Raw genomic sequence first — 144,179 nt, 5'->3', positions numbered from 1 at the left:
CCGCGAACTCTCTCGAGAGCGACAGTGAGGAAATTCAACATTGCCTTTTTCAATTCGAACTGGACGAGGCGAGTGCCATAACAAATTCTTAGGCGATACTTATAAACAGAAAAGGAGAATCCTGTCACAGTTGCATAGGGCACGGAAATGCTCATCATTGGATAAATAATCAGGGAGGCGCTTCACCGTGATATACAACGGTCTCGCTGTGGAAACTGGGACTAGGGGAACCTCGACATTATGAAGTGACACCTCGTCGACCTCAAGAACTGAGCCTCGGGCACGTTGATTTTTCGCCGTTACTTGGAAGGAGAAACCAGCCTGGTGTTCGATGGAATGTACGTGGTTATAGCCGACCAACATACAGACGGCATCCAAGACGCTGTCTATGGAAGCCCCGTCAGGGATAGTAAAGATGAAGCGTGATCTTTAGGTTGCCTTACAGGGAGGATTGATGTAGGCGGTATAGCCGACATGATGCACATCCCTAGGGCAGATCACACGATGGCAAGACGAACCCAGGAGGACCGGGGGCTGCCGCAGGGGGACCGCAACGCGCGCCACACAAATTCCTGTAGTGGTGTTCAACTTAAGAAAGAAAAGAAATGTTCGTCAACTACATACGCTGTAGGAGATAAGGAAACGCAGTAGCGCGCCGTGAGAAATACTGCAGCGCCACCGTGCGCCATCAGTAGGGAAGTCGCAGGGAGTGGCATGCGGCAGGAGTAGCGGCATGCATTTTAAGAGTCGCTTCGCAAGCAGAGTAAAGAGGATGGGCTGCATTATCTGGCGCAGGAGTGAGCGTGACCTCACTGTATCCAACCATGCTACCTGCGGCGCAGTAATATTTTCAGAGCTGACCGACTAGATTTCTTTTCACGACCTAGTTCAGCAGCGCGGACAGCCACTACATAAGAATTTGCTCCGTGATATGCGCAGGTGAATCTAAAGTATGTGCACTTTAAGAAGCCGAGGTTCCTGATGAAACTTCGAGTAATTCGAATTCTCTCGGTACGTATATTACTATCCCTTTCGTGTATTTCGTTATCACGAAACATTCAGATATATGATATCTTCTCCTCTATCTTTCGACAACCGCAGGCGCACCTGGAGGCGGAGAAGCTGAATATATCGGATGCCGTGCTAAATTTTACAACTGTGGCGAGCGCATTCCGAAAGTTCGTTGCAAGACCAGATTTTAAAGACTCTGCGGCAGTGTTCATAATGTCAGGGTAAGTATCCGCCATTTTCAAGTTGACGTATGAGGCAACGGTATTAGGCTTAATGACCCAGGACAGATTCCGCCTTCCGGAGGTAAGGTAAGATTTGATTGGCGGAAGTATGGAAAAACGTAATCAATGACGCACCCACAATAACAACGGCGCGTTAAATAGCGACTCCGGAACGCATGAGGCGCGCTCCTTTGTACTAAACGGAATATCTCCTTTTGCGGAGCGTGGCGCTCCCGCTCTCGTACCCACAAGTCGGGGTGTTCCTCGCGCTCTCCACCCTCCTCTCCCGTTGGACCCACTTGCACATTAATTAGTCTTTGTAAGACTGCAGACGTTATTTAGTCTGCACAGACGGAGCGGAAGACAGCTCTACACGAAAAGAACATTCACTGACTCCCAGAGGCCCAGAGGGGCTTTGCACACATAGCGCGCACGCACCGCTCTCTTAGCTGAAGGACCCGTTTAGCAGGGGCTCGGAGCGAGAGGGACAGAGTGGACTGAGCGCGCTCTGCAGAGCCGCTACTTACCGCGCCGCAAGAAAAGGAACATTACGCTTTTCTATCTCTGAAAGACACAGTAGCATGCATCGCCCGTAGTCTGGAAAGAAAGCATTTCCGTGACTTGATCCAGCGACCGATACAAGACAGCTTTAGGAGACCGTTGATAACGTTACTTGCGTTGAACAGTATCAAGCGGAACCAATCAGTGAATACAATTCTGAGTCACACACGACTGCGATTGGCTCCGATGGTCACGGTAACCTTACCAACGGTTTCTTAAAATCAGTGTTTTACATATCGCCGTTACAGAAATCGATACTATTTCGTTATCGGAGTGCGCATCGCGATACTTTCTTAAGTCGGTAGCGGAAAAGTATTTCCGTTACAAATTTATGGTAACGCGATCGCTGTATCGTTACCGATACCGATACTTTTTAGTGCCCCACCCTTTCTTCGCCGACCATATTTCTCAGTCTTATTCATTGTCAATGGTCCGCCTAGCCCTCGACAAGAAGCCTTGTGGACACGCCTACGTGTTTCGTAACCAGAGTTATGGAATTATAACAAACACGTGTTGACCATTTTTCTTTGAAACTGAAAGAAATAACCACGCTGTGCTCAACAAAAGAGTTGAGGCCAACGAAAAGCCTTTGACAGTGCGCTCTGGATTCCACTGCTAAACTGCCATGTCGCACTGAGTCACTCTCACAATACTGTGACATTGTTAACTTCGGATATGATTCCTTGGTGATTGGGCTCCATGGTAGGGTTGCCACCTTTCGTAGTGAAAAATACCAGCTGCGGGAGAGGAGTTGGAATAGAGGGAAAGGAGGAAATGTTCGCGAAAAAGGGAAAGTGGGTGAGGGGTTGAGAGTATACAGAGAGAGAGAGAAAGAAAAAACGAGCGTACTCACTCAAGACAACAATGATAATAATAATGAATAACTAAGAAAACGACTGGTAGTTGGGCCTGTGCTCCAGATTTATTCAAGCTGTAGTGGAATGTTGAAAGGAAAACCCCGTAAAAGCCCCTATGAAAGGTGTTGAGCCACAAATACCGGCGAAAGGCTGCCAGTATCACCTTACTACCGACAACCGGCAGAGCCAGCAAATAACCGGCCGTGCCGGTATAATACCGGCCTGGTGGCCACCCTACTCCATAGTAGTGTGGGCCTGACACTAACGTAATTGTCACACTGGCCTGTGTCAGCTGACGGGGAAACTACGGCTTGCAAGAATGGCAGACGACGATTTCAAGAACCAGCTATTCATAAAAGTCAAGCATAACGTTTCTGAGCTAGATATCAAATATGCTGTCTTTTCACTGCAAAACTGTTCACGTAAGCGATATTTCTATGTTGCGTCATCTCCGTACTTCAGACAAAAGTATCGCCCAAAGTATCGCGTTACTTTTGTTTAGTAACGGTAGCGGTACTTCGTTACTTTCAAAAAGAAGTATCGATATCGGTATTTCGATACTTTTTATTCAAGTAACGAGTATCGGTATCGCGATACCATAATTCGGTAACGGGTACAACACTGGTTAAAATTGACTACTATTTCAACAGAGACGAGATTCGGCCCCTGCAACGGTCATTGCGGCGTGCATCGAGTGCGTCGTGCGGGTCTTGTTTCAGGTGGTTCGCGCTTAAAGTATAAGGTGAAATAAACTGAACAAATATGTAAAAATGAGTGAAGTTTGATAAGCCCAGTGGGAAGGATAATTAAAAAAAACGGGTCCCAATAATGAGATCCCCTCGCTCAATCGAAGCGCACCTTTAGCATTTGTTTCTCATCCTTATTATTGATTTATAATAACACAATATCATAGCTCGGCATTTCGGGACGCGAAACTCACAGCCATAATCATCTCATACGGCGCTCAGTCGCGCTACGAATTCATGCGAAGGCCGACGTGGCGCCTGTTGTTAGTTGGTCTTAGCGCATCGTACGGGGTCACCTTAGCGTACATAAGAGGTAGCGTTGGTGGTTCTGCGCACGAGCAAGAAAGAAGCAGAGCTTTGCGCATTGCGCAGAACCACACACGATATCCCTCACGTACGCAAAGGCGGCAGCGTACAACGCACTAAAACTCTATATTAGTGAGTTCTAGTATATCGTACGCGGTCGCCTTCGCGTACGTAAAGGATCGCGCTGTGATCCTGCGCAAACGATAGGGCTGGTGGTGTTGCCCACACGTAAAACTTAGATAGCTTCGCACGGTGTGTAGATCCAGCACGCTATCGCTTACGCACGTTATCACCTTTGCGTACGTAACCGATAGCGTTGTTGGTTCTGAGCACGTGCAAAACATAAGGAGAGCTTTGCGCATTGCACAGAACCACCACGCTATCCCTTACGTACGCAAAGGGGATAGTGTACGAGGCACTAAAACTCTCATTATCTCGTACCCGTAAAGAAAAGGCTTGCCCTTGCGCGCGATACTGCCACCGAATTAGCCCAGAATTGCTAACGACCACACCACTGGACGGACCTCACACAAATAAATCCCGCTGATTGCACACTCACAATCACGACGCCGTGGAGCGAGCTCACGCCACACATTACAGTTGTAGTATAGAGAGTTCCCTAACGTACGGAACGTTAACGCGGAATCCGTACATCAAAGGGATAACGATAGCGTTTCAGCAGAGCGTCAGGCAACGTTACGAACGGAACGGTGAGAACTGTGTTGCCACCCAATGGTGCTAACATGGATTACCGTCCCAGAGTTGTCGAGGCATCTCTCTTTGAACAAATTACCTAATATACCTACATTACCGTGCTCTGTTTTTCTTTATTCCCGTTTTAAAAGGGATATGTTGTTCCTTAGACAACGACAACCCATGGCGGTCAGTCCATCGCTATGAACCTGCATTTCAAGTTTAACAGCAAAGAGGGTAATAGACGCGAACGAAACCGGCACCGTGAATACCGAAACTCACGCGAGTCTGACGTCACGACGACAGGCGTTTCAGAAATCGGGCTTGCGACTACCAACAGAAGTGGCAGGAACTCAGCTGATGTCAGATGTTGCTGAGCACGTGTGTTCGAGAGTTTATATCTCGCTGTGTACGACGTGTACAATTTTTTTTTGTAGTACATCAGTGCAGTGTACAGTGTGTGTGCATGACGTAATGAAACACATCTATCTATACATCTATATATCCATATATCTATAAGTGTCACGATGACTTTGTCATAATGTCAGTGCCTTTAATCATATGCTCCTATCTGGCTCCAACGAACTACCGTCTTCGTGTCCTGGTCGTAGAGATGTGAAAAGACAAACATAACCTAAAAACTGAATAAACTGGGCCATAGGTGCCCTTCCAGAACACACTCCAGCAATTTCTACTTTAAAGAAAGGGCAAGAATTTTCCCACCGCAGCAAATTGGTGAAGCGCGCACAGGAGAACGGGCGGTTTGCAACTTCCTGTCAACGTGACGTAAGGGAAGTTGCAATGTCACGTGGATTTGCGCTTCCGGTCCGAAGTTGAGCTGGAGTCGCATAGCGTCATCGCGATTTCAACGTACAAATGAGCGGTTGTTCAGCGCTTAACTGCACGAATTCTGCGGAAAAAGGATACAGAATGCATCGTGTTCCCTGGGAGGCTGCGCCTTTGGAAAACTGTCATCAGCGTAAAAGAAACGTAAACTAAGGGGTGTAGCCGCTCGTCACCAAATGCCGTGCTATGTACTTACCATGTGGAATTGTGCGTGGCTGTGGTAACATTATAAACTCATAATGTGAAAATAATTTTATTAAAGTCACAAGTTCGTTCGAAACTAAGAGGAAACGACTATATATGCTTAGTCCAGAAGATTGCTGCGTAAAATACTGCCTGTAGAGTTTGGCTGTACCATACATGAAGTGTTGCTTGTTACCTTCGTTATTTGATATGTGAAATTGACCACGTTGTAACGGAACATTTCGCTCAGCAAAAGATCGCGATTTCATGGTGCGCGCCTAAAGGAACCGAAACATGCACGAAGTACGAAGAAAGGGGAAGTCAACGAAGAGGTTAGGCCGCTGCAGGACACGAACACACATCTTCTAGATTACAGGTCCAAGGCTCTACCAACTGAGCTAAGCTAACACGCCTCCCCAATTACTTCCAAGGGGGCGTCATCTGAAGGGGCAAACTACAACTACTCACTCACTCATTCCAGGTTCACTCTGACATGTGTTCTCACTCACACATGCATATGACGGAGTGACACAAGCGGCATCTGTGGAACACGATGCAAATTGAAGAATTCCAGAAGATGTGGGTTGGAGTCCTGCAGCTGGCTCACCTTTACAGTGACTTCCTTCTTTCTTCGTTCACTGTTCTTAGGCACGTGGGGCTTTGTGTGTTCCAATGTGAGCTGGTCAGCTGGTCAATCATAGAGAGGCTGGACGGGTCTGCGGGTAGTATCGTGGTTAAGGAATACGTGAGTGGCTGTGGAGAGCGAAGGATGTCCCAAGACAGTTCAGGAGGGTGCGTGGCGCGTAGGCAGCGGTCCGAATAGTGCGCATTTGTCTTGCAGACGATTGGCAAAGTGTAGAGGGCCTGGTGCAGGTTGCTCTGTGGTGGCGGGATCGAAACATTGACCTTGTAGATGAAAGGGTGCAACATAGAAGAGGTCTGCGGGAGACGCGGGAAAATCGCGTTTCGTGGCAGCCCGGATATCGGCAGGGTCGAGTCATTGGAGGCGCGCAGCACATTCTTCAGTGTGCGGTAGAACCGTTCCTTGATGCCGTTGGCGCTGGTATGTTACGCGGTGGTTAAGTTGGCGGGCACCGAGGAAACGGCAAATGTCAGCAAGAAGGCGAGATGTGAACGGTCTACCCTGGTCGGTGGATATGACGCCGGGTCACCAAATTCCGCAACCCGGGTATTGGGCGAGGTAACTCTGACGGTTTCGGCCGTTATGTCCTTAATGGCCACCGCCGGCGCGTGTAGCGATCGATGCAGGTGAAGTTGTAGGACTTGCCTGCTGAAGGCGGAGGAGGGTCAACTTCAAGTTCAGGTGGACGTAGCGAAAACCTGCGTCGAGGGAAGGAGAAGGCACGGAAGGCGATGTCGTGTGCCGCTGGATCTTTTCCCGCTGGCCAAACAACACCGCGCGCACTGGCGAAGAGTCGAGAGAACTGTCGAAAGAGTGTGAGGAGGCCAGGGTGCCGGCATCATGCCCTGTGCTTGTGCAAGCGCAGAGTGGTTAGGCGCAGAGGCACGTGTAATGGCAGCAGTCGATGCGCGGAAAAGGATGTCTGCAACAACATTGTCACTCCATGGGATATGTCTTATATCGGTCGTGAATTCAGCTATGAAGCCGAGGTGGCGTAACTATCGAGCGGCATATATGTCTTCAATGTGGAGGAGATGGCATATGGCAGGAGCTCGTGGTCGATGTAGACAGTAAATTCATGCTCCTCAAGGATGTGGCGGAAGTTCTTAATGACGAGGTGGACTTCCAGGGGCTCTCGTCCGAAGGTGCTGTAATGAGTTTCTGGGGGTTTCAAAGACTGGGAGAAGAATCTCAGAGGCTGTAACTCACTATCGTGCTTGATGCCATTTTCGGATCTCCCAATAATCTGAACTCCTGCCCCTCTCTCTAAAATTGCTTGGCCTATGGCTAAATCGAGCCCACGAATGCCTGCCCGCAAAGCTCTTTTGGCAATTTTGGACTCAATGGGACATTATTTTCTTCCCCACGCCACAAGCAGCTATGTGGTAGAGTATTGTCCCAGGCAATGACTCTCCCTGTCCATCTCAAAATAAAGTTGATGAACAGCATCTGCAACTTCTGCGAGGTGGTTTAAACCACCCTTATAACTACATGTTACGTGTAACCTAGGAATGCTGGTATGTGGGTGGAGTGGCTAGCTTACCACAGTACCACAAATAGGAACACAAATGGCTGATAAAACTGCTACAGAATCTGGGCCAAGACGATGAGCACTTGGAATCATCACAGTTTTTATTACCATGCAGAGGAAGATAGAGTAGAGTACCCTCAAATTTTGTAGTCCTTTTTCTGAGTTAGTTGTAATTTTGCTGCAGCTACATAGGCAGCAGTTAAAATGCTACTCACAATTGGCAAAACTTCTCAAACTCAATTCTTTTTATAAACTTTGGTTTTTGATGTGATGAATGTTTCGGTGACTTCCATAGGACCGGTTTCATAAACTCTGGTTAACTGAACGAAGATCAAGGGTTGCCAATTCTTGAACTTAACAAACACTTCTTTTTTTCCATCGGTGATGTGGAGAATATTTCAGTATTAATAACTCCTTTAGTGAAGCAGATAGTTTAATGACCGTTCATCTTAGTTCAGATGCTGAAAAGGTTGGTAAAATTGGGTCATAATGTTGCCTTTGTGTTCTGGTGCTGTGCAATGGTTTTTCAAGGGATTCAAACTACAAAAAAGGTTAATTCTAAAAAATTTCTTGGCATACCTACCTATACATACATGTCCCGGACAGCACGTCAGAAACTCAACAGAATATAAATGTTATCATGACGTTGGTAGACAGACTGATACCGAAACAAATCAGAAGGAGAGGGCTGGATTCCACGAATGGGCACTTGCTCGCTGCCTCCTCTTGAAAGGAAAGTAGGACCGAAAGTCGCGTGCTCTTTCAGAGACCACCGTAATCCCCTCAAGACCGTGCCTTTTAGACGCGAACTCGTACCCCCTAGCTTTGAGCGTAGCTTAGCTGTACCAAATTGATGGCACTGTTGAACAGTATGATGTCATTTGTTTTTATGATGAACAGTATGATGTCATTTGTACCGTTTCCAAACCGTTTCCAAGGCACTTTGTACAAGGGTTTTGTATGCCAGCAGTGTACTGTCTGCGAAAGGTAGTTTTCGTGTCCACTTCAAGAAGACAATTTTTTAAAGAGGCTTAGAGGATGCGTAACTAATGTGTGATTTCCACTAAATATCAGAAGAGAGGTGCACACCTAAACACCTGCAACCCTCAACTCAATTAGTTGTAGGATCAAAATTACATGGGAATATATTGAGGTTTGTCTTGTTCACAAAAGATATCATTGCACAGTCTGCAAAGTCCATCGGTAGTTGCCATGGCCTACATCAATCATAAACACTGCAAACCACTCATTGATCATAGTCAGTTCGCAGTAAAAAAAAAAAAGAAAAAGGAGAGATGCCTTTGTGGCTGTCTCCTGCGAAAAGCGACACTCTGCTTTTCCATTTTGAGAAGCTACTATTTGTTCTTACGCAAGAAAAATGTTGCTTCAGCTCATTCATATCCCATCTGTATGACGCTATAGCACACTTTGAACAAATTTTGCATTCAACTGTTCTGCCCAGTTCTACAGATTAGTGGCAGTCGCTGCTTCATAACAGCTTTGTTAACATTTATGATTGTTTTCACATAACTGAAGTCATCTGGAAAGTGAACAAATCTCATCATTTCAAGGGCATACCCTCTCCTATAGCGTGTTCAGAATCTGCTGGCATGTGTTTTCTGTAGATCTTATAGCATCAGTTGACCATATTGGTTCAGATCATGTCAGAATGCGACGTAATAGCTTTTGGAAACAATTTATTATGATCTCGTGTGCCCTTCAACCACAACAGAAAAAAAGCCCACAGTCTTTTTTTCCGTGGAAATAGGTGTTTTTGCTGCATTAACAGAAGGTGGCTCAAATTAATAGTACCTCCTTGTGGCCTGGGTGAAGCATGCCTCACTGTGCTTTATGTCCAGTAATTTCTTCTCAAACCGTATCTCTTTGGCAGTGAGCCACAACGTATGCAGTCATCGAGCTTTCTTTCACCCGGAAGAACAGCTTACAGCTCTGCAGGCATCAGAATATCTGCACGCAGTAGGGGGCTGTAATCTAGCCCTATAGGTGCCAACGTTTTAAATGGTACTGCGAACACAGTCATAGTACCCTTTATCGCGGCACAAAGCAATTATGTCAAAGTCATGCTTGTGGAGGCAAAGCCATGTTTGCCAAAGCCAAAGAGGCAAAGTGATGCTTAATGAGGGTTTTATTATGCCCTGCTGCTCAGTGTATGGCTTCTGTTTTTAGCTGGAACAAACCAATAAAAAAATTCAAAGGAAAGAAATATGCCACCTTCAGTTGCCATCGACCAAGCAAACTAAGTCAATAAAGGTGGCTGTTATTGACTCTGCTGTGTGATTGGGTTCATGTTAATTCACCTGTTTGGATCTGTTAGTACCAGCTAGCTTCCTTATAGTGTAACATATATGTGACCGCATGGAGGACAAAGAGGAGGATTTATCTAGTCTGGCGTAGAGATTTCACACTGGCATAGCTGCTCAAAAAGAAAATGTGGGCCATACATCACATAAGACACAAATACCGGTATATTTTCAGCAACCACTGGTTAATTTGTAGTAGGTTCGGTGCATATAGCGTGTCCATGGACTGATTTTTTTTATTCTTGGAGAAATCATATTTCTGCAGTTATAAGGGATGACAACATGTTCTACATCCGAAGAGGATGTACTAATTAGGTCTCGTTTAATTATTAGAAATAGAAGGGCGGTGCAAATGCAACGTCGGTTTCCCTATGTGCCGCTATAGTTTTCAAAAGTATGCTCGTGACCATTTAGTGCGAGCGAGGACATGGCCCCGAAATAATGGTACTCTGAGAGTAAGTCTCGGAGCGTTCTTTTTGCCTTTTCACTTGAACGCGAGGAAGAAACAACGCTGCAGAACTGCAAGGCGCAGGATGCAAGTTTTATAGCGATTTCATATTTCAGCACAAAATATATAAGCTGTAAAATAGGTGCAAGGGTACCATACAATGAAATAGCTGGTATCGTAAATTTTAGACTTCTTCTTGGTGTGGGTGCTTAGCATAAAGAGTGACCTGCTAATAAACGTACTTGAGGATTTCTGAATGTGAAGATCATAGGAGAGAAAGGAAGGCAAACAAATACAACAGAGGGTGCCATTCATTTCTCACACTTGTGATTTCAAAAACAACAACAACAACAACTTTATTTTCGACCTTGGAGAGTGGGGAGTTTCATCGCAATAGGCGATACCCTACCCCCGTGCTGGATGGAATGGGGGGAATAAAATAACGAGCACCTGCACAATAACGATCGAAGTCCGATGGTGTCCAGAAATGTCAGAAGAGCTTTGAGCGCAGAGCGTTGCTGGGCTGGATTGGGCCAGGGACCAAGCAATTTCGATAGGGAGAAAGGGCGAGAGTCCAGCTGACGAAGAGACTCGGAGAGTGTGGTTCGGGAAGGTTCGTAGTGAGGGCAATGAAGAAGAATATGCTCCAGATCCTCAAGAGCACCACAGTGGCAGCAGGTGGGAGAGTCAACTTGTCTCAAGCGGTAACGCCACTGAGCTGTAAAGGCCACATCGAGGCACATTCGGTGGATTAATGCAGCATCTTGACGAGAGGTGTTTCGTGGCATGCGGAAAGCGAGCGCGTGGGATCAACTCTGTCCAACATAGAGGGGGGAAGACTGTCCGTTGTCCGTTGGCGGGAAGCCAGGGGTGTCACTAGGCGTCGCAGAATTGAACGGCGGTCTCCTCTCAGCAGAACAATACGGGTTCGTTTCCGATACGAGAGTGCTGCTTCTGCGGCGCTGTCGGCCTGCTCGTTCCCCACGACACCACAATGGGCTGGAACCCACTGGAGAACTAGCCTGTGGCCTGTGGCGTATATAGTGTGGTAAGCCATTAACACGTCTGTGACTAGGGGTGCGGATGGGCCTCGTATGCCGGAATTTTTGCTTGCAGATTGAAGTGCAGATTTGGAGTCTGTAAAGACTGCCCATTCCTGGGGCGTAAAATCAGCGATGTGTTGTAGAAAGAAAAGGGTGGCATAGAGTTCCGCAGCTGTGGAGGAGGTTGGATGTGAAAGGCGTCTTCCGTGCACGACGCCTTCGGATGGAATGACGAATGCTGAAGCGGACTTGTTGTTTCGGGATGCGCCATCAGTATATGCTGCCGTAAACGTAGAAAACTTCTCGTCTACCAGAGCATGAAAATGGGCTCGGAGGACTTGAGGGGGGACCTGATCTCTTCGTTCCAGAAGGTTTGGGAGGCGTACAAAAGTGGGCGGTACCGGTAGAGACCAGGGGGCTTCCGGCGGTATAGTGTCCTTAGTTATGAAGCCAGTGAGAGTCTGGCGTGTCATCTGCGCTACTCGATAGAAGTCGCTTTCGGGGCGGTACCGAATTTTCCTGAGTAGCGGGTGGCGGGGAATGTGAGCACGCAAACGGAGGTAGTGCCGAGCCGTTTCTCGTTCACGGAGAACTTCAATCTAGAGCTCACCAGCTTCAGCCAGCACTTGCCGTGTTTCAGCCATTCTTGGAACTCCGAGGCATCGACGAAGGCTTCGAGCAAACAGGGACAGAAGTGTATTTAATGAAATTGTTGATATCCTGTTCTTCACTAATAAGTAACTGAATAATAAGTAACTGAAATCTTCTGATTTCAGTTACTTATTGCGCTTATTTTTCTTCAGTTCCGACGTCTGATAACCAGAATTTGCACTGTATATCCACTTGAATAAAAAAGATGCAAATATTTCTGTGAGAAAATTTCATGGTATTTAAGAAAATGGCATTCTTAGGTTCCAGGGTATTCAAAGACCAGCGAAAACACAGTGCTTGAATTATTATGTCTAGATACATCTCTTGCACCTTTTGCATTGCAAATCGTTGTCTAGGAAGGTGCGCGAATCAATGTGGATGTCCTGAAATTAGAATCTTATTTCGTTACACTTTGACATTACCGTATGCTGGTTACAAAAATTAAGGCACCTGTGCTGACTCTACTTATTCATCCGAGAGAAAATAGTTTTTTCTTGCAAACAAACAAACAGTTTCTTCATATTCATATGCAGCTTATTTGCAGAAATGCATTTCGAGAGTCTGTCCAGTACCTGTTCTTTGCATTTATCAGAACGTAGGCTCACAGGGAAAACCACAGGCAGGTTCCGATTTCACGATTCTACCGTTCTGAGGCTGGAACACACACAAACATATACAGACGGACAAACACAACACATCCACACGGTATCGGAATCAGGCTTTTTCGTAGATCGTCACTTTTCAACTCTACGATTTCACAACAAGGCAGTCCTGCAGGGGAATGGCGATGTTCGCGACAATGTTCATAATATAGCAGGTGTCCAATAGCTGGAACCAACACCGGGAACTCACTTGGTGGCACGACACAAATTCAGAGTTCGACATACTCAAATTCGACATACACAATAAGACAGGCAAGCAGCAGAACAAAGCATTAACTGCAGTGTCAACAGAATCCTGATAGCCGGAGGGGAAAAAAGTAAATGATTCGTCCAGACTCAGTACCCTCGTTCCCAGCCCACCGCAAAGAGCCTCACCTTGCGGGGAACTATTTTCAGACGCGGAAGCCAAAAGCCTTCGCTGCTCTGAGGCTGTCGTCCCTGTCGACCAATCAGAGACGATTTATTTTCACAGTTTGAATCTGAAGCGTTTGTATCGCAAAAGTTTATTTTTACGGCTTTATCTTTACACCGTGGATTTTTTCGTGATTTATTTCGAGGAGTTTATTCTCGAAGTTTATTTTGCGAAGTGTAAACCAGAGTGATCCCCAAAAATGTACACACTGATGTTTCGTAAAGGGCCCGAGCACCCCTACCAGCCACAAGCCGACCACGTAAATCGTGCAAATCATAGAGGAAAAACCTATATGGGGCGGGGACGGGGGTCGAGCGTGACGATCGCAACAGTTCTTGCACTTACTGGCGTGTATCTAAGCAGCCAGCATGCATGAATACTGTGAGACGTTTAATCGCGTGAGGCGGCCTCACCGCATATGACACCTCATCTCGGTCTCGGTGTATGCACAAGTATGATTTTGTGAGCGTCCCAAGGACCGGCTGCGCGCGCGTGTGTGTGTACGTGGTGTTTCAAGCCCCCCCCCCCCGCCTTCCCTACTGTGGAGGTTGCCACTGGCAGGAACGTACTGGAATCGCGGGGGTGGTAAAACTGGTATTTGTCAAGCGCAGACAAACTGGCTGCCTGAATGCATCACGTGTTCAAACCAAAGCCGTGCTCATTTTCCTTGTGCTCTTGTTGTGTGTCTCGCGTTGCTGACCCCGCACTGTGTTGTCGGAATAAATCTAGAGCCTAAATAAAGCTGCATGAGGTACAGCACAATGGTTTCTTTATTTTCACACGAGACATATTTGCAAGAATTCATTTGGATACACATTTGCATACAGGTCCTCAGCTTCTTGCTCAATCGTCTGTTTTACAAGGGGCGTTCAAGTCAAACCGGGACTTTTCATTTTTCGCAAAAGTAAAATGAACTTACAGGCGAGAAATTAGTTTTATTTTCAACGTAATCCCCAGCTGCACTAATGCACTTGTCCCAGCGAGGACTTGGATGTCAGCAGCGTAGAAATCCTTACCGGCGCGTAGCAGCCATAATCGGACCGCATTCTTGACTTTGTCGTCACACGGCCCCCAAGGAACGCCTTTAGTGGCCCGAAGAGATGGAAATCGCTGGGGGCGAGGTCTGGGCTGTAAGGGGGATGTGGCATCAACTCCCAGCCAAGTTCCTGTAAGGTGCGTGTTGTGAGATGCGCGGTATGCGGGCATGCATTGTCCTCTAGGAGGAGGACTCCTTTGGTGAGGAGGCCCGGCTTTCCGAAACTGGAGGTGTTCATGAACGATGGTGTTCAACGTTCCCACAGAAAGGTCCGTCTTTGGAGCCAGTTCGAGACATGTTATCCGGCGGTCCTTCAGGATCAGGTGCTCCACAAGCTGGATGTTCTCAGGAATTCTGACACTGGGCACTGAGCCGCCCCGGCCGGGATCGTCCTGCACTGATGTACGGCCGTCTCGGAACCGTTTGCACCACTCAAACGCTTTGCTGCGGCTACGTGTATCGTGGCCATACAGCCTGAAGCCTTCTGTGAATTTCAGATGACTTTACGCCTTCATTCACGAGAAACTTCGTGGCAATTCGCTGTTCGATGTGCGCGCTCACCTCTGTTGTAATTGGAGACTGACTGACTGACGACTGTTCAGGATGAACGAAGCAGGTTTAATGAAAAAGGAACGATTGTGTGCGTGAGCGCATGCACTAGTGCGCATGCTCCTTAAAAGGGGCGTCGGATGCCGGCTTCTTCCAACACCCCCTCTCGACAATCAGCCCTTAAAGGGACTATGAAATTTCCCGAACCCCCATACTTTTTTTTGATGGAAACTGTTCTTCCCGCAGAGAAACTAATATGCCACAAATTTTTCCGGACGAAATCGCTCCACTCTGCGAGGAGCGCGCGCTGGAAATGTCTCTTCCGCGTTCCTCCTCTCCCGCGCAAATTTCCCTGTCGAGGTTGTAACTGTACGGAGCGCACTTCGGTTCCCCGTTACGTCACTGGTGTTGCACAATGGCAAGTAATGCCGCGAGCTCGCGCTGTGGCTGCCGCCACTGCCGAAATCTGCCGATCGCGCGAAAGCTGCTGTCATGGAGATTTCCACTCCCGATGAACGCATACGCAGGATCCTACGGCGCATGCTCCTGGCGGGATTCCTCGGCTCGGCAACACGTCACTATGACGTGTTGCTGACCCAGTCAACACACTATTGTAAATTCGACGTAGAAAAAACGTTGTATATCAACGAAATGAATGTTGAATCGACGATGAAAGCGAACGTGAAATCATGATGTCAAATGTCCGCTCGAAAACATGTTAATTTAACAAGTGCCGATCAACGTAAATTTAACGTATATGAAATGCAGTTTATATGTGAATACAACGTACCAGACTGTACGACATGAGAGCATAAAATAAACAGCGCTTTACAACGTTTCTCCAACGCTGCCATGACGATAAAAATTACACGTTCAGTGTAATTTTACATTTATTTTAGTATATCCCCTTAACACTTTGAATGTTCATTTAGACATCCCAAGTCTGGTATAAAAATAATTTCGCAGGAAAGTGGGGAATAGAATCACTTTATTACCCAAAGCACATATGGAATAGGCGTTGACTTGAATTTGCTATAGCGCTCGTGTTTATCTTCTGCACTATTTGGCTTGTGGTTGTGCTGGGACCTCTGCTTATCTGTACACGTAGGCACTTGGATGTTGCATCTGTAAAAAATCGTGAAGTGTCAACTGATGAGCTGTTCATGCCATGTGTCAAGACCACTTTGTGGTTATTTTTGTTTGCAAATCACAGAGCGTCCCTTTATATAGATCACGATCACAATATCACCACCTTATGTAAATAAGAAGGATCGTCGATGTTACTCACCAGTATAATTAGCTCGGGTCCTGCCTGCTAGCGACGCAACTGTAGCCTCTGGTCCCTTGTTGCCTTATGAACGGCTACCGATTTCATTGTTCCTTCGTGTTTTCCAATCGCTGGAACTCACCGGCCAAGTAGAAGTTCCGCCGTCAAAGAACACTGAGAAAAATGACACAGACATGATACAGACATTTCGACGTTAGATAATTTTCCGATTTACGCAGCATTCTTACCTGTAGCGCATTAGACGGTAAATGATTCCAAGCTTGCTCAAAGAGACACTTTCCGAGTCCTAAAAGAATATGTAAGATGAAAACTATAGTGAATCGACCACAAACTGAAAGTAGCACACCACGCTGATGTTCCTACAACCATAGCCAGGATCGTTTTCATTTTCATGAACTCGGTGGGCTGAATCGACTGGAAGAACAATAGAGTCTCAAACGAACGCTAATAAACAAAGACACCACGCCCGTTTACCTGTATAGACTGTGGCCGCATGTGGTGCATCCGTTACCTACGAGGGATACTCACTCAACCTGTGCTTGAGCTGTTCGCGCTGGAAATTACAGCACTCCTATCGAGACGCCGAAAATGTTCCTCAGCTCCATCCTCCAGCGGCGTCTCGAACAGTTTGAAGTTAACCGCTGCAACGGCGCAACGGGCGAGGGCATCACGTGATTCTCTCTTCTGCGCCTGACGAAAAAATACGCCTTCTGCGCAGATTTCTCCTGTGACCGGCTGGCCGGGCGCCATGGCGGTGGTACGGTAGTGTGGGGGTCTCATCTGGCAGGGGGGCAGAGTTAAGAAGATGGGGTGAAGGCGGATGGCGGAGAAAAGGGGGCTCAAACGCCCAAACTTTTATTTTTTTTTAAATGAATAGAATTTGATTATAGGTAGGGTTTTCAAGATGCTCTAAATTTGATAAAATACCCGTGTCTGGATTACTGGGTGAGTACTTACTGGCTGTCCATCAGCTGTAGGTTTCCGACGTATCGAATTACTACCATATTAATATTTTCTTTGTACGATCTTTTGCAATGTTAACAGTAGCAGAGTCACGCAAAAGCAACCATGGTAAAGCGCTGTTGAACGGCCTGCGCGGCAGATCCATTGTTTGAGCATGCTTTTTGCTAAAGGCATAAGGCAAAATTTTCGCAAAAGCAACGTTGTATATTCGACGTCTGTCCTTCTGTGACTTTCCATTACAGTTATCGACGCTGTTTTCACGTATGACAATCTACTGTTAATTTGTGTGCAACAAATCCACGTTATATTCACGTAAAAGATTTGACATGCTGAATTGACTACGTAATGTCAGCGCGGAATCAATGTTCGCATTTTGCGCTCTACATTGTTCAGCAATATTCAACGTTAATTCTGCATTTTATCAACAATGTGTGTTGACTGGGGAGCCGGCCGTGGTCGCGTAAAGTTGCCCGTTGTGTCTCCGCTCGGCAGCTCGCCACGGCGCGGCGCCAGCTGTCCTCCCTTCGCCGCTCCGTTTAAATTAGCTCCCGAGAAATCCGCTCGCGCGACGGAAGTAAAATTTCGGTTCTAGACTCAGAAAAATGTCTTCTTTCGAACGAAACGAAGAAAAAAATCGTTTCTTAGTCCCTTTAACGTCACTCATACGGTCCCTGAGCCCCTCGAACCGTGGTTTCGGAAGGGGTTTGGTAAAGATGTCCGCGACCATGTCGCTGGTTTGACAGTACTAGAGTTTGACAACTTTTCTCTCAACTAACTATCTCAGGTGGTGGTGCCGCACGTCGATGTGCTTGGTCCGTGCGCTGACGCCGTCACTGATCGAGAGCTTGACGCAGCCTTGGTTGTCTTCATACATACAGGTCGACTCGTCGTCCCTATAACCGAAGTCAGCTAGCAGCTGTCGAAGCCACAGCACCTCCTGTGAAGCGTGTGCGGCCGACACGTATTCTGCTTTCGTGGAGGAAAGAGCTACCGAAGTCTGTTTCTTGCTGGTCCAAGACGCAGGACTAGTCCCCAGCCTTACAAAGTACCCGCTGGTTGGCTTCCTGTCGGTGACGTCTCCTGCCCAGTCTGCATCTGCGTAACAGACAAGCCTTGCTTTCGACTCCCCTGACAGCCGCAACTTGTAATCGACGGTTTGCTTAAGGTATCGAAATACATTCTTGACTGCAGTCCAGTTACAATGACGTGGGTGGCTAACACGCCGGCAAAGGAACCCCACGGCCAGTGGCGTAGCCAGACCTCCAAGGTAGGGGGGGCTCGATACGAAAATTCGCCCCCCCCCGCTGATCCTGTGTGCGACAACACACACATCCTTGTGCACACTGCAAACTGAGGATGAGAAAAAAAAAAGGAACGAAAATAGTTGATTTGGACGTTCACAATACGATTACATGTATAGGCTGTCATGACCAATGAGGTGGTGTCACGAGATTGGAAGCATCTTGAAAAGCTCATACTTTGAAAACCATTCAAGAGTGCTTCTTAGATATACGCCATGAACTGCAAGAACTTTTGCGATCGTCACACTGGTCCCCCCCATATATTATGTTCTCCTCGGATTTGCACGATTTGTGTGGGTCGGTCTGTAGCAGGTAGGGGGGGCTCGAGCCCCCCCTAGCCCCCCTGTGGCTATGCCACTGCCCACGGCGCAGGCTATGTCCGGGCGTGTTGTCGTGCTCAGGTATAGCAGCTCTCCGACCGCTTGACGATAGTGGTCGTTATCTGGTAGCAGCTCATCATCCAAGAGCTTCGGGTAGTCTGTATTTATGGAATTGGCGCTCCCCTTGGTGTCATCAAGCCGGTACTTTGCCAATAGTGTGGTGATTTTATTGTGCTGATGAAGGGGAAAGCAATCATAACGTGGCCTCTCGATTTCAATCCCTAGGTAATGACGGACGGAGCCAAGAGCCTTCAATCCGAAGTGCTTGTTTAATCTTTGCCAGGTGTCGGTAATGGCCGAATGAGCTGGATGACAAATCAGCATGTCGTCCACATGTAGGAGAACATACAAGAGCTTCCCGTCAATACTTTGAGAATACAGGCAGGAGTCGGCGTCACTGCGTTTGAATCCCTCCTCCAGAAGCACCTGGTTGGCCTTTATGTTCCAGGCTCTAGCTGCCTGCTTCAGTCCGTACAGCGATGTTTTTAAATCTGTAAACTAGATGCTCCTCGCCTGCTGTAACAAACCCTTCAGGTTGCTTCATATATATATATGCTCCTCTATGTCACCGTTCAGGAATGCATTCTTGACATCGGAATGTCGAACGATTAGCCTTTCCGCTGCCAGTATGGTCAAGAGGACACGCAGTGTCGTTAGTTTCGCTACTGGGGCTAACGTAGCATCATAGTCTTCCCCGTATTTCTGAGAGAAGCCTTGAGTGACCAACCTCGCTTTGTACCGGTCCACGTTCCCCTGTTTATCCCGTTTAGTCTTAAAGACCCACTTGCAGCCGAATTGATGCTTCCCTGATGGTAACGGCACGAGATCCCAGGTGTTGAGCTGATGCAGCGAGTCCATTTCCTCCTTGGCTGCTGCTAACCATTTCGCCTTTTCGCAGTCTGGCAATTTCTGCATCTCCCTCCAGTTAGCTGGGTCACTGTCGAGTTCAGTCTGCGTAGTGCTGTAGGCAAGGCGTACAGGCGGCACCCCTTTATTGGATCTCGTCGACCTCCTAGGTATATCCAAGGCGTGACCTTGGCCGACAGGCACTTGGACAGCGGGCTTCTCCCGCCCCTGATCAGCACTGATAACAACTTCGACCGTCTCAACTCCATTAAGCGGTGTGCCAACACTTGGCGGTCCATGCGTTGTCGGACACACGTCCACCATAATGTGATTGTAAGGCCGCCCAAACTCGCAGCTTGACAGATCTGCGGTGGGTTCCTCGCATTTGAGGTTGCGTTGGTGTGTAGGTGCTAGCTGTGATCCCGATTCTCGACAGAACCTTTCCATGACAGGGCCTTCATCAAAGACGACGCTCCGGACTGTCTTAAAGGGACAGTCGCATTCTCCGAGGTCAATTTCGAAACTAACGCGAATTCTAATTCCTTGCCGACCACTGAAGTGGGCCCGAAAATACCATTTCGATCCGCGGCGTACTTTTCGCGCAATCCGATGAAAAAGAAACCGGAATCTTTGCGCCCTCGCTCTCTAAAAGTGGGAGGAAACGTCACCCGGATAAGGCCAATCAGCGCGCGCCCTCGGCAAATGCGAGCCGCGCGCCTGTTTGGCGATCGCGAAGCGAAGGGAGCAAACATGGAGTCGGAAACCGAGAGTGATGTTTCTCTGTCTGGGGGAGATTCTGACGAACATGTTAGCGGTAGCGGCGACGAGTCAATGCTGGATGATGACCCATACTCTACGGACCCAATGCCTCTGGAAGCCGCCGACCATCCACGAGATGTGGCTGCGGCTAACCCGCGGGATGACATTTTTAGGTTGACGTATCTCTTTGCATAGTTGCCGTCGGATGTGCGAAACAGTTTAGAATGTTGAAATCGATAGGTGTCTGTCTGGAGTCTGCGACCCACAGGAGCCTGACGAGAGCCGGTGTTGCTATTCTGTTGCCAGGGTGGTAGAAATGTGCAACAGTGCCGCCGTGCAGTGCATAACACAACACCCATTACTCAGGGACATCTGACTCCGTAGATAGCTTCTAGTGGTGTACGCGCCTCAATTCTGCCGCTATGATCAACATTTTAGGCGACTCAATCCCCAGGACCACAGGTAAGCCTGCTGCAGTGCTCTCCCGTTTGCTATATGATTACGACCGTAATGAATTTTTCAGTTTAAATGACCCCCATCAAGATTCGGAAGGGTAAACTCGGGTGCTAGTCGGGTGTTGTCAGTTATGCAAATTTTCGCACCTAAAGTGGACAAGGGCTGTATACAAAAGGGCGACTATTTTCAGCAGCCTTTTGGCCTACACAAGTTTGTCCCCCATAAATTGTAAGCGTGGACGACAGCCTTGGAACAATCCAGAGAGTCCTGGTCCAACAATTCCATTAGGAAAAGTGAAGCATCACAGCCACCTCAGCTAGTCTCGACATGCTCTCAATTATGCCAGTTAGTCATGGCCTGATTCGCAGCACAAAACCGATTGATTGGCAGATATCCAGTGGGAATTTTAAACTCTGAAGGAAAGTCTTACAAGTCTGAAAACAGGAGCATTTGAGGTGCCAATGAAGGGGGGAAGCATGTTATTGAAGAATGTAAGAGTAACGTATTTTGGGAGAAATTGGATTTTGCCGACATTGGAGGGAAGCTGGTTTGGGAGGGAGTTAGCAGTTCGAATCGGGCTCATCCTGAGAGAGGCGGACATTTTTTTGTTGTACTATGTTGCACATCTGCCAACCTTCGACTTTCAAAATGCGGTAGACCCTGGAACTAAGGAAGGAAATCACAGGCTTTGAACTTCAAGGTTGGGATAGTGTCTGTTCTTCTGTTCTGGCCATTGTCTTCCCAACACTGCGGAAGATTTGGCAGGTGTGCAAATGCCCACATGATATGATGCTAAACAAAAAGAAATGTAATGTGGAGTTGTCTTTTCCAGCTGCCTGAGGTTCACGGCATACTCGTCATCCACAAGATGGCCTGGATGCGTTGTCCAAGCAATCAGGAGGAAGTTCCCGTCTACGTCTTATCAAGGCTATCAGCGTTAGGACCATCGAAACAAGGGTGTCTTGACAAGAGAGACAAGCTGGTGCATACTGATGGCTGGAACTGGAGACATGTAGTGGCAAGATGAAAATTTTGCTGACATAGGCACACTTCGTGCAAGTAAGCCCTTGGTCGTCCCCCTTGCCTCACATCAGAGGTTTTCGAGAATACTATAGGTGTATGGTGTTCTCGAAAACATCTGATGGGAGGGAAGGGGGATGACCAAGGGCTCACTTGCACGAAGTGTGCCTATGTCAGCAAAATATTCGTCTTGCAGCAATTTTCGTCTTTTCGTCATTGCAGTGTGGGGGATGTTTTGTCTTGTCGCTCTGTATCTCCAGTTGCAGTCAACAGACTGTCTACACGTCTGTACAGCAAAAACTACTACACGTGGCCAGTATTAGCTCTTGCATCAAATCCAGACTGTACTGCACTAAGTAAGTGCCGAGGTGGGAATATTTCGAACTCTGTGCAGATTGTCAATGCGGTGTAGTGACGGGAATAAAGACTGACCCTATAATTGTATCGATTTATTGTACAGTGGAGTATGACGGAGTGGGAATAACAAAATAGCTTAGGTTTATTTGCCTCCCATTATGTATGGCAGGCAAATAAACCTAAGCTATTTTATTATGTTGTGCTGTGGTTCTAAATTAATGTGGTGTGAAGTCTGGGTGGTTACAGGTATGATGCCACAGGGATGTTAGGAGGGTTCATGTTGGCACATCCATATCTGGTGTACTAATATGCTATGCAAGTGTGTGTCCTTTGTTTTCCTCTTCCTGGAATCAGGGGATAACAACCCCCTTGTGAGATGCGCCGTGAAGTGGGAAGTGGGTACCCAGCACTTGCTTCAGCCATGACCTCCGCATCTGAAATATGGCCCTGAGTGTTAACACTGAAAAGACTACGTTGACGGCCTAGCGGGTACAATAACAAACATAAAAATGACTATGCAAATAAATCTTCCCCTTTGCGGTCCGTGTTTCACTGGCACAGTTATTTTCCGGTCGACATTACGTTATAAACGCTGGCAGCCACATCACACAAGATTCCTTTCACAGGATTCGACAATTTTCAGGGCTCGTACATATCCATTATGTTGTGGGACGTGCAAAAAGAATTGCAATATTCTCGTGGCTTGACAAAACATACCAAATCCAGCTGATTCCGTTGACGTGCTTGCTGCCGCCTGAAATACAGCCAGAAATTAGCAACAAGGCTGCAGTAGAATACTGATGCAACGTGAAGTGTCTCGGACGTAGACAAACACAGATTGCGATGCTTCCACATCCCTGAATGCTGCCATCAGGCTTACACTATGAACTGTAGAAACATCCACTAGCTGCAATAACATTAGAATAACGCAGTCATGTGGGAGTGTTACGTTACTCTTGCATAATACAGGCGACAATTAGCACAGCAACAACACACCAATCTTTTTCTCGAGAGTACGCGTACTATTGCGTCAGGATACTGCAATCATTGTAATAATTTGTGTACATTAGTAGGCGGTGTGACTGTGACGTTACAATCGGCGGCGAGGCCAGGTGTTCGCGATGATGTTTACTGTGAGAACTGATATTTTTCATCGCAGCGTAGCTGTGACCACGCAGGATTGTCACTTACCTCCGTTGCTGGTTCCTGCCCTTGTTCCTGATCGAATATGGTAGGCACGGCGTCAATCTTCAGCCGCTTCCGTTTCTGCCGTAGCCCGAGCCGAACTTGCAATACATCTTCATCAAAATAGGCGTCGTCGGCGAAATGACAGGAACAGACGCGTGAAACATTCAATCCTTGGGCCACACCACAGTAGTGGCTGGCGATCGCTGCCTCCCACTTTCGTTCCGTCTCGCCATTGCGAGGTCGGTGAAATGTAAGCTCGGGATTCGCGTTATAAGTCTTTGTGCACCCGGGCACGTAGCACCGGTTTCTTGGCTGTGAAATCGCACGTCAACGGCGTGAAATCCTAGGGCACACGCTGTGGTTCCAAGTACTTCAAAACAAACGCGACAAGACAACAAGAAAAAGGGTAAGACGCGCGCTCAGACACACACAGAACTCCGGCGGGAAGGAGCGCCTCATGATGGTTGGTTTATCCGGGTGACGTCATCCAGTGTCGGCGCCTTGCGGGGATTGCCGTGCGCGCCGGAAGCGCGAACATTTAAAAATCGTTCCTGAGTCAACCAAGTGGATTTGTGCGGAGAAAATTCGCCGGCGTACATTATGAAGGACAGGGAACATGACCATAACAGTTCTGGAACACGCTTCCGGATGCGACTATCTCTTTAACCTTATTTGTGCCGGCTACCAGTATCCTGTATCCCTTCTATGTATCACTGTAGCCGACCAGTGTTCCTTCAGTAGCATGGGCATCCCACTTGTCGCGGGGCTCCCTTGGGACGTGCACGAAAGCCATACTCCCAAAGATCAAATGACCCAGGCTTGGCTTCCTACCATTCCATAACTCATATGGCGTCCTGTCTACTGCTCTACCTGGGACCCTGTTCTGAAGGTATCATGCCGTGAGAACAGCTTCACCACGGTACGTCTTCGGCAAAACCGCTCCGAAGAGCATACTTCTAGCACTTTCGCAGAGCGTGTGGTTCTTTCTTTCTGCGACGCCATTCTGTTGAGGACTGTATGGCACTGATGACTGAAGTACGATACCGGTCTGCCGGAGAATTTCCCGTGTCCGTCCCCCAGTGTACTCCGTACCGTTGTCAGCTCGCAGGATCTTTGGATATCCGCCAAATTTGTTAGAAACGTACGCCAGGTACTCCTCCACCTTCGTAGGAACTTCATCCTTAGACCTGAGCAAGTATACCAAGGTGTACCTAGTGAAGTCGTATGTGAAGGTGATGAAATACTTGCTCTTGCTTTGTGTCATCACAGACATTGGTCCGCAGACGTCCGTATGAACTAAGTCTAGGGGATGTTCTGACCATCGACGAAGTATGTTGAGGAAATGATGCACGCTTCATCTTTCCATTTATGCAGCTGGCACACTGTAGCAGTTCCTTGCACTGCTTCACTACAATTCCATCCGCTAAGCGTTCCTTTTGTAGCCTCTGTACTGCAGCTTGGTTGCGGTGTCCGAGGCGGTGATGCCACAGGTGAATGCAGTCATGGTAGCTGTGATGACTCGAACCTCTCGTAGCGCGGGCTGCTCCCGGATCGGCTATCACAAGCTTATAAAGGTCTTTGTGAGCCCCACCTGTAGCGAGTACGCGTTCCTCTCTTGTAACGACGCAGTGGTCCTCTCGAAAGGTCACAACGTTCCCTGCTGAGTTATCTTGTTGACCGAAAGTAGGTTGCTCTCCAATGACGGAACGTAGAGAGCACTCTGTACTCATGCTTTCTGAATCAATGAATCATTAATTCTGCAGTACAGTATGCCGTCTCCCACACCTTCAGCCAAGACTTGTACGTTCACTATAGTGATAACTTCTGACTTCTCCTTGTAGCTCTTCTAAAAAAAACTCTCTATCGTTGCACATATGGCTAGTCGCTCCAGAGTGAATGTACCAGGCCCCTGAGAGACTCCCAGCAAGAAAGGCGGCTCCTGAAGAGGACGAGTGACTCGACGCAGCTTTCCTGGCACGCTGGTTGGCGCCAACTCTGCTTGAGCTCTTCCTTTCTGCATTCCTGGCTGGGCAATCCCGTCTGAAGTGGCCAGGCTTTTTACAGTAGAAGCACTCCCCCGAATCAGCCGCACTCGAACGGATCACTCTTTCCTTGGCTTGTGAACGAAGTGCTGATTCAGACTCGCTTGTGGCAGCTGTTAGCTCTCTCTTCCTCTTGTACTCGTCCATCAGCTTGCCCTTGACATATTCCAGGGTGAGGTCTTTTTCCGAGCGAGCATCCAGGGCCGTGACCAGGGTTTCATAGCTGTCTGGAAGTCCACTGAGAAGTAGTGCGGCAACTTGAAAGTCCGTCGGTTCTTGATCAATGCTCCTCAAGCGTTGAACCAATTCGAAAACGCGCCTAATATACGGTTGCATGTCTTCGTCTCTCTCCATCTTCGACTGGTACGACTTTCGCAAAAGGTAGATCTTGTTGCTCAAGTTGGCCCGTTAGTGCGCCTTACGGCGCTCTTCCCACATAGACTTCGATGACGAACAATTGCAAATATGCACAATTTGGGTGTCGTCCACGCAGAGAGATATGGTGCTCTGGGCCTTGCGGTCCCCCGCGCTCCAAGCTTCCGGCTGGTTGTCTGGCGTGTCGTCAGAAACATAGGTCCAAGTTTCCTCACGTATCAGTAACATCCTCATCTTGAATTTCCATGACTGATAGTTCCCATCAGTCAGCCGAGCTATGGCAAACTTGTTCGCTCCATCCATCTTCAGGCTGTCCCGAAAATACTCCACGCTGACTTCTTAGTGACGCAGTGAAATCCACAGCTGCCCTGGGCCCATAACCTGTTGTAATTGGAGACTGACTGACTGACGACTGTTCAGGATGAACGAAGCAGGTTTAATGAAAAAGGAACGAATGTGTGCGTGAGCGCATGCTGTAGTACGCATGCTCCATAAAAGGGGCGTCGGTTGTCGGCTTCTTCCAACAACCTCGTTGTCGGCCATCTTGTCCAGCACGTGCCATCTGTTTTGCACAAACTTTGAATCACCACTTGGTGAACGCGGAGGCCTGTCGCGTGTGAAAATCACAAAAATTACGTAGCGCGAGCCATTTGTACACTCAGGAGACAGAAAGTCCCGGTTTTACTTGAACACCCCTCGTATAATGACTGTGGAAACAAGGCAAACCTATTCACCTTCATCGACAGCTACGCCTACGCGTCGTCTGCAGTGCAGCCGTCAACTCAACGAAGACCGAAATACGTCTACTAAACCTGCAGGTGCTGCCGCTAGCAGAGCCCTCTGCGCTTGCTGCCAGCGCTGTTTTAGTAGACGCGACCGTTTACTCGTTCAGAATGGTGAGCGAGTGCGCTGCTAGCGACACACCGCGGTGGTTTCGGTATGGCTCGAATATGCTCGAAAGGTGGTTTGAATTGGTGTTGCTGCCGACGCACTCTTCGACCCCTCTAAACGAGTGAACAAGCCCGCTTCCGCTTGCCGCATAGAGGAGACACACCGGTCGTGTATTTTGTAAACTTTTGTCAGGACCTGCACTCTCAAAGCTGGAGTACGTCGTCCCTATTCCCGCCCGTTTTTTCACGCACTCGGCTCACCGTGTAGGTGCGCCCTTTCACACAATCGAGTTCCTCGTCCGTGTGCATCCTGATACTGATAAAAGTAACATATAGTAGATGAAGGAGGGGGACAGAGTGTTCTTTGACGTAGGCCGCCCTCAAGGATAGCTGCCTTACATGACCGTCAAGACACCAATTTCTGCTGTTTCTGTAGAATTGTATTGTCCGTTTTTGGGCATCCCGTTTCGTCATTCCCGTGACTTCAAGCTCAAGGCATCAAATCGACTACAGCGACAGAGCTGTTTATTTGAGCTCGCCGGTCGCTAGGTGCATGATTCGCGCTGTCGATTGTGGTTCGTAACAAGATCTGCTTTCGTACATTTCCTGGAACGGCCCATAATACCGCTATTCACCTGCGCATACACACGGGAAGGGATGTCTCTTAACTCTCTCTGTAACAGTAGGTGCTTTCAAGTTACTGCAGGCAGTGTGAGTTGCTGAGGCGTGTGTTCGTTACCGTCACCAATGTGTTTCGCTCCTTTGTATTCTAGGAACGGGTTGGAAATTGTTAGTTAATACATTATTGCGATCCTTCTGAGGGACGTTTGGCGTTTGCAGTTCCGTGGGACTGCCTGCCTCGCACTAGTTGATCCTGCTCTTCGTTTTTAGGGCGAGGGCACTACTGTTTGTGAAATGTAATGTGGGCAAGCTTTCGCTTGTCCCATCCTACAGTTGGCAATACGACTGCCTGGGTACTTCAGCAAGACGGGTGTAGCAGCTGTTGTTCGTTTTTAGAGCGATGCAGTGTTGTTTTTGTAACGTTATCCAACGTGGATCAATAAGATCTGCAGAAATGAAAAAGCAAAAAGAAGAGAGAAGTAATATCAGTGGTGGATATTATACCGGATAATGCCTTATCATTACACGGACTCCTCGTTGGCGTTATCACGAAAAAATTGGCGCAATATGGGCAAAATGGGCTTGCCCATATAGGCAGCTCATATTGGTCCAATATGGAGCCTGGTTGCACTCGTCATATTGGTCCAACATTGGCAGCCCATGTTGGACCACTATTGGTAATCCTGGCAGCACATATGGGTCCCGTATGGGGCCTGGTTGTACTCCCTATAGTGGTCCCATGATGGCAGCCCATATTGGACCAATATTGATAATCCTGGCAGTCCATATGGGTCGAATATTGGACCAATATTGGCGTGCTGCTTGAGCAGTGTTGTTGTAACGGATCAGTAGCATAGGGGTCATTGTCCTCTGTTACTGCATCACTGCTGTCTATGAGGAAATCTCTGGATAGCGACGACAGTTAACTTTCGCTCTCGACGGTGGATCAAAAGCGTCCCGGTCCAAATTCTGGAGGCTGCGCCCTGATTGGTTCTTAGATAAATACGTCTTCACCCTTTTTCAGAGAGAGATTTCCTGAATACTCGCAACATCTGGCGTCTGCTCTTGTCATGTATTTCATCGAATAACAGCCGAGCAACGGCATCATTTCGTGTGGGATTTTCGATGGCATGTTCAGCAGACCATAAGGAATAAAATGACAAGATAGTTTCAAAATCGCCCGAAGCGGATGCGACTGTCACTTTAATGTTGCCAGTTCGACTGGTGACTCATAGATGCCGCGACCGCATTGAGGCCTGGCGTAGGCGTGTCGAGCGCGCAGTGGAGTATGTAGTCAGCGCGCAGGCTCTCCGTCGCTCCCAATTTCTGCAGTTTTCGTTCGCGAAGCCCACCGCAGAGATTTACATTTTTACCACGGAGGGGTAGAATATCGCCAATGGGGATAAGCCTTCCCAATCATCATAATAAAATAAAGTTGTTGTTTGTTGTACAATCGCATGCTTGGCTGCGTCAATTAAACTGTGTTCATTCATGTACACATTCATATTTGTCATGTTTCTTCTTCTTAAACTCCCCAGAACATAAAGGAAGTTCAAAAAGACGCTTCCGAGAGCGCTTCTTTTTTTTCTCGGAAGCTTAAGCAGGACAGCGTCAAATATGTACGGTACCGCGCACGCCGTGAGTGTTTTTTTTTGTTTCGTCTTTCGTTTATTATGTGCTTTATGAATTCTGCGTAGTAGTGTGTGCGGATGAACGCTGCATCGAAATGCCCGCTTACAGCTCGCAATTTTTCATTGCAGTCAACCTCCTCCATTCTTGAGGACAGTGGTTCATCCAGACATCCTACAGCTCTCTAACCCCTCCCCACCATGTATGGTGACAACCCCTAACTTTTTTACCTATGCAACGCTTACAGGGTTCCTATCTGTTCCAGCTTTATACACATGCCTGTAATCATACGTTAAGCTGTTATGACGTAAAAGTAATATTGAACCCCGCCCCAATCTTTTACAGCATCCTCGTGCCAGGGTTTCTGTATAAACCGCAGCTTCAAGGCGAGCAAAACAAAACACTTGAACCCATTACGCATCCTTACACCACTGCGCAATGCAATTAGAACTTCAAATGGGCAAGAACAACAAGTGAAATAATCACTCTTCCCGTACACTCTGATGCGACGCTAGGCCTCAATTCGTTTCATCCAAATCTCATCCCATCTTTTCGTTCCATTCAAATGCCCTCTCTCCTATGCGAACAAGGACATAATCACGCCTTCCGCCCTTATCAACGTGCATACCGTCAGTCCCCAGCCACTGATAACGTCGGTTACCGCTGTAATGCCCTCCATCGGGTGTGGCTGTTTCCACTTTGTCTTGATAAAGGCAGAGCCAGCATTTACGCTAACGCGAATTTCATGGAGCACGCCTTGCCAAGTGACGGTTTTGCGGCTGTCAAATTTTTGAAAAATCTGTGATTTCGGTTGGAATAGTGTGCTATGGCCATTGCCTTCCGAATTCATCAAGAGAAACGTTACCTCTGCTTGGCTAATTTTTGAAGTTCAATTAGCAAAATTAGTTTAATTAATGTGTGACGTGAATGGAAACGGCCTGAATCTGTGGCAAAAGTGTGTGTGTGTGTACTCCAAGTAGTTTCATAATTTTCTGAAGTTAAACCTATTTTTAGAAATTTAATGACAATTTCTCCACGGACATCCTGTATAGTATCTGTTCTCTCTTGTGAAGAAAGCGTCACTGCCTTCTTACGTTCGCTCTTTGGGCTTAGGGCTTCTGGGACCTTTTTGCTTTTTAAAACACGTTGTCCGTAATTGGAAGTCAGGGAAACCAACGAAAACAAAAGCAGCAGGAGAAAATAAAATGTGTGGTGGCAGAGGTTGAAAAATAATTAAGGTTGAAGAAAGGGGTTGGCAGAAGGAATAATGCTGATTTCTACTGAAAACCTCTAGTTTATTGGATCTGATGAATATTTCGATCGGGCGAGTACTCATTCCTAAGTAATTTTTGCTGCTTTGAAAACACTCCTGCTGTGAACTACATATACACTGCATAAGTAAGCGAGCGCATTTTGTACATGATGTCTATGTGCTAGTCGGATAGACTTTCTATAGAATGCGGCAAAATTGTTTGGAAAGAGAGGCGGCAACCCTGTGCTCAGCTGACTGGTGCTAGCCGACAGACGTTCAACCTGACCGCAATTCTTGGCCCATGTCAGAGCCATGTCCAACACCGTCGAGGACTTCTGATGTTCTTGGAGTTCCTCTTGGCTACCGGCCTGCTCCAGACGCTGTAGGGTCCTCCCCTGCATCTCAAGGACCATTGGCGCTTCTCTCATGTGCTTCTTCCTTTTGTGCGACGTAGCGTTGCGCAACCAGAGGACGGGAGTTCAAGAGTTGTACTTGCACATAACTTCATTTTCATATTTCACATCTCATGCTTCTAGTGTAATGGGTACTGCTCTCAAGCGGGGAATCACCCCAGGCCATAGTCATGATTTAGTTGTTGTTGTTTGGAAAGTTGTTAGGATATCTACAAATTTTATGAACACCTTCTACAGAAAGCGTATAGACAATACTAGACAGCTTTTCTTTTCTTTTTTCTTTTTTTGTAAGGGATAACAGGCACCATATTTGCGATATGCTCGAGTTCGCAGCGAACTCGCGCCGTGTTAGATGATTGTGAGGTTTGCGGCCCGAAATGCCCAGCTATGTCCAATACAGATACTCATTTGCGTAGACCCATGCTATGATGAAGACCACAGAGTAACAGTGCTTGGGCGGCAGAGTAGGTGACTCACACTTGTGAGTGTGCAACAATAGCACGATGACTGCGAAGACTAAAGTATGCATGTGGGGACAGGAAGCTTGACTAAGAGAAGTGACTGAACGTCCTGCGGCTGCCTCTGGTGTTCACCACAGGACATCGATCCCTTGTGGCAACGATGACGTTGAGGAAAGCAGAATGGGCATTCTTTCCCACACTTCAACCAACCAAACCCTCCGTACTTCCGGAAAACAAAGTGTGTCCTGGGCAAGACCTACTAAACAGTAGGTCTTGGTCCTGGGGCTTGAGTTGGTGATGAACGTTTCGCACAGTGCGATAGACCTTACGGCTCTCGAAGTTGTGTTGTATACGACAGTTAATTGTGTTGCTCCAAAGAGCAACACGAGGAATCACCTTTGGCTGCATACTTTAACAATATTCCAATTGTGTCAGGTTTTAGTGGTTTTGAGGATATAGCATTTTTTTTCTGTCTACTGCTCTTTTGTATCTCATGATATCACAGGGTGGGCTATCTAACACATACCCCAAAAGTTTAGAAATGTGTTGCTTAGTGAACTTATCTAGTCATCGATAGGTTCACAATGTGCGGCATCAGCTCAGAAGGCTGCTATAGTGTGATCTCTTGTGAGTCAACCTACAGCGGACAGCGACAATACATGGCGTTCCTTACCCGTAATTGGTCCCTATCTCATAAGCTGGCAAGCCGACAGTTTCACCTGTAGCGCCCATCGTAGACGAGGAAGCCCAGCCTCACCATGACGCTACCGGTGAGCGTGCTGAACATTCTGCTCCATGGTCAATCTGGTCGGGACAGTCGATTAAACAAGTTATCCCTGCTTGGTCCCTGCCTTGTCTCCCACCATTGGTGACCCGGACGACTGGATGCCGTTACCTTCTGAGCAATTCACACCAGCCATGCCATTTCTCCGCAGGCACAGACACCGCAACAGCTGAATTAGGGGACGCTGTTACGCTTCGCTTTCCCCCGTTTTGGGCATAGGACCCCGGGCCGTGGTTCACCCAGATCAAACGGCAGTTCGATCTGCACGTTACGTCCCAGGCTGCCAAGTTCGGACATGTCGCGCCATCAGCGCACTTCCAATGAATACTGCCACCGAAATTCGTGACTTGGTACTTCATCCACCCGCCGAAGCGCCTGACACGCTCAAGCGGGAACTACCTACTGTGCTGACGGATCTACCCATCGGAGCCTTAAACAGTTACTTAGCGCAGAAGAGCTCGGCGATCAAAAGCAATCCCAGGTACTCTGTCGCATGCGTCAGCTTAAGGGCTATATGCATCTGCACCCTGCCATCCCCAAGAACGTTTCCTCCAACGTTTGCCACCGGATATTACTCGTTGCCCTCACCGCAGCTGACGAGGTGACGCTGGATGATTTCGCATGGCTGGCTGACTGCATCGTTGACTTGCATGAAATGCTCGTTGACTTGCTGCCCCATTGCCAACGCTGCTGCACTCGCATTCGTCGGCCAAAGCCTATACTCCTATTCAGAGCGTCCGTGACTGCTCCGATCAGCAGTGCACAATTACAAGCCTGGCTTCTACCGTCAGCACTGTGCAGACAAACATTGATCGGCTGATGCAGTTGGTTACCGACTTGACTACACTGGATGCCTCTACGACAGTGCCACGTCATCGCCACCTTTCTCCCCGTTAGGCCGGCTTCACGGTAACGTGAGGTTTTTCGCGTCTGTGAAATGCGTCGGTGATGTGTCCGCGTTTTGTCTCGCTGATCATCCGTGTGCTCACCGTGTTCCCGACGATTGCCTGTTTTTTTTCTGTTTTTTTTTTCTTTCTTCAGAGGCTCCACTCGGGTTCATGTAGATCACGGACACTACAGCGTTTCCTCGCGAGTAGGTGTTCGCAACGACAAATTTCTCCCACTCCCCGTTCTATGCGATTTTCCCGGAACAAAACAACAACAACTTTATTTCAAGATAATGGGTGGGGAGTTTCATCGCCGGGGGCGATACTCTACCCCACTGCTGGGCGTGAAGCAGGGAATGAAGGAATGGGTCCCGTTACAATGAGGATCGAAGTCCTGTGGCGTCCAAAAAGGCGAAGAAAGCCTGAATGACAGAGCGTTGGTGAGCTGGATGCAGCCAGGGGCCAAGCAATTTGGTGAGGGAGAGGGGGCGGGAGTCGAGCTCGTTGAGGGAGGCGGAGAGTACGGAACAAACTCGTCTGAACTCCGTGCATTTTCAGTATATATTTTGTGTTCTATTCCGTGTTAGCGCCGCGAAGCAACTGTGGCTATGAGCTGCACCGTGCCTTTTCAAACTACCCTGTTTTTTTCGCCGTGTCATATCGAAATATGTAGCGGATAGAAAACGCAACCAGCATTGCTCAAGGGTGGTATTTACATTGTCCGTGACCGCATGCCCGCTCCGTGGAAACTACTGTATATCCGTTTGTTGCCCGTGTTTATCGGGCACCCCCTTTGGATGCATCTGGAGTCGCTTCCGCTCCTCAACGATATCAGGACTTTGGAAATTTGTTTACCTCTCCGTTTCAAGAACATACTGCTCTTGTTCCTTTAGAGGCCATGTCATGAATATTACAATATTTCCTACATTTTTACGTATACGTTACAACCACAGCTGTTAGGGGCTCAATGTCGTGAAAATCCTGTCCCGTATTTCGTACCGCGTAAAAACTTCTCTTCCTTGGTGCGAGATGAAGCGAAGAAATGAGAAAATGGCGCGCAATACGACGCCCAACTTAGAACTATCTACCATAACTGCATGTGTGTATATTTGTCAACCATCCTGAGACTTCGCCCGTTGGTTTAGATGCGCTACTGCACAAGTGTAGAATATGTCACAAATAACCAGGGGGGGGGGAATATGTTTAATGCAAAGTAAGAAAAAGAAGGGAAAGGTTAGCCACGGTGTGGGCTTGCTATTCCCTAATGCTTTCAAGCAAACAGAAGAAAACAGCTGGGATACACAGCTCCTTCACTAATCGTTGCGCATAGGACGCATCAGAGAATGCCCAGGAGTTTAGATTCCCGAAGGAATCGTGTCAGCGCAGACGTGACTTCAGCGTGCTGGGTAGGGCCAAGTAGCACCGCGAGGGAAAGCTCTCGGTAGGCTAGATGAGCAAGGCGGCGCCGGAGACTCGATCGGTGGTCTTCGTACCGCTGGCAGGCAATCAGAATGTGTGGCACATCGGCTTCTACGTTGCACGTTGGGCAAAGAAGTGACGGGTGCTGATTCATCTTAAATAGGAGGACAGGAGTTCGGGCCACATTCAGCCGTAGCCGATGAAGCAGCGATTCCTCGATGCGCGGGATGCGGCCAGGCACAGCATGTGTCATTAAAGGGTCAATGGATTTAAGGAAGGCATTGGTTCGTATAGCTTCTTGCTGAAAGAGCTGTGTGCGGTTGGCAGTGAAGCGGCGGATTTTCAGCTGGCACATAGAGTGCGCAAGGGGAAAGACAGTTGGTTGCTCAGCGTCGTGGGCTTGCCGAGCAAGAGCGTCAGCACGATCATTGCCTGAAATTCCGACATGGCTCGGAATCCATTGGAACACCACTTCGTGTCCCAGTGATACAAGTTCAGAGTGCAGGGCGATGATCGTGGTGTAGGTGTCACTGATGACTGCGGCAGAGTAAGAGGCCAGCGCCTCCAGAGCCACTTTACTGTCGGTGAGGACCGACCAGGCCCTGGGCGCACACGAGGAGACATGTCTCAAAGCGGCCAGTAGTGCGAATGCCTCGGCCTCAGCAGATGACATAAGAGGGAGCTTGAAGCCGTGCTCAGCTCCATCCTCTGGGATGCAGAAGGCAGCAGACGACCCAACTAGAGAGACTGAAGCATCGGTGTATATTTGGGTTCGATGCCGGTGGTGACTGTAGATGTGGAACAAGGTCAGTTGGCAGGCCACAACTGTTGGCACAACCTTCTTTTTCCTAAGGCCCGGAATTGACGTTTGTACAGTGGGGTAGTGAAGTGTCCACATGGGTGGCGCAAAGGAGGTCCGGGCGGAAGTTGAGGGGATGTTGCTTCGTAAACGGCAAATAGCTTGACCGAATGCAGATGCGGGACAACGTTCCGCAATGTCACAGAGGTAATGGGCTGGATGGCGGGCAAGATACCGTGTGTACGCGTGTAAGGCGACACTATCGCGAATAATAAGCACCGATGGCTCGCGTGCCTCCGCCAAAACAGAGATGTGCAGTATAGTTAACTACTAGTTGAAGAACTGCATGGCAGTACAGAAGTAGTTAGAAACCACCTGCACAAATGGTAGTTATGACTACTAGTTAAACTTTTCTGTAGTTAACTACAGTAGTTAGGTTACAGCGTGCTACAACTACTTAGCATTTTTTTAAGAATTTTCGGTGGGGAGTCAGCACAGCATCAAATGTGTCGCAACAGGACCGTTGGCTGTCGGAGCATTGGTCGAGTTAGACTGGTTAGACGCGGAGTGGAGACATTCATTGTCAAGCTTGCGTATAGAAATGCTACGGCACGTGAACAGAACGTACGTCTTTTGTGTTAATCATTGTACATAACGATCGACACACAGCACATTCAAAACGCTTACGCCCCCTCCGTCGCCAGATTATAGGTCATGACTTTATCATTGCATGACATATCGCTACATCAGTATTGTATGGAGGGGCGCGTGCTGTGCTATGATTGTTGCGAGTGTGGGAGTTCACTGTCTTCTCGCTTTCCACGCACTCACGTGCTATTGCTACGCCTAAGATACTATAGATATAACGATGCGCACAAAATATCAGAGTAGTTAAACAACTACATCGCAGTAGTTGCAAAGTAGTTTTAATTAGTGCAGCTGTGATGCAGGGTAACTACATGTAGTGTACACTTGTAGTTACAGGACATCTCTACCAAATAACATTTATATCTGTACACCAATTTTTATATGGCTTTACTGCTGTTCCTTTGAAGATGGTAGGTACTGAAGCCGATGACAGCTGCCTAGGGCGCCTGATACTAGCATCCTACTAGTTAGTAATAAAGTGCCATAGCGGAGTAGCTATTCGCCTGTGTCGGTATAGACTGGCGACGAGTGTAGACATGGATACAACTATACGTGGGTACAGCAACGTGACGCATTTGTGTGAAATTAACGTGTCAGTGATCTCTCCATCTCGGAAATAATAGTCGTTTGTTTGCTGTATCATTCATTCCAGGCGAGACGTCGCATCGAGATCTGACAGAAATGCACTTGGTATGTACCGTACTGCATTTCATTAAACGTGTTCTGCACAGTCCGAAAAACATTGCTACTGTTGCATGAGAACGACTCTGCAAAGTGTCGTCACATTTAGTAGACGCAAAGATATATTAAAACTATTCTGAATTATGTAAAAACTCGCTGGCTCTCCACTGTAGGCTACATGTTCTGTGAATGTAATTGCTCATTTCCGAGCGAACGGAAGCTGCCGTCTTTACGTCTTCGCATTCGGCCACATCCGGCTATTTGCCTCGGCTGCCACTGCGCTTGCGCGGCATTCTCCTGCGAAATGGCCTTGCAGTCCGGCTGACTCTTACTGTATCTGGCTACCCTGGCAGCGAAGGATGATGTCATGATCCATACGAAATTTTGGCACAGAAATTTCGGGCTGTCCTCTGATTGTACACCAATCAGAGGACAGCCCGCAGTCGACTGGCTTTGCAGACGATTCTTTACGAGCTCGTACGCTTCACTTCCGGGTTGTCCATACGAAGTGAATACTCGCAGTAAAGTTTACTGATACCCGCTTATTTGTCGGACTTCTGAAGCGGTCATGTCTCAAGGAGCGCGGTGTTACGTGCCTGGCTGTACATAGACGGCCACCGCTAACCCAGAAGTGACATTCCACCAGCCGGGGAAAGACAGTGACACAAAGCGCGAGTGGGAAGCAGCAATCGCGGGCAGGCAACCGGAACAAAGAGAGGTGCACATTCCTCGTCTCTGCCGTTCACATTTCGGGAAGGACGCGTACTTAGAGACGGGTGCTTTACAAACCCGTCTTGGTGTGCCTCGGGCAAGAAGGCGGCAAAAAGATGACGACATGCCCACAAGACGCAGAGGGAAGTACCCGACGGGGTAAGTGACACTTTTTATAATCACCCGGTATGGTAGCCCACAGAGGAAAATGACGAGGATGTAATCCTGTAAATTAAATGTTTCGGAGACGCCGCTTACAATTGCGTGATCTTCTCGGCATTCGTGTCTGTCCACGCCCAAGTTCACGTAATGCCCTAGAGAAAGCTGTCGAGGAACTATAACTGTGTCAGCTTTGCCTAATACAGGGCTGCGTATGTGCCATCTCTTATACAACACGTTTTACCTCCGTAGTTATTGTCGCAGCTTGTGCTGCTGCAATAAAGCCCACAGTTACGCACAGAAGGACAGTACTTCGTTTTTCTTCTTTGCAAGCTCCCACTCAATGTGAACTTATTCAAACCACCCGCTTGCACACGACGTCAGTTATGATTTCACGGTTTTCTGCTTTATATTACAGGTTCACTCGAGCAGCTTCATTGAATCTTCTGGAAGTAGTTCGTATAATTCAAGTATATTATTTCTGTTGATGGCTATTGATAAGTACAGCTGCTGGTAGCGAAAAAACACAATAAGTTTTAGCTTTAATGATCACTAGCTTGAGCCTGCATTTCACCAGGTGAAATCCAAAATCCCACGTGAAAAAGGGCACCATCTGCGCGCAAGCGAGCGACTACTAATGATAAATTCTCCTGCGTGCTTCATTCCCTATACTTATCAGAAATAAGGCATCAATTAGTCAGTACCAGCAAACTTGTTGAAGCTACGTGTTAGTCCTGTATTTTTTTTTTTTTTTGTAAGTCAAAAGATTCCGGAAGAACAAAGCAGCAAAATGCAAGCAAGCTGCTAGATACGTGAAGTGGGCACTATTTGCTGGCAGAGGCAACATGACCATGTGTCTGAGAACAACGACGAGACAGGACCGAGGAACACACAAAAACGGCTCACCTCACAAACACCTCTGCCAAGATTACACCAGCTTGCTTGCATCCTGCTACTGGCTTAAGCATTTGTTCGTTTGTGAGTCTTCGTGCCCTATCGTCCGTCGTCTGTCTCTGTTGTCGAAGCCCCCTACCTCAGACTAAAGGAATTGCTGCCCGCTTTACTTGTGTCGCATCAATTTATCCAACGCGTCATGACCATAAACAATGTAGCGAACATTTCCTTGAGTCTAGGATAGGACGAGGTCCCTAATCCCTTTGCCAGACTCAAGGAAATGTTCGCTTCATCTACACACCAGCTCGCTTACCTTTTTCTATGTTGTTCTTAGCTACAAACAATTTCATGGCAAATTCATGTTTTCTCATTGAACAGGGTATGTATCAACACTGATTACCAAAGTTCTAACTTGCATTTGGCAGCACCGAAAACCGCCACCAGCAGTAGAAGGTCTGCCACTACGCTCAACCACGTTCAGTGAAAGGCCAACACTTGCACATGTTGTGGAACAGCACCGCACAAGGTTTGTGAATATCGATTCTGCAATTTTGTGTCTAGGCTTACTTCTTATAACCGATTCTGCACGTGTAATTCTACTCTGCTTTTGCCATCTGCGTTCCAGAGGTAAAGGCAGTTCATGGACACTTCGGATACTGACCTCTGACCATTTCTGTACTTTAGCACAAATCATGTCACCAGAAAAAAGAAAAAGAAAACGGCCCTATTTAGGGACACCCAATGCTTTATAGAGATACGGGCGCTGATTATAGGTAAACCAGTTGCATTGTACAATGCATAATAATGATTTAATTTGATCAAAGGTTAATTTGCTTCAAGTAAACCAAAAGATGCCTTTTTCTTTTTTTGCAGTGGTGTGTCCTGAAGAACTAGAGAGCATTCTGGAAGCTATGGAAATACAGCAAACTTCACCGCCGCTTACTGTACATCGCAGGATATATTTATTATATTTACATTTAATTTTGCTCGTGTTGCCACTTAGAAGTAACAATGAAAACTTAAACTGGAATTTCATGATCACGTTCTCTTGCACATTTTTAGCCTTTTATCCAATATATGTATATCTGAATGATTGGACTACTCAAAGGCCGGGCATGAACTTTCAATCACATCACAGGAAAGAGATCAATTTCTGCGATATGTATACACAGGGTGTCCCAGAAAACGTGTAATTGAATTCTAATGAAAAACTACGCCACCTAGAATCATGCGGTGAACACATTTGTTCTTACTAGATTTTTGCCACCTCCTGATGTGCATGTCATGTAACCCAAGTCTAATTATGTAAATTTTTACGAAGTGAACTCGGAAATTTGCCAAGTAAATGTCACTTTTTAACCCCACCAACATGAAGAGCGTGCCCAATTTACTCACATTCATGATAATTGACAGTGATATTCAGGATTTATCCTATCGGGAAAAACAGCCGAATATCATGCTTCTCGGGGCACTTGAGTATAACGCGCGAGGACTTTTTCAGCGCAATCGCTGTCAGCACGACGAAAGGAGGTTGGAAACCCAGCCCACACAGTGATAGTACGAAAAAGTGACAGTTCCTGAAATTAGGAGAGGGAAGGTACGGTCCTAGCCGAAACCGGACGCGATAAGCTATGTCTGTGTTATCTCTTTCTACCATGCCGGTGTGGGCTCAGTTTCCAACGTCCTTTCGTCGGACTGACAATGATTCTGTTGAAAAATTAGTCGCGCGCTATCTTCTGCGATCTCCGTAAAGCATGATTTTCGACTATTTTTTCCGATATGATAGCTCCTCAATATTCCTGTGAATTATCATTCATTTGAGTAAATTCGGCACGTTCTTGATATTGGAGGGGTAAAAAAGTAACCTTTACTTTGCAAATTTCCGAGTTCAGTTCGCAAAAACTTACATAATTAAGCTTAGGTTACATGACATGCACATCAGGAGATGGCGAAAACCTAGTAAGAACAAATTCCGTTGACCGTATGATTCTAGGTGGCGTAGCTTTTCAATTAAAATTCAATGACAAGTTTTCTGGGACACCCTGTATGCTAGACATGGGTTTAGATAATAGAAGAAATATGCGTTATTACATTCCAGATAAAATTGTGTGATACAGAAGCTCTGGAGTACAGTGTGTGATAGTAATGCACACATTATAATATTTTACCGTGCAAGTAGGCAATTGTACGCAGGCAGACTTCAATTGCACGTGCATACAATTTTATATAAGAACGTACAACTTATACATAGGCTCTAACTTTCAGGTTAAAAGACGTTCCCAGATTTAGTGGGGGTGGGGATCGGGTGATATTTTAAGGTCTAATTTGCGGTGAAATTGGGCGCTGTTAATACATTCGTTTGTTATTGGAATTGTTTTCCTTCTCGCCAGCGAGTGTCCCGCAGTTAGTCGTGCATATATAGATCAAACATGCATTCAACGCCCATTATAAGGACAAACACTACGTGTTGAAGCATCGTTGGTGCACTCAAATAACATTTACACCAGGCGTGCATAGAGCCGGCTACAAAATAGTGCGAAATGTGATTGAAATTTGGGGAGAAATAAATTAGATGTAACCCGAACTGGTGCGAAACTGCTTGGGGGGTATAATCGAGAGGAATTGGGCTCAATTCGAAAACGTCAGACCCTACTTATAAATATGTAAATTATACCTACCACATTTTCGACATCCGACAAATAATATTGGCCCTGTTGCACCAACTTGAGTTGACGCTTGAACCGAGATCAGACTTCCCTAAACTTGGTGTTAATTGTCAACCCGGTTTCACCAACACTTATTGGCGAGATTTCCTGTCAAACAGGGTAGCCCAGGGTTGGTAAAACCGGACCATAGGGACCCACTTGAAACATAGAAATGCTAATGAAGGTGTCTTTGATGTGATGGAGATGGATATGCTAGACCTGACCGGCTTGACGTCAGATCGGGCAGGGAGGTCCCATCGATCTCCCGGATTTTCATTTTTTTATAGTGATAAGCTCATCGCATGTGATGATAAATAGCGGTAAAATGAATGATTTCTACCGAATAGTTTTTGTGCGAAAAAATCGAGAAAATCCAGCCCCGAATACGAGTGTTTCACTTTTGCCGTTTCTGCACGCGCATATCTCTTGAGTTTAGAAAAAAAATATTCTGGACCATTTTTTTTATGATTTAGTATGAATCAAGGCCAGCAAGCCGTGCACAAATTTTGGCGTGCAGGTTAGTGACGGGCGTGCCTCGAAGCGTTCTGGCGCGCCCATTCGAGTTTTGGCTGAGCATAGCGGACATTCGTGACCCACCATCGGAGGGTCTCGGGTGTGGTATGGTTACTAATTTGTGATGTGGAATGAACGATTTCCACGTTAATTTCAGTTTCATTGTGGCTTGGGAAATGTTGCACTCAATTTAGAAGCGCGAGGTGGGGGAGTCGCGAGGATGACCTGGCATAGTCGCTTCCGAGGAGTCACTGCAGAGCGGTCATTCAATTCAATTCAATTCAATTATTTATTTCCCAATACGGAATAACAGTCATGAACGGCGTGCACACACACGCAGTGTGTTTCGTTGTCGAAGAGCCTAGCGATCCTCAAAGGTAGCAAGTTACAGTGGTAGAAGTTACAGTGACCGCCAGCAATAGGCCTAAACGATCTTTAAAGAATTCAAACAACTCAGGGAAAAGAGGTGCTGGGGCCAGGAATCGAAGCTGGGTCTGCACCTCTTTTCCCGCAGTTGGTTGAATTCATTAATTTCAGGGCGCTTGAGGCTTAGATATCGCCCCTAACTGCGGCCAATTCTCGTTGTTTAGACCTTTAGAGACATGACAAGCTACCTTAGGAATCGAGAAGCGGTCTTCAATTAGTTCGGAGATCACGTCGTGCCTTCGTGCCGTCGTCAGTTTGGATAGCGATGAACACAGAAGCTGAATGCAACGACTCGGTGTATACTTGATGCTGGAAACATATCCCTAAGCTTGGGGAGAAAACAAAAGGTAACACAAAACGAACGGCACAATCGCTGGAGCGTCTAAGTGAAAGTGCAAATGTGCGTCCGTAGACGGCTCGGCTAGGGCTAGGAAATGTACTGCATCAACCTGGCATACAAGGTTCGCATGTGTGGCAAAGCACAACATGTGGAGAATGGAATGTGAAGCCCGGGAAACCTCCATAGCCCTTACCGTGGACAATGAATACAGAAACGTGAGTGAAACCGTTTGTCATTGTCACTTCGAAATACTTTTTCCGCGTTCGCAGTCTTGTAAATAGTACATGTACATAAACTACCGCTTCTGATATTACACAGTTTTCCATTTCGTTTCTTGTGAGGCATCGACAGACAGCCGCTACCCCGCGGTACCGCAAGCCCCGCGTTTCTACAAGTACGCACGCATAGTAGGGCCGCGTTTTCACGCGCTCACCGCCAGTGCACAGCTTCTGAAGCAGATTTTTTTTTACAGCAGAGACCTATCATCGGGCTATGTCCTGGCAGAATAAAACTGAAATCAAAAGGGGCCTTTCCGAGAAACTGACGCGCAAAGTACTTGCTTTTTTTCCCCGAAATATTCCTAAACGTTTGCCTGTCTGAGCATATACCTGTAGAAGGTATACGCACGATATACAGGGTGTATTTTTTAGGCGATACGCATTTTTCATTAAAAAACTATAAGGTCTATAGACATGCTGTTTTCACTTCTATCATCTCTGGGCCGGAGGACGTTCTTGGCCATATGTTGCTCGACCGTCAAATGACTAATTACCAAAAAGTCGTTAATTAACTTTTTAATTATAAAAGCTAGGAAGTTATCCCAATGAGAACATCTGTTTCTTTCGGTGAGCTGATATTGTAGCCGTTTTCAAAACAAAAATCCGTTCGGTAGATCGTCCGCAAAAAATTCGTGAAGGAACACAATTTTTTTCTTTATTATGTCAATTGCGCATCCTCGGAGACCCGTCTTTCTTTTGCCCCCTCCCCCCCCCCCCCACCGGCCTCGGTGGCTCAGTCGGTAGCGTGTTCGCCTTCTGATCCCGAGATCGCGGGTTCGAACCCGGCCGAGGACGCCAGCAACTTGGTGGCAGGGTACAAGTTGCTTAGGCACTTGAAGAAGGAGGAACGAGAGACACGGAGGAGATTGGGACGGACACCACAAATCTCAGTGCTTCGGCACGCCGTCTTCCAAGAGGGACGTTAAATACGGGGTGCCGTGTGATGAGCTTTCATCGCACGTTAAAGAACCCTCAGGTGGGCAAAAGCAATCCACAGACCGACCGCTGCGGCGTCGCTCATGATCTCAGTTGCCTCGCGGCGTAAACCCCCAATTATTATTGTTATTACTTTTGCCCCCAATGTGAGAGGGTGAAAGACCACACTGTCGCCTCTTGCGTCCTGGAAAAAGATTATCAGAAAATGCAACACAAGATAAGGGCAGTTCAGATAGCATCACCCAATACATGTGTTTTTGTTTTGTTTCCGCAAGTTAAAGCTCATCTTCGACGCATGAGGCGGCACTGTGGCGGCATCTTCGACGCATGACGCTCCTTCACCATCGCACATTGGGGGTGAAAGAAAGACGCGTCTACGAAGATGCGCAATGAACATAATAAAGAAAAAAATGGTGTTCCTTCACGAATTTTTTGCGGACGATCTACCGAACGGATTTTTGTTCTGAAAACGGCTACGATATCAGGTCACCGAAAGGAAGAGATGTTCTCATTGGGATAACTTCGTATCTTTTATAATTAAAACGTTAGTTATGAATTTTTAGGTAATTAGTCATTTGACCGTCGAGCAATATATGGCCAAAAACGTCCGCCGGCCCAGAGATGATAGAAGTGAAACAGCATGTCTATAGCTCTTATAGTTTTTTTATGAAAAATCTGTATCGCCTAAAAAAAGACACCCTGTATATACCAAATGAAAGAGCATTAAGATCTGAGTACAGCGGTGGAACTACAGCAACGAGGGACATCTACTGCCAGGGAAATCAAGCGTGGAAGCTGGAAAATAATTGAGCAAGAAAGCATGTTCGCCATTTTTTTTTTTTTTTAAGAATCTCTTTTAAAACTCAGGAGATATGCGAGTGCAAAAACGGTAAAAGTCAAACACTCAGGGCCGGATCTTCTCGATTTTTTTTTTCGCACAAAAACTAGTATTTGCTAGAAATCATTCGCTTAACCGCTTCGCTTAAAAATAATGAAAATCCAGTAGGTCTATGGGACCTCCCTGCCTGATCTGAGGCGAAACCGACTGTTCAGACAATTAGAAGAGCTTCTAATTGCCTGAACAGCACACCTGGGTATCTGTCGTCTATTTCTGGTACCAAGATAACCCCCGGTCCAACTGACAAATGACGACCATGCTGTGAGGTGTGAACCTTAGACGCCTCCATGAAAAAAAAAAAAAAAAAGGTTGAACGTAGAACATTTACGTTGTTATTGTGTTAGTTAAAAGCAAAGTGTAATCTGGGCAGTTACTTGTGTAATTAGATAATTATGTTAATAAAATATTCTGAACAGAAAAAGGACAATTCAACTGGAGATATGCATTCCAAATTTACTGAGTGATGCCAGCAAATACATTTCATTTCAGGGGATTCATTTAATGACAGCCACATAAATCATTGTCTAGCACAGTGCTTATGGTATGAGCAAATTTGACAGAAGTAGAAAATTCTGAAGGATTCCTTTTCTGACACACTGTTCAAAAGGGAATCAAGTCTGCATAAACGTAGGTACTGCTAAAAAGGATGACTACGACAATCATGTGACACGCGATGGATGTTTCCTTTTTATCTTCACTTCTCAACTATCTTTTTTTATTGTAGCTGACTCTCTTCACGAGCGTCACATCCTCCATTTTATTTTATTTACACCAAACCAACCCAAACCAAACAATGACTCTGGGTGGTGTCTTGCACATGCATAGCAGCTATCACTAACAATTACGTCTGCTATTGAAACACGAAGACTTCCGAAAACGACGTTCGCGTGTGCAAAATCCGCACCGTGTTTTATGTATGTATGCTATGTAAAACTTTCGAATGGTTGCATATAATTATTAAACGTTTTTGGACCATTTGAAATCAAGTTAGTGTGCCCCACCCTTATGCGGTATTGGTGGGTTATTGAGGTGTGCTAAAAATGTGTTTTGTGTTTGTAACAAGTGTCGAAATCTTTCCTCTGCGACAGTGCTATGAGCAAGTGAAAAAATTATGCTTAAAGAAGGTATGTGTCTTCCCTACGCTTTGAGGTACGCATCTAGGTAAACCTGCTTAACATTGGAATTTTGTTTTATAACGAAGTTGATAGAACAGAAAGAGTGCCATAAGCGCCGATATTCAGAGTCTTAGGGTCGCAGAATGGTGATTACAAACAACAAGCTTAGAAATGTTGTCATAAAAATTGTATTTTTGATTGTCGCTGCCCATACGTATTGGGGAGGCATCAAACTGCGGTAAAAATTTCTATTGTGCCCCTAACCCTTGCGTGGTATTTAAATATTTCATCAGTGTCCGCAAAATGACCATTTAGACATTTTGTTTTTTTCTTCGCCATACCTCTCTATGTTCCTGTTGTGCAGAACACAACACACTGCTTGCCTGCTGCGAACAAGAAAATTAAAAAATACAATCTCAGATATATCATCAACGTGAATGCAGTAGTTGTACAACTTATGACCCCTATGATGAAGAAAGCATGAGCTATGTGCGACGACACAAAGCGCTCAAGAGCGCTGTGAGCGGGTTCAGCAATTTGCGCGCCTCGTAACGACGGTTTTCGCATTTCCCCCTGTGTCTGTCAAAAAATAAATAAACAGGAGGTTGACTTGGCAAATTCGGAGTTCAATTGGGAAAAGTCAATTTCTGGCGAATTAAATTTGATAGAAGTGCTCCCCCGAGACGAATAGTGTTGACCCCATAAAGTTCACACAACTAGATTTCTAGTACGATTTTTCATTACGTTATGTGAAGCCAGTGTTGTACCCGCTACCGACACGAAGTAACGTAATACCGCTACCGCTACTCCACGGAAACGTTGCGCAATACTACCGTCGCTAGAAATTTTAAAAAGTAACGCAATACCGCTACCGTTACCAAATAAAAGTAGCATAAATACTATACGGCTACTTTTCCGCCACCCCCTTATCCGCCCTTCTCTAGACAGCACCTTACAGTAGGCATCGCCTTGATAGATGTGTCTAAAGACCGCGCGATATTTTTCTTCCCTCACGTAGCCAGTATGCAGTGTAAAATACATTACTTAATATTGCATGCTATTACGCGCTTGCTCATTGTTATAAAACCCTACTTACACTCGAGATATCATATTTCACATTGATCTTGATGTGCATGTAAGATGTAATTTAATGCAAATAGCGTATATGTGTATTTAATAATTTTTCCGTCAGAATGTTTCACAGGCGAGACTGTTTTCCTGCAATAACAGTATTTCGTTCAAGGTATCCGTAGATCCCATCCTCAATCTTTTCTGTCTGCTTATTGTCGACGGATTGATCAGTTTTCCCTGCGGTCAAGTGGCGCAACTGCCGACACAAGCGACCACTCATCGAGTCATCATGTGCTAAAAAGATGAAACGAATGACATAATGTTTGCTTATGCTTGCGTCAGGGCCACCGCCTCCAAGAAGAATATACAGCCTTCCGAGTGCTGTCGGCATACTGCTCCAAAGTTTAGGTCTCACAGGAATTAGAAGTTGTTGCTCTCATTTTTCCGGCCACACGAAAGCTTCTCTTACAAAGCGTTTGATTATACGAAGAGCTACGTTTGTGCTCTTTTTCAGGGTGTATGAGTTCCTGAGGTATAGAGTCTACCCGGGTGAGAATACTTCCGTAATGAAGCGTTCACAGGAAAAAAGATATGACGTAACTTTTGCGTAAACCTCTCATCGGTGTAACAGTCAATTGCCTTAAAGTTGATCGCACAAGTATCGCCGCCAAGCAAGTGTACAAAGAGCACTGACTCTCAAATAATATTATTCATTTTCGGTTGAGTTGAGTTGAGTTTGAACTTAAAAAAAGGGGGGGAGAAATTGAATTCGTCGCCCGACGAATTCTGCTACACGCATAAGGGACCCTTCACTGGATGAACCCCACAAAAAGGAAAAAGAAAAAAGAAAAAGAAAAACGGAAGATAAAAAGAGAAAAACATCACACCTCCCGGTTACCCTGTCCCGGTTCTTCATTTTGTGCAGCTTACATACATACAGTGTAACATGTTTAGGTAATTCTATCGCGTCTCAAATGCTACGCCTGCGGCACAACACACCTTAAAGCTATGGATGCTTTGGCTGTAACGACACACCTGAAAACGAGCAAAACGCCTGCATACTTCACGAGGTCGGACACCAAAAGGATGCTTCGTAACATACGTCACGACCGCTGCAGACGTACATGGTTGGTTGACGCGAATTCCAGCTTGCTAGCCATAGTTCACCCGTATCTACGCTTCTTCCATCCTTCATCTTCCGAGTCGCACGCCGCGTGCCACTGAATCATTAGTGCACCGCCTTCGACTAGACTCCCTTTCAGCCGTGCCCTATTGTTCAAGATGAGAAATGTAAACTCGCCGAACTGCCACACGTGTGATGATGTGGAGAACACTGAACATATTAATAAACTGCTCCAGATACAGTGTCCAACATGACCTCAGAGCCACCTTGGAAAGACTGGACCGCCGTCCTCTAGACTTAGTGAAGCTCCTCGGAGAACGGCCGAGGGATCTTAGACAGCGTGCGACAGCTGCTTTAATGCATTTATTGTAGACATTGCAGCGCCTCTAACTTTTTAGACTTACTGACTTCTATTTTCAATTGTTTCGGAGTAGCCGGCTCCAGTGTTTTGTAGGAGCCACTATATCCATATTTTTCTTTTCTAACTCGAACTCCAACACCTTAAAGCACAGTCGGTGGCATGGTTGACTTATAATGTCTATGGCGATATCTCGCTGCGTTCCCGATACATTTTTGTATTCCCGTTCCAAAAAGAAAGATTTTTTTTGTCAGCTCCGAACAATAAAATTGTAAAACACAGTTCGAAATATGCTATCATCATACTCACACTGGTGTTGCATCTGATTGTATGACGGAAACCGGCTTCGGAGCCCATATTATGCGGTATGTTATACATACCCGCTTGTGTTTCACAAATGTGAGCTAACAAAGTTTAAAAGGGCACAGAATGACACTTATTATATTACTAAATATTCGATTACGCCTAGCTTATGAGAGTTAGTAAAATTGCGGATGATCGTCGCATCGCTCTGCCTGATTAACAAGTAACTGAAAGAAATAGAAAGAAAAAAAAATCAGCTTCGACATGATCTCGCTTTTGTTTCTTTCTGTGTTCCACATCTTCCAGATTATGAAAATGGCGGTAGCGGTATCGGTAGCGGAGAGAGAGTGCACCGCTACTCATATTTGTAGCGGAAATAGTTTTTCGTTACTAATTTAAAATATAGCGGGAGCGCTACTCCGCTACTGAAAAAGTAGCGAATACGGTTTGGTACAACACTGTGTGAAACGCCCTTCATATTTTTTACCGCGTGATGTGAACATACTACCATCGGGGGGGGGGGGGGGGGGGGGGGTCTATCTATCTGGCAGGAAAAGTCACGAACTATTACACAAAATATTTTTTATGGGAGCGGCGCATTACCTAAAAGAAAGAAGAAAAAAAAAACGTTTACCGGTGCAGAGCGGCACCCGTCCTGCCCAGCTGTTTCGGCGTATTGTTAAGTCATATCACCGGATCACGTTTATTCGTACGAAGGGAAGCCGAGTGACACATTTGAACGGGACCAAAGAAATGCCTTTTTTCTCGCTACCTTCCATGCTTCTTAAATCGATGATTTGGCCCATATTTAACGCCTGCACGTCGAGCAGGCGAAAGTGCCTGTTTTTTTCTTCTTCTTCTTTCTGGGTGGGGGGTGGGGTGGGGGATTGTTTATGGCTGCAGCCGAATGTGTTGTGTGACGAATTCAATCTCTCAATTATTATTATTATTATTATTTGACAACATGAGCTTCAACATTGCATGTATTTTGACTGTTTTTGCAGGTGTCGCGTTTGTTGCACAGCTTTGTACACAGTCCAAGTTTGGCGTGGGCGAAGACATCCCCGGAACCTACTATGGAATTGAAACTGCAGCTCACGAGATTCTACATATGTGAGTGGTCTCAGTCATCGACTATGATGAAAGGACATCATGATTCTCCATATTTCGCATTCCACGGCGTCCACAACGCAGCACAAGGCACCCATTAAATTAGGCTATATCTGGCGCATACATTTTAGTACCCAAATAGAGAAGAGAGTGCCGGCTCCGCAGTCGTCGACTAGCATTCTAAGCAGCTAAGGGGCTATCCGAAACCGTGTAAACCCAACGCGATATGTCGAACAATCACTGTACACGCTATGTGCTTCCGCTTGTTTCACGGCGTAGCACAGATCCTGCTGATTGACCGTGGCTCTCCGTTCCTCACTGAAGTTGCACGCAACTTTCTCATGGGACATTCCTCACTTCCTCGTATAGGACATCTTCTCAAAGACCCGTCACTCCGTCGTTTATACAGCATCACGTCCCCAAGCTAATGAACTTACTGTGATGTTGAAAAACCCGCTTTCGCGGATGATTTCTATGGACGTGCATAGGACATGATTGCTCTTTACAACATACGCTTAAACGCGACACAACAGTCAACCACATGATCTCCTTCTCCGCCATAAAAGCCGCAGCTGTTCAAGATTATCTGTTTCCACCGCTCAATAACATGGCTATCGTGTATGCGGGTTTGGTTCGTGGCATGTTCCTTGGCAGGGAGAATCGTGCGTCCTGTGCATACTTCACGTGCATCTGAGCCTACAGTTGCCGCGCGAGAAAAACCCAGGAGAAACACCTACACAGAACCTCCGTGCTAGGATTCCAAAGCAGTCATTTCAATGCTCGAGGGTGGGATGCAATCATCCCATCCACTGAACCACGGGAGATGCTCTGGGCGCGACATGAATCAAAAGGCCAAGGGCGCCTGCGGGTTCGTACAGGGCTTGAATGAATTCAGAGTTCGTAGTTCATTTGAATTTCGGTTACAATTGTTCTCCCCTTTTCAGCGAGACTGTTTTTCGCGAGAGCATTGGCGATACACGACTCCAGAGTTTAAAGAAATTGTTACGCCATTATATAACTTCCCCCTCGGTTTCTTCCTTGAGACCTCTCAGGACATTGTCGGACACCTAGCTTTTGTGATTAAAGAGCTTGCTGCCAGAGATCGAGTCGTGTTTGTTTGTTTTCTCCGTGTCTCGGGTTTCATCGTTCGTAATCGCGACATAACTGATTGTCAAGCTGCGCAGTACGCTATGAAGACAAGGGAGGAGGTCGGTTGGTTGGATGTAGGAAGGACGTTTGTAGGATGTAGCAAGAAGGTGGGCTGACGGAAATATGGAGAGGATATGGAGACAGAAGTCCCACATATGTGGATCCGTCTATTCATACTCACGGACACTTGACTACTGAGCAACCGCTTCAGGCCAGAAAAAAGAAAATCAAGGAAACAGAAGTGGGTGTGACTAGAAACCGACGAAGCCCCATCAGTTCCTTTTTTTTCCTCCAAGATCCCTGTGCTTTAAAACAAGGTATCTGACGCAACGCCAAAGAAGTATTTGACTAGAGCGGGAAACACTCATGGCGCGCCATGTAGGTCTCACGGCCCTCCGACACTGAAAGGCCGACCTCCACTGCTGCCAATTACGATTGTAGGCGGCGATGGGCTTCAAAGTATTGTTTCCAGACAAATAGGATGTGCTCAAAATACTCCACCACTGCACACACGGCGTTGTAGCAGGCCACCTTCCTTTTCTTCTGTAGAACACGACCACTGCAAGAGACATTGAGTTGCAACGGTGTCTCTATGAACAAGGATAGCGATGGAGATACCACAAAAGCGTTGTGACGGCACGTTTGCCGACGTATGCCCACTGCACCAGAGCACGCTGCACATTCTTTTGCTCAGGGTGACGGACATTAACCGATGGCACTAAAAGTGCCCCTATGGACGTTGCCATCGCCGCTTATCACTGTTTCCATACCCGCCCTCAAGGACAACAAAAAGAGCTAGACGCAGATAGTCGCGTGCAGTTTCCCGAGTATGGAGAACCTCAATGGGGACGTCCCTGGCCTCCGCAACGACTAGGCGGGTTTCAGCGCCTAGTCGTGCAGTCTGAAGAAGCCCGTGCAGAACGGGAAGACTGTACATCACTGAGCCATGAATCAGGGCATTGTGCAGGGATTTCCGAAGCTTCGTTCACCGCCATGGCTTTTCTGTAGCCGTGCTCAGTGAATCACGAGTGCCTTGCAATACAAGGCCCTCAGACTACGTACCGCTCCAGACTCGACGTTCGGCAGGAGATGCATCGACAGTATAACAGGATACAGAACAGCAGTCCCGAATGGAAGGAATCCCTCGATGTAGTGACCACTTCTCTTACTTCGAAGGACAAGGATGGGCATGATAAAGGTCACCCCTCTGATTCGCACGCTTCACGCTAGACGAAACGCGACGGTTTATGCTTCTATAACATCATTCAAATCTCATATTCCCAAATTCAAAGTAGACCCGACGGTACCAATAGTGCCTCCATGGACGTCCGCATCACCACTTATCACTGTCTCCATACCCGGCCTCAAGAACAACAAAAAGAGCTATCCTGATGTTGTCCTTAAGAAACTTATCCTTGACTTCATTGATGCTCAATACTGCAAAAGTACCGCTGTATACACTGATGCATCGTCTTCGACAGACACTTCATCTTCAGCCTTTGACATTCCATCAGCGTCCATTACAGGTGGATGTCGTCTGTCTTAGCGCAACTCATCGACTTCCACTGAGCTTTATGCTGTCCTGTTATTCTTGACATATACGACAGGCTGTGAACCGCGGCAATGGGTAATTTATACCGACTTCAAAGCAACTCTCCTGTGCATTAAAAACATGGGTATCCGCAGTTCCCTATCCTCAGTGGTGATAGATGTCCTGTGCGCCCTGAAGTCCCTACAATAACGCTCTCACGCCGCTGCCTTTCAGTGGGTTCCAGGGCATTGCGGAATAACTGGGAACTATGAGGCCGACGTTGCCGCTGCACATCAACAACGGCGTTCTACGCTCATTATACTTTCGAGAGGAGACAGAAGATCCCTCCTCAGACATTTGTCTGATTCCTGTTCGACCCTACAGTGGCAACACGACACCAGGTCCCCTTGGCGAAGTGTAGACCCAATGCTGTCATACCGGGTGCCTGCAAAGCTTCCTCGTCCCCTGAAGTCATTCAACCACGGGCTACGTCTGAACGTAACGTGGCCTTCACCCTGTTCTATATCTACCAGGCAGGCTGTGAGGCTAGCCCAATTTGCAATGAGTGTGGTGTACTTGCCTACGTAGTGCACATACTCCTCCGCTGTCGGACTTATACCAACGAGAGGCGTACACTGCAATCACAGCTTGCCACCCTTGGCAGCAGCCCCTTCAACCTGTCGTGCATCCTCGACCCTTGGGACACCGCGGGCCACTCCAGGGCGGCCTTACGTCATGTAGTTTTTTTTTTTTTTGAGGCGACTGACCTAAAGGACTCATTGTGACTCCGACAGCGCCCCCGGACATTCCCACCATCACGATCAGGATCGCAATCGCCACTCCGATCATCATCGTCATCTCTCATCATCATCATCATCACTCATATTAGGCTTCTTACCTATGGGGTAGCGCTCCACTGCTGGAGTGGAAAACCTCCCCACTTTATCGTCAAAGTATAATTTTGCTGTTGTTCGGAAGTCCCCATGTTTTGCGCTCAAGCTGCTGCAATTCCGCTCGCTCCAATATTGTTGCGAGGTACCTCCTATTCACCAGGGTCACTGGAAACGCCTGTGCAGTCTGACGTGCTGGTATGGTGCGGTTCTTGTGCTAGTAAGGCTTGAAGATTATGAAGACTTCCTGGTGAGGGCATCCCACTGACTATTGCGCAGAGGACAGTTAAGGCATTGGATCTGTGACTTCCAGGATGGGGATCGGAAGAAGGAATGAGGTTGAAGCAGTCTTGCACGTATCACTAGCGACAACATAACTGACTACCCTACCTACAAATGTCGGAACTCCTGGCTCCCGTAAGCGCGAAGACGTCGCAGCGCAGTGAGTGTCGCAGCGCAGTGAATGAGGAGCACGTATGACCCATGTTTATCAGCGTGTTTTGCAGTTACTCTGTCACTCCGTTGTTGTCGACCGCCATCACTGGTTTATCCAAAATTGCAAGCACTGGAAGAAGGGGGGAGTTGTATTACGTTGTGAGGGGATGTTGTTTCAGTTACGTTGAAACACCTTTGTATCATTGTCGACATTTGTCTAGACCAGAAATAACAAAGGCCCTTTGTAGGGCGTGCACAGCAAAGAAAGCAATGGAGGGGGGGGATTTCGACAAACATTTGGGTGTTGTATGCCGCCTGGGTAAATCACTGACCTCAACCATTAAAAAAAAAAATACTGGAACATTTAGACGTTCATACAGTGCCACTTTTCTAGGAGATAAATGCTCCCTTATATGCGACTGGATACAAAGCGCAAGACTGTTTGGCGAGCATATACGTAAGGCTTCGGTTTTATGTCGTTTCAGTGTGGGAGCTGTACATGACGGAGCTCCACCCCGGAAGACGAAAAAAGGAGACCCGGGAGCTACGAGCTGTGAAGTTGGAAAACACTTAATGTCACCTTTCGCGTCTACCAAAAGTGCCAATTCGTTATCTGAGTGCACACAGGAACAAGTCAGATTTCATCTCAAGTGAGTTCGTAATCTTTCTTTTTCTTTTTTTGTTCGGAACGTTATTGGAGTCTTACCCTTTGTTAAATGTAGTCGATTACATCATGCGGGTGCTGTACTGCACACAGGGGTATCGAGGAACAACGAAGTACTTTTCTACGTGGCATTGTTAACGAGATACAGGTCCTTGAGCACACTGCAAGCTTGCCTACGTAGTGCACATACTCCTCCGCTGTCGGACTTATACCAACGAGAGGCGTACACTGCAATCACAGCTTGCCACCCTTGGCAGCAACCCCTTCAACCTGTCGTGCATCCTCGGCCCTTGGGACACCGCGGCCCACTCCAGGGCGGCCTTACGTCATGTAGTTATTTATTTATTTATTTATTTAGGCGACTGAAGCCCAGAGGCCCGGGTTCGAAACCCCAGATTTGTTTGAGGTTCAAATTCGAATTTACATAAAATGTAGCTGGAATTTATTTGAGTTTCATTGCCGGTCCATTAATGGGTAGAACTCCGGTTCACAATGAATCGCGTTTTCACAGTGGGACTTGGATTGGAATTGAATTCCTCTTATAAAGAAGGATGTTGACTTGGAGTGAATCATGTTTTTGCAGCGGGACTTAGCTTCTAGTTCAGTCACATTATAGACATGAACTTCAATTTCGCACCTTCGATCCAAATTATAAAGCACAGTGTTCAAAAAACAATCCATAACCACTGGGTATCACGGATGAACGGCGACGTTCAGCGAGTATAGGTAATGCTGTTGTGCGTTTTACTCCGCTGAGGAGAGCAGGCGAAGTTAAGGTCTTAAAACGAAGCTTTATTGGCTGAGTACTGATTGCAGACAAAGTCCACCAACGGAAAATAAAGACGCAACATCACAAGTGTGAGCCTGGGGCTCCCCGTGAGAACACGTGTGATGATGAGTGATAAACGGCTCGACTCGTATGATACATATTCCGCAATTTCCCTACTTTGGAAGAATCCAAATCATGAAATCACTTTGATGCAATGCAGAGTCCGATTCTGGTGTGTATGTGAGACACATTCACGCATGGATCCACACGCCGATTTATCTGCGGCTAGTTTTCGCACCGCACGATACAAATGATGTGACGCATCGCACTCAGTTATTGTTTTTCAGAGAAAAACACTAGGGCAAGGCGTGTTCACGGTGTGCATAAATACAGGCAAATACATATATTATGTCAATAATGTAGCTCACGTCTCGCACAATTTGCCTTTTTCCTGTAAGCGTCGTAGCACTCTCCAATGTGTCATCACGGTCCTGCGTTTCCCAGACACCATTTCGAATCACTCTACTGTCCTTTATTTCAGAGATACTGTTCTGAGGCCAGAGTGCGCTCGCTTTACTCAATCAATGCACAAGCATTTTCGCTGTACGCTACGCTCGGGTTTATGCGAGGCAGCGCGGAAAGTGACTTAGAATGCTGTACATACATCCCTTGTTTTCAATATGTAACACAATCATTAAAGAGAGTAAGCGTACACGTAATACAATTCCAAACCATGTGACACGAGGGAACTACATACTCTTATTTACGCACAGTGGTATGTGTACATGTAGGCACTAGGGCGAAATAACTAGTGCAATTCATTTAACACTATACCATCGAGCAGCAGCAGCTCCAACATGACGGTCAGGTTCTCCCCGAGCTCCTCAATTACAATGACCTATGGTCAGGTTTTCCAGCCCCCCATGTCTCTAAATCTCGTCCTGTTATTTCTACTTACCCTGTGGAACCGCCACACTACTACAAAATTAGCCTACCTCGGTTCTTTCCTCTGTGGACTTCAGTCGCTGCTCCGTCCTCCATGCAATGTCGCTGGTATGCCGTACACTGTGACGTACTTCAAGCTCACCCTTCGCCCCCTTCTCCAATTCTCTGACGTAGAAGATCTGGGTCAGTACCAATACAACCACGTCTGGCTCCTACAGTTTAGAACCCCTGCAGCGAAAACAAGCTGCTTCTCCCACGGTGCGGTCACAGTGAAGGGGAAGAAGGCCACGATTCTTGTTCTTCATTTGCGGTTGTACTGGGTTCCTACTGCTGTAAAGGAGCACGACGTACGAGCAACGTTGTGAACTATGGCAGTGTGGAGGAAACTGCAAAGATCAGTTGGGGATCAAAGTTGGGGAACGTTGGTTCTCTTTCCCCAACTGCGAAGCTCCGCCTGAAGCGAGATATCACACCTGAGGACGTCTCCCATCTAATTCATGTCCGTGGTAGTCAAGTGTTAGTCCTGTGCAAAGATCGGCCTCAACTTTGTCTGCGATGCAAACGCCTGGGTCTGGGTCGGGACTGCCGCGTACCCCAATGCTGCACTTGTCGACGATTTGGACATGAAGCCGCCTTTTGTCCTCACTCCTATGCGGCTGCTGTCACTGTTCAGGATCAAGGGACGGAGCTAATGGATCACTGTGCTGATCAGGATGTGGAGGTGGTGAGTGAACAACCCAATATGCAGCTCCGGTGCGCCGGCAGCTCCACACCCTGAGTGCAGCCCTCCAAATCTTCCGGCATCGGAAAGCGGGAAGGCAGTGAATGCTGATGCTGGTGATCCAAACATTACGCGGGACCCTGCGACCCAAGCGGTAGCTTTGGTTCGTGCTTCATGCGCCGGCGAGTTTGAGTGCATGGATCCTCGTGGGGGGACACTATGAACCACCGTAACGGAGTTTCGAAGTGGAAGCCATCGACGCCACCGGCTGGGATCGCCGTCAAAGCGTTCAGGCCTGATCCCCCGAATGACGCCTTGGAGCGCTTGAGCGACACCCTTATTGATCTGCCATCTCAGGGCGACAGCGATTCGTGCTGCTCATGCAGCAGCGATTCATGCTGCTCAGTGGAAGCTGGTGCCGCCTCGACGAGGCCCTAGGCAACGAGATAGCTCGTCATAACGGTACCATCCGAAGGCCACATGCATTACTCCTCACGCTACCACTATACCGGCCATACCTTGTCTCATTTTCTTCTTTCTTCTGTCTTCTTTTCCCTACATGCTACTGCTCCTTCATTACTGATTGTGAGGGTACGGAGTGTCTGAGAATGTTCGGCGAACAGTGCAAGAGCTAGCTCTGCTGCCGTGCAGTACAAGTCTACTACCATCTTTCAGTGGAATTCTTGTACTATGACAAGATGGCGTATATGCAGTTCAGCTGGGGGATGCACTCCATAATGTAAAAGCCTGTGTCTGGGAACACAGAGGGACGACATGAAAACACCACCCATACCAGCAAGTTTACTAACCGCAAGAACACCATGTACATTAGCTGACACAGCATGGAAAAAGAGGTAAAGGAAGGTCACAAGAAGGTCACATACTCGGCACAAGGACAAGCGAATGCAAGGGTTACAAAAGGCGTCGGTAAGCCGGATGAACAGCCACAGAAACAACACTGACGCATTGCGGATCGCCAAAGTCTCTCTCAGAACACGGGCACTTGCGCGCGTAGCGACGCGCGTAAGTCGCCGTGCTCAGAAAACCGCCTTCGTGTATCCGATTCCCACGCTGTGACTGAGGTCTCCGCGCAAAGAGTTTGGCCGATAAGACAAACCGACGGGCCAAGGGGATGCAATAAACTACATTCTTAGCACAGGGAACACAATTTAATGACCTGCGATTGACCCCACGCTCTGAATCGGACTTTGAAAATGGGGTGAGACGATCAAGACGAAAACTATTTCAGAAGAGAAGGCGTACGTCATAAGTTTGAGAGATATATTTAAAGGGGCACTAAAATGCAAAAACAAGTTTACCTCAAATTACGTTATACGCTGTGTTAATTTCGTACTTGCTATCATAATTCACAACTTTGATTCCGTTACGGAGCTACAGACGAAATTATACCGGACTCTTTCTAGCTTCGGCGCTAAGGAGCGAACGTGGTTTCAGCTCGTGCGTCGGTGTTTTTAGTCCATGCTGCGCGTCCACATGCGTGCCACGCCATGGAGCAGTCTAGGTGGAAAACATAGTGCGCATTGCGAGGAGCACTGGCGTCGCTCTCCGATGGACGTGAAGGTAAATGTTGTCAGTGGAACATTCGCGAGGACTGTTGTGGGCTACGATTGAGTGAATCGGCATTGAAAAATGCCGTAGTGAGCATCATGCCGCGCATATACGGAACACTACGATCGGACCCGTTCCAAATCCACACAGCCACGATAGGTATGCGCGCGCTTCTCCTGCTGCCTCATTAGATGCCGCCAATTTTTGCCACCTGGGGATCGCATTCGTTGCCGCCAAAGACGGCTCTGCTATCATTGTGTTTTTCTTCTAAACGGTAGCGCTGTGTGAGCTAATTTTGGTTGCATTATACTAATTGAAACACGGACTTTCATTTGAGAGCAAGTTGTTCTTGCATTTTAGTGCCCCTGTAAGATTATGAGGCACTCTGTGAAAATACGGGACCACAACACATTTGGTATCGCGCGACACAAATTTTGGCAGCTCCAAAAACAGGCCGAGAAGTTTTCGTTCAATTAAACTATGGTTGTAACTTGCATCTGTGAGTTTTTCTACCTGCCTGGTTAGAGCATTAAATACAAGATGCGAACATGATTTCACAAGAACGCCTTTTAGTAAGGAACATACCACACCACTCTTAACTAGCTTCGAATGACAACTGTTAACAGGGAGAATAGGCTTTGCGTTCGGGTTCCCATACTCCCAGCAAAGGCCCCCCTCCATGCACAACATCGCGTCCAAGAATCTGAACTTTCCCGCTACAGGGAATTCTTCAGTGAAAGTTAACTCAAGGGCAGACTAACGGACTAACCGCTGTAGACTCAAGAAATCTGACTTAGAATGAGCATTGATGATTAAATCATCTACGTATCTAGCTGCATACACTGAATCAGGATGACACGAGTTCACAAAAGAAATTATAGAAGAGTCTATGGAGTGCAAATAAATTTCTGACAACAACGGGGCTATAGATGAACCAATGGAAACGCCTTCCCTTCGTGTGTACAAAACATCATCTAGACAAGTTACAGTAGAGCTTAAAATACAAGTCCAACAAACTCAAGAAGTCACTTATGGCTAATCCAGCATGCGATTGAAATTTGACCAAATTATCCCACAGAAAACTGACCCCTTCAACAAGTAATACAGATCTATAACATCCAATGACATCACATGAACCTTAGAACCATGGAACACCTTCAATTTGATGAAAAATTGTTCAGAGTTTTTCATCGACAAAGTGCTGGGCAAGAACAAAACTGAAAGTGATTTCTGAATAAACGTAGATACATGCTTCTGCCAAGTGTTAATTTCGTTTAGAACAATCCTGAGTGGCATGTCTAGCTTATGGTCTTTCAACAAAAACTTTGACGAAAAATTGAGACGAATTTGAGAATGAAATGCTCAGACTGAGTAGGAATATCCGTGAAGCGAATTAGAGCTCTTTTTCGTCAAAGGCAAAGTGCATAAGCGTTGTGTACGTCGCAGATTATCAGTTCTGAAGCTAAGAAATGTCGCGTTTTCACACTGCAATGCAAATCTTACGTGCAAACCTGAGCGAAAATCTCGCTCCGAGATGCAGTTGAAGTTAATAGTTCATAAGTTCACAAGTCATATCCGTTGCAGTTGTGTCTTTACGTCGCGAGTGACCGAAGATCATTACTGTACACTACAGCAGGTCGATTAATTTCACCCAACCAAAGGATCTTCAAGTAGTTCCAAAGTCCCAGCACAGAAACAAAAGTGTATGGAGTGCATCATATTGACTAAGAGAAGTTCGATCACCAATGATCGAGAAATGTATGTACTTCGGTATTAGATGTGTCACCACGATGAAAGCCTTCCAGTTTTGCGTACACAAAAGTCTCAAATGTAGCGCCAAGAAGTATCCACAAAATAGCCAGAAAATAGTGAAGTCGCCATCGCCCAAATATTTATGCCACGACAGTCGGAAAGTAGCCAAGTTGGCGCAAACTGGCCAGCTCTGACAAATACCACCGACTTTGGGATATTTATTCTGTCTAGCTTAGCATTGTCCTTGCATGCGATTGTCGACTAGACCCAGAAGGCGCTTGATACCTGCAAACATCGCTCTTAAAAATATTAACACACGAAACTGTTTTCATGACTTCTGTTGATATGGAAGTTCGCAAAAGCACAAAGCTTAACTATAGGTTTATTACATTATTGAAATTTTTTTTTTGCTATAGTCATGACGACGCCCACTTCTGTGTGGCCAACAACGGCAAGCCGATTTTGTCATGACCCCCTCCACCTTCCGTTTGACATGATCAAAGTGCCACTAAGGACTAAATCGCCTGTCCTCAGAATCCTATCAAAGACATGTTAATGAAATCTTCTTGTTTCACTTTACATTCCTGCAAAATATTTTGGCTCTACGTGACGGGAAAATTAGACAAAAATCAGTTTTTATTTTTGAGAACTGTGACGTCATGCTATGCTCAGATGGCGTGTACGGCTCTCACCTGGCATCGCCAACGTTGTTGCCCTTCGCATCTTCCGGGGGGGGGGGGAGGGGATTTATTGGCAGAAAAAAGGAAAAGAAAAGATAAAAGGGGAAAGGTCAGCCATGCCAGACACCGGCTTGCTATTCCTTAAAAAATATATATCTATAAAAGAAAAAAATCTGAAAGAAACCCGACCCACAGTGAGCCCAGGAGGCCCGTATCACGCAGAAAGCGGAGCACCGCCTTTGTGATTCAGCACTGGCTAGCTCGCTGCATGGGGCCAAGGAGTGTTGCCAGGGAAATGTCCGTCCGTTCGTCCGTCCGTCCGTCCGTCCGTCCGTGCACCCAAGCTTTGAGAGGGTTGCCAGAGCACAACCCGACGATGATGGTGACGCTGACAGTGGAGGAGCTGATGGGAGATGTCGTCTTCTACGGAGCAACAAGGGCAAGTGGGAGATGGGACGCGGCCCAATTTAAATAGGAGTGAACAGGTGAGGGCAACGTTAAGCCGAAGACGATGTAGAAGGGACGCTTTTTCGCGGGTACAGCAGCAGCCGCTTATGCGGCTCATTTTTTGGTCGCCGTTAGCGGAGCCCCACGTGACATATCCTCCGACCACTCCGACCATCGAGAAAACACAAGAAGGGGAAGACAAATCTCCCATTTCCCCTCTTTCAATCGGCGTCACGTGACCTCTCCACCACGTGACCAGCCCGGATGCTGGAGGATTTGCAAGGAGACTAGCGCTCTTCCAGAACGTAACATCACTGCAATTTATGGGCATCACATGATGTCACCTTCTCCTCGCGTCATCGAAACTCGTGGAGGTCAGCAGATCTTCAAAGATCGATGGAAATGCACAACGCCCGCGAACAGGATTGAAATTTCGCGCACAAAATCCTTGAGGTACCTTCTTTTCGTGGAGTAGATAAGATAAACGCCGTTTTCCAAATCCGGAGTGTCACTTTAAGTGGAGGTTTCTTACATTATTAAAATAGACCAATCCCTGTTTACAAACGAATGACATTAGATGGTTCCAGCGCCGCCACCTTCGTAGACCGGAACTACTGTAGCAAACGAACAAAAAGTCACAAGAAAGCCACGTTCAGATGTGGCTTCTCACATTGTAAGATTTTTATGGAATTCCTAACATGTTATTAGTTGTATGGCCTTGTTCTGCTCCATTCCACCAGTAGCCTTTATGGCTACAGGGCTCTTCCATCTTTTGCAGCCTGAAGGGCACGTGTTTCTCTCGCAGTGCACGTGGTGTCTCTACACAATACAAGCGCGAACTAAGTCGTAATAACAAACCACATTCCGCACATGATTACGACATTGACTTTGAGAGAATGTGAATCTTGGGATGAAGCCTTCCTTTCTTTCCGCGGTGGATCGGGAACGTGAATGAAGACACGTAAGCGACGAAAAGCGTGACCTGATTTGTGCGTACCACTAATACAAAGAAGCCACCCCTGATCTATGTGAAGGAATACGTCTTTGTTTAATGGCAGTGTTCTCGGGCAGAGCTGTTTCAGTTTCGCTATGTCTACCAACGTCATGATTACGTCACGATGACGATTCTTCGGTAGACCGTCTATTGTTGAATATTAATAATTGTTGGACATTATGCTAAACACTGTAAAAAACATGTAGTAAACGTTGTTATAGGCTAAACATGCTTATTGCCCAAGGTCAAACATGGGTGAAGGAGAGAATATTACGTATATCGCTTCTAGTCGTGTAATAACGCCAATCGCGTATGAGAAAAATAAAAAAGCAAACAACAGCGAAATAAAAGTATACTTTTTTAAGCAAGCCCACCCTCTATACATAGGGCTCGGCTACGTCCTGATTGGTTGAATAGTGCCGGACACTGACGCATGGGCTCGAAGCCGGAGCTTGTTCCAGGGTTCGTACCTGGCCATCTACGATGCCTATCAAACAACTTATTTTCTTCTGAGCACTCTGGCATTGTGTTCAATTCAGTATAATACAGTACAGCGTACGATGTAGTGAACCATAATGGGTCATTTGCGAGTACACGTATGCGCAGCCACCTGCTGACGACTGGCACGTTAATTGTGGTTGGGGAGGGCTACATGGTTATGTGTACAGTTTAGGACAGCGCAAGAACGATGAAGGGTCTCGTCGACGTCCATGGAAGGCACAAACGGTACAAAAAGCACTGAAGTTTTCAACTTATTTAATCATACACGCCCTTTCATGTAGCAGTCTACATTTCTTCAGGTGTGAAAGACAACAGGGCACATGGTGTACATTATACAGGGTGCCCCAGCTAAGTGCGAACATATTTACAAATATATATATATATATATCACTTTTTCCGAGATGAAATCAAATGCAATATAGCATATGCTGTAGGGCACTCCTTAGGAGGACATTAGCTAACTCCTAAGGCAATGACTTAATTAACGTTCAATAATTAACTTTTTAATTATACGCTACGAAATTGTCCCAATGAGAACATCAGGTCCCTTCGGTCGCCTGATACCGAGCCGTTTTCAGAACAAAAATCCATTCGGTAGATCGTCCGCAAAAAAATAGTGAAGGAACACCATTTGTTTTCTTATTTTGTTCATTGCGCAACTTCGGAGACGCGTCTTTCCTTCACCCCCAATGTGAAAGGGTGAAAGAACACACTATCGCCCTTCAGCATATGCTATATTGCAACTGATTTCATCTCGGAAAAAGTGATATATATATATATTTTAAAAATATGTTCGCACTTAACTGGGACACCCTGTATAGTCAACAGGATGTCACGTGAAAAAAAGGAGGAGGAGAGGAACCTGCCCTGCGAGTCACCTTGCCCTTATGTCGGGGTTCGGGGGATTCACACTGGCAAGGACAAGCGGAGACAAGACACCAAAGGCTGCCGACGGGGTGGCGGTCCTACTTAATGCTCATCGGTGACAGGATGTCTGTCTGAGCTCGTGGAAAAAGGGTGAAAGTATGCTTTGCTTTGGGAATAGGGAGGTTAAAACTTTATTAACTGATGAAGGGAACCGGGGCTGATATTGATACCGTGTGGATTTATAGGGAGTTAAATTTTGATATTAGGAATGACTCACGATTTTTGCGCTTGATGTCTTTGTTGAAACCAGGCTCTAGTAGCACAATTTTAAGATCATTATCAATGTTGTGGTCCGGAAGGTTAAAGCGAATTGATACTGGGGATTGCCGGTTATTTAGGATATCGAATTTGTGACCGCAGGATCTCTCTGGCATAGTCTACGAAGTTTCCCCAATATATTGCACATGACACTTGTTGCAAAATATTAGATAACAAAGATTGGAGGTATGACAGTGAAGAGATTGATGTATTTTAAGTTCAAAGTTAAATCTGGAGCTACGTAGAGTCATGCAGGGCAAGATGAATTTACATGTTTGGCAACGCGTATTGCCACAAGGGTGACAACCAGGTTCCTTTTGTGTTAACTGGGATGATGTAAGAATATCGCGTAAGTTGTTAGATCTACGGAACGCAACCACGGAGGAGAAGGAAAAACTTCTTTTAACTTGACGGCCGCATGCAGAATGTTGAGGTGTCGCTTAAGGATGGATTTGGCATTAGTGAGTGATTTGTGAAAAGTGGTGGCGAAGATCAAGTTATTGTTGTCATTTTTTGGCTTAGGGAAGAGTAGGGAGTCTATTAACCGAGGAAGGTCTAGTAAAGGCTTCTTGAGTAAGACCGGATGGATAATTTCATCTTTGAAAGTCCGAGTTCATTTCCCGAGCGTGCTTGATAAAATTATTGTTCGACGACGTTAGCATTCATTGAGCTTGAGGGAACAAGAGGACGCACAAAGAAGTAGACAGGACGACCTGTCTACTTCTTTGTGCGTCCTCCCGTTCCCTCAAGCTCAAGGTATGCTACCATCGTCGAACCTTCACCAGCTCGCTTGACTGCTCACCCTTATTTCAAAATTATTGTTGTCTGAGCAAATTCGTTTAAGCCGGAGGAATTGTTTGATTACCGCCTCCCACAGACTTCCGTAATTCATCTGAACCGCCTGTTCTGGTTAGCACGTCTTCTTTGGCGGACCTCCCCGGTGATTCCGCATTCCACCGTCCTCGGCTGTTCACTGTCCGCGGAAACAAAGACCTCTTGCAAGGAAGCCACGCATGTTGCCCAGGAGACGTAAGAACTTTTCGTCCCATTGACTGGAGCCTAACCACCAGCATCTTTCACTCGTTTTTTTTTTAATTCCGTAAGCTCTTTGATAAGAAAGCACCCTTTGTGTCGCATGTACATTTTTGCTCCGATTGTATTTCACAGCGTGTCATACCTAAGGGCCTCTCTGTTTCCCCCCCCGCTAAAGCCAAGCCAACATTAAAATTTCCCTCCCCTCTCAATACTCCCAAATGGAGAAACGTTCTTAGAAATACTTCCCTACAGCTTGTCAAGTAGCTGAAACTCGAAAGTGCTTATGTTATCAAGAACATTGGCAATCAGCTGAAACAACTAGCCAATCATATTTCGCATGACGAACTTCTTGACCTGTCCACATTTGGTTCAAATAAGCTTAAGAGATTACATAATTTAAAAAAACAAGAAAAGTAAACAATATCACCTTAATTTATTCCCCATATTAGACAGTGACATCTGCGAAAGCTAAGATCTGGCTCCTCTCCTCACGCGACTTCCGCTTTTACTACTCGTATGTTCAATCTCTCTAATGTTGTTCTCAACCAAGCTCAACTTAGTGTCCTTTCCAAAAGTCTTAGCTTCGTACCAACAGCCCCTAATGTGAACGATTTTGAAATACTTAACGATTTGCATAACCTTGGCCACGAAATGCACCTTTCATACTTCCTTTCACGGTAAACCCGTTAACGATAGGACACCTTTTAAAGGGGTTCTGAAACCATTTCAAAACTTTTGAAGAAATCACATCAAATGGTCACAGGAAAGAGCAACTATTTGGGTGTTGAACCACAAATTTTGCCCGCTTCAACACAAAACCATTGTTTTGTGTTGAAGAAACACAAAACAATTTGTGTTTCTTTTAGATGTCCCGTTAATATTGTTCACCTATCTTCAATTATAACGGCGAGCGTTTTGTTAAGTCCCCATTGAATTCGATGAGCACCCTGCGAATTAATCTTTGCCACGTTCTTGTTAAGCCTGATTTTTCTCAGAATGAAATTTTATACTTTGGCACCCCCAGTGCACCAGAGAAGCACACTAAACGACCTAACAAACAGCATCATTCGCGACATACACGCGATCTGCATATGTGCATCGTGCCGCGCATTGTACACATGTTTCAGCGACGTTTTTAGAAAGAATTTGTCGATCCTTTTGACTGTTTTCTATCCGGAAAACAGATGATAAACGATAACGCCACAACAAGTTAGCCAGCGTAGACTGAGTGTCGTCTGCTAGGGAGCGGCCGTGTGTTGAAAAGGTCGCCACTAGCGGCGCTGACACACAAGATTTGCTGCGCCACCTGGTCCAGCGCAACAGGCCTATGTCTCTCAGCGTTGATCGGCGCCACCGTCGACGGTGGCTTGAAGAAATTGCCGTTTTAAATATCCAATAGTAAAAAAAGAAAATAAACAGTTGAAGTGCTGAATGTGGGACTTTTCGTATCGGCTCCATGGACTACAACGTATGAAACGTTGCCATACATTTAGTGGGTTGCATTTGGTTTCCAGCTGAACACCGGATTCGTCCAAAACCAGTCCCCTTATTGATAATTACATTAAAGCCGTACATAAAGATATCATGAGTGCCCTTTCTAAGCCCAACAATGGGCCTTTTTCACATGCGCGTCATATTCTAGCTGCTCTCCAACGAACCATGCTCGGCGCGCGTCAAAACAAATCCACGTGGAAAGCCGGTCCGGAGTGGGGCCGACAAGGTCGCGCCATTCGTGCGGTCTCCTCACTGGTCCCCACTTCTGTCGTCCGCATAGTGCGCCATCTAGTGAAGACGGAGATAATCCTCTCCGGCGCCTCAAGGTCATACGCATGCGCACAGGCCATTGTGAAAACGGTATATTCCAACCACAACAACCTGTCTAGACAAGAGAAAGCTGCTCTGAGTGACCTCAAAACACGCCGAGACATCATCATCAGACCCGCCGATAAAGGTGGTGGTTTAGTCGTTCTGAACTCACCGGACTACATCACAGAAGCCAATAGACAACTTAATCCTAATGATCCTACATTTTATAAGGCCCTTGAAAAGGATCCTACCCCCCCCCCCCTTTTTGTCTTCTCATCAAAAATAAAATTACTGAACTTGCTAAGAGCAACCTCATTCCCGACCATATCTACAAATTTTTTCTACCCAAAAATGTCAGGCCCGGCTACCTACCTTCTCTCCCGACTCTTTCTACCTTCTCATTAAAGTTCACAGGGAAAACAATCTCGGGAGACCAATTATCTCTGGCATAAACACTGCAACGGAAAAGTTATCTCTAGTTGTCGATCACTGCATCAAGCAGATACCGCCCATCCTTCCTTCGTACATTAAAGACACCAACGATTTCGTATTCAAAATTGATACTTTCAACGCTTACTTTACTGGATCCAGCAATATTCTCCTGGCTACCATGGATGTTGTTTCATTACAGAACATCCCTCATGAAGAAGGCCTTCTTGTGGTCGAGTCATTTCTAAGCGCCTTTCACTCTGATGTCGTGCATTGTTCTGCCATCATCCCGCTCCTAGAATTGGTCCTCAATTGTAATAACTTCGTCTTTAATGATAGACACTTTGTACAAATCCACAGAGCTGTCATGGGTTCTCGAGTGTCTCCCAATCAGGCCAGTCTTTTCATGGATCGTTTCGAGAAAATTGCTCTAGAATGTTTTCCCAAAAAACATTTACTCTTTCTTCGATTCATAGACGACATCTTTACCCTCTGGTCTGATGATCAAGCCTCTCTAAAAGCATTTTTCGAACATTTCAATTATATCCATGACAAAATGAAAATTTCTTGCAATTACTCCCGGACTTCTATCAACTTCCTTGACGTTAAAGTGTCCTTTATGGATGGCATGCTTGACACCGACCTTAATAAGAAACCTACAGACAAGAGACAATATCTCCATTTCGAAAGCTACCTCCCCAACACACACAAGACGAGCATACCATATGGACAATCCCTCCGCCTTAAGAGGACATACCACCCCCTGTTTTCTATGTGAACTTTGCATAGGTTTTGTGGCTGAACTACGAGACAGATCGGATTGCGGAAACTTTCATTGGAAAGGTGACGTCAAGATCTCTTAACTCTGGGAACTGAAATATCGCTCTAGCGTTGTAATTTTTTTTACGGACCCCTGAAGGTGGGAACCCCTCTGTTTTCTATGTGAACTTTGCATAGGTTTTGTGGCTGAACTACGAGACAGATCGGAATGCGGAAACTTTCATCGGAAGGTGACGTCAAGATCTCTTAACTCTAGGAACTGAAATATCGCTCTAGCGTTGTAATTTTTTTAAAAAGAAAAAGAAACGCATTTTGTCGCTACCCAGCTTCAAAAAATCCAAATAAATAAATGAAAGCAAATAAAAACAATCCGCTTCTGAGGTTACCCGGGGACATGTTTCAGGATTCAAATGACACGTTTTTTGTCAGTTCTTAGCATTCTGTTTTTCCGAAAAAGAATTAGAAGTGAGTACAGGCATGCATCCAAGGCGTTTACCACTGATTCCGGAAGATGGCGCCGTCCGCTCGCAGCGCCCGAACGTAGTCCGCTTGTAAACATCCGCGTATTGCGCAGCAGCTGATCGGCGTCCGTGGTTTCGGTTCGTCCTGAAGTGACCAATTCGTGGCAAAGTTACGCGTTTTTTTTTTTCGCTTTCTTGTCCTGTTCATTTGCTCTCTGTCCTTCTGTGTTTTCTGCGTGTTCATCATATTTACCCATTATGGCTCGAAGTCACGTCTATGGACAACGGAAACGTAAGAAGGACTTTGCGAATTTACGTGGTAGAGGCAGGCATGTGACGGAACCTGCGGATTTGAGAGATCTTGGCAATGCAGGATGCTCCAGCCGTGCTGTTCCGAGTGATCGTTGCCCTTCGACGACTCCACATCGCGCAGATACCGTTGTAGGCTCAACCTTTGGTGGTAGTGTTGTTCCTCAAACTGTAAGTGATGCCAGTCGGAATGCTTGTTTCGCTTCGAGCACAAGCGAAATTCATCCTTCAAATTCGTCATTTGCTGATTCAGCTGAGGTAGATAATGTAGTCCCCTGCAGTTCAGGTTGTGACGAGCTTGCCGGTTCCAGAGCAAGTCCCGTTCCAACCACTGCCGCTGTTACACCCAGTCGATCTCCATCTTTCGATACTGGCAATGTTCACCAGACACAGAGTCAGCGCACAAGCAGTGTGAATGGTCGGCGTATAGTGGAGATTGATCACTTCTTCTCGTCTTTGCAAAGTTTGTCGGTACATAGTCCGTTTGGTTGCGGCCTGGCTGACATGGAAATTGTATCAGAACATCGGCGAGGTCTGTTTAGCTCTTTCAGTTTGAAGTGCAGGATGTGTCTGAGGAAAGATGTAGTCACAACGGAGGCACCAGTTGATCAACTTGTTCAACAACACATGGACGTCAATTCCTCAGCAGTGAACGGTATCGTGTCTGTAGGTTCTGGTTTCTCAGGGCTTCTCGAGCTCCTAGGTGCTCTGGACATACCCGGCATGGCTAGTAGCACGTGCAGTAAGTATCAGGATATTGTTGCTAAAGGAATAGATAAAACAGCTTGGGAAGAAATAAGAAAAGCGGGCATTGAGGAAGCTTGGTTAGCTAGGGAGGCTGGGGACGTCGATGCTGATGGTTTTCCTATAATTACGGTCGTTGCCGATGGTGCTTGGTGCAAGCGTTCATACAAGAACAAGTACGACGCTCTTTCTGGCTTGGTAAGTAAATATTTTTATCCACACTAAATAAAGGTGCCCGAAAAAGAAGGATTTATCTTGCACACCGCTTGTCAGACGGGATATACAGGAAGTCTGTGCCCACATTTGCGGAAAGAACACTATGAGCATTTATTTGGAGGAAAAAGTTGACCCCTCTGGTGCTATTAGTGGCACAAGCTGTCTTTTGGTAAACACACTTACTAGAGTGGTATACATCCTGTGACATGAGTTTGTACGATACGCATACAGATGCATAATTCCTGGAAGCATTGTCATTGCGGGTAGAGTTTTGTGGAATACAATCCTGACATTTTTTCGTTTTTGCAGGCTGTAATTGTTGGGTACCGCACAAAGAAAGTACTGTTCCTAGGCGTCCGGAACAAATTTTGTACGCTGTGCGCAAGTTGCAAGGCAGGGTCGAGCCCAAAAAAGCATCTGTGCTTCAAGAACTGGGACAGCAGCTCTACCAGTATGGAGAAGGATATCGTCGTTGAAGGCTTCAGGCGCAGCATTGAGTTGCACGGGGTAAAGTACTTGCAGTTGATCGCTGACGGTGATTCGAGCACATACAAGTCAATTCTTGAAGCTCCACCGTACCAGCATCAGGTAGTTCAGAAGATAGAATGTCGCAACCACCTTCTTCGAAACTATGTAAGTCGTCTTCGAGATATTGCTTTGGCAAAGAGAACAACCCCCATTCCCCCATCGCTGAAGAAGCTACTTCTCGATAATGCTGTTCGACTAAGAGTTGGAGTTGCAAGGGCTATTCACTATCGCAAAGAGCAGGCTGAGTTCAGCAAACAAGATCAGATTCGGAACCTGGTGGCTGATATCCGTAATGGGCCACTCCATGTGTTCAGCGACCACGCAAAATGTGCGGGTTACTTCTGCAGTGGTACAAAAGAAGGGGAAGTCAATCACGTCCCAGAGCTCAGGAAATGCGGACTTTTCAATGAAATCCTTGTAGCGATGAGTCGTTTGGCAAACAATGGCAGCAGCTTGATCCTTGACGTTAACAATAATGCTGCAGAACATTTCAATTCTCTCGTTGCAAAGTTTTCTGGCGGGAAAAAAATAAACTTTTCCCGGAGGGGATCATTCGGAATGCGGGCTTCAGAGGCTGTCGTGTCTTTCAACTCTAAGCAGTACCATCGTGCTGTACATAAGGCAGTGTACAACACCAGCCCTGGGAGGTATGCAAAAATTATGCTGAGGCGTAAAACAGCTGTTCGTGCTGCTTGCATAAGGCATCGGAGTTCTGGGGCTGCTCGCTGTAAGCGTTCACTTGAAGGTGCGCCTTGCAAGCGTGCTTCCAGCGACAACCACTATGGTTCCATAGTGGATGCCCCAGACATGAACCACGATGACTATGTTGAAGCTGCTGCGGCGTACAAGGATTCCCTTGTGCTCTCCCAACCAGATGCAGAGCAGCTCGAGGCTGATACTCGAGGTCAAGAAGGGAGAACTTTGTGGATGCAGGAGAGGCGAAAGCGACTCACCGCTTCTAATTTTGGCAAGGTATGCAAGATGCGAGATGCAACGAGCAGTGCAAGTACTGTTCGTTCCTTGCTCTATGGTCATTTTGACACTGAGGCTCTCCGATATGGTGGCGACACTGAGCCCATTGCAATTGCTAAGCTGCAGGATGAGTTACGGGGTGACTGTTTCACCATGCGGCTTTGTTGTTGATCGGGAGTTTGCATACCTTGCTGCAACACCTGATGGGCTTGTCGGTGACGACACTGTCGTGGAAGTGCAGTGCCCAAGGTTATTCGGCTCGGTCTCTTACCCCTGTGGAGGGGTGTGAGGCCATCATGGTATTCTACCTTGGCTTGAGTGTATGAAAATATAGCAAAGCTGTCCCCGAACCGTCGTTCTTCCCAGGCATTGTTGAAACACGTCCGCACATTGATGCTATATGTGTGAGGCCATCATGGTATTCTACCTTGGCTTGAGTGTATGAAAATTGTGGAAAGAAACATGAATGGTGTTCCTAGCACTTTTGAAGCTCCGCCAGCCTGTTCAGATGTCGACATCCTGAGTAGGAATCCATTTTGATATTTTGACAAGGTCGGTAAGTATCATAATTGTGCAGAGCTGTCTCCCAACTGTCGCCAGTTCCCCGCATTGTTGAGCACGAGCAACATCCCAACATGTCGCTCTGCGTTACGTCCTCTTGCCATCTTGCCTTTACTTGGGTGTCATTTCAACATATGAAAATTGCCTTTTCAGATTCAGGTTTCCAGTACTACTGCAGATATGATGGCCAGACGCCCAAAGGTTAAACTTCCTAAGTGTTACTGTCTTTATCTGTCACCTGAAAATTTCCCACTCTCTCCCTGATTATGAAGCACATGCCCTTGCCAGTGTTGTACCTGGTCCAGCATTATGTGGCCAATGATGAATGGTACCCTGCTGGACATTTTTTTTTTTTTTTTTCATAAACACACACTCTGAGGCCTTAGCTGCCAACTGACAAGCAAGGAAACTCGTTGCTGAGTAACACGTTCCAAGTTTTTACTATTCCCATATTATGAATCTGGCTCTGTCCACCAGGATGCTATATGTTGATGCCGTATGTGCGAGACCTTCATGTCCAAGTGCGCCTACATGCAGCGGACTGTATGGTACTTCATTATGTGTTTATGCCACATCGCCAATGATGAAATGTGCTCTGTTGGAAACTGTATCCACGAATGAACATTCTGAGGCTACAAGCATGAGCTGATACGCATAAGTAATCCAGAAAACGTGACGATGTATACATGCTGCGTTCTTCAATAAAATATCTCCAATCTACCAATAGTGAACACATGCTACTGATTTCTTTTTAATCTTTCGGGTGCTGGCTGTCTAGGATTTTCTGCTTGCAGGAATCTGTGAACCAGTGGTTACTAATAACGGCTATTGATCACCTTGACCAGATTTCATCTGAAGAAAAACTTGAGTCCGGGGGAACACTGCAAACACATCTGTACGGACCACAATACAAATTTGAGGAGAAATACATTTTTTCCCTTGAAAAGCTTGCTATGAAGCATCATATATTTTATTAACCAAAACATATCGCACGAGTTGCACCCGTAGGAAAATACCCAGCCATCTCATTCAGGCTACAGTGGGCATCAGTGACTCGCACTCATAGTGGCAAGCAATGCAGTAGTCTTTCAATTTCAAATTTCACACGCATTATCATGCACCACCTCGCTGTGTTTAGAGTTTCTGCTCCAGGAAATATCACGGGGAGGGGGGCATATGTGCCCTGGACCAACTTCTAAGGAAACTACTGGTCTCAGGGTGCCTAGGTTAACGAGCAGACAGCCCAGCCGGAAGCTGGCAGATGGCATGGAGCCATTACAAAATCGCCATTGGAATGATGATAGTTGTTTACAAAATTTTATCGGGCAGGTCTTGTGTAAGATGTGGGCCATTTGTACACTAATCATGGGACAAAGTATGCGATGGCAGGAGGAACAGGTTACAAAAAGCTTTGGCTACGTTGCTGCTGCTGACAGAAGTGAGCATAGGATTCGGGATCAGATGACGTGGTTGTTATAATACAGCAGGTAATGGTGGTAACATCGTTCTGTGTCGTCATGACATGGCGGCTAAAATGGTGAGCGTTCACCACGGTGAGCGCACAGGCCTGCATGTACTCGTGGGGTGTCCCTTAGCACGACATTCTCCACACGACTCCATTGGCTTGAGAACGATGCCACGACGCGGACCCGGTGCTTTCAGCCATCGTCCATAGCGTTTCACGAGGGCTGTGCGGAGGATGCCTGCTAGGCACGATAACCCCCGTCCCCTCGAAATGTGATAGCCATCCCGTGAAAGCATCCCCTCTTTCACCTCCTTGTTCCTGGTAAAGACATTGTGCTGGAAAAGATATTTGAACATATATACTGAATGTTTTTGCAAACAGCACTTCACAAAGACAGCATTACAAATAAACCGGAATTCCTGGTAGGCATGTGCCAGTACTTCGTACGCATTTTATTTTCGGAAAAATTGCGCGATAAAGCAACTGGAAACTAGCTTTGTGATACTTGAATTACAAACAGGTACCGCATCAAGACCATCACCTGTTTGTAATTCAAGCTCCACAAAGGTAGCCCCAGTTACTTTTTGTCGCACTGTTTTTCCAAAACTAACGAGCATTATAAAATAAATGCCATGACCACCAGGAAGTTCCAGAATTAGCGTTCGAGAAGCGACTACTCACGTCAATGCTCAACACCGTAGCGTCACCGGCACGGACAGCTGGAATCGTGCGCAGCATCGCGTTATATCCCTGAATTGTACCAGAAAGTTCAGGCCGCCTTGTCTGTGGCATCAGCTTATACAGGAATATATGCTCCGCGTAGCCTTTCGCCACCTTAACGGTATCCTGTGAAAGAAGACAATTCATGGAAATGAATCTTCCCTGGCGTGTCAGAGGAAATGGGTTTTAGCAGCACAGAGATTGAAATCGTTGCAATCTGTACTTACTGAGACTTCCCGCAAAACAGCTGCGGCACTCTTCCCATCCTGGATATCGTTGCCACCGATATACATGACGATCCAGTCTACTGCTAGGTGCAGTCGATGGATTTTTTCTCTCAGACGGGCCGCTCTAGCTCCGGGATAGCTAAAAGTGACGATTTCCACGTCAGAGTCCACGAACAACCTGTCGCGCGTCATAAACTTCAGCTGGCTACTGCCAACCAACGCGCCTTTCATCGTTTACGTTTCTCTGGGATCACAATGCGTGATGCGGCGAACTGCAAAGTCAGTTGAACGCTAAACAAGTAAATCTCCGAAGAAGCTGCAAGGGAGAACCATGCGTGCGTCTGTGCCGTGGGCGGGACGCAGTTGGCGCCGTTGCGTAGTCCTCCTCTCCACAGCTGTCTGGTCGTCTGCTCGCTGAGGTCGACGCGACCACCAAGCCTTTGGCAGCCCGCTCGTGCAGACGCGGATGTTCTGTGACGGGGCCCACACAACAAACCCACCGCATGCAAAAATATAAATAAAATCAAATGCGTTTGTGGTGTTTTGCACATTGGTTTAGGGCCTTATGGACCAGCAAAACCAAATATAGTGGGATGACCGTGAGGGTGGGGACGTTTGCCACAAGATTTCGCGGCACGATACCCAAACCCGGATTTATTTGTCATGAGCATTCTGCATGTATTCCTAAGAATCCTTCGCTGTAGTGTAGATGGGTAGAAATCCAGCGAACTGGTAGAGATGTAGGAAGGAAGTTGCCTCAGGACAGAAGCCGCCGATATTTCGAACAGAGACTGTTCTTCTTCTGGGCACCGTCCTCATCATTGGCATGGTATTTAAAGGGTTAGGTGTGACGTGTTTAAAGGTTCATGCGAATTGTGGGTCAACAGCCCGGAGGGAAGAAAGGGTCTGTACGGGCTTCTATGGCCGGAGTGAATGGCTGCTTTGTTAGAGTGTGGAGGGGATTATGTGAACGTAGTGATCTAGGCTACAGACCGGTTACAGAAAAATGGAAGGTTCACGAACACGTGGACGAAACGGGACAACAGGCAAGAATTGGCAAGCATACTAGCAACTACGTATTCGTTTCTACGATTTCGTATTCGTTAACAGAATTGAGTGTAGGGCAGAACGTTAACCCCCTAGAGAGGACTTGTAGTTCGTCGCTGGTTAGTGAGCGTAATATATCTATTACGGTGCTTGCGTCAGCGTTTTCTCGGGGTGGCTCAGCGATGTTGCGGAGAGTTGTGGTTGTGGTGCTGGAAATGATTTGTTCGGCTGCTGCGTGTGTCGTGTTAGTGGGTCCGGTATCAGTGTCGTTGTTGGAATTAGGTTTTCCGAGTTTTGAGTGTTCCTTGTTAGCTAGCTCGCGATTGAGTTGTTGAATATGTAGTTCGAGAGTGTTTGCCTCCGCGTCGGTGAGACTGATATTGTTCATATGGGCCTGGATTGTAGCGAGTTGCGCGTGGCACTGTTTCTTTAATATTTCAAGAAACGTACGGGCTGTGTTGTTAAGGGCTGATGCCCACTCTAGCTCTAGTGCAGGTGTCAGTTTTCCTAATGCAGGAACTGTTTTAGGGGTGAGGCCTTTAGGTGCTGTGTTGTGAGCCAGGTGGTGGGTGTAGATCCGTAGATGATGTAGGTATCGGCTACGTTTCTCCATGAGTTTTCGCATTCGTAGAAAGTTCGTTGACTGCATGGTAGGCTGGTGATTAGATAGTCAACGGTGTTTTCTGCGTGATGTGCGCGTGCGTCGTGTCTGTGGGGTCGGTGGCTGTGGGGTCAGTGGCTGTGGAGACTCGCTCTGTTCCTCGATGTCATCTGTCTGTGTTTGCGTGCTTGTGGTTTTCCGTGTCACAGTTTGCGTGAACTTTGTGTGTGTGCGGGTTGTGTTTGGAGTGTTGTCGTTTGCCGCGTGTGTATGCGTGGGTGCAGTGGTTGTTGTGGTCCCCTTTGATGCCATCGTGTGTTCTGGCGTGTTTGCGGTGCTGGCACTTAAAGTGTAAGCTGGTTGAGGGTGTTGTGTTTGAGCGTTTGTCAGTGCAGGACGGCATCTATGGACCATTAGGTGTTTGATGTTGTGTGCCATAGCTCGTACGCCTGCGTGGTTTGGGTGGATGCCGTCCCGAGCGAGATGTGCTTCAGCGTGGTACTCGAAAGCTGCGTGTGTGATAACCATAACGTTGGTGTGTACCTGACGCATGTGGATGAGGTGGTTGTTCACAGCGTGCGCCTTCCTGTCGAACTCGTGTAGCCGTGTGTCCTGGTATATGTATGCTCGGTGTTTGTTCTGTCTTCGGGGAAGTATCGTTGTCAGTACTATTTCAGCGCCTGGTCTGTTGTTTGTGATGAAGGAAACTAGTGTTTCGAATTCCTGGATGACATGTTGTGCTGTCGACCGTGCGATGTCGTTGGTCCCTACGTGGAGTATGAAGTGCGTGATGTTCGGTGGGGCGGCGGTTACATGTGTCATGATGTCTCGTATTCTTGCGCCGCTTGAGAAGTGTATGTGAGGTCCGTGTTCTCCGTGCGGGATGTGTTCGTGTATGTATTTGTAACAGCTATCCCCTAGGAGTGCGACATGTGAGAAAGAGAGGACGGGTTGCTTACCTCCTGAGGCCATCGGATCGTCAGTAGCGAACGTAGATGGGTAGAAATCCAGCGAGCCGGTAGAGATGTAGGAAGGGAGTTGCCTCAGGACAGAAGCCGCCGATATTTCGAACAGAGACTGTTCTTCTTCTGGGCACCGTCCTCATCATTGGCATGATATTTAAAGGGTTAGGTGTGACGTGTTTAAAGGTTCATGCGAATTGTGGGTCAACAGCCCGGAGGGAAGAAAGGGTCCGTACGGGCTTCTACGGCCGGAGTGAATGGCTGCTTTGTTAGAGTGTGGAGGGGATTATGTGAACGTAGCCACATAAGGCTACGTTCACACATAAACCCACACACATGGACCCATGTGTGTGGGTTTATGCCACATAAACATAACCGGGATAGTCCGCAATTGATGCAAACTACACTATAATAAACAGTCGCGTCCGAAATATCGAATATTCAGACAAACAATCCAACACGTCAGCCTGAACAGACTGGAAGACAGGTTGCTTTATCTTGGAATTATGAAATTTTTATCGTGGTTGAGGAAGGCCCGGCTAGCATTAAACCCCATAAAAAAGTAACAATAATACAGTGAAGGAAGTAACAAATTGATACCTGCCGTCTGCACGCACACTGTATCACGAAATTGGCCAAATCCGGCGGCCATTTACTCAAAATCGCCGCCAAAATTTTGGCACGATTTTCGGGTATGTTATGGAGCTATTCTTCCCGAGAACACAGAAAGAAAATTGGAATGGACAAATGGGACTGGCCATCGGGCCCGCTGCGCGCCTGGGGAACACTTAGAGCAGAGGTGGGTTTGGATAGGGCCTCAGTATGGAAATATTGGTGTATGGGCAGGGTACGGGCCTGAAAATCCGGCCCATGCAGTGCTCTACCCCTTCTCAAGAGGCGACTACAGTGCCAAAATGCGCATGACCTGTGCATACGTCCACTGTTTGGTTTGTTTGATAGCTGAAGAAACTCGGGACGGGGGACAAGACAGCCGTTTCTATAGAAAAGCGCTATCACGCATTTTGTTTTCCCAAATGTTCGCGTAAGCCAGACGGACACTTGGTAGCTTGACGAAATGGGCATTTGGACCGTATGACGTGCAACTCATTATTTGAGGGTGAAATCCATACCCGACCCCTAAATCCTCTGACAAGACGCGCCACCCGCGCTCTACCAGAAAATGAAATCCGCACCCAACCGGATCCGACCAGCAGGGGCTGCGGCGCCTTTGTTTACTTATTATTTGGTATGATCTTTCCTCTTCGTTGTTGTTGCTGTAGCCTTTGCTTGTTCGTGGCCGACCCGCCAGCAGTGCTTGTGCCAAAAACGCTGCCCGCAACAGTCTCGCTACCCGCGCGGGTGTCAATAATATCACCCGCAACCGACACGCTACCCGCGGGAAACTCCAAACCGGGATCCGCACCACAGGATAGAGCGTGTCGTGCAGAACCCTGCACTACGCCTGAAAACTCCGCACTTCGGCTTTCCTCTTCATCAGCGTCTCACTCTGCTTCACGGAGAGAGCGTGTGTACGCGGTTGCTCCTCTCTGGCTTTGTTGAAGGACGCTCCTTCTGCTGTCCAAACGCACCCACCACGCCTGTGGGCCCCAACGTGTGTGAGTGCATGTGTGTGGAATTTGGAGTAGCAAGCCGTAGCCATCTGGCTGACATCTCCTAACCCCTATGAAGAAGAAGAACCGAGACCCGACACAAACATTCAGCTGTCGAGTCTCATGAAGTCTGTTGACGTACATGCCGCACCATGGTATGTGTTGTCGAGTCCGAACCTGGCACGGGCACGTGCGAAAAACGGAAAGCCCGGCCCGACAAGGCCCGCGCAATGCTCTAAAGGGGAGTGCGAAACCCTATCGAAATTTGCTAGCAGTCCTGTGCGAGCGCACCGGCCTTGAGTTCTACTATGAAATAATGCGAGCCGATTGAGGGAGCGCTTTCTCGACACCAATCGACAGCAACGAACGTCATGGTTCAACAGCGTAAATGCCACTGGCAAGAAAAGCAGGGATGTTTTGCAACGGGATGTTGCAGTGTCATATGACCGTCGACAACCCCGCGTCCTTTCTGGATACCGTTGGCTCTGACAAAAATCGCTATTCAGCTCAACTGGAGTCCCCCGATACTCTCAGGGACACGTGATCCTGTAACACCACGAAAACTGAAAACTACGATCACTATATCACGAATAGACACCTCCACAGTCTCTGCGTATCGGGTGAAAAGCTTTAGCCCGCTGCTACCGATCAGAGCAATCTTCATCCACGAGAAAGCGAGGTGGTAACGGCGGTACGCGGCAGTCACACGGCATGTTCGAGAAATGCCAGTAAAACGTACACACCGAACAGCAAACGCGAAACAACCAAATCCACCGCGCAAAAGCAAATCGGGGAAAGGAGGAAATCTAAAAATAAAGGAAACACAACCCAGCTCATAGGTCTCCGCCTGTCACGTGGGCTTGTCGTGTCCTCCAATCAGAGACGCGATGGACTTCTTACAAAGTCGGAGGAGTGAGAAGGGCGCGTGTGGCGCCATCTATCGCAGAAAAAAGTTCATTTTTGAGTTGAGACCTATGTGATATGTCCTCTTAAACGAATTTGCTCAGACAACAATAATTTTGTCAAGCACGCCCGGGGAATGAACTCAGACTTTCAAAAAAGAAATTATCCATCCGGTCTTATTCGAGAGGCCTTTGCTAGGTCTTCCTCGGTTAATAGAGACTCCCTACTCATCCCTAAGCAAAAAAATGACAACAATAATTTGGTCTTTGCCACCACTTTTCACAAATCACTCACTAATGTAAAATGCGACACCTCAACATTCTGCCCATGCGGCCGACAAGTTCAAAGAAGTTTTTCCTTCTCCCCCCGTGGTCGCCTTCCGTAGATCTAATAACTTACGCAATATTCTTACATCAATAAATACATAAATACATCAATCTCTTCACTGTCATACCTCTAATCTTTGTTATCTAATATTTTGCACCAAGTGTCATCTGTAATATATTGGGGAGACTTCGGACACTATGCGAGAGAGATTCTACTTTCACAAATTCGATATCCTAAATAACCGGCAATCTCCAGTATCAATTCACTTTAACCTTCCGGACCACAACATTGATAAGCTATGACGCCGAAATAAATCATGTAAAAATAAAACCTTCAAAAATAAATATCTTAAAGATCAAATTTTCAAAATAAACTCTTCAATATAAATCATGACAAAATCCACGCTGTCGAAATAAACTCCGAAAAATAAACTTTGAAGAATCAACGCTTCGAAATAAATATTTCAAAAATCCGCTGTCCCTGATTGGTGGACAGCCGCCGGCCCTACGTCCGCCGCGGAAAACAGTGCGCTCACCGCGCTTGGGGCTAGCCAGGGGAACTGTGAACGAGGATTTTACTACAGCGGAAGTAGGTTGTCTGTATGTGACCCGTGGCCAGTGTTACCAACTTAGTGGGGGGGGGGGATGTTTTCTGATTTGGCGGCTGGTAATTTTTTTTGTGTGTCTTGTATCCTGACCGGCTTCATCTCTCTCTCTCTCTCTTCTCTTCTATAATAACATCCAGTGCGAATGACCGTCGCCCCGCAATCCGTGCACGGGGGGTTACGTTAATAAATCTTTCAGAATCAATCCTTTAAGAAAAACTCTCTCAAGGTATATTGTTCTACAATACACCGCGTAAAAAGCCCCGATAAGGAATCAACCGCGCAAAAATCCCCCGCCCAAAAAACAATTGCTCAAGAATCCACCATGAAAATATATCGTCACAAAGAAACTGTTTAAAAATGTATCGTTAAAAAGACACTGTTTCAAAATATATCCTGTAGTCGAACAAGACAGCGGAGTGATAGATGTGCATCTCTACGCAGAGGATAGCAGTAAGACGTAGCTTATATTGGTGGTTTTCGCCCTGGGGGGTCCCCGAAATCCACCATTAAGAATAAACGTTTAAGAATAAAACATTCAAGAATAACCCGCTTAAACAAATGCACGGTTAAAAATATATCTCCTAAAATAAACCGCTTACTATCCCCGCTTAGAGATCACCGTTGAATAACCCACCATTAAAAATAAACTGTTTCAAAATCCCCTCACCATCTAGCACGGAGGCGGACTGATTGCAATTTACGCCGGGTTATATCATGTTATGTTAGGTTAGTTTAGTTTGGTTTCGGTTAGTTTGGGATAGATTAGGCTAGTTTGGCCTTGTGAGGTTCGGTTAAGCCCCTTGCTTGCAGTTCACCTTGATTTGGGCCATACCACATGACTCTAGCTACTGTAGGGTGGATTTGGGGGGATTCTGAAACGATTTATTTTTAACGATATATTCTTAACCGTGGATTCCTTAGCGTTTATATTTAAACGGGGATATTTCGACGATCATTTTTGTGCGTTTATTTTTAAGCGTATATTCTGGGAGATATATTTTTAACAGTGGGTACTTACGCGTTTATTTTTGAAAGATTATTTTTAATGGTTTCAAACGGGATACACCCGTGCTCTGAGTTAGCTTTACACTGACGTTCAAGTGAAGTACGCTTGCTTCGCGTACGAAGTATGGAAGTCCGATGTACGAAGTATACTCATGGCAGGAGTCCAATTAAATTCGCCGACTTTGGGACTATTTGTCGAAGCGGATTGTCTATTTCACTCGCGGCCATACCAAGTGACAGTAACAACCGTATGGTTGATTTTGGGGGGATTTTGAAATGATTTATTTTTAACGACATATTCTTAACCGGGGATTCCTTAGCGTTTTTATTTACACGGGGGATATTTGAGCGATTATTTTTGCGCGTTGGTCTTTAAGCATATATTCTGGGAGATTTATTATTAACCGTGGCTACTTACGCGTGATCCAAAGTTATCTGAACAACAACAAAAAAGTAATTGATAACAGTACAGACATTAGGGGGTAAGAAAGATCATAATAGCATATTCCACCGAAAAGAACATCGTGTCGCCCATAAACTATCATACGGAACATTACCTTCCTATGCCTAACCGTGATTTTAACAGCGTTTATATTGAGAGCGTGTATTTTTAAGCGGTTTATTTCAGAAAATGGAGTTTGAAGGGGTGGAATTTTAAGCGTGGGTTTTTTACTGTTTTATTTTAAAATATTTCTTTCGGCGTACAGCCATTGGTAATGATCTTAAAATTGTGCTACTAGAGTCCGGTTTAAACACAGACACCAAGCACAAAAATCGTGAGTCATTCCTAGTATCAAAATTTAACGCCCTATAAATCCGCACTGTCTCAATATCAGCCCCGGTTCCGTTCATCTGTTAATCGCGTTTTAACCTCCCTATTCCCAAAGCAAAGCATACTTTCACCCTTTTTCCACCAACTCGGACAGACATATCCTGTCGCCGATGAGCATTAAGTAGGACTAGTGTTGCCACCTTTCGGGGTGAAAAATACCGTCTGAGGGAGAGGAGGTGGAATAGAGGGAAAGGAGGAAAGGCTCGTGGGAAAGGGAAAGTGGGTGAGGAACGTTCCAGCTGGCTCGACACAACCACCAACAGCTTTGCACAACCACTGCTCTTGTCCTCTCCGAACACAATAACAATAACAGTGAATAATAATTATAATGGGTAACTAAGAAAACGACTGGTGACTGCGGAGTTAGGTCTGTGCTCCAGATTTATTCAAGCTGCAGTGGAATGTTCAAGGGAAAACCCCGTAAAAGCCCTTATGAAAGGTCTTGAGTCACAAATACCGGCAAAAGGCTACCGGTATCACCTTACCGGCAACTGGCAGAGCGCGCAAATAACCGGCCGTGCCGGTATAATACCGGCCTGGTGGCAACCCTAAGTAGGACCGCCACCCCGTGGGCCGCCTTTGGTGTCTTGTCTCCACTTGTCCTTCCCAGTGTAAATCCCGCGAACCCCGACATAATGGCAAGGTCACTCGCAAGGCAGGTTCCTCTCCTCCTCCTTTTTTTCACGTGGCATCCTGTTGACTATATAATGTACACCATGTGCCCTGTTGTCTTTCACACCTGAAGAAATGTAACGGGGGCTTGTGTGATTAAATAAGTTCAAAACTTCAGTGTTGGATTTTTGTCCAGTTTGTACAGTTTACTCTGAGACTTAACGTCGCTTAGTACTTGTAATGCTAGGGAATCGCTTTCACTCTTTATGCATGTCTTCTTTCGTTACTTTACCACACAATGATCCAGTCCGTATGAGAGTCGCCATGATTACTATGGGAAAATCCGACGTTCGGCATCCTGCCGTAAGGGGCGACGACTGTATGAAGTGGTTCATTTATAAGTGTCACAATCACATTAGGCTCTGAATATATTTGAATATATCTCTGACTGCCTATGTAGTGGCCGTATTGAGAGAGTATTGTGACATGATGATGATGATTGGAGTTTTAATGGCGCATTAACTACATAGGTCATAATGCGCCAACACTGTGATTAAAATAAGACTAGCAAGAAGTAGGTGCAGTACTTAAAAAAAAGGGGAGAAGTAACATCTAAAATACAAAAACTAAAAACTACACAACTACACAAAACTTACAATTGTATTGTGACAACCGATGTGTCTTTTCTGCAGCCGCAGTGGCCCTTCTTGCTGGAAACCTTTGGATGACCAGGATTTGGCTCCACCGATGCTACCGGGTTCGAATTTTAGCGCTTCGACGTTTTGCTTGCTCGCCAATAAGGCTAAATATACTGGCGGCAAAGTTGTAAGCACAGCTCTGTTTTAACGTGGCCGCCTAAAATCAACTTCTGTGAACTGTGCCCTTTGTCAAACGCAGGATGACGACTGCAGGATAAATTGCAGAACAAGAAATAACACTTCAGAATACTTTGTTGGTCGAGATGGCATGGAATGTCCAAGCAATCCCACTAAGGTAAGGCAACGGTTCGAGTTTTCCTTCTGTCTTTGAAGGCGCGGCATCTGGTTGGGCCTCACTATCACCAAATGCTCATAACAACTGACTACCCATAAGCAACGATTGCTCAGATAGAGAGAGAAAAAAATTGTTGGTTTTGAGCGTTTGGGCTAATGAGCATAACGTATTCAAAACCACCGAGCCCCGACAACCCATAAGCACCGAAAGATGAGAAAGTACAAAAGACGCACTCTCTTGCCACCTGCTAGAAGCGACGTCTTACACGGGCAGACGACCCGTTTACAGTACACACAATGTCACTACAACCTTATATGCTTGCAGCACGAAGTTTTGAGAGCAGGGTGATTCCATCACAACTCAGGCAAGGTGGTCCGGGCACTATCAGTAATTTTTATTGAAAAAATATATGTTGTAGCCTAGCTAGGATTGAAAAGGGAACAGTAGTTTTCGTAGTTCCCGAGAAAAAAAATCCAAAAGGATATTGCAGGTCCGACGCGCTTTCAGGCATAGCGATTTTGGCGTTCACTAAACTACCTTTCCAATGGACGCATTCACTGCTTTGAATTTTTAGCTGACAGTGTGAGGAAAAAGATTCAAAGCCGTGAACGCGTTCGTTGGAAAGAGAGTGAACGCCAAAATGGCTATGCCTGAAAGCGCGTCGGACCTGCCATATTCTTTCAGATTTTTTTTCTCGGGAACTATGGAAACAAGAGAAAACATACTTGCCGTCCCCTTCTCAATCTGAGCCAGGCTACAACATCTATTTTTTCGATAAAAATTACTGATGGTGCCCGGACCACCTTGCCTGAGTTGACATGTAATCACCCTGCACTGTCTTATTGTGTTCGTTATTCCTCTCCTGTCATTGCTTAATTGCACGCATCGTCTTTCAATATTAAAATGTGCTCTACCGTTTGCGTTATGCGGCGGCGCGCCAGGCATCTGCAAACGCCGTACGCACCCTTCGTGGCCGCTCCATAGCGTGTGATGCACTGACTGACGACTCTTGTATCCCGCACGGCTGCCGCTTCTTCTTTCTTTTTCTTTTTTCGTTTAATGTGCTCTACATTCTGCTGTTGCGCCATCCTATGGCGCACCGAATAACGGCAAAAGGGCAAGGGTTCAGGTCAGCTGGTACATAGTGAAAAAACGGAACCCGAGAAAGGGACAGAGGAGGGACGACACGACACGTTCTCGAACACAGCAAACCCTTTAATGACAAGAATCACGTACGTACGTACCCAACAACTTCCGAATCGGTGGCAAGAGGGCAACCGACGCCACGCTTACACAGTTTCCCCTCGTGACAATCTCTTTGGGTGGATTCATACGATGCAACTTTTTGCTGCAACTCTGTTCCCGCTACAGTTGCGCGCAACCGAAATTGCACCAAAAAGGTCCCTTTCATACGGCGAGCAACTCGGAATGCCGTAGTTGTCACCGAGCTCGCCAGATGGCGCGAAAAAACGTCATTGTCATCATTTTCGTCCAATCGCACTGCGACTTCCGCTCGTTACGACATCAATCCGTTGAGAGTTTGATAATTATGCATAATTTCCACTGGTCAGTGATAATTTCATCGTCTCGCGTACTGCCGCCGCAATAACTGACACATAGAAGTCTTCCTGATTGGTAGCGCTTGGAAGGCGGAGCCGTGTGATTGACAGGTTGCAGCTAGAGTTGCAGGAGAAATCGCTCGTGAAGCGATCGGCTGTGCAACTCCTGCAACTCGAGTTGCGCAACCAGAGCTTCGCGTTCACACGGTGCAACTTGGTGGCGCAACCTGGTTGCACGCAACTAAAGTTGCATCGTGTGAATCGACCCTTTGTATTGCCTTAAAAGTCTGGCTAAAGGGTTCCCCGGCCTTCGACGAGACAAGTGTCCTGTGGGGGGGGGGGGGGGGGATATGTTTATTGAGAAAAAAGAAAGGAAAGGTCAGCCAGACGGAGGTCGGCTTGCTATTCAAAAAAAAAAAGAAAAAGAAATCCAAAGTGTCCTGGATTCTGTTCGGGGCCCTGAAGCCAGACTGTTACATAGAGATACATGTACATAGTTACATATGTACATTATTACATGTACATAGTTAGTTAGTATTGTATGTACATGTGTGTTAGTACATGTACATAGTTATTACATGTACATAGTTACAATGTACATGTTACATAGAGAATACAAAGAGATTCACACGAGGGGAAATTGTGTAAGTGTGCACTCTAAAAACAAAAAAGGGAGTCAGGGTGACTCCCCTTGGTGGAGTCAAACCCTGCGACATATATAACCCCCTCTCCTGGACTATGACTCCATCAAGGCATGGGGGTCATTTGATGCCATCAAGAGGAGTCATTTGACTCGCACTGGTATGAATCTGTTTTGACTCCTACCGGCATCAAGTGACCCCATGGGGGGAGTCACTTGATGCCCCAGGGAGTGGGGGGACCTTCAACCCCCACACAAAAAATACACCAAAACGAAGCGCCGATTGCAATAAATTCTGTTTCCCTGCAGTACTCTCTAACTGCACCAGTTCTTGACCTGAACGTACAAATATAAATTCACTTTGATCACTTACATCAAGGTGTACTGGCAGTTAGAACATACAGCAGAAATACATAATTTATTGCAAATGGCATTTTGCATTTTTGACAAGTTACTGAATGGTTCCAGACTGATAGGCTTAAGATCTGAGATTTTTATTGCTTGGACAATTAGCACCCCTTAGATGTTGATGTTGATGAAGAAAAATACTAGGGAGAGGTTGAGACAAGATGGCAGCAATAGGCTGCAACGACTAGGTTATACATGATTTGCTGTTTAAATTGAAAACCTGAACAACCTGCTCAAGTTTGACGTTGTTCACAGCCCTACACAAATCTGATTATCCACATCGATTAAGAACTAGCAGTCGCTGAGCGTGGAGGGTACTGACTGTCTGTCCTATACTTCATGAAACCTGTCGTATATGTACAATAGACGACGACAACGAGACTCTCTCATTGTCGGGGACTAGCGCGAGCTGGTGAATGCTGGTAACGTCATTAAATGTTCTGCTGTTCTACGGGCTGGTCGTCTCCTTGGCTTCTGTCCTCAGATCTGCACACGCCGGACCACGACATGGTGGCAGCGGTCAGTGGCTACTGATCCCACGTCTCAGCCTACAATACTGCCGCGAGTTGCTGGCGCAGCATTTCTGCATACCCATGTCGAACGACGAGCCGACTCCGGGAACTTCTGCCACGTCGACGGTACCGCACACGTCCTCCTCCTTCAACCCCTTCGCGATCGAACTCCCCGAGCGGTTCGACTTCCGACACCCCGAGAGTTGGAAACGGTGGATTGTGAGGTGGGAGCGGTACCGCGTCATATCGGGCCTCCAGAACCAGAATGCCGACACGCAGATCAATACGTTTCTGTACGCCATGGGAAGCGAAGCGGAGGACGTCCTGGTCTCTCTACGTCTCGGCGATGAGGAAGCAAAGGACTACAACAAGCTGAAGTCGCGTTTCGAGAAGCACTTCATTCCGAGGCGCAACGTCATTTTCGAACGCGCGCGCTTCAACCAGCGCAGCCAGCTAGAACATGAGGCCGTCGAGGAATTCGTGATGGATTTACATCGTCTGGCAGAGAGCTGCGACTTCGGATCCCTGAAGGACGAACTTATCCGAGACCGGTTAGTAGTCGGACTCCGGGACAAGAATTTGAGCGAGAAGCTTCAGTTGGACGCTAATCTGACTTTGGAGAAAGCAGTCAACACGGCTCGCCAGTCGGAAACGGTGAAGGGCCAACAGCCTGTTGTTCGGGGAAATGGTCTGTCTTCCTCGACAACCACGCCTGCGCTGGACGCGGTAACTCAACATCCCTGCCAGGGAACCAACAACTCTCGACGGACTCGCCGACCCACCCCTCGTCACTCAGCTGGGCAAAGCGTTCAGCAACGGAGCGCCTGCCGATGGTGTGGGTCAGCGCAGCCACACGAAAGAGCACAGTGTCCGGCACAAGGGAAGCAGTGCATCCTTTGCCAGAAGCTTGGACATTTCGCAACGGTCTGCCAGTCGCGAAAGGCCAACGAGCCAGGGAAACAGTCCCGCGCAAAGCGTCCTGGCCCCTCTCGGGGACCAACTCCCAAGACCGTCTTGGAGGAAGTCTTCTTAGGCACGATCAGCAACAAGTCACCCACCACTGATCCCTGGTTTATCACAGCGCGGGTCCAGGAAACCGACATCCGGTTTAAAGTGGATACAGGAGCGGATGTGACAGCTATACCGGCATCAGCTCTGCCGCCCAAGGATCTGTCGTGCGTGACACGGCCTACTAAGGTGCTATACGGGCCGGGAAGGTCGAAGATCGACACAGTGAGACAGCTCAAAGTCGACATAACATGGAATGGACGGACAACCCGTCAGGACGTTTTTGTCGTCCGACACCTACAGCATGCGCTTCTCGGGCGTCCGGCCATCCAGTCACTCAACGTGCTCCCGCAAATACTGGCAGTGGAAGAAAGCTCTACAAGCGACCCCATTGCATCGAAGTACAAGAAGTTGTTCGGACCGTTAGGCCATATGAATACGGCATACGACATCAAGCTAGTCGCAGGTGCAAAGCCACACGCAGTGAATTATCCCAGGCGGGTGCCCATCCCCCTGTTGCCCAGCGTGCAGGCAGAATTAAAGCGGATGGAGGGTCTCGGAGTTATCCACCAAGTCGACCGCCCTACAGCTTGGTGTGCGCCGATGGTCGTAGCAAAGAAGAAGGATGGGAAACTGCGCATCTGCGTAGACTACGCAGAACTGAACAAACAAGTCATGCGCGAGAGGCTTATCATGCCAACGGTGGAGGAGAATTTATGCCATATCAGCGGTGCCAAGCTCTTCAGCAAGCTTGACGCAAACGCAGGGTATTGGCAGGTGCCACTTTCCCCACCAAGCTCCGAGTTGACCACGTTCATCACGCCGTTCGGGCGATACAGGTTTCTGCGACTGCCGTTCGGAATCTCCACAGCGCCCGAATTTTTTCAGAGGGGGATGCTACGCATCTTGGAGGGCTTGGAAGGCACGTCCTGTCATATGGACGACATTCTGATCTACGGCAAAGACCAAGCCGAACACGACCAGCGCCTGGAAGCCGTGCTCAAGACGCTAGCCAAAGCGGGTGTGACACTCAACCCACAAAAGTGTCAGTTTCGAAAAACCAGGATAGAGTTCCTCGGCCACATCCTGGATGCAGAGGGTATATCCGCGGACCCTGCGAAAACAGAGGCAGTTCGTCGTCTGCCACCGCCGAGAAATGTAGCGGAGCTACGATCATTTTTCGGCATGGTGAACCACCTCATGAAGTTCCTACCTGGGCTAGCGGAGAAGACCAAGCCATTACGCGACCTCCTGTCGCAGGACGCTGCGTGGCTGTGGAGCCCTCGACAACAACAAGCGTTTGAGAGCATTAAGGATGACCTCACAAGAACGCCGGTCCTCGCCTTTTACTCGCCGGAACGGCCAATCACGCTATCTGTCGACGCATCGTCCTATGGTCTCGGTGCAGTACTGCTGCAGGAAGAGACAGACGGACATCGGCGTCCAGTCGCGTACGCATCACGGGCATTGAGCGAGGCAGAACAGCGCTACGCCCAAGTGGAAAAAGAAGCACTTGCAATCGTCTGGGCATGCGACAAATTTCGCATGTACGTCTTGGGGCTGCAGTTTCACGTCGAGACGGACCACAAGCCGCTGGTGCCGATCTTCTCGGCGAAGAGGTTGGACGAGCTGACCCCTCGCCTCCAGCGCTTGCGGCTCCGTACGTTGGAGTACGACTTCACCATCACGCACGTACCGGGGAAGCAGCTTTTCACAGCCGACGTACTCTCCAGAAACCCCTTGACGAGCAACTGGGCCGAGGACTTTACTCTCGCAAGGGAACTCAAAGAATACGAGGCTCTCGCTCTGGATCTACTGCCTGCTTCGTCCGACATGCTGACACGCATAAGGGAATCGCTACCGCAAGACGCAACACTCAGCCTCGTGATGGAGTACTGCAGCACGCAGTGGCCGTCAGTAACCGTCCTCACCGAAGAGTGCCGAAAATACGTCACCGTGGCCGATGAACTGGCACTGATCGACGACCTCCTGCTGAGAGGAACTCGGCTTGTCATTCCGGCAGCGCTTCGACACGAGGTGATGACCCATCTGCACACCGGCCATCAAGGCATTACGAGGTGCCGGGCAAGAGCTAGGGAAGCTGCATGGTGGCCGGGCATCAGTCAGCACCTTCATGACTTCATCAAGAGGTGTCCCATCTGCCAGATGCACAGAAAGCCCACAACAGAACCCTTGCTTCAAACGCCTCTACCAGAACGGCCGTGGCAGGTGATTGGCATGGATATATTCCACGAAAATCGACAAAACTACCTTGTGGTCGTAGACTACTTCTCGAAGTTTTTCGAGGTCTCACACCTCAGAACGACCACATCGTCGGACTTGATTGCAGAGCTCAGACCAATGTTCGCTCGCTACGGCATGCCAGAAGTGGTACGCTCAGACAATGGGCCCCAGTTTGCATCATCCGAATTTCGACGGTTCCTGGCAGCGTGCGGGAGTACGCACATAACATCCAGCCCATACTACCCACAAAGCAATGGACAAGCTGAGCGCTCTGTGCAAACTGCAAAGTCCCTCATGGCGAGGTCGCCGGACTTGCATCAAGCACTACTCGCTTACCGCACAACGCCGGGTGCATGCGGTTACACGCCAGCTGAACTACTGATGGGACGCCAGCTCCGTTCCAATGTACCTGTCCTGCCTACTACGCTGACTCCTTCATGGCCACACCTGCGGAAGTACCGCCGGAGATACAAACGGGAGCAAGCCGTTCGTGCGGCTTCCTATAACAAGCGACGCCGGACCAAGGAGCGCCCGGAGCTACGTAGCAACACGGCAGTGCGGATCTTCGCAGGGGCAGCAGCGCACGGAACTGTCTGCACTGAGGGACCAACGCCAAGGTCGTATATGGTCCAGACTTCGTCTGGGGTAACCAGACGGACGAAGCAACATCTTCAGGAGGGGGCGATGGCACAGCCGACGACGTTGAAGCCACCGGTACCGCCTCAGAAAAGTATAGGTACCACGCGGTACGGTCGAACTGTGAAGCAGCCTGATCGCTATGGCTACTAGCGGAGGGGTGCAGTGTTTTGTGTTATAGGGAAACATGATGTGTCACCTGAAATGAACACATGGGTTTGCTGTGCTAAAAGGGGGAGATGTCGTATATGTACAATAGACGACGACAACGAGACTCTCTCATTGTCGGGGACTAGCGCGAGCTGGTGAATGCTGGTAACGTCATTAAATGTTCTGCTGTTCTACGGGCTGGTCGTCTCCTTGGCTTCTGTCCTCAGATCTGCACACGCCGGACCACGACAAAACCAGTTTCATCCAGTTCGAGTGAACAGCTGACTTATTCAACTTTTGACCAGGATGAATGTTATTGTTCTTGTTCTTTTTTTCCTTTTGCGGTCAGACGAAATTATCATCTACAAGGTTGTGCCTTCAAAGACCCATCCGTCTGATATTTCATGTATTGCAGACACGGAAAAATGGTACCTGTGAATTTTCGAACGGACAGAGAACGAATTCGCATTGCCGGAGAGAAAAAATGGAATGTGATTCGACATTAAAAGCTTCCTAAAAGTGCGCAAAACGTATTGAAATAGGTTTCTAACAGCATGAACGTCTTGCTGATGTGCTTGCTGGTGATGCTGCTGCAGAATTCAAGTAGCGCTTGCATACTTTCCGTTGATGCTGCCATTGCTACTGTATAAGAAGTTTGCAAGTAACACTTACGCGCTGTCTTCAAAATATTTCTGTATGCTGTTTCATGCCTTCGAGTAACGTTTTGCTGCTATTCCAAATTAATTCCCAGTCCCCCCGCCCCCTGATAACAGGAATAGGTTCTGTGTTCTTGCACCCTCAGAGGTGTCCATCACACAGCTGTAGCACGCAAAATACTGAATAGGGGCGAGCTTTCCGAGGCAACCCCCTCTACGATGGAGCATTACCTGGAAGGTAATGAAGCACAGCAACTAGTTATGGCAACTAGTAGTTCTTAATCGATGTACATTATGAGATTTGTGCAAAGTTTCAATCTGTATGAGCTATAAACGGTGGTTCCACGTTAATGTAACAGTTAATCAGTTAAGCTCCAGGACTGTACACAACGTTAACGGTAAAGAAGGTGGCGACCAGCAATGCCGCTGTGTCCTCCATGCAGGATGCCCGACCATGAACCCTTCGGTCAAAACAGAGAATGATGCAGAAATTTGCAGGTCATCTCCTGTGCGATGGATGATGGTAGGATACATATGAACCTCCCCGGGCTTCTGCAAGTAAAATATATTAAGAGTGAAATTATGAAGAGTGAAGAGTGCCAGGAAAACAATACCACATTATCAAATAATAATAATTAATAATAAATAATTTATAATAAATAAATAAATAAATAATTTCATAAGTTCTATCTCTTCCGCGGAAAATGCATACCATAATTCAGGGGTTAAAATTGAGTTGGTATAAGGTTAAATGAGGACGTTTCTCATCAGCACTGCAGTGATGTGATTGACCTAAGCCATTTTAGAGGGCCTACTGCAGCAGGGAAAAAGCCCTTTTCAAGCAACAAAACGGTGCTTTTGAGCAGATATGCTACATAATCAGGTGCACACTATATACTTTATTTTTAATGCACTTTCAAAAGAGTGTTGTACATGTGGTCACCGAAGCCGAAGCCCATCTCCTTGTAGCGATTGTCATGTGCTGCAATCAGTAGAAGTAGGTTACCTGTAATGACAAAAATTAGACCAGTGTTCGTAACAGCAACCGAACGGTGTCAAAATTCGAAAATTCCAGGTGAAGTACAGTACACAATTGAATATAGATAACTGCGAATAATTTCTCATTTGTCATTTTCTGCCGATACGTTGCAGTCACAGTGCCAAATACAAACGAAATAGTCAAAGAAAATGCCAAAGTTAGCTTATTGGTGAAAAAGCACTATGTGTGCTCTAAACACTATGACATCTTTTTTTAGTTATTTTCGCACTCAATTTAAGCGCTGTGCTTTCACGTAGTGCAATAATCACATAGGCTGAACGTGACCAACATTTCTTTCAAGTTTCTCGTTCCAAAACACCAATTAATTGATCGCCTATTACGAGCGTTCTCGCAAATCTTTTGCGTTATCGCGTTAGGGACGTCATGGGACATCTGCGATAAGTAGCGGAAACACAGCACGCAAACACAGCAATGACTTCAAAAATGAAAGAAAGCGTGATAGCGATCGGGCTCGGGTGCTCCATCCTGTCATATTCCTAATCCTTAGATATCTTATTTCTATGGCTTTACTATTGCCGGGCCCCAACAGGTAGGAGACAAACGCATAAGCAGTTTCACGCTTTAAACAACACATGTCAGGAAAAGGTTTCCTAACAGCAGGATACCGGACTAACGCCTGCAAAACAAAAGCGAAACTACGAATAGGAGACGCGCCTACTGTTCCGCGATTACTTGTGCTGCCCGCTGATTAGACACGCGCTAAACAAGCAGAGGGTCAGAGCTGGAGGCTTGCCTTCGCTTTTAACAGCGCAAGCGGATCTTTGCGCAGGCCTGGCACGGACTCCTGATATTTTGCGAAAATGTAGTAGGATGTAGCAGGGCTGGCTGCATGGCGCAATTGTCGGAACAACCACATCACTGGACTGCAGCCCGCCGTTGCTGTACAGGGTGTTTCAGTTAGCACGATAAAAAATTCTGGCTCACGACGTACTCGCCGGACGATTGTGGGGCTTTCGGAAATTACCTTCTGGAAACTTTTGCCACCATTCAGGAAGGTTTCGGACAATTTGTAATTGTGGGAAATTTATTTTTTTCAATTGGACTTTGAAAACTGCCAAGCGAACCTCACTTTTCTTTTCGCAGAAATATGAAGTCCTCCGCTGATGACTGCGGACCCAACGGAAACTATACAGAGTATCGCCCCAGAAATAGCTGAAAAAAGATTAGTAAAATTTCCGCTTTATCCCCGCCTGCTCAATTGTCGCGAAGAAAAGTGCATGGAATATGCGGAGAGAGGAGGAAGTGACCCCCTCTTGTTTTACCTTTCTTTCCCGCACGTTGACCTTGATGCTGAGGACAACCGTCTTATCACAAAAAAACGCGAAACAAATGAAGGCGGGGATAGTTCATTCTCCAGACGAACTCCAAGCAGCATAACGTACTGGAGGTCCAGTGCAATAGGCGTGGACGGGTAGGTGGATGACCTTGAACAGACGCATGAAACTAAAGAACATTGATAAGAAAATCAAGCAGGCCTGGCTAAAGCGTAATTTTTACCCTTTTCTTTCAGGATTTCAGTTGCGATACTGTGCATAGTTTTTGTTGGATCTGTTGGGCGCTTATCTGTGGATGACTTCATATTTCTGTAAAAAAAACGTGAGGTTCGCTTGGCAATTTTCGAAGTTCATTTGACTAAAAATATTAAAAATTGTCCAAAGCCTTCCTCTATGGTGGCAAAAGTTTCCAGAAGGTATTTACCGGAAGTCCCACTATGCTCCAGCGACTACGTCGCCAGTTCCAATTTTTTATCACTTTACATGAAACACCCTGTACATGCTCTACATATTAAAACATAAATGTGTACTGTAGCACAAACAAACTTCTACTGTGACCTCCCAAAGGGCAAGTTAACTGCAATGAGCCCAGCTGGGCACTCCAACTCTAGCACAACATTACCTACTCCTAAAATAAATAATTCAAACATTTAGGTAATTGGCTAGCTCAGATATCGTACAGCTGCAGTTGTAGGGCCCAATGCAAGTAGCCTAGGAGCAGTGATAGAAACTACCTGGAATAAATAATTTGATCTGTATCTATCTGTAAATATCTGTATTCAGTAAAAACCTTCTATATTAACCTAATGTATGCATGTTTGCGCATAATGTCAGTATACGCCTTCATTTTCATTATTACAGATGTTGCACAATGGCTCAGATAGGTGTATAAATATTCCACATATCTTGGAGACCCACCCACCCCTTCTCAACAAAATAGACCTACAGCACAACGAACGCTGCTTACCAACTTCTTGATGACTCCATATGTCTTCTCTCTTAGCAGTGGGGGCAGGAGGCGGAACGTAGCACTGACCAGGGCACCTAATGCGCGGAGCAAATTACAATGGCCACTAAATATTCTGAAGAGACACACCTGTAATTTACACCACAATAAGTTGAGATTGTGTAGTGCCATACCTTCAACACAGAACCATTGCATTCTGACCAACAGACCATTTCATATATAACTACAGCAGAAGGCATACCACTGAGAAGAAGGTTCATATAGTTCTGGTGTACCCAATAATTACCTTGCCAGCTAAAATAGAAGTGTTATGGGATGAGGACTACATAGGAAGCTAAGTTCTTCAAAGCGGGTGTCGAGGTCAATAACAGTGACACCATGGCTCCAGCTCCCTCCTCCCATGTATAGGTGTTGGCACACGCTTGCCGTGCTCCCGTTCCAAAAGCTAGGAGCTGGAAAACGACACAGATACCTAATGCAAAAGAGATATAATACGTAATCTCAACTGATGCCGTGTTCTGAAGTATACAGCTCACATGAAGATGTATACTGAACAGACATTCATACTTCACACACAAAAAAGAAACGAACTTCCCATAAGGGCAAAACGTACTCAAAATCAAAACAAAGCTGTATCTACCGCCATGAGGGTGTGACGCCACGTTATGCAAAGGCCAAATACAGTAATACAAACACAAAGTGCTGACCGTGGGAACGTCAGGGAATTCAACCATCTCAGGGAAAAGAGGTGCAGGGATACGGCCAGAAATGCACTGGAGCTGCAGGGATGCAGGCGCCATTCCAAGTAGGAGTATGAAGTGGTGATGTCATGTATCGTTTCCTGAGAGAGATACATGATGATACATATGAGGTACATACACACATATCTTGAAGTCGAGGGGGAAGCTTGCGTGCATTTCCTCGACAGGTGTTCAATATTGGATAGATATTCTATGCCTATCTCTATCTCTTCTATATACCTCTATATCCTACCGGGAGATATTCTATGCGTAGATATTCTCTGTGCGAGTTTGTAGTATCACATAACGCACAAGTCTTATATTCCGGGCACGAACCTGTGAACGTGGTGAATCACTCGATCTGCACATTAATATATCGCTATTCTAGCAGCTGTATTTATAAAAATGAGACATTACGTGAAAATTCTGTCCTGCGTTGAACTGGTCGTGCAGAGGAATGCATCAGGTGAAAAAGTAAAAAAAAAAAAAAAGGTCATCAGCCGAATTGACGACGTCGAGGGCGTGGAGCGCCGTGCTCTCATGAATGTCCACAATATCCCAGCCGCTCTGTCTTTCACCTGAATAATGCAAAGGCAGACCACAGTGACAAGCACATTCGAAAAACGTGGGGGGGGGGGGACAAGTGATTTGTATGCTCAATGACACAGCAACATGCAGGCAGACGGGACACTGTTTCAACATGCCCTAAGCCCGCGCGTGTGTCCGATCGACGTGTCTCCCCTTTGCATTGTCCCACGCCCATACCAAACGTGAGTGTGGCACAGCTGCGACCCCCAGTCAAATAATTATAGTGTTCCTGTCCAATATGTGCACTTTTGTGCGGGTGGCGAACTCCACACAGCTCGCTATCGAGTATTTTCAGCGACAAAGCAATCCCAAAGCAACACCCTTAGACACACTATTCCCCACACAGCTACTTCTCACTTTATTTCCGGTTTCTTTTCTTTTCTTTTTATTTATTTTAGTCTTCTTCCATTTAATCTCTTCCTTTGCGGAATAGCAAGCCAACGTCCCGTTTGGCTGGCCTTTCCCCCGTTTTTTGCCCTTTCGTCTCATAAATACCCCCCCCCCCCCCCACACACACAGCACAACTGTCCGTGTATTCGTTGTGCAAAGAAGCACAGAAAACGCATGCAATACAACGAAATCAAATATTCACGTACCTGAATCAGCAGTTTGTCCGTTACGGTATCGAAAGCTTGAGTCCCGTAATGCCTCCTTTACGTCATCTGCACGGTGATCGCCTCTCATTGCGATTTTGCTTCGTCGACGACTTGTACTGCACAAACAGAGTGACAGTCGTGCTATCCTCATGCAAACGTCTGGCGAAAATGATAAACGAAAAGCTACAAAACTACGAGTACAAAAACCAAAAACCATGTGCAAGAAGCCTTGCAGCAGTTTCACAACCGTTGGCGGTAACGAAAATGCGGAGCGGCGAATCCCGGAGCCTCAAAGAAGCCGGAGAAGTTGGGAGGCGCATTATACGTGTATGTGTATGCTTTCGCTTTTTCATTTTAGTTTTCAATTGTCTAAGAAGTTGCACAAATCATTGTTTGTGCATGACACATTGGCAGAGCAAACGTTTTACTGCATGCATGGAGGAAGGAAAGAGAGGAGGAGCCCTATTGTTCTGAGAGGTGAAGCCGACATTGGGTGCCACTCCAGTAACATCACCGCTCGCCTTCCGATTTCGGTTACATACATCTGTATGGGAGCCCCCAACGCATAGTTTCGGAATACTTGGAGAGGTGTGGTGGTAGCACGTCCAAGTGGCCCCCAAAGTGGCGTGTGCAAAGCGACCTCATTGGGCTGTTCAGGTAACGTGACCCTCGCATGGCTCCAAAGAAGACAGCTCACTTCCTATCCTCGCGTCACTTGGCCCACGCTTCTCTCTTCTGTAGAAGAGCAGTTCGGGCGCCTCCTTGTCTTCTTCCCTGCATGACAGCATGCGAGCAACCGTTTCACGCAGTCTCACGTTTTGAGGACGCTGCTGGCTACTCAACTCTCCTCCCGTCCCGTTTGCATCCGCAACAGATTCCGCGCCCGAAGGAGTGCGAGAAGGAAGGGAGAGGTCATTGTCGGAGAAACGGCGAAAGGGTGTAAAGCGCGCATGTGACGCCTCGCGACTCCCTTTTATTTTTATTTTTTTGTTAGAGTGTGGCGTCGGTTGCCCCCTCGCCACCGGTTCGGAAGTTGTTGGGTACGTAGGTGATTCTTGTCATTAAAGGGTTCGCTGTGTTCGAGAACGGGTCGTGTCGTCCCTCCTCTGTCCCTTTCTCGGGTTCCGTTTTTTTGCACCGAATAACGTCAGGAACCACGCTGACCTTTGCAGAAGGTTCCCTCATAGAGCTATCGCTGTACAAATGCGGCTTTCAATACAAGATGGAATTGGAAGCATGGTAGAGGGAGACCCGCAAAATAGAACGTTCTAGAAAGTGAGCTGTGTTTCTAAAGGAAAGTGGGTTGGGGTGCGTTACTGATTCTACGAACCGTGAGAGGAACGCCTGGTGCTTCCATGTCGGGCGATTTAGGCTTGTAATGCTGAAGGAGTACGTTGCTCCCTCGATTGCTCAGACAGGCAACTAGGCTGAAGAATAACAATCCGTACATTCTCAAGAAACAGACATTCTGTGCGCAGACGCTTAGGTGCACGTGCATTTCTATGCGTGTTTTTTAGGTGTATGCGTGGTGCAGGCGTCCGTTTTGGAGAAAATATCAACATGTGCCAATTAGAAGCGGGGCATTTCGGTGTCCTTTCTTTCTGACTCGAGGGATGGGGAATAACCATAACATCGAGAACATTTATGCCTTCATGTGGTTGAGCCGTTCACCGTCAATAAATTCTACTCTTAAAGCTCAGTTACGCCAACTTGTGAGTGTTCGGAAGTATGGAACGATACTTCCTCAGGGGACACTGATTATGTGGGCAAAGTAGCTATTCGAAACTCTTCGCGGTTTTTAGAAGACCGAAATTTATTTTTTCTGTCATTCGGATTTGCGGCCCTCGAAACTTGTGTCGACCTCACACTCGAGGTCGGGGATGTTTCGACTTGGCATGACATTTCGGTTGGGTTTTTCCGCCGAGACGGCCTGATGTCTGCTGGTCTGCTGCTCAGATTGAGATCGTAGTAGTAATATAACAGTGATGCGCTATTAGTGAGCGATTATATTTCTGTGACTTCATTCAAACCCACGCGGAACGTGAGTTTTACCTCATAAAGCATTTGTTAAGCCTGTCCAGGAGGTCTCGCGGTGCGTTTTGTGTTCTGCGCTGGGTATCGAAAATGCATGAGTGGTACGCGGCCAGCAGCAAGAACGGTTCAGCGTTGTTATAACTCGCCTGAAGTCCCTCGTCCCCCTGGTCAGCTAGCCATCTTGATTGCCCGGCACGCGCCAGGGAGCCATCTTGCACGACGCCCAACTTTCCCTTTCAAGAGGGGATTAGAAGACGGCTAAGATCCTCTTCCCAGAACCGTCCACGGCGACCGACCTCATTCCCATGACCAGAGACTACTTAAGCGGCCGCCTGTGGCCTATGTTGAGAGATTCCATGTAGACCTGTAAATATACTCCGTTACTCTGCTCGAGCACTTTGCCTCTGCCTCGCTTCCTGCAAGGGTTGGGGTTCGGCTTCGCTACCAAATGTGCGGCTCGCAACAACTGGTGGCAGCGGTGGGACGGGATCCATGGCTTCAGGATGCATCTGGTGAGTGGTTTGGACCTTGCTGTTACTTGACCAGGTGTAGATTTCTGGGTTATTCAAGTCTATCCGGGGGGCTTTGATCGTTTTAGCGAGCATTAGTACGTCAGAGGTGTGTCAAGACAGTATCGTCAAACGAGAGATTGCATCATGGACCTAACACGTTTTCGGAGGGTTGATTTGCTTAACGTGTGTAAGGAATTTGGGATTACCATTGGCAGTACGGCAAAGAAGTCGCTCGTTATAGAGGCCATCCCGAACGCTGAACTTGATGAAGATGACATTAATGAAAGCCTCACTGCTATCGAAAAGAGGGAAAAGGAGGAAAAAGAGCGAGAAAAGCAAAAGGAGGAAAAAGAACGAGAAAGGCAAAAAGAGGAAAAAGAACGAGAACAACGGAAAAAGGAAGCTCAGCTTCTAGAGTTGGAGAGGTTGAAGTTAGAACTGGAACTTAGAAGAGAAACAAGTGCTACGTTCCAGGCCGCCCAACCTGCTCCGAGAGTAGAGAGCGTAGATATGTCCCGGTTTTTGCAGCCGTTCAAGATTGGACAGGATATAGGATTATTCTTAGTCAATTTCGAGCGGGCGTGTGAAAGAGAAGGCTATGCCGAAGAAACTTGGCCAGCTAGGTTGATGACGGTACTACCGTGCGAGGCCGCTGATAGCATAGCCCGTCTCTCCGCAGAAGACGCAAAAATCTACGACAAGGTTAAGCAAAGTTTGCTTAAACGCTTTCGCTTGTCTGCCGAGGCATTCAGATTAAGGTTCCGTGACGGGTCAGGTAGGAAAGTCAGTAGCTTCGCGGAGCGGGGTTTTGGGATAAAGTCCAACCTTCGTGAGTGGATGAAAAGCGCTGATGCATTCGGTGATGCCGAGAAGATTTTGGAGGTAATTGCATTGGAACAATTCCTCCAAGAGATCCCCGAAAATATCTTAGACTGGGTTCGCGACAAGTCAGGGATATCCACAATAGAAGCAGCCGCGGACCTCGCTGATGAATACGTTTCATTGAGAGGGATGGACGGAAACGAGGCCAAGAAACCCGGTAAGCAGAATAAGCCGTTCAACGGGCGAAAACGGGAACAGAAGGAGACCGAGCACGAGGAGAACTCCAAGAATGGACAAGGGAAAGGGGAACAGCAAAGAAAGGATCGTCGCGACGACAGGCAAAAAGTGAAAGCTTTTGAGAAAAAGCAGCCGATTGTGTGTCGAAAGTGCAATGAAGAAGGGCACATTGCCATAGGGTGTAGAAATTCACGCGTCGCAATGGCCTACGAAAGTGAAAGTGAGGACGACCTAATGAATCCGTACATGTATGAGCTAGAAGTAAATGGATCACCGTGCACGGTGCTACGAGACAGTGGGGCTAGTTTGGATTTGGTCCACCCGTCTTTCGTTAAGCCCGAGAACTATCTAGGCAAGTGCACGTGGATCAGACAGGTGATGGAAGAACAAACAGTGTGTCTTCCAGTAGCGGAGATAACTTTGAAAGGCCCTTTTGGTGAGCTGAAAACGGAAGCTGCAGTTGGCGATCGCCTGCCACAGAAGTACAAGTATTTGTTATCGAACCGCACAGCTCATTTAATGCGAAAATCTGGGATGAAATGGGAACCGGAAACGATTTGCGCACTAACGAGGGCGAAAGCGCGAGAACTAAAAGCTCTAAAAGACGCTGAGGTGGTCCAAGAGCACGAAACGAGCGCGAACGATGTGAGGCACGTCAGCCACGGTGAATTGTCAATGCAAGAGGATCCAAGCGAAAAAGTTACGGAAGAGCCGACCGCAAACGTAGGCAGCTGATGATGATGATGATGATGATTAGGATTTTAATGGCGCAAAGGCAACTTTGGCCATAGAGCGCCACGACAATGGTATGAATCAAAGCTAGTTAAAAATAATCGATTTCATTTAAAATCAAAACAGGAAAGGTAAAAATAGTGAAAATATTTCCGTGTTCACAGGTCGTTCAGGTAACCTATGTCTCTTAAAAAGTTGTACACATGGTTAAAACTGATGAGAGGCTCGTCCCCCAGCAAAAGCGCTGGGTGAAGAGGAATCCTATACTTGTAAAACAGTGAGAAGTGCTGTTGACGATGGCGTTCGTGATGGGTGCAAACTATGAGTATATGCATAACGGACAAGGCTGTCCCGCAATGCTCGCACTGTGGTATTTCCTCGCCTCGGAGAAGATACCCGTGTGTTAAGAAGGTGTGTCCAGCTCTCAGACGGCTGAATAGAACTTCATTTAATCGATTTTCGAAATGTTGTGCACACTGTTTTATCCGTGGTTTGATAGTGTGCAATTTGTTCAGAGTTTGCGTGTCCCAAGAGCTTTGCCATTCTTTGTTGATAACATGTCTGAGGTCTCTCAGGAGATCACTAAGAGGAATCTCAAATGCCGTAATGTCGGTATCCTGAGCAGCAGCGGCAGCACGATCCGCGCTCTCATTTCCCTTTATGCCTACATGGCTGGGCAACCAACAAATTCGTAAACTGTGGCCCTTTCCTTGTATAAGACTCGCAAGATACTGTGCTCGTCTTACCAGCAGGTTTTTGTGCATGTGGAGACCACATATGGCATGAACTGCACTAAGAGAGTCTGTGTATATAACCGATGATGATGTGTGCGTTTGCAAGATATGGTTGAGCGCAACAATGATGCCATAAACCTCAGCACTAAAAACTGACAAAATATTGCTTAAACGGTGTGGCTTAGTGCATACGCCAGATACCATGGCACATGATACTCCTGTATTTGTTTTCGAAGCATCAGTGTATATTTCCACATGGTCGCCAAAGTTTTGCTTGAGGGCTTCAAATTCTTGTTGTATTTGCAGGGCTGGGCATTTCTGTTTGTCAAATTTCAGAAGAGTTGTATCATGTTGTACAGGTGGATACCAAGGAGATATCAGCTTACTGCACAACAAGGGTGGTAGATTATAGCTCGTAAAATTGTAACGTTCTACATCCCGCTGGACACGAATACTAAATGGAGCCACAGCATTTGGCTTATTAATAAAGAGCCGTTGGAAACAAGTGCTGGTTACAGTGGAGTGTGCAGGATGCTGTGGATAGCTCCTTACTCTCAGCCCATAAGACACTGCAAGGTAAAAGCGTCGCCTTTCCAAGGACCACTCGTTTGACTCAACATATAAGCTTTGAACCGGTGTGGTTCTAAAAGCCCCAAGTACCAGCCGCAAGCCAAGGTGGTGCACTGGGTCGAGAGCTTTCAGGACTGATAAGCGTGCTGATCCATATGCAGCACATCCATAATCTAGTTTAGAACGAACAACAGAACTGTATATGCGGCGAAGAGTCTCTCTGTCTGCACCCCAGGAACGGTGTGAAATGGTTTTAAGAATATTTAAAGATTTCAAGCATTTTGCTTTCAAGATCTTGACGTGCGGCACGAAAGTTAGTTTTTTATCAAAGATGACGCCAAGGAATTTGTGTTCCTCATGTACAGCAAGAGCGTGACCATCAATAGTCAGTGTGGGGTCTGGGTACAGTCCCCTTCTCCTGGAAAACAGGACACAAACAGTTTTTTCTGAAGAGAATTTAAAACCATTTTGATTGGCCCATTTCAGCAGTTTGTTAATTGCGAGTTGCAGCTGCCTCTCACAAGTACTCAAATTTCTGGACGAATAAGAAATCTGTACATCGTCCACATACAAAGAGTATGAAATAGAAGGGGGAATAACGCTTGCTACTGAGTTCATTTTAACTATAAAAAGTGTTACGCTTAGTACTGAACCTTGTGGAACTCCGTTTTCTTGAATAAAAGGTCGCGACAGCGTTGTTCCCAGTTGAACTCTGAAGGTCCTACCTTGTAAAATGTTGGTTATGCAACTGAGAAGTCGGCCCCGTACTCCTAATGAGTAAAGGTCTCGGACGATACCATACCGCCAAGCAGTATCATAGGCCTTTTCTAAGTCAAAGAAAACAGACGCACAGTGATTTCCTCTAACAACGGCCTCTCGAATAGTGGATTCCAACCGGATGAGGTGGTCTGCTGTCGACCGTGCATTTCGAAAACCACACTGGTTATTATTAAGACAGTTATTAACCTCAAGATAGTACATCAGTCGGTTGTTAACTATCCTCTCGAAAGTTTTTCCCAGACAGCTTGTCAGTGCAATAGGTCGGTAACTGGTTGGGTTTGAAGCATCCTTCCCAGGCTTCAGGAAGGGGATGACCGTTGCTACCTTCCATGTTGATGGCGTTTGGCCCTTTTCCCAGACATTATTAAAAAACTTAAGCAAACATTCTTTAGATTCACTTGACAGGTGAGTGAGCATAGAATATGCAATGCGGTCTGGCCCCGGGGCACTGACCTTTACTGAAGACAGTGCTCTCAGGAGCTCTACCATGGTAAAGGGCTTGTTATATAGAAGGTTCTCACCACCTGTGACTGGAATGGCTTGTTTTTCAGCTTGTTGCTTTGTAGAGAGGAAATCCTTGTTGTAATGAGAAGAACTCGATATGTTATGAAAATGCTGACCGAGGAGGTCAGCCTGCTCGCCCAAGTTCTGACATGGGGCCCCATTTACCTGAAGTAAGGGGATAGAAAAGCCTGTATAATCTCCTTTAATTTTCCGAAGTCTATCCCAAACCACCTTTGATGGAGTGTTGTGTGTCAAGGAAGAGATAAAACTGCACCACGAAGAGCGCTTTGCCTGCTTTCTCGTCCATTTGGCTTTCGCCCGTGCTCTTTTAAATGCAAGGAGGTTCTCTGGAGTAGGGTATCTGCGAAAGATACCCCAAGCTCTGTTCTGTTCTTTGCGTGTTTTCCCACAATCGTTTGTCCACCAAGGTTTGGGACGCTTGGGGAGACGGCCAGATGTCTGTGGCACAGATTTCAAAGCGGCATTTATTATTGCATTTGTTATAACATTATTCGCTTCTTCAATGCTAGTATCCTCAAAAGATAATGATACGAGGTTGGCTTCTTTCTGAAACAAGTTCCAGTCTGCCTCAGAAAGTTTCCATCGTGGAGGTCGTGACCTTAAAGAATTTGTTGGACCACGAAATTTTATAATGATAGGAAAGTGGTCACTACCACGAGGGTTTTGTTCAACTGTCCACTCCAGACGTGAAAAAAGTGCAGGACTGCACAGCGAAATGTCTAAAGAAGAGAAACTTTGCGTTGATGAATTTACGTATGTTGGTAACCCTGAATTTAGGAGACATAATGGCCTTGAGAGAAGAACCCTCTCCAACATTTTCCCCCGTCTATCTAGTTTTGAGCTGCCCCACAAGGGATTGTGAGCGTTAAAGTCACCTGAGATGATGTAGGGCTGAGGAAGTTGATCGCATAGCTTTTCGAGTTCTCTTTGCTCTATCAATGATGATGGTGGCAAGTATAATGAACACACTGTCAAGACAGTGTCAAGGCAGACTTGAATGGCAACTGCCTCCAAGTCTGTGACAAGCGGAAGTTGTCTTGCAGCTATACTCTGCGGGAGGACCACAGCCACTCCGCCAGATGCACGAGCCCCAGTTGTACGGTCCTTCCTAAAAATATTATGTCTGCGGAAAGGATTATAATTTTCTTCGTGTAAGTATGTTTCTTGTAAGCAGAAGCAGACGGCACTGTACTTTTCAAACAGGTCATGTATATCATCTATGTTAGTGTGAAGGCCTCGACAGTTCCACTGAAGGAATACTTGCCCCATAATGAAAGTGTGAAATAACAAGAACAAAGGGAGACTGGCCATTGTGTGTATTAAGGAGGTACAACCCTTGGTGGGGGTAATTTCTGTTTATCTTGGGACTTGCCCCTACCTCGGCCTCCTTGTTTCTCTTGTTGCTCCTTCTTTTGGGAAGGAGCACGTGGGTTAGATGAACTGGGGATACTTGACGATGATTTCTGCGACATGCAGTCATCATCATCGAGCTCCATGTTGTGTGTGTCTGTCTGGACTGAACTCCCAGTGAGCCCATCCCAGACTGAGAGTACACCATCAACCTCTGCAGAGGCTGTGGTCACGATTTCCTGGCTGCCCATTCGAGCAGCTGGAGCCAATGGAGGAGAACTCTCCACAGGCCCTTCTTGTGTTTGGGGAGCTTGGAGGAAAGGCCCAGACGTCTGGGTCTCTACGGATTTCGTCGGCGGCGTCGCTCCCCTACGCGCCACCGCAGCATAACCGCCTTTTTTGCCAAATTCAAATTTTGTTTTTGCTTCCCTGTAGGTGATATTTTCTGTTGCCTTAATTCTCAGGATGTCTTTTTCTTGCTGCCACTGAGGGCAGGACCGTGAGTAGACTGGGTGATTTCCGTTGCAATTTGCACATTTAATCTTATTTTGACAGGTTTCTACTGTGTGATTTTTATCTGTATCGGCACATTTTGGGCAGGTAGTGCGTCCTCGGCAGGCCTGTGATCCATGCCCAAAACGTTGGCACTTAAAGCAACGACGTGGATTAGGAATGTAAGGTCGTACGGGGCAGTTGATATATCCTGCTTTGATGTCTGTTGGTAGTTTGTGTAGTTGAAACGAGAGTACAACATGCTTCGTCGGGACTTCTTTGCCATCTCGACGCATTACAATCCGTTGAGCTCTAACTACACCCTGATCCTTTAGGCCTTCCTCTATTTCAGTGTTAGAACAGTCAAGAAGATCATGTTCTGAAATTACGCCCTTTATGATGTTCAGTGTCCTATGTTCAGAAACAGTAACTGACACATCAGCGATTCTATTGAGAGAGAGTAGGGAGGAGCTTTGCAGTCTCGTTTGTACTTCAATTTGAATGTCACCTGTTTGCAGTTTCTTTGCTGCATAGGATTTTCCAATGATCTTCTCGAGTTCCCTGGCAATGACAAATGGTGATACTTTTGTCATAGACTTCGTGCTGTCTACTGCATGGACAATAAGGAACTTCGCAAACCAATGTTCTGGAGTGAGGTCTGGTAGCTGCATTGGCTGTGCATCGGTGCGGTGCCGCTTGCGGCGCCGATCATGATGATTAGCGTTTCGATAATCCATATAAAGGAGAGTACTGTTTCAGTGCAGTAGGTGCGTCACCCACCTTGGAGCCCAACAAGGGAACGTGTGGCCACACGCTAACGCCTGCCTCTGCACTATACCCTAGTGCAGCTTCTTGAAGAGTGAAAGACTGCCCAAGGTTGACCCTTGCCGCCAAAGAAGGTGAAAAGAGGAAAAGGAGAGAAGGAAGGAGACCAAGGAAGAGAAAGTAATGAAAAGGAAGATGGCGACTAGCTGAATAATCCTGGCCGGGCCTTCCAGGACCACCCGACTATGGGAAGCCGGGGCCAAAGCGGTGTGTTGCTTTCCCGGAGGGGCCCAGAAGGGTCCTAAACAACCTCCGGGTCCACTCAACCGCCAGGATCCCCCTTTCCCCAGACACGGGAAAGCCACGCACAGCTATACATGGGGGTCTCCCTCCTGCGGCGACCCAACCGTCAGTGCAGGAGGGGGCTACTGCGGCTGCTGGCGGGCGATGGGGGCGCCAAGTTCCCGACGCGGGGAAACGTAGGCAGCGTGCTAGCACCGGCTAGTGGGGTGCTCAGTAATTTGATTAAAGTAGACAGGGCTACCCTAGTAAAACTACAAGGGGAAGACACGTCACTGAGAAAACTGGGTGACAGTCAGAAAGAAGGGATCGCTAGGAAAAACGTGAAATTTGTCAGGAAGGACGGACTGCTGTACCGCCACTACCAAGACAGGAAGGGAGCTGTTGTAGATCAGCTAGTAGTCCCCAAGAGCTTGCGCAGCGATGTGCTAAAGTTATGTCACAGCAACTCTTGGGCAGGGCATCTAGGGATACGCAAGACTAAGCTGCGCTTGCTGCAAGAGTGGTACTGGCCGGGATGTTTTAAGGATATCGAAAACCACGTTAGGGCTTGTGACACTTGCGAAAGGGTGGGCAAACCTACTGAAAAGTACAAAGCGCCTTTAAGGCTACGGTCCCACTCATCACCCCAAAAGTGTCATTTTCACTCAAAGGTTACACGGCTTCTCGGCAACTTACGTGAAATATGTTGGTACCGTTGGAAAGCTTGTTCTTTGGGCAAGCTAAGCCAAGAACTCGTTTTTTTATGTGATGATCAGCTGTGGCGTTATAAAGCGAGAAGGACGACCATATCTTTCATTTTTGGTGTTTTTCAATCAAGGATGATGCGAACACGAAAAGAGATAGCGCTGTCAATCTTTTTTCAAAGTGACGTTGCACAGTATACAAAGGATAGTCAAGAACTTCTTTTCTCGCGTAGAGCGTCATTAATTGATTATTGCCTATCAAATTTAAGAAAAAAACGCTACTTTTACACTTGCCATAAAAAGCTATTTGTACTTATTCTCGGCTGAAAATATGATCAGCGGGCAGGTAATTATCAGCAGGAGTGATGTCCAAAGTTTTATCGCAAATGAAAGAATAATAAATAAACTAGCGTGGTTCAAAATCGCACACAGAAATGCAGAAAATATGGTGACAAGCGCCACCTGCCGTACGCGTTTGAAACCAGCGGCAGCTTCGCGTTGCAAGAGGTTGCCGAGAGATGGCACGGGTTCCTATGTGCTGATCACGTGATCACGTAGCGGTTCTCTGTTCTCTGACCTCCCTGACTTACGAAACGTTGGCCCCGTGCGTAATTCCGTATACGCAGGTTCCTGCCGCGTGTATTTTTGTTGATCGTACGGTTATATTGTGTCCGTTTGGCTGAATTTCGTGCTGAGGAGTTGCATTATTCTCCATTATGCTGGTCGCCAATCGTCCTTTTGTAGTACTGCAGGGCTGCACATTGGCACGTGTGGGCACGTTGTCCTCATGTGATTTCTTTATTCATATGTGTTGAAGTCAGGAGTTAAGAGCACCGGACCAACCGCATGGAGCCAGTTTGGCATAGATCAGCCAGTTACCCACACACTGCAAGCAAACACCACTGAGCATTCACACTGGAATGGTGGAGCAGATGCTCTTGGTCGAAGTTCGGCCTTTGTCACGTTATGCGCACCATTTCGTCGTGTATTCGATCACCCAGGATTGTAATCAGACTACCTAGAAAATCACTCTCTCGCAAAAGCAACATATTTCGTTGCTGCCATCTTTCCTGCATATTTCGTGTTTCTGTCCGTGCTTCCGGATTACTGTTCGAGCTAAATTTAGCTAGCAAAGAAGAGCGTTTACTATTATTATTTTTGGTGTGTGTTGTTGTTGTTCTACCCTGACAATTACGTCCCCCGCGGGGTGCAGGTTTGATAGGTATTTTCTCAGTCCTATTTTAGGCCCCCTTACTTTTCTGTTGAAATTATTCCTGTACTGTGTGAGAAATTTTCTACCTTTAGGAATAACTGGACTCGAAATGTGGTACGTTACCAGATAAAGATAGAACGCGTTACTTTCGTCGTTACCGCCCACGTGATCAGAACAGTGCCCGTCGCGACGTCGTTGTGTACGATATAACCAGGTCACGCCGGAGCAAGGATGATCAAACAGCATCGAGAAATACACTCAAAGCAAATATATTCGCACTGGAATGGCGGGAGAGAGGCTCTTGGCGGAACTTTAGACTATGCAAAACGGAGTAATCACTTCGTCGTGTAACTGATCACTCAAAATTATATTCATTTTACCTAGAAAAATTACTTGCTCGCAGAAGACTGATTGAAGTCAAATTCACTAAACGAGTACCTTTTAATGAACGAGTGAAAACGAGTAATGGACCTTCACGTGTTACGTACAACTCGGTCGTGACGTTGTCCGCTCCACTGAGGTAAACGTTGCAGCTTTCACAGAGGCATAATTCCATCTGAAACATGTCTACCTCATGCTACTTTCGAAAATAAAGATACCGTTCGAGGCAAATTTCGCCAGCGTTCCAATTCGAGAAGCGACATGAGAAGTGCGGCAGACACCGCGTTCAGGGGTGCGTGCAAAATCTCGCCCTTGGAGTATGGAGCCAGGGCACATCATCACGACAGGTAGCTGTGGGTCAGCTTCTTCGCTTCTTTTGTCTTTCAAACACACTTCTCTGTTGGGTTCAGTTTGCTTTCTCTCCGTTTCCTTGTTTGCAATTGCAAGGTACCATGCTCCCTTCTACCCCTCCCCATCCTTCCAGAGAAAAGAAAGAGAAAGAGCCGTCCCCCTGTCATTCACGATTGCGCCGTTCCTCGCCAAGAACAAGTTCAAATTCAAGAATCGGGTGCTCCAAGAACCAGGATAAAATCCATTTTGTAGACAAGGGGACGGCATGGTGTTGCAGGCATTTTGCTGTGAGGAACTTTCGCCACGCGATGCTGTTTTATTTGAAATCAGTTTATGGAAACCAATTTCTTGAACTGAACTCTGAAGTTTACATGAAGGATCCTCTGTTCGCTAGCAAGAAGGACGATCACTTCAATCACTTCACTGCAAACTAACGCGGAGGAAAATACTAAACTAAAGTAGCGAAATCAGCGACTTGACTCTGAGAAAGGACACACGTCTTACCATCACATAAAGCAATAACTGCGCCCAGTACCAAATTTAGGTGGCGGACTACTGCTACCCGCTACTCCTCTAAAAAGTAGCACAATTACAAGCGGCGCTACTCATTTCTAAACGATAGTGTGATATAGCACTCTTCCTAATTACTAATTATGTATTCGCGTTGTGGCGAACACGTACCCATTTTGACTACATGTTGCTATAATCAGGAGCAATGAGCACGAAAATCGTCGATACCAGCCCTGAAACCAGGATTCTAGACAGAATAGGTTGGCGCAGAATTTGAAAAATGTCACCATATCACCCGATCATGTTGGATTGTGGGGCTAAAGACACGGCCACATGGCGCTTCGGGATTCTGCAAGATCTACACGCATGTGGTATCACAGGGTGCATGTACAGGTGCATCGATAATTTCCTCAGAGATAGAAAGTTTCGTGTCAGTCTGGGCTCAACTTTATCTAACGCCTTTGTACAAGAGAACGGGGTTCCACAGGGGTCTGTGCTGAGCGTTACGCTATTCGTTGTGAAAATGAACTCGATAGCCAGAGCCATCCCACCTGGCGTCCAGTACTCCCTGTACGTAGACGATGTCCAGGTTTCCTACTCGGCATCAAATCTTTCAACAGCTGAGAGGCAGGTGCAGCTCACGATCAACCGTCTATCTAAGTGGGCTGATGAAAACGGCTTCAGGTTTTCCGCGCAAAAGACAGCGTGTGTTGTCTTTACTAGGAAGCGAGGCACATTTGCTGAGCCCTCGCTGCTCCTCGGTGGCAACACACTACCAGTTTCTGATGAGCAAAAATTTCTGGGGGTGGTGTTTGACAAGAAGCTGTCTTTTGTGCCACACATAAACTATATAAAACAGAAGTGCCTGAAATCCTCCAACATACTCAAAGTTTTATCCCATCGATCGTGGGGAGCCGACAAAGTCACACTGTTGCGGGTCTATGACTCGGTTGTGCGATCAGTAATTGAGTACGGGAGTGTCGTGTATGGCTCGGCGCGGCCTTCGGCATTGAAGGTGTTGGACCCCATCCACCACGAAGGTATCCGACTCGCCACCGGTGCCTTCCGGACGTCCCCTGTGAAGAGTTTGTATGTTGAGGGCAATGAATGGTCGCTCGAGAGACGGAGACAATTTGAACATGTGAAGGCTGCGCTAAGGTACAGATGCCAGGGCGATGACCCAGTTGTACACTCTAGTGTGAACCCCGCTCTGGAGCGACTCTTCCTTGCAAAGCCCTCTGTTGTACCCTCGTTCCCGCTTCGTGTGGAGGCGGCGAGTTCCCGTGTGGGATTCAGCCCCTCTGGCGTTCCCTTGCAGCAGGCAGTCCTCGATGCTGCGCCTTGGCAGAGACATCTAATACAATCCAATTTAAAAATGACACAGTTTGACAAACAATCCACTGCACACACTGTCATTCTCCAGGAATTCCTGGAGATTCACCATAACTTCGGGAACCACCATGCAATCTACACTGATGGGACTAAAGTAAGCAATGGTGTGGCGGCCGTTGCCCTTGAAGGTGATTCTATTATGACGGCACGCCTGAACACGAACGCCACAGTTTTCACCGCAGAGCTTTACGCGATTCTCCTGGCTCTGCGGCACATTCAACAAAACGACCTTCAAAATTCAGTGATTTATTCCGATTCGCTAAGCTCTGTGCGTGCGCTGCTTTCATGCTATGACAGCAAGAATCACCTCGTCAAGCGAGTGCGAGCGCTTGCGACCCAACTTTGTTCCCGAGGCTTTTCAATCTGTCTCTGCTGGGTCCCCAGCCACACTGGGATCCCGGGGAATGAACGAGCCGACCGTGAGGCTCGGCGAGCGTTGGCACAAGAGGAGTCAGCTTTAGGACTACCCTACCAAGACATCCTGCCAGTGTTAAAGAGAGCTGTCTGCACACAGTGGCAGCAGGAGTGGGACATGGAAGAAAATAACAAGCTACACCTCACACAGCCATACGTTTCTCCCCCGCATCGGACTGAACACACCAACAGATCATCCGAAGTTCTTTACGCGAGATTGAGGATTGGACACACATGGCTCACGCATCACCACCTACTCAGAGGTCAGGATCCGCCAGCTTGTGCGCACTGCGGTGACAGCTTGACTGTCTTGCACGTACTGGCATCCTGCCCTCACTTCGAACACCAACGCCAACAGTATTTCACCGCATTATACAGATACCATGTCCCACTCCACCCAGCCCTTCTACTGGGTGACACCCCTCTTGTGCCGTTTGATAACGTAATCAAATTTTTGACCACGTGTGGGTTTCTTAGTCAGATGTAGATGATAAGCATTGCTCCGCTTTTATCCATTATCACCGAACTCCTCATGTAAATATCTCATTGTCACACTTGTAGATAGCTTTTAACTGCCATGCTCGCTTGCTATCGTCATCCCCCTCTCTCTTATCCTGGTCAATCAATCATCGCTCATCGCTCATACCTGTAGATAGGTTTTAACTACCACACTCTCTCTCACATCATCTCACATCATCTTTCCCATAATCGTCTCCGACACACTCAGCATAGTTTTGGCGCTCTATGGCCTTTGTTGCCTTTGTGCCATTAAACACATAATCAATCAATCAATCAACACGGCTCCGCCTTGTCCAAGTGGAACGCCCTGAGATACGGTATACTTCTTTCCATTTTTCCCACTGAAATAGCGACAAAGTAGCTGTAGCAGCATCGAATCCTCTGCCAAGCTTTGTGGCGGAAATTACTTTTCCGTTGTGGTTAGAAACGTAGCACATCCGCTCCTCAGCTAATGAAAATCATGTATAGCGATTAGCGACTACAGCACTGCCCATTGTGGTACTGTCACCGCGGCTGCCGTGCGGAATACAGGCGGGTCTAAGAGTAAAACGCGCAATTTCCCTATTTTTGCTTCGTTTATGCCATTTCCGTATTACGGGCATTGATGCTGGTCAGTTTCCGTGCGCAGTGTATGTCAGTATGCCATTTCCGTGACTGCTCGGTTCCATAGGGTAATTTTATAAATTATTTCAAGCTGAAATAATAGAAATAAAGGTGAAAACACATAAACAAGCAACTTCACAGCAAAAAGCTGTTGACTACAATGTCTTTTTTATTATGATTGTTTCGTCATCTTGCATTTGAGAGGAATTCATTTTTTGCACACTGTACGTCACATGGCATGGACGCTGCAGGCAGCACCATACATAGGACGGTGTGAATGTTTGGGTTTTTGAGCACCGAAGCGAGTAATCGTATATCATATTCCATTTCCTAATCAAATATGGAATTCAATGTTCGAATTCCAAATCGAATTGATGCGTCTACTAAATTGACAAATTGTACAGTCATGGGCCTCCCGAGATGTGATACCGCTAGATATATTGAAATATATTTTTGCCTGTCAATTTTGTTGCTTTCCCCCCGCATTTTATTTCCCTCTTTACACATCACACCTCTCGTCATCTCACAAAGCGATAACACGAATCGCAGCCAAATAGAAAAAAAAAAGTTATCTTCACCTACTAGTCACGGCCGCTACTATGCGGAATACGGACAGGTTACATAGCGTATAATTGTCGACTTCCCTATTTTACTTCGGTTATGCCATTCCTTTGATTCTTATCATTTTGTGTGCGTACTGTGAGTTGAACTTCTAGTTTCAACAGAAGTGGTAATTTCATAATTCATTTCAAGAAATCCTGTTTCTGTAAGCTGTATTGAGATGAAACTGCTACCGATCGGCACGTGAACAGACTCTTCACAGCTGACTGCAATTATTTAGTATTTGCGTCCATTTTTTATGACGGTTGTTTGACCATTTTGCGTTTGAGATATATATTTTTTTATATCTCAAATATATTATATTTTGCACAGTCTTCATCACACGCTACGCGCGCGGCAGCTACCCCCGTGCTACTCAAACCACGAAAGCACCAAAAATCAACTCGCCGTCTTGCACGACAGTTTCAAAAGGCTTTTACGAGACAATGCTCCCTTCTACACACGTATAAACACCGGGTACGGTGGCATACAGAAGAGACTCAAGGTCAAAGGGTCCAGTCGGGAGAATCGCACGCGGTTCTCCCTAACGGGGTCATCCACGGAAACCGCGACGGTGGCGCCCCGCCGTAGCAAGTCCGTAAGTAAATTCAAGATGGCTACCGTGAGACCGTAGCCTTAACGTTGGTCCCAATCATCTCCGAGCCGTTCCAGCGATTAGTGATCGACGTAGTCGGACCACTACCCGTGTCCAAATCTGGGAGCAAGTACGCGCTCACGATGATATGTCCCGCCACGAAATTTCCGGAAGCGGTACCCCTCAAAGAGCAGACATCCCCGAAATTGTAGATGCACTCCTGTCGGTATTCACACGAATTGGATTCCCTAGGGAGATTCAGTGTGATAACGGGTCTGTTTTCACTAGCGCATTGACAACCACGTTTTTGAAGAAATGTGGGATTCGAGTAATCCATAGCTCGTTACATCCCCCACAGAGCAACAGCGTCGAAAAGTGGCACTCGGTTTTGAAGGTGTACTAAGGGCTCTGACGCACGAGTACAAGATGGATTGGGAATCAGGGTTACCAGGGGCGATGTTCGCATTGAGATCGGTACCCCACGAAGCGACAGGCTTCAGCCCAGCTGAGCTAGTGTACGGGCGAGCGTTGCGTTCTCCCATGCGTTTGATAAGAGAGCAATGGGAAGATGATCAGAGCGACACCACTGTGCTAGAGTATGTCCTAGATCTGCTGCAGCAACTGCAAGACACGCGGGAGATTGCGTCAAGTAACATGCGCGAAGCTCAGCAGCGAGCAAAATCGTTCTATGACCGCAACACCCGACCTAGGACTTCCAAAGAAGGGGATAAAGTGCTGGTACTGAGACCGACCAGAGCTAACAAACTACAGGTACACTGGGACGGTCCCTTTACCGTATTACGCAAGCTCTCGGACACGACATACATGATAGAGTTCAGGGGAAGGAAGAAAGAGGTGCGAACTTATCACACCAATTTGATGAAGCCCTACGTGAGCTCTACCCACACAGTCAGCGTAGCACTCAACATTCCAGAGGAGCAGCCTTCGGAAATTGCGCAATGGGGCGAGATCGAGAATAGTAAACAGAGCGTAGAAGACCTCGTGTGCACCGTGGTAGGAAAAGTGAGTTTCTCCGCTGACGAAAAGGACGATATCCGGCGCTTAATATGCGATTTTGAAGAGCTGTTCTCAGATGTCCCCGGCAAAACTGACTTGATAACCCATGATATCGAACTGACGACGGACACTCCCGTACGTTCCCGTCCGTATCGTATTTCCCCACTCCGGGAAGACATGATGCGAAAAGAGGTAAAGCGGGGTTATAAAAGAGGGGGACAGCGAGTATGCCTCGCCTATGATCATTGTAGAAGCCCCGGGAAAAGAACCGAGGCCCTGCATCGATTACCGGAAGTTAAACGCGGTGACGAAGAATCAAGTTCATCCCATCCCAAACGTGGAAGAAAGGGTAGAGAGGGTCAGCCGAGCCAAGTTTATCTCCACCCTTGACCTCGTGAGAGGGTATTGGCAAGTCCCGATGACAGAGAGAGCGAAAGAGTACGCGGCGTTCACGACCCCTTTCGGCACGTATCGGCCAACGATGCTTAGCTTTGGGCTAAAGAACGCGCCTTTCTGCTTCTCTAAGCTAATGAATCAGGTCTTGCGAGGAGCAGAGAAGTATGCCGTCCCATATCTCAATGATGTCGCCATTTTTTCGGATTCGTGGCAAGATCACTTGATACACCTTCGCGATGTTTTCAGTCGGCTAAGTAAAGCGGGCCTGACGCTCAAGGCCACTAAGTGCCATTTAGCTCCGTCAGAAGTCGTTTACTTAGGGCACCGTGTAGGTCAGGGCAAACGCCGACCGGCAGAACTGAAGGTAGAAGCGATCGCGAGTTTTCCGAGGCCACAAACTAAAGCCGAAGTCCGAGCCTTTTTGGGCCTGACCGGATATTATAGGAGTTATATTCGTCAGTACTCAGAGCTAGCGTGCGCCTTGACTGACGCACTTCGGAAACAGGCACCCGCGAATGTGGTCTGGGACGAGGCCAAAGAGAAAGCGTTCCGGAGGCTGAAGGCCGCTCTAACTAGCCCTCCTGTGCTCAGAGCTCCAGATTTCCGGAAACCATTCCTCGTTCAGTGTGACGCCAGTAACCGTGGCATGGGCGTTATATTGTGCCAAGAGGATGACGATAGGCAAGAGCATCCGATACTGTACGCCAGCCGCAAGCTGACAATCAGAGAAGAGGCGTACAGCGCCTCGGAAAAAGAATGTGCGTGCCTTGTGTGGGCAACACAGAAGTTGTCATGTTATCTGCACGGCGCCGAGTTTGTCTTCGTTACGGACCACTGTCCGTTAACCTGGTTAAGTCAGATGTCGAACAAAAACCCTCGACTTCTCAGATGGAGTCTGGCCTTGCAACAATTCAGTTTCGAAGTTCGCTACAAAAAAGGGAAGGCAAATGTAAATGTTGATTGCCTAAACCGCATTTAACTTGCGATGTTCCGGGCCATACTGCCATGTACGAAATTTGATGTGGGGTACAAAGTGAAGCGTATTACTATGTACAGTGTCAACCCCTCAGAGGAAGTGTTGGTTTATGAATGTATTACTCGGATGATGATACTGTCTTCAGTTTCAAAAAAGAAAAAGAAACGTAAGGCTAGGAACGTTGATTATGTAAATAGATCCTGGCTAAGTGACGTAGAGGACCGACCACTCCGATGTTGTAGACTGTTGTTATGGTGTCTTGTTCTGTTGTTTGCTTAACTATGTTGAAGTGAGTCGCCAACGACTGGACCAGCCGATCTGCCGTTATCCCGCCCCGATGCACAAGAATGCATTCCTTCATCAAGAACTGGGAAACAAGAACACCGACGGCCTGTTGGAAGAGCTACAGCCATTCACAGACCACCGAATAACGGTGTCGCAGCTTAAAATGACCAAGATATGCAAGACTCTGCACTTGGGAAGCTGAAGTCGACGACTGAAACGAACTTCACTGACCACGTCGAATCGACACCAGACCTCGTCAGGCTTCCACTGTTGGACTGCAGCTGTTGAATACTATGTTGAAGACGACGACTCAGCGCCTGCACGCCCACGCGATTGCTCACGCTTTTTCATTCTTCTCCCAAGCACCATCCAATAAACATCGTCACCTACTTGCTCTCCCTGTACTGTATTCCAAAGTGGTGCCGTGACCAGGATCCAGAACGCAACAAGTACTGACCGGGAAGACTACAGGGAGCTTGAGCGATGGACCGAACTCAGCTGAACAAAAGGCGCAAGATTCTGCGGAACCAGGTGACGACGATCCAGAACGATCTTGACCGACGAACGGCGGGTGAAGAACCTCAGGACATTACCGAATTGGCAGCACGCATCGACAGGCTACAAAGCCTCAACGCCTCTCTCAAAGAAGTCGATAGTCAGATCGAACCTCTTCTTACTGAAGATGAGTTTGACCAGGAGTTCACGAAGCAGCTGGATTATCAAAACAGATTGGAAATGACCCTCTTCATGGCAAAGGCACACGTCGACGCCCGTAGACGTGCTGTGACCACCTCTGATATCCCTGCCATCGCACATCCACAGGGAGATGCCTCCCCTGCGCGGGTACACACCGTTCAAGCACCACAAACGCAAGCCGCTGTTCGCCTTCCCAAACTAGAAATGCTGAAGTTCGACGGCAAACGATGTCACTGGCAGCAATTTTGGAGTCAATTCAATGTGACTATCCACACCAATGCCTCACTCCCTGAGAGTAGCAAGATGCAGTACCTAATGGCTGCACTACAAGGGGAAGCTGCGAACGCCGTGGAAGGTCTACAGTTGACTCCTGGCACTTACGAATCTGCCGTCGAGATTCTCCGCAATCGTTTCGGCAACGATAATCTACTAATTCAAGAACACCTCAAAAGCCTGGCGGATATCGAACCCGTACGTTCGAGCCGACATCTCTACGACTTGCGGAGGCTATATGACACAGTCCAGGCTCACATTCGAGGACTGAACTGCCTTGGCACTACTACAGAGTCTTACTGCTCTATGCTGTACCCGATCTTGCTGAGATCTCTTCCGATGGATATGGCATTGCAATTTAACCGTGTACTTACCGAGAAAACGGTATCAACCGCTTCGACATCAACCGCTTTGACATCAGCCTCTACAGGCACATCGTTTCACAACAACGCGTTGAAGTCATTACTGACCTTCCTAGGAAACGAAGTGAGGCACCGCGAAGAAATCACCCAGCGTACCTTTCAATCTCCTCCCGAACATGACCCCACAAAGACGCCGCACTTTCGCAAATTTAAACCGGCGAATGGTCGTCCAGTGGTCACATTGCAAAACATGGTCAAGGCAGGCAAGGGAAATGAACGCTGCCTCTTTTGCAACATGACAAGCCATGCGATAGCAGATTGTACAAGCACAAAGTCTCTTGCCGAAAAGAAACACGTATTAGCAGAGCAACGCCGATGCTTCAGATGTTGCAAGCCGAATCACGCTGCAAGACATTGTAGAACCCGCCCAAAATGCCACAAATGTGCCGGTCACCACGCAACGACGATGTGCGACCCAGAATATAAGCCTCGGCCATCTGCCCCTGCTCCCGGAACGTCCGCGGCAGTCACTCTGAAGACCACAGTCAATCGCTCCCCCCAACGCATTCTACTTCAGACCGCCACAGCCTGGGCACACGCAACTAAGGAGGAAGTCTTCACGCGCCTAATCTTCGACGGCGGCAGTCAACGCACGTTCATCACTCGTCACTTGTCGAAAGCACTCGGATGTCAGATCGTTCGCACAGAGCACATCTCCATTGGGGCATTCGGAGTTCAACACAATCGTCCAGAAGTACTGGAAGCCGTTGAGCTCAGTTTAAGGACTATGCATGGAAGAGGTGAACATCAAAAGATAACAGCCCTGGTGGTGGAACAGATATGCTCTCAAGTCTTGGACGTTCCACCTGATGTCATCAAAGAGCACATGCAGCAGTACAAGCTGGCAATAGCCGACTGTCGCGACGGTGCCCTACGTCAACAAATAGAGATTCTGATTGGTGCGGACCACTACTGGGAATTTGTTACCGGGCGCACTCTTCCGGTGTATCAAGGTGTACAAGCCGTCGAAACGACACTTGGCTGGACGCTGCAAGGACCATGCTCTCTACCAAACGTGGTGCGCACAGCAAGCTGTCACACGGTGACTGTGTTGCACGCAAGCCAACATCGCGAAGCGGTGAACGACATGATGGAGCGAATTTGGAACTTGGACAGCATCGGCATACGTTGCGATGAGACAGACGCAGCACAGCATCACTTTGTCCTCGATAACTTCAAGACGTCCATTCAGTTGAAGAACGACAGGTATTCAGTTGCCTTGCCGTGGAAACCAGTTGTGTCAATGCTAGACAACAAGCACATTGCGGAGAAACGTCTTTCACAAGTCACGAAGCGTCTAACCAAGTCACAAGGGTTAATGGCGAGATACGACGCAGCCATACGTGAATATCTTGTCTCTGGAGTAGCAGAAAAGGTTACCCAGGAAATGGATCAGGCCCAAAATGCAGCACACATATACTACATGCCGCATCACGCAGTCATCAGGGAGGATCGAATAACTACAAAGATGAGGATCGTCTTCGACGCATCCTCTCATGAAGCTGGCACCAGCTCGCTCAATGATAATCTGAACGCGGGCCCCAACCTAAATCCGGATATCATGCCACTACTTATGAACTTCCGCCTTTATCCAGTAGCCTTGGTATCGGATGTACAGAAGGCATTCCTACAGATCGCCATACACGAGGATGACAGAGACGCGCTTAGGTTGCTGTGGTACAGCACCACGCCGGTAGACGGCCAGCTACTACCTAACGTTGAAACGTGGCGCATGACTAGGGTGACTTTCGGCACGGCCCCTAGCACGTTCCTCCTGGCAGCCACGTTACAGCACCATATCCAGCGGCACGCCAGTGAGCATCCGAGACTAGCAAGGATACTTGAAAATTCCATTTACGTGGACGACGTCATTTTTGGTGCGGCGAACGAGGAGGAGGCAGAGGAGATGTACACCGAAACCTTACAGCTGTTTGGAAAGGCTTCCATGAAGCTCCAAAAGTGGGGTTCGAACAGTTATGCGATGCGCGAGAAGTTTAAGTCAGAACCGGATGCTGTTTTGATTGGAAACACAACGAAAGTACTTGGCATTCCTTGGAACCAGGAGCAGGATACGCTGTCTCTCCCACTTGACTTCCACCGCACATCAGGAGAGTACAACGGCATGACTACGAAACGACAGGTGCTGCGCTCTGTGGCACAAATATATGACCCATTGGGCTTCATCCTTCCGTACACCGTCACCGGAAAGATGCTCCTACAGGAAATCTGGAAGCACGGGTTGGAGTGGGATGCTCCGCTACCAGATGATATCGCTCGTAAATGGGGCGCTTGGCACAACGAGCTCCAGGATCTCAAAGACATTGAAATACCACGTTGTTACTTACCGGACATGAGCACTGAGATCCAGCCACAGCTACACTTTTTCTCTGATGCTAGCCCCGGCGCGTACGGTACCGTTGTTTATCTACGTCTCGGCGGCTGCGCGGACGGATACAAAACACAACTGATCGCAGCAAGATCAAGAATAGCACCAGTGAAGGAGGTTACTCTAGCTCGTATGGAACTACTTGGTGCGCTGATGTCAGCTCGTCTCGCCAGCTACTTGCGGGACAATTTCAAGCTCACCACCTCAGATTTCTTTTGGACAGATTCAATGATTGCTTTGCAATGGATACGAGGGGACGCAAACCGCTGGCCGCAGTTTGTGCGCAACAGGGTCACAGAAATTCAACAGAAGGTAGAGAAAGATCGATGGAGATACGTGGGAACAGAAGCAAATCCAGCCGACTTGTTGACGCGAGGAACAAGTCCCAAGAAATTGCTTCAGTCGAAGCTGTGGTGGAAAGGACCATCATGGCTGGCGCAATCTGATGACAAATGGCCATCTCCTGAAGTCAATGAGATGACACGCACTCACGTTCATAAAGAGCAGGTTGTGCTCCAAACCATCGCACCATCGTGCTCGGATCCAGTGATGGATCTGGGACGATTCAGCAATGTCAATAACCTCCATCGTGTAACAGCGTGGATAATTCGATTCACCAAGAACTCCAGAGGAATAGGTCGGATCAACGGTCCCTTAAGCGCTAGTGAGATTCAACAGGCCGAACGCTACTGGGTAAGGCAAGAACAAGAATCTGCATTCGCGGACGAAATCAGCGCACTCGGAAGCAACAATGCACTTAAGCGAACATCGAAGTTGAAAGATCTAAGGCCATTTATTGACGACGACGGCGTCCTCAGGCTTGGAGGACGAATGGGTGGTAGTCGTCAAACATTTTCGGAATGTCATCCAATCATACTGCCAACTCACTCGCATTATGCTCGCCTTTTAATTTTACAGTCCCATCGACAAGTTTTCCACTGCGGAGTGCGTGACACTTTAGTGCAGCTACGCGAAAGGTTCTGGATACTCCGAGCACGCCAACAAGTCAAGCGAATACTACGAGGTTGCGTGACATGCAGAAGAAACGACGCAAGGCATCTGACACAACCTGATGGCCAACTTCCACCTGACAGAGTGACGATGAGTCATCCCTTCGAGGTCACCGGCATCGATTTTGCGGGACCAGTAATGTTGAAGCGAAGGAGGAACTACCACAAGGGCTACATTGTCCTCTTCACTTGTGCCGTCACAAGGGCTGTGCACCTAGAGCTGTGCGAGGACATGTCGGCGATCAAGTTCTTGCAAGCCTTCCGAAGATTTACAGCTCGTAGGGGAATCTGCCAAACCATCTACTCGGACAATGCCTTGACGTTCAAAAAGGTCGCAAGAGAAATTCGGGACATACAGAGGATCTTAACGGACCCACTGGTGCAGGACTATTCTTCACGTAACGGAATCCGCTGGAAATTCATACCGGAGCGCGCACCATGGTGGGGTGGCTTTTATGAAAGACTGATAAGATCCGTAAAATCAGCATTGAGGAAAACCCTGTCCAGGAACGTCGTAGACTTCATCGAAATGCAAACTCTGCTGGCTGAGGTGGAGGCGATGATGAACTCAAGACCTATAACCTTTGTTTACAACGAAAACTCCGAGCCGACACCACTCACTCCAGCAACCATGATAATGGGAAGACGTCTACTCGCACCACCATCGACGGAATCCACCACATCGCGGAACACAATCCATGACTCATCGTCCACGAAGATAAGGGAGACATGGAAAAGACAGCTGCACTACCTCAATGCAGTATGGAATAGGTGGCAGCGAGAATACCTCTCGGAACTACGTTCTGCATACCACTCCAAAGGGACAAACGACTGCGACGTTCGAACCGGAGATTTAGTTCTCGTCAAAGAGCCCAACTGTCCCAGGCTTCAATGGAAAATGGCCCTCGTTGATAAAGTTTTCACAGGTTCAGATGGACGAGTTAGGGTATGTCTGATTAGGACTCCTGGTAGAACGATACTCAGGAGACCCGTCCAGCACCTCTACAAGCTCGAGTCACAAGAAAAATAGTCGAAATCTTGAAACACTACGTCGTTCTCATCTGTGGGTGGCAGGCTGTTGAATACTATGTTGAAGACGACGACTCAGCGCCTGCACGCCCACGCGATTGCTCACGCTTTTTCATTCTTCTCCCAAGCACCATCCAATAAACATCGTCACCTACTTGCTCTCCCTGTACTGTATTCCAAAGCAGCGCCATCAGAGCTCAACCCGGGCGGGCGACGAGCTGTTATATCTCGCCTGAAGTCTCTCGTCCCCCTGGTCAGCTAGCCATCTTGATTACCCGGCACGCGTCAGGGAGCCATCTTGCACGACGCCCAACTTTCCCTTTCAAGAGGGGATTAGAAGACGGCCAAGATCCTCTTCCCAGAACCGTCCACGGCGACCGACCTCATTCCCATGACCAGAGACTACTTAAGCGGCCGCCTGTGGCCTATGTTGAGAGTTTCCATGTAGACCTGTAAATATACTCCGTTACTCGGCTCGAGCACTTTGCCTCGCTTCCTGCCAGGGTTGGGGTTCGGCTTCGCTACCAAATGTGCGGCTCGCAACAGCGTGCAGTTCCAACGTTCCAGCTCCGAAAGCAGCGATTTGCTTCAGTCGTTTCGCCCCTGAGCGTCACGGAACCAACGCGCAACTTGAAGAGGAATTTGGAGTTTTCACACGGAGCCGAAGGTACCTCAACTGGGACGCTGCGCCAACGATATCTGCAGCTGGAGATTGCGGAGGCAGCAATAGACAGGGAATGGAGGTAAGGCGCGTAATGTTTTGTTGATAAATGTTCTGCTGTGTATGTGTAACTGTTCTGTTCTGTAAATGCAAATGTTCTGTTCATGCATGGTTGCACAACCATGTCTGAAGTGCTTTCACAGTGTACATTTAAGTAGCAATATGTGTACTGCAGCACATTTTGTGTGTTTTCAGTAAGGCAAATAGATTTAAATCTTGGTTCAGCTGTTGTATTTTGGCCACAAATAAGGTGTTCTTCTAGGACCTTCAAATGTTACATTTAAGCAGCCTCTTATGTGCAACAGCACATTCGTTTTCTCAGTTTGTGGAATGGAAATTTAAATCCTTTGACTGATGTGTTTTGGTCACAAATTAGTTGTTCTCCCTTTAGAGGCTTCAAGGATTGCATTCAAGCAGCATCATGTGTGCAAGAGCATACTCTTTTTCTCAAGTATAAGTAAAATAAATCTGTCGCTGTTGTGTTCTGGTCACAAATGAGTTAATGTTCTTGCAGAGGCTTGAGTTCTGGTGTATTCAAGCGCAGAATATGCTGTCTGCTATTGTTGGTACGATCTACAGTAGTAGATGGATAATGTTAATTATCAGATGAGTTGAGCTAACATTTGCCTTCTTACTTCCAGATAAACCTGTGGTGAAGGTGCCCTCTTTCTTGGTATGTTTAGTTCAAGGTTGTAGCACCGAAACAATCCACGTGGAACATTATATTTCAAGTGGCAGTGGTATTAGTATCACAACACACCATACACTGCATGTCTATGGTGCATCTACAGTTCCCGCCAGCCTTAACAATAACACTGGAAAAAAATCCCTCTCATTTGCGAGCATGATAACAGCCTCCCTGGGGGCACGGGGGAAATGTCGTACAAAATCCTTGCGTTATACTAAGATAATGATTTTGTTGAATTAATATTTTCTCATGGCACCAAGGGTTGTTATAAACCACGACATAGACCACATTTTTTCCACTGTTATTATTAAGGTTGACGGGAGCTGTACAATGCATAAACCTTATTCTCATGTGCAGAACGGCCAGTGCACAGGCGAGCTCGTACATGGTTACAACATGAAACCCGAGACGCAGAGATTGTGTAGTCTTGTTTTTCCTCCGTGTCTCTGGTTTCATGTTGTTATTCCTATGTGCAATTCATTTTGCCTGTGCTCGGCACCATGGGTAAAAACAGACACTATTGTTTTCGGTCCCAGGACATAGGCCATAAATGCTATACAGCAATACTACATCATGTAATCTAATAGTTGTTCATGTCCGGATATCTTAACCGTGGAATTTATAGACAGGGTGTCCCAGAAAACGTGTCATTAAATTATTATAAAAAAATACACCACCTAGAGTCATGCGGTCAATGGCATTTGTTCTTCCTGGGTTTTTGCCACCTCATGTGAATGTCCTGTAACGTAAGTTTAATTATGTAAATTTTTGCGGGCTTAAGTCGGATATTTGCCTAGTAAAGGTCACTTTTTTACCCCACCAATGTGAAGAGCGCGTCTGATTTAGTCAAATTAATGATAATTGACAGGGATATTCAGGAGCTATCCCATCGGAAAAAAATAGCCGAACATCATGCTCTACGGAGGTCGCACAGAATAGCGCACGATGAATTTTTCAGCGCAGCCTTTGTCAGTCCGACGAAAGGAGGTTGGAAACCCAGCCCTCCCCGACATCGCAGAATGAGATAAAACAGGCACGGCTTATCACGTTCGACTTTCGCTGGGATAATGCTTTCCCTCTCCCAATTTTAGGAACTGTTACTTTTTCTACTATCACCCTGTGGGCTGGCTTCGGAACCTCCTTTCGTCGCACTGAGAGCGATTGCGCTCAAAAAGTCATCGCGCGCTATGGTCCGGTGCTCCGAAAAGCATGATATTCGGCTATTTTTTCCGATGGGATAGCTCGTGAATATGACTGTGAATTATCATGAATTCGAGTGAATTCGGCACGCTCTTCATGTTGGTGGGGTAAAAAAGTGACCTCTACTTGGCAAATTTCCGAGTTCAGTTCGCAAATAGTTACATAATTAAACTTGGAGTACACGACATTCACATTAGGAGGTGGCAAAAACCTAATAAGAACAAATGCTGTTGACCGCGTGATTCTAGGTGGGGTAGTTTTTTTATTATAATTCAATGACACTTTTTCTGGGACACCCTGACAACTATTAAATCACATGATTAGTGTGGCTGTGTAGCATTTATGGCACCTGTCCTGGGATCGAAAACAATGGTATCTCTTTTTGCCGCAAAGTGTGCTGTACTGTACTGGTAATGTAGAGTACACAATTAGAAATAATGCATCGTACCATAAATCACTATGGCAAATGGCAGTTTGTAAGACTGTGGGAGACCGTCATTATAACGGGGAAAATCTTTTACAATATGTGCTTCGCCACTAAATGCACTGCAGGCCCACCACAGCTCACAAAGATAACGCTCTGAAAACTGATTTGCTCAAAATTCGCTCAAAAGGGAGTGTATCTCTTTCTTGTACCAACTTCCCCTAATGCAAAGTCGTACAAAAATATTTTAAGTCAATGGGGAGGGAGAGATGATATCATTCAGGACTCTGGTTGGCCTACATTGTGTTGTGAAGTTCATTTTGAAGATTGTATTCCCATATTTTGGGCAGCGCACAATAAACTATAGTTATTGCAACATATTTTTGTGTTGTGGCAAAATGTCTCGAGATATACCTGCCTCAACATACACTGTAAACTTTTTCACACCTTTAAAGGTGTGTGATATGAACATTCAACCTGGTTGCGTAACATTGCATCTCCAGGATGATATTTTGCAAGATTTGGAAAGCATTACTAAAGATCAAGTGCCAGTGCAAATCTTCTTTCATTATGTCTTTGATATGGTAGGTACGAGCTAATGCATATATGCATCGCTATCGATAATCGAGCACGCGCAAGTGTCTACAATACTGTTGAACAATGTTGAGATGCTGCAAGACTGAATTTTTGGAGGACAGACAACACTCGAGTAAAGAAAATTTGTGCGAAACCGTGCTCCATTATGGTGTTACGAAAATTACACCTAAAAAGGCGTGCGCCATGCACGTTATTACACCTTTAAAGGCGTGAAAAGATTTAGAGTGTAGGCGCCAATATAGGTAGATAGGTGTCAAAAACTGCGTTTTTTTTCTTGTGTGTGTGCCCAAAAATATGGGCTCTAATGATATGACGTATACCTGTCTGCATCTTGAACAGCACTAACCGTGTGCCAGCCTCCACGGCATGTCTACGACATACCAAAGTGGTTAACGTGCAACATAGGTATCAGCAATCCTGAAGAAGCGTTTGAGCCTTCTATGGCTTGTTGCTGCAAAGAAAAGTACTGTGATTTATGAACAATGTAGTGCCTGGCTATGCCTTCACAATACTACATAAAAACAAATTTCCAGGGAGAAAATATAATGAAGATCCATAGGCATCCTCCCTCCTCCTCCCCCCGCCTCCTGACATGAGGGATAGGAAGGGGCATACAGAACAATAAATATCTCGTAACTATGACATGGGGTGATTCACCGCTGGAGAGCAGTACAGTACCACATTACATGCGGAACATTAGATGTGAAATGAAGAATGAGAATGAAGGTAAAGTTATGTACAAGCACAACAATTGAGCTGTCGACCGCTGGCTGCGCTACGCCGCAAATAGGAAGACGAAGAAAAAAAACACATGAAAGAAGCACATATGGTCATTGAGATGCCGGGTATGACTCTATAGCGTCTGGAGCAAACCGGTAGACAAGAGGAACTCCAAGAACATTAGAAGACATCGACGGTGTTGCACGTGGCTCTGACATGCGCCATGAATTGCAGCCAGGTTGAATGTCTGTCTGCTTGTAGTACTCAACCGATCACAGAGTTGCCGCCTCTTCGTTTCGTAAAGCTCACATTCTGTTAGGACGTCCTCAATGTTCGCTACGGCGCCACATTTGGAGCACAGGCTGCTGTCACAGTATCCGATCTGGTGCTTGAATTGGGGAGTGAAGGCTACATTGAGGCGAAGCCTGTGCAGGAGGGACGTAGAATAGCGTGGTAAACGGTCTGGAACTGAGAAAGACAAAGTTGGATCCAGCGAATACATGAGAGACATGTCAGTGATGTCCTGACTCTACTGCTGGCGAACTAGTGGCTGAATGAGCTCAGTCAGAAGTAATGTCGACAACACCAGTGGCATACGTATGTCCCTTCTTGTCACTCGTCTTGGGGTTTCCCTACCATGGACACTTATCACCAGCTCGCTTACTGTGTAATCATCCATTCGTTGATAAAGGTCACTTTCATGAACTGGACGGCAGTCAGCGTGCTCTCAAGAAAAGGAATAATGGAAGGAGACAAATATGATTTCAAGACTGCGCGTGGTCATGGTAAATGGTAGTTCAGAATTTCACGACTGTGGCTGCGGTTTTAGTATGCTTGTATTCTCACCCTGGGTGCCCACTGGGTGCGGTTGGCAGTGGCGGATTTAGGGAGGGGCGATCGCCCAACAGTCCCCTCTCACATCTTGGATCTGCCACTGGTTGTTGGTCACCTGCAATGTGCTAACATGCACATGGGTACAACAAACTACATGTGTATTTGTTTGGATATAGTTGTTACGGTTCACTGTTTGTTTTTTATGTTTGTTCCCAGGAAGAAATAAATAAGCAATTTCTCCACTCTGCAAGCCTTATGTCAACTGCACTGAGATTTTCACTAAAAGCAACGGGCAAAATCTGACCAAGCTAATGTTGAAAGTGCATATAGATCATAGAGGCCTACCATATTAGATCTGTACGTGAGAGTGATATACCGTTTGGTATTTCTAGCACAGTCAGACATAGGTCCTAGTTAGTGGAAACACAAATGGTGCTGACTAAAACCAAGGGGTGCAGTAGGTGACTAGCATAACTAAATACACCAGCTGACTCTCACCCAATTTTTTGAAATTATAGTTTTGAATTAACGATAATACGGCGCAGTATCCCTTCATGGAGAGGGTCTTTCCTCCTTCGTCCCCGGTAACCTAAAAATGTTGCGTCTTCAGTATTACAAGTTTTAGTTGCCGATCATGCCGTTATTTACGTTGAGTGCCGTTGCTTCGTATTTGTTTCTCTGGGCCGACAAGGCCGGGCTTCCCCAATTTGCTAAGGTTGTTTCAGCTTGGATAGAGCGTTTGTGGACCAGGAGGACACTTGTACTTTGTGTATTCTGCTACAAAGTGCACCGTATAAGGCAAAGGACAGGCTCAACCATTTCCACCAGGGCCACTAAGTTTGTGACAACCTATATACCCTCTGTCCTTGACGAATTTGGGGACAAGGTTGCTGAAATGGCAGTTGTGCAATTTTAAGTACATACTAAAAAGAATTATTAAGTTCCTTATTATTCTGGCAGTTGTTTAGAAACTCTTATTTGCATGACAAGTTTCCATGGTTCAAGATCTATTGCACAGCAAATAGAATACTTATACCTGATTTGAAGATACTATGTCTGACGACGCAAAAACACTATGAGGTGGAACCCTATGTAGTTATTTGCGAAACCATTGTGAATGGAATATTGTTTGTGTGGGTTGAGCCACGCGAAACGTGCAAAAACACATAATGGCTGTCCATCATCATAGTACGACGCACCCTACAAGATATGCACCTTGGGGAGCCACTCCAAAGATCATTTTCACTGATAGACAATGTTATTCGAGTGGTGGTGGTGGTCGCGGTGGCGGCGGTGGTGTTGGTGGTGGTACGATGTTCAAAGGAAGAGGAGCGAGGTCACGATACATCCGTACATCTCTGATTGTGGGCGCGCCATGATGCTACCGTATTGGGTAGCATCATGGCGCAAACTAGCAGAATGATCTGCAGGTGCTCATGGGCTTCGGTGTGAAATGCGGCGTCTTTGCACTATGCCATTGGATAGTGTTACAGCGGCCGATGTAGACTTGCCATTTCTGGAAGCCCCAGTCGTGTATACTGCTGCACAAGTGACAAATGGACAAGTGACAAGTGGAACCCTTATTACCATGTGTCATATTTGGTTTATTGCGCATCTTCAAAGAAGCGGCTTTCCTTTACCCCCAGTGTGAGAGAGTGAAAGAGCACAGTGCCGCCTCATGCGTCGAAGATTAGCTTTAACTTGCGGAAACAAAACAAAGACACAAATCTATCGGGAACTTTATCGCGACTGCCCTTATCTTGGGCTGCATTTTCTGTTTTCTTTTAATCTTTTTCCAGGACGCAAGAGGCGATAGTGTGCTCTTTCATCCTCTCGTATTGGGGGCGAAGGAAAGACGCGTCTCTAGAGATGCGCAATGAATAAAATAAAGTAAAAAATGGCGTTCCTTCACGAATTTTTGGCGGACGATCTATCGAACGGATTTTTGTTCTGAAAACGGCTTTGGTATCTGGTGACCGAAGAGATCAGATGTTCTCATTGGGGCAACTTCGTAGCTTTTATAATTAAAAAGGCAATTATAGAAAGTTAATTAAGACATTGCCTTAGGAGTCTGTTAATGCCCCCTAGGGAGTGCCCTTCAGCATATGCTTATTGCAATTGATTTCATCTCGGAAAAAGTGATTGATATATTTTTAAAACATCTGTTCACACTTAGCGTGGACACCCTGTATATGAAAGAAACAACTGTCCTACATAGGCTACGGTTCAATGTACCTACAGCGCAGGTCTTCTCTTCATACTTGGAAAGCGAGACTTTCGGTACTGTAGTAAGTGTGGCGTTGTAGAGGACGTAGAACACGCACTTCTCAGGTGTCGGAAATACGTTGATGCTCGAAGGGTATTAGAGGCGAGCCTCTCTCGTGTGGACTCCCGAGCCTTCGACATCGCGAAACTGTTAGGTCCCCCGTCGTCCGACAAGGCGCTGAGTGCACTTGGAGATTTCCTACATACAACCAGGCTTATGGACATTCTATGACTCGCTGAACGTGTGCTGTGTACTCCCCCAGCGATTCCGACACTTTACACTCACTTGGTCAAAGCTTTTGAACTACATGTTGAACTGCACCATCATCTCTGTTCATCATCTCTAATGTCTTTGTACTTTCTGTGTCTAAGCGTACTGTGGTAGCCAGTTCGACTTCGTCGAAACTCACATCCCCATTTTTTCTTTATCACATCACCGTCACCATCACAAAAAGAAAGTATGACTGACCATAGGCATTGTATTGTTGTATATGTATGTATGTCACTGTATATAATGGCCGCGATCATTCATATGTTTTTTTGTTCCCGTCGATGGTGTCCTGTTTTTACTTTAGTCTCTCGTTGCTCTTTCCAGATACGCGTTCTCTATTTCGTTTGTCTCTCTCCCCTTTCTTCCTTTTATATTTTCGTCCAATACGAACTCTACACCTCCTCGCCGGAGGTAGGTTACATATTCAACGTTCACGTACACGTTATTTATGTTACCTGTAAAAGTGTAGTTTCCAAACGAGAGGTTGTCTACTAAATATTATTGCCAGTGAAAAGGAAATTGATAGATTGGCACCCAGTCGTCTCTTTGTTGTCATTCTAACGGAAGTGGGAAGGCGATCGAAAGTTCTTCTAGGTTCCTACGACACGTAAAGTCAAATGGCTTCTTCCGTGCGAAGTTTGAAATATCTACGGCGTTTAGCGCTACTGAGCTTGAAGTTCCGGGTTGAGTTGTCTGTACACACCCAGTAATTAACAATCAAAAGATGGCTAAAAAGCAAGCGAGTTGGTGAAGTGGATGCATAATGTAAAACCCCTTTGTGTTCCCTTGTCTCGGAGTTTTACATTATGCGGCAATAATTAATTTTGCTTTTGTTTAACTTTGCAGGTTTGTGTTAAGGGCGTATGCATGGCGAAGGATGAGATCCCGAAGACACCCCGTGGAAACGAAACGTCAGCATAATGACAGGAGCTTCTTATCGCAATCTCGATATTCATTCAAGTTACCACTGCATGTTACCCAGTGCTTTGTATGTACGCCACCACGAGAGATGTCGAAAATAAAGCTCTAGTACAGCAGTAACCACGTGGTAGACACGGCTGTCGAAGTCACTATCTTCGCACGGCTGTCCTGTATTACCCTTCTGGTCTTGTGAGGATCGATCACGTGCCACTCACGTTAATTTAGCATCAGAGTAAATCGGGAAATGCAAAGACTATAGCCGCAAAAGGCACCACTTCACCTTTTTATTTGAAATAGGTTAGACTTGATTAAAATAGCGCTGTGTGAATAAGCAGGTTAGAACCGAAGCAAATAGAAAGCAAATAGTTTTCCAACTGAAGTGAACTCATATGAATACAGACCATATCGACGCAACCTGTGAATCCCGATCTTCGCGTGAAGCCGCACTTGCTTTGTTTTCTAAGTTTACTTGTGGGAGTGTTAAGTTTTAAAACGTTGTAGCTTTAGAGCTATTGGGATATATTCGGTTCCAGGGAACATGCCTTCAGTTCGAGAATCAAATAAACGGGGTGTTCAGTGCTATCCGTTACAGAATTTTAACGAAAAACCTATGAAGGCTACACAGATGCCGTTTTTGCAAGTGGGTTCTGCGGCAAGGCAAACACCCTATGGGAAATCGCATATAACTGCTGCACGACCAATTCGTTAAATTCGTTAACTTATTGTTTAGATGTTTTCGGAAAAATGCGAGACACCATAATTCAAAGCAATCTTTGAATCCACACTCCTTTTTCAAGATACCGAATCGAGCACGTACTTTGAGATATACATCGTCAAATATTGCTATACGTGATAGGAACCTGATTATTTAACATACTCCTTGCCTGCCAGCGGCACGAAGGTCACCGGTGGAGTCTCCGACGCCGTCTCGTTCATCTAGGCTACCGAGAACTTTCCCTCGCGTTGCTACTTGGCCCTACTCAGCTCGCTGAAGTCACGTCTGCGCTGACATGATTCCTTCGGGAATCTACACTCTTGGGCACTCTCTGATACGTCCTATATGACTGTCTGCACAACGATTAGTGAAGGAGCTGTTTTTTTCTGTATTTTTTCATAGTTTTCTGTGTCTCTGCTGCTTTTATCTTCTTTTGTTTGTTTGATAGCTTTTAGGAATAGCAAGCCTACATCATGGCTAACATTTCCCTTCTCCGTTCTATCTTTGCATTACACATTTTCCTCCCCTCCCCTGATTTAGGGACACCTTCTGCGGTGTCCCGAAAGGTCGCTAGTGTAAAAGCGATAAAAACCGGGCTGTTTTGTGGTACATCTAAAAGCGATAAAACCCCGCTTCGTCTGTGCTGTCTCTTTGTGTCCCCTGCACCGGGGTTTTATCGCTTTTAGACGCTAGTGTAGACATTGTCATTGGAGAAGCACGTGTTTCAGGGTTTCCAGGTTCATACTAGAACAGCATCCCGGAAAGTCCAAGAGTGGGACGACGGTCAACCCTGTACAGCGCTATCGTCGTCCCTCTGCCAGAAGTGAGAGCTATTTCTGCGTCGCTGTCGGCCTGCTCATTCTGCACTCCACACAATGACTCGGAACTCACTGCACAACTAGCCTGTGGCATGCTTTGTACACCTGCCAGTGAGCCCACAACACGTCCGTCACTACGAGGTCTGACAGTCCCCCTACGCATGTGTTCTCGGCTTGTAGTGGTGTCTTCAGTTTTGTGAACACGGCCCATATTTGAGGCCCAAGATCGGCTATTTGTTGTAGGAAGAAGGAACTAGCAGAATGATCTGCAGGTGCTCATGGGCTTCGGTGTGAAATGCGTCGTCTTTGCACTGTGCCATCGGATAGTGTTACAGCGGCCGATGTAGACTTGCCGTTTCTGGAAACCCCAGTCGTGTATACTGCTGCACAAGTGACAAATTTCTCTTCTACCGGACTACAAATGTGGTCTCGAAGTACGTGAGGAGGAGCTTCGTTTAGGAAGATGCGGGAGACTCGTGGAAGTGGATAAGACCTATACGGACCACTGAGACTACCAATAAATTTACGGGTTCGGTTCCAGTTCAGCTCTGCGGCGCAGAAATAACGGTTCGAACCGGGTTCATGACGGTTCAGCGCATTGCAGAAAGTTATGCGAGCATTGTCTGCTCATACACTGGAGTGTACGGAACGGGATGCAGTCTTTCCCACGAACACATTGTGTCAACTGCGTTTTGACATCGAGGATCGATTTATTTAAGATATACGCCAGCGACATGGCCGAGCGGCCTAAGGCGTACCATGCTCGTTGGTGGTCTTGGTGAAGACTGCGAGGTGGTGCGTTCGAATCCTACCACCGTCTGTGCTGTCTGAGGTTTCCCCTGGGGTTTTCCGAAGACTTTCCAGACGAATGTCCAGTTCTCAGCGAAGTCTGCACAGGACGCATACTAACAGCCCCACTCCTTCCTGATGTACTCTCTTCATCTGTCCACATCTGTACGCCGCCTGCACTCGCAGATGCTTCGCGGTGCTAACACGGAATTAAAACAATCAATTATTTAAGACATGCATGATGAGTTTGTCGTCGTCTGTGTCCCGATTGTTCTCCCAAGGGGGGACAGACGGTCCCTTCTTCGTGACTGGGCTGCCTCCTCATCCGCCGAACAATGGCGTCGGGATGTCCCGGCCAGTACCATACTGGGAATTGTAGACCCAACATTCTCGTGTCGCTTACCGACATCTTTACCGCGCGTCATCAAGTCCCTCCTACATCGCTTACGGCTGAATGTTGCCTTTTCGCCGTACTACCGTTACCAGATAGGGTGTGCCAGTAGTCCCTTGTGCCCGGAGTGTGGTGTGCCAGCGACCGCGGACCATGTGATCATCGCATGTGCCACTTATAGGAGGGAGCGTCACTTGTTGGCAAACTACCTTGCGCGGATTGACAGCCGACCCCTTGACCTCAGACTCATTTTGGGACCATGGGACACACGAACGCAGATGTCCGTCTTACGACCCTTCATCAAATTCCTGCAAACTACCGGCCTGATCGACTCTTTCTAAAACCCTGTCAGCGTCGTCAGCATCATCCTCATCACCATCCTCTCATTTTCCCCCAATAGCAATGGGGTAGCATTCTGCTCAATGAGCGGAAGTCATCCCCATATCATCGTCATCATGTATTTCTCTCTCCCTCTCTTGTCGTCATCACTTACGTGTTGTTGTTGTTGTTATGACAACGCAAGCGTGCACGCGCGCTGTTGAACGCAAGCACGGCGTTTTTAGTGTAGCACCAACTTTTTGTCGTGTCCAGGGAAGGTTCTGCGAAACGTCGAATCTTACGAATCTCGAATCTTTCGAATCCTTCCTTTAAAAAAAGTTTAAAGAGCTAGGGCCAAAAAAGACTTCTACTCAAAAGTGTTTTGAAGCAGAACTTGATATATTTGTTTAGTGAAACACAAGTTAAATAATAGTTGACCTTCACGAGAAAACGCACCCATATACCACTTCTTAAATTTATTTATGACAAAACGTCAAATGCCCTCCTGGGGCGACAGAAGGGGAGGGGGGACGCATAAATACACATACAAACTTAATGCAGGCTTTAACATTCTAGAAATTCAATAAGGTTACGACGAAATGAGGCAGAATTAGTGATGGATACGAGTGACTGCGGCAGGTCGTTCCAGTCGGATATAGTTTTGGGAAAAAACGAATGCATGAAGTATAAATTGTGACAACGAGTGGGTCTACTATACAGGAATGATCTAGCCTCAATCAGGCGTAGTTAGCAGGACGTATGCAATGTGGGCGAATGGAAGAAGCATAGTAGAGTTTGTGACAGAGACATAAGCGGGAACATTTCCTACGTGATGAGAGTAAAGGTAGGCTAAGGGATGACTTAAGAAAAGTGATGCTAGAAGAGTAAGAGTAACTGGAAAGGATGAACCCGGTGGCGCGATTTTGAATAGATTCTAGAAGACTGATATGTGATGAGCATGATGACGGTCCCAGATGCTGGATGCGTATTCTAGTTCGGCCGAACTAATGTCTGATACGCAAGACACCTGACAGCGTCAGGTGCTGATTTTAAAGTACGACGAAGAAATTCTAAGGCCTGATTTGCGTCATGAACAATAGGTTGGATATGGTCAGACCAAGAGAGGCCAGAAGGTAGGTTAAGGCCCAAGTATTTGTAAAAGTTGGACAAAGGGATGGGAGATGGACCAATGTAGTATTACTGGGCTAAGGTAGACCTGGACCCGAAAAAAGGGGGGAAGTGCCGACACTTTGAAGTATTTAACCGTAGCAGCCATAAAGAACACCATGCAAAAATAAAGTTGAGGTCCTGCTGAAGGCCCAACTCGTCAGAAGCATAGCGTATAGGACTATAGAGGAAACAGTCGTATGCAAAGAGCCTGGTAGAAGATGTTAAAGAATTAGGGAGATCGTTAATGAAGCTAAGGAAAAGCAGAGGTACGAGAACGGAACCTTGCGGAACACCGGAAGAAACAGGATGGAAAGGAGAAAGAACGTCGTTAATGACTGTAGCCTGCGTTTGCTCAGAAAGGAAACTCTGTATCCAACGGAAGACATCAGGGTGAAGATTAAGCAGAGAGAGTTTGTGAAGAAGGTAATTTATAAGAATACCTAATAAGAATAAGATTACAATAAGAAGAAAATGTAATTCATTTAACATGTTGTTCATCGACTACATGAAATAGATAAACTCTCGTGCCTGAATTGTTGACATAGAACTAAGAAACAATCAAAAACAAAACCATGTTACTTTTAAACTTGTCTACCCGTATTCACCAACTTACTTAAACCATTGGTTTAGTGACGACGGGTTTAAATCGATCACGTGAGACTTTCGTTCGCCAATCCTGGATCACCGTCCCATGCTCTACAACCTGCTGCTGTGAAGTTAATGGCACCGCACATGGCGAGCTTCCTTCACGGCGCATGCGCATTTCGCCAGAGTCTGCCAGAAGCGATGGACGATGGTAGGCCTAATCCCCGGTTCACCAATAATTTTTCATCAAATCTTGTGTAAGTTTTGATAGATATAGTTACTAGAAGCGCCCAGGAGGTGGATCTTATCGCAATGGGACGAATATTCGCTTCAAATATTCCATTTCGATCATCCACCCAAGCTACTTAAACCGGTGGTTTAAGACCCATGTACTTGAATAGGACGTATTTTAAACTAGAGGAGAGGCTAGTTCAACGTCGGCCTAAGTACGTTGCAACTGTGAACGTGTGCTGAAAAAACTATTGTAGAGTGGTTGTGGTAGGTGATGTTTCACTAATTCGAAATCTAACTGCTAAAAATTCAGCAGAATCGTTTTAAATGCACGCTGAATTTAAAGGCGTAGTAAAAGAAAACGCCGTAACGCTTGACCGGGGGTACGAAATGCGGCTGTTGTTTTTAGAAGGCGCTATCGCGAGCTTTTGCATGACTAACGTAAAAAGCACCGTCAAAGGTGTGGTCAAAGAGAGTGACATCGACATGTGCCACTGGACAAAATCCAGATACCAATCCAATGGACCGATAGAGTGTGCGGATGGCCGAACGTCAATGTGCATCATCAACAACAAAGCCTAGCGCTTATTATGATGTCATCTCCTGTGATACACACTGTAAGCACTCCGTCATTGTACAGTAAGAGCAATAACGTGCTTGATGGTTGTTGTGAGCCCCGATGGAGAAATTGAGGGGCGTTATCCACTCGCATGTTTATTAACAATCCCAGTATCTATCATCTCTTTGCAGCGTGTCTTATCTCCAGAGACATTCAGCCGTGCAATAGGACTGATCATAAAGTGCATTAGCGTCTTGCGGCTGTTGTGTGGATACTATCGAGGCATGGAAATATGCATGTTGTTGCACTACACTGAACACGGAATTTGAGCAGATTTTGCTTTCCCAGGTTATGAAAATACCGGAGCAAAACCGAACGAGGTCCCCATTTTCCCTGCATTCACGTGTAATAGATTTGTAATTCACATAGATGAAACTGAAATGTGTGTTTTACTTATTTCAGCATGCCACAGCAGAGGAGACCAATGAAAAACAATTCTTCAGGCATTGTGTTACTACTGCTACATTGGACAACATTAAAAAAGACAGCTGCTTACTTCTATTTTGATTTATCGTATGGTAACAGTAGATCTGCTTTTGTAGGGCTGTTTCTGCAAAAGACACTACACAGCGGTGTGCTAAAGGAGGCCGGAGACCTTTTGGATGCATCATTACTTTTTCAGGTTAACTATTGCAGGTACATAACCATAACCAATCACTGACAGTTTTTCTGCATTGTATAAGCACAGATATTCTGGAGATCTTAAAAAATCTCTGTTGTGGACTCATTCGTCACAACAACTTTGTATTCGTGAGATTTTTGTTTATATTCAGACAATAAAGGCTATTACGTAGTTCCACAAGGATGACTTTTTTCATAGAGGCATGCACTCTCGATACCCTGCTCAATTAGTTGGTGAGGTCACGTGAAAACATAAGTAAGCAACGGTGCACAAGGAAAAAAATCCTTGCTACATTCCACATGCTGACTCCACTAATATGTCTGAGGTTTACTGCAAAAGAGCTGAATTGCATAGGAATCAAGGGCAATGTGTACAGAAACTTTGAGCTCCCTTGCTCAGTATTGCATTGCACTTGAAGTTGAAAATTAGATCAACTGCAATTACTGCATATAACACCTTCCAGATAGATTTAACAAAACATAGGGTACAGACTTATCAATAGATGGTATTGACAATTATAATAGTAGCCAGCTGGTACATGCAACATCAAAATGGAAATGTGGTTCTGTCATAACTGTCGCATGAGTGCATGAAAATATTGTATATGGCCACATGACTGTTGTCAACTACTTAAAAGAAAGTTAGCCTCTGTTAGCTTGGGTACAGATTTGTCCTGCCAGTGCAGCTGTTTGTATACACACTGAACACACGAGAACATGAAAGAGCACGGTCCCATGTTAACAGTAGCTATCGTTCTTTTACGTTATAGACAGCTGCCGTATGACTGCATAGTTAATTTCTGTGTGCACGTGTTCAGTGTGGATATTGATGACAGTAGTAAAGCAGGGTAAACATGCACCCATGTTACACTATCTCTCCTTTTATGTTGTTGATAGCTGTCATATGGCCACAGAGTTTATCCATGTACTCAGGTGTTGAGTGTGAATATACAGTCGACCCGCGTTTATCCGGACTTCATTTATCCGGATCCTGCGCTATCCGGACAAAAAAGCATGGGGACGGATTTCTCCCCATGTATTTCGCCCTCGTTTATCCGGACTTCAGCTTCCGGACTCGGACGAGAATTCCAGGGAACAGAAGTTACTAATACCCAACAATCGGCTTCAGTTATCCGGTCATTGTCCAAGAATGACAATTGGCCCACACCTAGTCAATCGAGGTCGAGAACCCTGGTCGTGGCCTTCTTTTTACTGACACAAAGACGGTGTTGCTAGGAAGAATTTTCTCCCTTTCCGACTTTGAACGTTACACAAAAGTAGTCCACCCCCCCTGAGCAGTCTGGTCATTTCAGACTAAGAAGGTCCGCAACGAGGACCCCTGCCCTGCAATCATAGATGACGACATCGTCAGTGTCGTCGCTTCCGATAGTGATCAAGAAGAATCGGATGATGAAAGCGTGGATGGCACTAGCTGTGACGGTAGAAAATGCGCGGGCGGCACTGAGAACAGCGCTATTATTTTTCGAGTAACAGAACAATATTTCGCAAGTCAATGTAATTCGCAAAGGTTTGCAAGAACTGCATGCGTATATTAGAATGAAACAGATGACAATGGATAGTTTTCTGTGTAATGGTCAATAAAGATGTCCTTTTAGGATCACTCTGGATTTTCGTGTTTCACTTATCCGGTTCCCCCGCTATCCGGACATTTTCACAGGAAACGAAGCCGTCCGGATAAACGCGGGTCGACTGTAGTACTAAACAGAAAAACAGAGTCCCTTTTGTGTCTCCTGAAGCTCGAGGCTTTTCTTTCAAGCTAAAATGTATGCATGCTGTTCTGCATCATTTCTGTGAGCAGGACTGTTAAAAATTGCTTGACGACACTGCAGCTTTACACTAGTGTGATCAGTGCACGCTTGTTGTGTAGTCTCATATCCTGTAGAGGTAAATCTTAAGAATGGGAAAACACATTCCTATGGAATCATGCTACATGATTTATAATATACTCCCGCATGCACAATGCAATCATGCTTCTATTTATCGCAAATGCCACAATGCTTCTAATTTGGTGTTGTACCTGTCTTCAACATGTTCTGAATAGCTGAGTTCAAAAATAGTGAACCAAACCAATATCCACTTCTAATATGCATATGTGTAGTACCTCACTGTACATTCAGTTATGTTACAACTTGTTCCCCTTACACCAGCTCAGGTGCATGCTAAGTGTCCACGGTTTTTCCCGTATGGCATGTCCTGTACGATATCTACGCAGAAGGGCACTGCCATATCACACCGGCTCTCCTCTGCCTTCACTCGCACTCCACCCTAAAGCAGTGAGTGGAGGGTATACACAATATGGGAATACTGCGATAACAAAATTCGGATGTAACTAAGAGTGTGTCATCAGCGTCATGACAAATGGTTTTAACATCTATGGATCTGTCACTCGAAACAGTGCCTGAATGCTGTTGCAATACACGACACCATGACATACATTTATCGCTGGAAAGCTTCGTTCCGCCTCATCGTCACCAGGAGAATATGTGGCATCTCATGCAAACTACTTTCACTGAATGACTGGCACCAAACGCCTGTGACATTAGAGTGTATACAGGGTGTCCCAGAAATCGTGTCATTGAATTATAATAAAAAAACTACGCCACCTAGAATCATGCGGACAACGGCATTTGTTCTTATTAGGTTTTTGCCACCTCCTAATGTGATTGTCATGTACTCCAAGTTTAGTTATGTAAATATTGGCGAACTGAACTCGGAAATTTGCCAAGTAAAGGTAACTTTTTTACCCCACCAATATGAAGAGCGTGCCGAATTCACTCAAATTCATGATAATTGACAGTGATATTCACGAGCTATCCCATCGGAAAAAATAGCCAAATATCATGCTTTTTTACTACTTTCACTGAATGACTGGCACCAAATGCCTGAGACATTAGATTGTATATGTGTCACACCTGGTTATTTATTTTGTTTCAAGTAAGCAGTTCTTCAAAGTCACATGTGAAGAAAATTTACTGCTGTACAAATATGTGGCTGGCATTAGCTTAGGCTTATCGCATACCATGCCATCCCCAACACAACTGACCTTCATGTAACACACGAAAAACATGTCTGTGTAAGAGCTTGCTTCACCATAGGTTCATAAATCTTGTGTTTATGTGTGTGGAATTTTTCATTTCTTTTTAACGGGAAATTCACACTACTTCTGTTTCTTTTCAGAACCCCCCCTCTCCTCCCACATTTTCATTTTCTTAGGGATGCATAAAGTTCAGTAAAGTGGAACGAAATAATTACATGCTTATCTTGTGCGCAAACATAATGCATTTGGCCGGAACTTGTGAAACTGTTGCTTTGGGTGCTGGTAAATCTTCTGAACCATTTCCCCGTACATCATGTATTAATTTCCTGAAGTTGCCTGAAGACTGCATGTTCATCACTCGTTACTGAAGTTAGGTGGTTAGTCATGCAGAGGCATCTGTATTATTTTACTACATATTCAGTGTTATGTCCCATACATCTGCTCCCAAACTTTGTCCTTCATGATGCAGTATACCATGCTCACTACATTAAACTGTCGAGTTGCATAGATTTGTGTTGACACAACTGGATGAATATGTCCGCCTCTGCAAAGTGACAACTACCAAAATGGTTAAAAAAATAAGTGAAATTGTGGAAGAAAGATATACAAACGCGTAAATTTTAATAAAAGTAATACAGCACATTGTAGCTAAGATGCACGTGATTTCAAGATGCATTCCTTTCTTTGTGTGAGCTTATTTGCATTGCGCATATTTGTCCATTGCAAACTTCATCTCACTGTCTGCTATAGATCAATACAGAAAGCAAGCAGACTATGATCAGTGCTACTACAGAGATTTCATGCTAGAATGAGCACCTCTAGGAGTGCCTTGCTTTGATATTCCACTGTGTTGTTTCTCAAGAAATAGCACAATCTCTCAATACAAAGCTGTACAGTCAAACTGCATCACCACACAGTGCAGAAATGCAGCCTGCGCCATAATTTTTCAGAGCTTTATCATCGGTGTAAAGAACGAGAATTAGTCGAGGCAGGTCACAAACATGTAATCCTCCAATGCCCAGTTGCTTGAATTACAGTGTGTAGCTCAGGATGTCTGCAATCCAGTAAAGCATGGAAAACTGGAAAAATAGTCTGAGAACTATTCCATGACTGGAAAACTAAAAAAAATGCCAAGCAAGCGGTGAAGAGCTGCTGAAATAAAAATTAACAAACGAAGTTTACACAATTATACAGTGGCAGTTATCATTCTCATGGCATCACACAGGCCTCTTATGTCATTTCACAGTCAAAGTTGAGTTATCTGTGTTAGGGTGGAGTGATAACTAACTGCATCACTAATGCAAATTCTTTCTGAACAAGAATCCTAAATTAAAAGCTTAAATAAGGAGTGATTTCACAGAGCGTAGTGCATAATGCAGTCGTCTGCGTCATTGTTCTTCTGCCCGCGTCTTTTGGCTGTCTACACACCATAATTCGTACGACATACCCTGCCTTGCTACACTTGTTTAGTGCATGATGTGCTGTTGGCAGCCGTATTTTAGCATGGCATGGCATGAGCTGTGGGGAGCTTTTCAGCATTGGTGGTCGTGATGGTTTGGCATGTAATGGTGCGATGATAATGCTAGTGAAATTTACAATGCCAGTATGAAGTTGAATGAGAAGCTTGTAAAGAATGAGCATGGAGAATGTGTAAGTCCCAAACCAGTTGCATAAAAGTGTTCCCTCAATAATATATGAAGTTGAAGAAATAAGCACAATGCAATTATTGAACAAAATAACAGCACAGGCTTATTTGTAGCTGATGTTGCAGCTGTTGTATGTGTTTTCTTTGGTCCATTCCTGTTTGCTCTATCCTTTGAACACCACTCGTGAAACTGGTATAACACCTCCTTCTTTATGAGATATTTTGTTCATTTGAACATCTGTATTTTGTGTACATGGTCTCATTAAACTACAAATCCTGAATGGTTCAGACGTAGTGTGCTGGCACTAGAGTGTGGCCATTTATTTTAACAATGTCGAATGCATCATATCAAATGACAAATATGCTCAGTAACTGTAATCACAAATATATACATTAGGTATGTTCCTATTTCGTGAAATTTCATCAGAGCAAGAGACAGTCACAACGTAACGATGAATCTTTGTGGGCTGAACAGAACAATCAATTTAGTGCTTAGTGATTTCTACAATAATCTGATATGCTGAAATGCAGAAATAAAAGAGGTCAGAGTTAAGCACAACAACGCACCGCACTGACAGGGGGTCACGACACTTCCACGCTCACAAGCAAGGACGCCCTGGGTAACATGACGAAAACAGAGCTAAACAAACAAACGAAATACGCACACACACACAGGACGACGACGCAAACAAGGCAGCACCCTGAGTACGTCTTCCGTATCAGTCGCTCTCCAAAGAAACACAGCCAGCAAAGAGATACTCTAACGCGTTGCAGGTTTGTGACACGTTGAAAGTATCACGTCGATTTCTTAAAACGATAATACCGTAAAAGTTGTGCGTGTGGGAGTCCCATGCAGCATAAGGCCACCCTTGCATCAACTTTCTTTCTGTTTACATAGCCCACAGCGATCAAACACTTGCACACACGTTGCGCTCATGACACCAGGCTCGAAAGCGTATAAAGGACACTGCTGGAATGCCTCAGCAATCGAGAGGCAATTTTGATCGTTGCAGTTCACCACACATATCGCACAACAGACGATAAATAAGCGATGGTCGATGCGGATGAAATTATTACACGCAACCACAATCGACGACCAAACACTGACAATAGCACAACGATCATCTCCGCGAGGATACCTACTTCTGCTTTTCATATAACATTGCAAACGCTCACTATGTACACCTTTTTAGCGACCATAACAACCATATCTCGCAGAGCTTGTCATTAACAGATACAGAGATATCTAACCACCGATTACCGATACCCTGATCCGCAACCACCTCCAGCAGCGCCATCTCAACTTTTCTTCCGTAACAACCTCATAATAATAATAAAAAAAGAAAAAAAAAACGGAAGCCTTCCCTTCTTCGCAGTCCTGTCGTCTGCTACTTTCTCCCTCCCCTCAACCGTCACGTGACAATGTGAAAATGCGTATGCGTTGTGGTCAACCCTTTGGATGGCCCTTCATAGACTGAGAGATCACGTGATCGATTTAAACCCGACGTCACTAAACCAATGGTTTAAGTCGACTGGTGAATACGGGTAGTCATGTCGGAGCCTTATGCTGTGGTTCCGTCGCTCCCCGGACCAGGCTAATCAGGCTTTCTGCGGACTCGGGAGGCGCCGGCTTTAAAAGAAACAAACGAACGTGGTTGGTGGGTTCGAAAGATTCGACTAGCCGGTTTGGGCAGTGGGATTAGGATCATGCTAATTAGGCTTTCGGCGGACTCTCGAGTTGCCAATCTTAAAGAATAACAAACATGGTTGATGGATTCAAAAGATTCGATTCGCCGTTTTGGGCACTGGAATTAGGATCACGCCAATCAGACTATCGGCGGCCACCAGAGGCGCCAATTTTAAAAACTAACAAACTAGCGTGGTTGGTGGATTCGAAAGATTCGATTCGCCATTTTGGGCACTGGGATTCGAATTCGCGAATCTCAAATCCCTGCCTAGGATTCGAGGATTCGGTTGGCACATCCCTAGTACTACAGAGCTAGAAACACAGCTCGCATCTGGAGCCACTAAGACGGCAACCACGCAGCTGATACCCGGACAATTCATAGAACAACAACTCATACCATATTCAACTCATACCAGGGTAAGTAATACCAAACCTGATAACCCACGCTTTGACGTTGTCGGCTCTGAAGTGTCCCGACCGACATAAGCAACATGTTGCAATCATATAACCTCTCCGCATGGCAAACGGAGTTCCATAGCAGATCACAACAACCGCCGCGAGAAAATTACAGATCATTAACCCCTTTCTCACATCCTCAACAGAAAAGCAGAGCATGAATAGACATGATGCAAATCCATTCGCGGTAGCCTCATGTACACGGAAATGAAACAACGGTTTATGGATAGAGCTGAGCGCGGGTGCGGGTATACACGCGGGTGCCCGCAGTTACCGGCACATCGTCACGATTTGCGGGTGGGAATTCGAGATCGCTGCGGGTAGCGGGTAAAATGCGGGTGCACCCGCAATGCGACTGCGGGTAATGCGGGTATATCCGCAATTCATGGCCAACTGAGTGATCTCACTCTGTCACACGCGAGCTCTGAATTCAGTGCCCTATGTCGTTGGACGAATAAATCCATGTTCCACACTGCAGCAGGCAAGTGCTGGCGGCCGAGTTCGAGTGTTAATGCAGAAATATGTGGCTGTTTGTTGAATTGTAGTTCTACTGGCATACGATTGAAGCCGTCCGAGAGACATAGCCAGCATTCAGAATTTTCATTGTTTTAAAATAGAAACTGCGAAAAAGTGGACGAGGGGACGAGGGGACGTTCAATAACGAACAGAAGGAACGCATCCATTGAT

At 46.7% G+C, this 144,179-nt stretch overlaps 1 protein-coding gene and 1 long non-coding RNA gene across 2 annotated transcripts in view; both read left to right on the top strand.

Moving 5' to 3' along the window:
• The window catches only part of LOC135383277 (uncharacterized), a 16,214-nt gene extending 15,204 nt beyond the window's left edge, over positions 1-1,010 (top strand). The window contains exon 3 of the long non-coding RNA XR_010419789.1: positions 940-1,010. This is a non-coding gene — a long non-coding RNA (uncharacterized LOC135383277). The remainder of the gene's footprint in view (positions 1-939) is intronic.
• Positions 1,011-36,155: 35,145 nt separating this feature from the next.
• On the top strand, positions 36,156-130,521 carry LOC135383276 (uncharacterized). The gene is made up of 6 exons (XM_064612798.1): positions 36,156-36,188; positions 49,014-49,122; positions 53,610-53,774; positions 82,803-82,935; positions 83,008-83,103; positions 130,315-130,521. Exons 3-6 carry the CDS (start codon positions 53,698-53,700, stop codon positions 130,387-130,389), a joined length of 381 nt encoding a protein of 126 aa, XP_064468868.1. The 5' UTR covers positions 36,156-36,188; positions 49,014-49,122; positions 53,610-53,697; the 3' UTR covers positions 130,390-130,521.
• The last annotated feature ends 13,658 nt before the right edge of the window (positions 130,522-144,179 follow it).

The sequence above is a fragment of the Ornithodoros turicata genome, chromosome 2 (genome assembly GCF_037126465.1).
Source record: "Ornithodoros turicata isolate Travis chromosome 2, ASM3712646v1, whole genome shotgun sequence".
NCBI lineage: Eukaryota > Metazoa > Arthropoda > Arachnida > Ixodida > Argasidae > Ornithodoros > Ornithodoros turicata.
This window is presented reverse-complemented; position numbering and strand designations above follow the sequence as displayed.

Coding starts and splice junctions, on each gene's coding strand:
- LOC135383276 (XM_064612798.1), top strand. CDS start 53,698: ATGTCACCTTTCGCGTCTACCAAAAGTGCCAATTCGTTATCTGAGTGC. Junction 82,936..83,007: donor AATATACTGGCGGCAAAGTT/GTAAGCACAGCT, acceptor TGTCAAACGCAG/GATGACGACTGCAGGATAAA. Junction 83,104..130,314: donor GTCCAAGCAATCCCACTAAG/GTAAGGCAACGG, acceptor TTAACTTTGCAG/GTTTGTGTTAAGGGCGTATG.